Genomic DNA, 144,179 nt, shown 5'->3' on the forward strand with positions numbered 1-144,179 from the left:
GGCCATTTTATATGGTGCTTTCAAGACATAAAGTTCTTTTATGGTTTTGGTGTAATAGGCCCAGAAATAAGTGAATCCAAGGAATGCAACTGTGGCTGCATGCAGAATGTGATTCCCTGCTTATATATTTGGAGGCTGATCCAAACAATGTAAGTAGGAATCACATTTTGAACTATCTGAAGCTTCTGAACAGTCTTCAAGGATAGTTCAGGCAGACTGCATTACGATAATCCAATCCAGCTGCTACCAAGCCATAGATAACTGTAGCAACATCCATGGTAGAGAGAAATGGCCACAATTATTTAGTCCAATGGTTCTCTAACTTTCCCATGGGACTGACCACATCTTAATGGACAGATCATTATGTGGAACACATCCCATCTTATTCCCATTTCATGGGACAATTTCCTTTCATTTACAATAAGCATGTATCATCCTTGTCCCAAATACAGCAGTTGTTTACATGGGAAAGGAAGTCATCAAAAGTAGGGGGTTAGTTCAAAGGCTGAAAGCCAAAATTTCTCCTCTAAATCCAGAAAGTTGGTAACCAAAAATGACTGAAATTCAGTGTGAGATGATGTTGCATGGATCTACCTGCTGATATGAATCTGATATAGTAAAGACAACTAATTAATCCAAATCCAATCAATTTTATCCAGTTGAAGTTGTTAAAAAAAAACCCTGCTCAGAGTGAAAACAGCATTGACTAAAACAATGAAAAGTCTGGTGGCACCTCTGACAAAGCTCTGTCTTTGTCTCAGTGGGTTCTATGTTTCCTGGTGGATGTTGCTAGCCTCAGAGGCTTACTGTGACCCTCCACATATCCCCTCTCTCTCTAGAGGCAAGGGTCACAGCTTACGGAGCCATTTTCATCATAAGCCAGCAAGAGAGGTCAGGAGAAGCAACCCTTCCTTGCACAGTCTCAGGGAGGGGAGGGAGGAGAGCCCAGGCCCACCCTCTACTCCAGGCTCCAGCCCAGGAACCCTAATAGTAGCAGCTATGGTAGTTGACTTTTTGGAAGTAGGATGTGTTCAATTCCCTGGCCCACTTCCTCACAGCAGCCCCCACTCAATATCTCTTTCACCATTACCGCAGGACCTCCTTCCTTGTGCCTGATATGGATTTTGTACTCTTAGTTCCTCCAATAACATGGCTTTCTCCTACCACTCATGACATGCACACCCATCTGACTAAGTGGGAGGCTTTTAACTACTTTCAGCCAGCCCCTAATTGACTTCAAGTGCCCTAATCAACCTAGCATCCTCTCTGCCTTCTGGAAAGAGCTTAATTGGTCCCAGATGTCTTCATAGAATCATAGGATTGGAAGGGACCTCAGGAAGTCATCTAGTTCAACTTCCTGCTCAAAGTAGGAACAGTCCCCAGATGGATGTTTACCCCAGTTCCCTAAAAGGCCTCCTCAAGGATTGAACTCACAACCCTGGGTTTAGGAGGCCAATACTCAAACCACTGAGCTATCCCTCCCTTTGTCCCAGGCCAATGGGGGCAGCGGGAAGTGGCACGGGTGAGGGATGTGCTGGCCGTGGCTTCTTGCCGCCCCCATTGGCCTGGGACGGCAAACTGTGGTCAACGGGAGCCGTGATCAGCCGAACCTGCGGACGCAGCAGGTAAACCTACTGGCCCAGCCCACCAGGGTGCTTACCCTAGTGAGCCGCGTGCCAGAGGATGCCAACCCCTGCCCTATACATTTAATAACAGATTTAAAAGTAGCCATCCCTTAACAAAAAAACTTCAAAAACAGACTTCAAAGTGAAACTGCAGAACTACAATTCATTTGCAAACTTAACACCATTAATCTGGGCTTGAATAGGGACTGGGAGTGGCTGGCTCACTACAAAATCAATTTTCCCTCTCTTGGTATTGACACCTCCTCATCAGTTATTGGAAGTGGACCACATCCACCCTGATTGAATTGGCCTTGTCAACACCGGTTCTCCACTTGTAAGGTAACTCCCTTCTCTTCATGTGCCAGTATAATTATGCCTGTACAGGGCCGACACTACCGTTTAGGCAGCCTAGGCAATCATCTAGGGCACCAGGATTATTCGGGGGGTGGCATTTTGCTGGGAGGGCGGCAGGCGGCTCCGGCTGAACTACCACGGGCATGCCCGCAGAGGGTCCATTGGTCTGCAGCTCCGGTGCAGCTGCCGCAGTCATGCCTGCGGATGGTCAGCTGCTCGTGCTGCTCTGGTAGACCGCCCGCAGGCATGACTGCGGCAGCTTCACCGGAGCCATTGACCAACAGACCCTCTGCAGGAATGACTGCGGCAACTCCACTGGAGCCGCAGGATCAGCGCGGAGGGCAGCGAAATGGTCGTGCGCCTGGGGCGCGAGAAACTCTAGCACCGGTCCTGTGCCTGTATTTGTAATATTCACTCCATGCATCTGAAGAAGTGGGTTTTTTACCCACAAAAACTGATGCCCAAATAAATCAGTTAGTCTTTAAGGTGCAACTGGACTCCTCTTTGTTTTTGTGGATACAGACTACACGGCTACCCCTCTGATACTCAGCATTGACTGTTTATGAGTGAAGTCAGTGAAGATTCATCCAGCTACCCATCATGCAGAACAGGTCCACTGGCTGGGACTGTGGTGGAAGAAAATTAAACTTTCTTCACCTCCATCACTTGATATTGCATACACCCTTCAAATTTATTCATGCCACAGCCAACCTAACTTGGAATGTCATGGACCTTTATCGAGTGCTGTGCGGCATGTTTTTCACTTGTCACAAGCTATCTGCACCAAAGTGACTGGTGTTGAATATTTATACATACAGTAGGGCAGATTTTTAAACATATTTAGGTATTTAAAGATGCCAGTTGGTGCCTCGTGGTATTTTCAAAAGTACCTATGTGCCCAACTCCTGTTGAAATCAATAGGATTTAGTTGCCTAAGTCCTTTTGAAAATGCCACTATTAAGCTATTGGCTTCTTTAGGCATCTACATATTTTTTTTCAAAATCTGGCACAGAATGTGTAGGAGTTAGAATACCATGGGCAGTCATGGCACAAGCTAGCTGGGCCAAGTACAAAGAAGACTGAATTCCATGGATACTTACCAGAATGGCTATCCCACCCTGCCACTCAACACTGCTCATGCTACTCTGGCTATACTACCGTGCTACAAGAATGTCTATGTGAGCTAGGGAATCACACTGAAAGTTCCTAGTGTAAACATACCCTAAAATTAATTAGTATGTCTTTCAATTTCTTATTATAAGGGACTGAACTATAGAGAAATTCTTCCCTTATATTCAGTACACATACAGATAACTTAAAGAACTGAGTCTGTTTTCCATTTCTTCCCTCCAATAGAAAGATAAGAAAATTGATTGTACTGTCAAGGGTGTTTATAAGCCTATACCAATTTTTAGTGAACATTTCAGGTAGTAACCTCCTAATAATTATCAGTATTAAGCATTTACTTTTGAAGTTGATGCTTTCTAACCTAGGATCTCTAGCAAAGACAAACAGCATTTGTAAATTCCATTCACTTTCAACATTCATTTTCAGTAATGCTTTTTAAGAAAATGGCCTTGTGGTTTTTATTGTTTCCACTCTTTTTCCTTGAGCTTTTAAATCTGTGGGATTACATAAAAGAAAAGATAATGGAATTGTACTGACATGAAAACGTCCCTTCCACTGGGAAAAGGCATAATCTGTCCCCCAATAAAAAAAATTAAATATATGGCAATGATTCCATGTTTATAACTGACTCTTGATTTATAATTCAATTTTACAGGAACAGGAATAGATATATTTGAGAGATTAACTATGAAATATATTCAGGCTTCTATGAAATCCACTGAGCCAGAGAAGCCCAGAAAGAGACATCAGACATAAAAATATAGCAAAGACTGAAGTGTTTTGAAAATGTTAGAGATGAGTCAGAATAAAAATAGCCCATTTGTATCAAACTTCAACCGATCAGCTAGGTGTCATGGCTCTAGATCTCAAACTCCCACACAACTCCAATTGAAAGGAAACATTGATAGAAGCAAGAGAAAGTGATGACCTCCAGTGAGAGTCCCATTCCATTCATATGCCTGCCAACATGTTCACCACTTTTATTTTTGGTAGGTGTTTTGCCACACTTGCTGTAGTCCCTCTTCAGTTGCTAACTCTCTATAGTCAAGCTAAATGGCTTGACAGCTTGCTACATTGCTCCACATGAGAAGGAATGATACATAAATTCAGAGAGGAGCTATGCAGTTAGTTTAAAATGGACTAACCAAAAAGTAGAGGTGAGTGCAATAGCAGATTAGTGGTGCAATAAATGTCTAATAGTATTCTGTCTAACACTGATTAACTGGAAATGGTATCCATTTCATACTGAAGCCAAATAGTGCATTGAGCAGTCTGGATTTTTTGCCTTTTTCCTTTTTCAATGATTAAGTAAAGAAGGCAATGATTATGCCACATCTTCTACTACTGTCTACTACTTCAGCATTCAGAACTCAGCATTCAATCATTTGCATGGTTTTATTATCAAATACAAACTTTATGTGTCACAGTATGATGCTGGATGCCTATTTTTCATACATTTCCACTTTATTTTATTTTAAAACTAACATGCATATTGCAGCATGTTCCCCATTCTGTGTTACTTTCCATCTATTTTCTTTATATTTTTCTCTCTTCCTTCCACACATATACGCCTTCTCTCTCACTGGAAAAAGTAACCCTTGTGTGGTATAAAGAGTGTAAGGGGGACATACATTAAAGCTGCCCCGGCTGCTTTGAAATAGACAGTTTGTCAGTTACCAAGAAGGTGTGGATTCGGCTCAGCAGTGGTACTAAAGGAACACAGGAATTTCCATACTGGATCAGACTCAGTTCAGTATCCTGTCTGAAAGTGGATAGCACCAGATGCATCAGAGGAAGGTGTAAGAACCCTATAATAGGCAGATGTGGGATAATCTGCCCTCTACATTAGGTCTCAGACCATTCTCTACTTGAGATTGATTTAAACCCTGAAACATGAGGATTAATGACCTTTGTACAAGAATTTTGTTATCATTAGTTATGATAATACTGAATATGCTTGATATCCATATGAATATCAGTTTTTTAAAAAAAATCTTTTAAATTCCTGGACTCAATGACTTCCCGTGGCAATGAGTTCCACAGGGTAATTACACATTTTAAGAACAGGTATTTCCTTTTACTAGTTTTGAATTTCCCACCTTTTATTTTCATGGATTGCTCTTTGTTTTTATATTATGAGACATGGACAACATAATTTCTCAATCTACCTCTTCTAAACCATTTATCATATGATATACTTTTAGAATGTCCCCTCTTATTTGTCTCTTTCTCAAAGTAAATAATCCTAATCTTATCAACCTCTCTTCATAAGAGAAAGTTTTCCTTTGATTTGATGCCTTTGATTACTCTTTTGAGACTTGACTGAACACGCTCTAGTTCTCCAGTATTATTTTTTTGAGATGGGATAACCATTGCTGCATACAGTATTCCAAATGAGGTTAAGCCTCTGATTTATAAAAACAATTACATGTTAGTCTCCATATTATTCACCATCCCTGCAATCTAATATCTTTGTGCTTTTGACTGCAGCTGCACACTGAGGAGAGGGCTTCAGTGAGTGAATTAGGTGTAATTAATCAAATAAATTATTTACTACTCACCACACATTTATACTAAAATCTGAAAGATGAATAATAGTCACTTGCTTGGATCTGTGTAGGAAGATGAAGGAAATGCGTATTGAAAGTATTCCTTTGTTACTGATTAAGAAGCAGGTTAAGTTGGCAAAGATAGTTTTTAAATTGCTATAATAGTTTTTAAATTGCACTTGTTTTCTGAAAAGTGACTATGTAAAAATGACCCCTTTTCACTTGTCAGATCTGCTCCCTCTTTGTATATCCTAATTCACAAACATGAGATAGTTGTAGCTTTTGTTCATGTTATTCATGCAGACAAAAGATGTTTGAGGGAGTGAGCTGCCTCAATTCTTTCTCAATTGTCATTTACTGAGTTCCAGTCAGTTACAAGTGTGCAAATCCATTAAAGGCAGCAGGGTTACGAAGATGTCATTGAATCCGTAACTTGAAGAAAATAGAGCTACATGGATGTGACCAGCAGCATCATTTGGTAACAGAACTTATTCATTTGGTGAGGATGTGGAAGAACCCATTGTAATGTTCAGATGCCAGGGTGAGTTTTGCAAAGCTGGAAGATAGGAAAATAAAATAACGCATGTTTGTAAACTGAATAGTCATGACCTAGAAGTCCCCATGGAGCACTGCAATGCCATTTGTATAGTCACTTTTCAGAGCGGAACAATAGGTTAGGTACCTTGAGACCCACCCAGTGCAGCATATACTATTCAGGAGACAGCTGGCCTGTTGTTCAAGGACAAAAGACATTTTAAAGCAACTCTATTGCACTGGGCCTTTGTTCCAGAAGAGAACTATAAACCAGAAAGATCCTTTTACCTGGGGATATGCATTTACATGTAATATTTCTCTTCTGAGTGACTGAATTTAAATCTGTTGGAGATGAACTCATGCTTACATGGAAAGAGGTTGGGGAATACAGTGGACAGTCACATTATAACGCTATACAACAGCCAGGCATAGGTTACTGTTATTATTACTGTTATTCAGATGGGAATTGAGGCCATGCATAGTAACTGGACTGGCCATTTGTGACTCTTCCCCTTGGGAAGATCACAGTCTTGTGGAGGGCCTGATTTTGAATAGGCCTCCCCCTAGCATCTAATTTTGCCTGTGACTGTGGCCATATAACAGCTACTAAAGCATCTATCTCAAGCAGTTTGTGGGGATAAAAATGGGATGCTAGGATGGAAGCATAAGACAGTCACTACTTAAGAAGACACTCGTGTTTTGAATAGGGAGCAGTTTCTGTGACTCAGAAGATGGGAAGGCTTGTAGAGATTCTGGAAGCCAGCAACTGGGAAGCTTCCTTTCTCATAGCTGTTCGCTCCTCAGTAAGTCTATTAATCATATGTTTCCTTTGTTTATTTTCTCCTTTCCTAATTTCAATTAAAATGATTTTATTTCTCACACTTAAGACATTGCTCTTTGAACGGAGCTGGGTATCTCCCAAAGGCTGCTGTATACACATATTTAAATCTGTCTCAATGTGTTAGGAGACTTAAAGTATTGGGAAAGTTTGTATCTTGTACACGGAAAAACTGAATTGTTGGTTCTTTAATTGGATTGTGGTTAGGTTTGTTTTCCTAAGTGAGCATTTTACATTTTCATTGTTAATTTTAAACCAAATATAGACATTGTCTATGGCCTATTCCACACTGTCGGTTTACTATAATCAAATAGTCATCAATATATAAAGCTTCACTGAAGCCAAGTTCATTAAATATTTGTTTATACAAATATTCTAGAAAGTTATTTTTAAATGATTTTGTGAAATATAAAGAAACTATTTGCATATTAATTATCATGTATGTCACAGTGAGACCTCTAGAGGCAGATTCTGAGCTGGCGAAGATTGCCATAGCTCCACTGAAGTCAATAAAGCTACACCAATTTCAACAAGTTGGGAAACAGACTTTTCTTCACTAAATAATCTTCAGATTACATGTTGTGAGCCTGATTTTCCTCTCATTTACCCAGATATAATTTAGGAGTATTGTTATAGAAGTGAATGGAATGGTTTGAAAGGACTATAAATGAGAGAAGAAATAAGGCCGAATGTGCAGACTTTATAGCCCAGATTCTCTCATTCAAGGTGTCTTAGCTGCTGGCAGATAATAAACCTACAGCCAGCAGAGCCACTATATAGGCATCCGTTGCACACAGGGTGAATTTCTGGTGGGCATAGAACTAACATAATGACTGTCATGCAACTGCCACCATAGGGGATGTAGCTGGGGCTTCCCTGCACCTGGTGACTTTCACTTCTTTTCGGAGGCCACTGGCAGCTTATTCAAGTGACAGTAACCTTCAAACTGTTGAAAGTTATCCCAAGATGTAGGGGTGTGCACAGATGATTTGTGTTTTGAACCCCACAACTATAACAGAAGATCTGGGTGAAATGTAAATATACTTTTGGAAAAAACAGTGTGAAACATGTTCTTAAACAGGCAAAGCTCAAAAAAATTAAAGTTATAGTAGACAGTTGTTAGGTGAAACATTGCTTTAATATATACTACTTCACTTAGTGATATCCCCTATAGATTAACATAAGGATATCAAGAAATTTGAATTATTTAGATCCCTGGGCACAGTTAACTGCTTCCAGAGTCTTGTGGTTAGTGAAATATTCACCATCATAAAATATCTGTGAATAATAAAATTGCTCATATTCAGCAGAGGTATAATCCTCTGAAAATTATATGGATTCTTGGTATTTTTCCAGTTCTAACGGAATTAACAGACAACCAACATCTAAAAAAGAAAATCAGATGTTTTAAAAATTCTGATATACAGTGTCATATACGAAAAGTGAACAACCTGTTTTTCAGATCAGATCCTTTTAATCAACTGAAAAGCAAAATAAGAGATTGAAACAAATGCTATGGATTGAACCATACTGACTTAGATATTGATTTTTGCACTGTAACTAGGAGCTTGCAGTTTCTTGTCTTTGGTGTACCCCTTCTTGTTTTATAACAACCTGACTCTTTCCTGCTTTCACTTTTACAGCTTGAGCCCTAATGCTACACTAAGAATTCAGTGGCAGAGCCAGATTTTGCAATGGCGGGAAAGGGGAAGGGAGGTTTGGCAAGCTAACTTGTCTCACACTCATCCAGTTTTGGAGACTCCTGTCCTGCAGGGCTGGGCCTGGCATTTTGAGAGCTGTGACCTGGTGCACAGGGTAGCAGCGCCATTCAAGTTCGTCCAGGCCTCCATCGTGACAGAGAGGTAACCAGGCCAAATTTGAGTGAGTGACATTGCAGTGTGGTGCATGGTCGCAGTGCCACATAACCCTATGTGCCATGTCATAATGAGTAGAGCAGAGAGTGAGCCCCAGCTCCATGGGACAAGAGTCGCTGCTGCCTGATGAGTGTAGGATGGGCTTGTTCTCCAGCCTCTATGTGAACATTTGTGCTGCATAGTTCATTTTGAAATTAAATGATACCACACATAACACCTAAGGACCACCAAGGGTGGCAAGTACCTCCCCTCTAGTCTCTCCTATTAGCTTCTCCAGTGTAAGGACTGCATGGGCTGACCTTTGCATCCATGCTGAATGCCATTGACTTCAGTGGGCTTCCAGGATAGTGTAGAAGTCTACCTGGTATGGAGATACATGAAGTATCAAATCCTTGGATGTCCCCATGAGGTGGGGCTCACACTATCCAACAGCAAGAAGAGAAAACACTGAACCGACAAGGAAATGCCATCTCTCAGGCTGAAGGACACCACATTAAAAAGAAGTCTTTTACTCTCATTCTTCCATCTTGCTATTGCAAGGTCAGTGCAAGGTAGGTGGATGTTTGGTGGAAATAGAAAAAAAGAGAATTACAGATTTATTGCATTAATTAATTGGAGAGAACACAGTTCTATAAACATAAGAATGGGCTGAAGAAAACCAGCCTCTTATAAAAAGATGCAAAGGAAAATAAAATGATCCTACTATTTATTAACCAGCAGCTCTTGTGACTTGCACCACTAAAAACACCCACAAGCTTACCAGCTGGCATTCTTGTTGGCAGTCGGAGGGAGACAGAGATAATACCAGGGTCAATCTCTCCAGGTTGGTGGTGTGGGAAAAATTGCACTTCTGTGGCTCTTACTGTGCTTGTTCTGCTGATGGAGGAGGCCAGTTTCTCTAGTGCTGTCAATGTGCACACCATATCTGAATTATTGTTTGGAAAGATTTTTAGCAATTTTCTTACTGGGCTATCAACATAACAGCAGCACAAGCAATTGTGTGAACCCTTTTGCAAATATTTATGAGTGATCATGTTAGTTTAGTCGATGGATAAATTCACCCAACTTTCTGTTTACCTTTTCAGAAAAATGCCTTCTGGCTCAGGAAAAGGTAATGTCACCTTAATTATGTTCTTGCCATGGTGACGTAAATTATTTATGCCTTAGCTTATTTATTTTTAGCCCTCTTTAACTTCCATCTATGTCCTCCAGTGTATGAGTGCAGTGTAACTGTTAAATGAAGTTCAATGTTAAAGTGTATGACCTGGCAATGGTTTGCCTTTTCCCTGTCATACCAGTTTGTAACAAGCAGTTTTGGTTCTGAGTCTATGTTCCAGAGGGATGTAAAGGGAAAATTGTCCCCTCCATACTCCATATGAATTAATGCATTATGTTTAGCAAGCAGAAAACTAAAACCAAACAATTGTTAATATTAAAGATATTGTACCAGAACGGGATGGCTCTGGAGATTGGCAACATGATACATAACCTTTCACTCCTCCATCAATAGACTAAAAGTCAAGGCACGTAGATGCTGTGGGGCTGAGTGCTTTTGAAATGCAAAAATAATAAAGGGACCAATTTGGTTAATAAAGAGAGCTGAGGGTGCTCAGCACCTCACAGGAGATGTTCGGAAACTGACGAGACTGGGATCAAAGTCACAAATGAGCTGTAGTTGCCACTGTCAAGAGAGAAGCCAGGTGTCATAGGCTGGCTAGCCCCTGTAACTGAAGTAGGTCTAGTGACCTTGTGCCAGAACATGTGCTTCCACTTCAGGCCAATTAAGAGGGTGAGGCAGCTCTTGCGGTTATAAAGAACCAGAGAGACTCCAAGAGGAGAGAGACCTGGTAAGTTAGTCAGGAGGACCAGGTGAGAGCTGCCAGGGACAAGGGGAATGGAGTAGTTCCTGAAGGAAGTAGAAGGTGTTTCCTTGTGTAGTCTGAAGGCAGGGGGAACAGAAAGACCTTCCCAAGCTAGACAGACAGGGCTGGAGAATTCTGAAGGCTAGGGGTGCAGCAGACCTGCAGGTCTAAGCCAGAGATCTGGAGTCAAGGACTGGAGAAACCTGAAGGTAGGGGACAAGAGGAGGGGCTGATGTGCTGATGTCTCCAAGCCAAAGACCTGGATCTAGGGGAACAATGAGCAGTTATGGGGGAGCGAGGGGTGCTCCCCTGGTGAAGACAGTCTTCTAGCAGAGGCTGGGGAGTATCCATTGGACAGAGTGAGGTTGCACTCCATGTGGAAGGACCGGTGTGGCTGTCCTAGAAAAAGACCAGAAGAGGGCTGCCAAACAGCTAGATGTGGCAGAAGACACCAGACTGTGGGATGAGGGGTATTGAGGGACTAGATGTCCTGGGATTTTAAGAAGTATATGAACTGGGAGTGATAAATGGACTTTGTGCTGAGACTTATGTTTTGGACTATTTATGCAATGCTTTGGTAATAAACTATGCCCAAGAAGGGGTATTGCTAAAGCAAGAAAGACTGGCATAGAATCTCTGGAGGCTCTGAGGGAGGGAAACTGAGGCAGGTGCATGCATCATCACATGACCTGCCACACGTGAGCACTCCAGGTGGAATCGCCCTATGACACCAAGAAAGATACAAGCGTGATAGTGATAGATACAAGGAGGAAGAAGTACTTTACTGAGCCACAGAACCAGTGCTTAATTTGTGCCAGGGCTGAACCTCTCTAGACTTGGCAGTTCTTAGTCCAGCACCTCTGGGCTGCTTGCATCAGTTACGAATGTACAAGTATTGTTTGAGCCCGGAACCCCTTTCATTACAAATGAAGCACTGCACAGAGCAGATTCAGCATGTCCTATTGCAGAACAAATGTATGTATATTTCCTTACTGATATCCCTCAACTCTGACCTGTCAACTGGGAAACTACCAGCCATCTCAGTTGTTAGTATGATTAGTGTCCAGAGGCCTTTGTGAGGCCTTTATTGGTGAAATTAACTGGAAGCTGTGGTCCAGTTCCTGATGGACAGACACCTGCATCACTAAAAACACCCACAAGCTTACCAGCTGGCATTCTTGTTGGCAATCGGAGGGAGACAGAGATAATACCAGGGTCAGTCTCTCCAGTTGGTGGTGTGTGAAAAATTGCACTTCTGTGGCTCTTACTGTGCTTATTCTGCTGATGGAGGAGGCCAGTTTCTCTAGTGCTGTCAATGTGCACTCCTTTCACAGTGAAACAATACTGATTCTAACCTTTATCAGCCATGGTCAGGTCATTAAATCAGGTTCCAAATACTGGAGGAAACTGTTCACAAATAATTGACAGGCCAGGCAACCTGAATACACATGGCTAGTTTTAGTAGCTGTGGGTCTGAGCAGATGCCAAGCACTATATTTTTATTTCTATTAAATAGAGAATATTATGAAATGAAGAGAACTAGTTCTGTTTCTTAATAAAGGAGTGTGCTTTTATATTTAAAATAACCATTTGGGTGCTATTCCTATTACAAATCTCTAAATGCTAACCATTTTCTCCATTATCTGTATATTTTACTCAAATACTCTAGAGTTATCTGCATTCTCAACAGGATTTCACAATGCAAATTGCAGTTGCTGCCTAAGAGAGCTTGCCTATCCTAACTTAAAAGTGATGAGCATGTGCATAAGACTGAAAATCAGTGTTCCTATGGTAGGTAAATAGTTTAATTAGTCTGGAGTTTCTTGTGTGTAATTTTTTATAAGTCCTTAATAGTACAAGCTCAAGATGAATTGAAATTTCAATTATTTTGAAAGAGGGCTTTTCTTAACCTGGAGAAGCACTTTCACAATAACAACTTTTGCACTGCTGAAATCAGAATTAATAAGCAATGCAAATGGAAAATTATAACCAAATAACCCTATCCCTGTATGTGCATATCAATTTGTTTAAGTACAAAGGAATGGAAATGAAAAGTGTCTGCATTCTCAAAATGCTGCAGGATTTAATGGTTTTGGTAGTTGTCGTTTTTCAGTGGAATTGAAACAATGGCTTTTCCGTACGGACTGCTGCTGCAATGTCATGCAAAATTGCACACCACAAATGCATGCCAGGAAAAATATGTTTCTCGTCATTGTATGAAGCTGTTTCTGATGCACCTTGAACACACTCTTGTGAGATATACAATCATTTAGAAAAAGGGAGGACAATAAGTACAGCAGAGTTGCATAATTAAAATGAAAAAGGAAAAAGTATGCTTATGTTGGGTTTCTATGATATATCTGCCAAACATTAATAAACATTATGCCTAATCTCAATTTCCTGATTATCACTTACTTTTTAAAATAAAAATCTTACACTATTCAGTTTTCTTGGTTAATTGCTTTCCTAGATTGTCCTTGGTCAAACATCACAAGAAATGCTTTCTAGAGATACATCAAATTAGTAGATTTGTAAATCATCCATGGAGGCTCTTCTTCCCTGAGGCAATGCATTTTTGAGAGCAAGCATTGCAGAAGAGACAGTAAACTAACCACATTATGCAGCTAACAAGCCCACTTATATCTTCCATTAAATAAACATTTTTCATCATCTCAAGCTCAAGGTTCCTCACCATCAGATCCTTCATAAACCTGCCTCTCCTTTTACTACACTCCTGTCTCTTAAAGCAATGTTGTTTACCTCCTCCACTCTGCTTATACAAGCGTCATATCCCCACTTGATATTTTTCCCACCGCCTTCCACTCTGCACAATACATGGAGCTCCTTCTTGAGCTGATCCAATTCTCAGGATTTATTACTGCCATGACCACTGATAGGAAACCAGCCAATTAATAATCTTACTTTGAGGGGAAGATGGGAATACTTTTCACTTACATTATGCATAATATTAAATAGCATGATAAATATATCTGTGCAAATAAAAACAATACACATTTGATCATAGCCTCTTCCTCCCATCCTTCTTCTGTCATTTGTCTTCATACACACGTATCTTTTCAGGCATGAACTCTTTCTTCACATTTTTTTTTTATAGTTTCTAACTTCATAATAATATGGGAATGACTGCAATGAAACTCATTAGGCAACTGAGAAAAATATAGTATTTTAATTTTTAGGAAATGTCATTGATTTTTTTTTTCATTAATGTTAGGTAATTCCATTAGTTAGTTGTATATTAATACATTTTACCAATTAACTGGGGAATTCTAATATCAGTATCTGATAGATATGAGAAGCATGGACTAGATACTAAAGTCTGCTTGTATATTAGTTCCACTGAAAACCGCTGGGACTATCTGCATGAGCAAGAAGAGCAGAATCAGACCAAAGAGCTATTCAACATTTCCACAGTGAAACCTCACATACAGTAAAACTCTCGTGATTTGATGTTTCATTACAAGCCTGATGTCAGGTTTGCCGAGGTTCTTGAATTTTCCCTCAACTTTTGGCTAAGTTTATATGTTTAGGCACCAGCATCTGAAGCTTAGCCATTTTTCATGTTTTTGAAGCAGTTTTGGATGAATTTCCCTTTCGGTTTTAGGTTTAATTGGCACACCTTGCACAAAGCAAAATTTCTGTTGTTGTGAGCCCAAACAAACTGGAACTGAAATAAGGTTCCCATGAATCGCCGTGAAGTAAAAGCATAGATTCTGGCAGAGATCTAGTATAGACCCTATTGTTGTATGGACCCTATTTTCTGGGCTCATGTGATCAGTCAAACTCCAGACCAAGTGTTTCTAGCCAACTTGTCCAAAATAAAGAGCTTTTTTCCCCTTTGTAAATTAAAATGATGTCATTTAAAACTCAAATTTCTTAATTTGCATTTACAATCATCTTTACCTACAATGTGAGTTTCATGTGTGGAATAATGGCATGCTGGCTCAGGCCCATCAAGTTCTAATTCTAAACATTTTTGATCAATCTGTAATGTTAAACTAATATACATTGGATATATCCTTTGTCTAAAATCAAGATGAAATAAGCTATTTTCTGCAACAGACCTATTCATATGAACAGCTCCTATTAATGTCTGTTTGTATCTCCTTCAAGACCTTCCTAATATCCCACACATTTTAGCACTAGCAGAGCCTCAGCTCTCATGTGCTTATGTTAACCCTTTAAAATGGCTTGAATTAGGGCTGTCAAATGATTAAAAAAATTAATTGTGATTAATCATGTGATTAATCATGTTGTTAATATTAGAATACCATTTATTTAAATATTTTTTGAATATTTTCTACATTTTCAAATATATTGATTTCAGTTTCAACACATATAAAGTGTACAGTGCTCACTTTATACTGATGTTTATTACAAATATTTGCACTGCCAAAAAAAAAATGTTTATCAATTCACCTAATAAAAGTACCGTAGCGCAATCTCTTTATCATGTACAAAAAATAACTGCATTCAAAAATAAAACAATGTAAAACTTTAGAACCCACAGATCCACGCCATCCTACTTCAGCCAATTGCCCAGACAAACAAGTTTGGTTACAATTTGCAGGAGACAAAGCTGCCTGCTTTTTGTTTACAATGTCACCTGAAAGTAAGAATAGGCATTCACATGGCACTGTTGTAGCTGGCGTCACAATATATTTATGAGCTAAAGATTCACCTGTCCCTTCATGCTGTGAAGATCATTCCAGAGGACAAGCATCCATGCTGATGATGGGTTCTGCTTGATAATGATCCAAAGCAGAACAGACTGACGCATGTTCATTTTCATCATCTGAGTCAGATGCCACAAGCAGAAGGTTGATTTTCTTTTTTGATGGTTCAGGTTCTGTAGTTTTTGCATCTGAGTGTTGCTCTGTTAATACTTCTGAAAGCATGCTCCATACCTCATCCCTCTCAGATTTTGGATGCCACTTCAGATTCTTAAAACTTTTGGAGTGCTGTAGCTATTTTTAGAAATCTCACATTGGTACCTTCTTTGCATTTTGTCAAATCTGCTGTGAAAGTGTTCTTAAAATGAACATGTACTGGGTCATCATCCGAGACTGCTATACACGGCTGGCCTTATCGTGAGGTGAACTGAGGCAGCCAGCTCAGGTGCCAGACTGTGGGGGGGCACCACTAGGACACAGAGTGTATAAAATTGTGTCTGCTGCTGTATTCTCTCTGCTCTAGATGCACAGAGATGGTGGAGTGCTGTGCTGGAGGAAGGAGGGCCCAAGAGACATAACAGGCAAGCAGGAGGAAAGGTGAGAGGGAATAACAGAAAGCAGCAGGACCTGCAGGGAGAGAGAGGAGGAGGAGCCTCTTATGTACCTTTCTAGCACCTCAGGAGCCTGGACTGATTAACATCAGCTTCTCAGGGAGCTTCTAGTTTCCTGCTACTTCCCTGAACCCACTTGAGAACAGGCAGTCAACTGAAGTAGTAGGAGCCAGTTAGGCCCTAAAGGTGCTGATATCTTCCCTCATTCAGGCCCTGCTACCAGCCTGCTAATTTGTCCCCTTCAACTGAGTGTTGAGAGCCATTATAGCTGGCACAGAACAGCAGTCATGAGCGAAAGAAGAAAATGCCCCTCTGAGACACCGTTCAGAAAAAGAAAGAAAGCAAAGAAGCTTTTCTATCTAAGCAGGAAGAAGATCTCCTGAGATACATAGACACAAATGTTCACGGTGAGCCTTCCGGCCCCAGTGCGGATGTGAGTGGTGAGGAAATGCCTGATCTTCCAGTTAGTCAGAGTGCAGGTGACCTGGCAGCTACTGCAGCATACATTTCTCCATCTCAAATGGATGTAACCATGCACATTCCTGAAAAAAAGTATAGATTAGAGAAGAATGTGGTGGAAGCACAAGAAACAGCTGCTGCTGAGTTTAGTTCCTTAAGTCTAGATGATCCAGGACTGTCGACTCACTTCAGCAGTAGCCTGAGGGACTTCCTTGTACTGCATGGGCAACAGCAAGTGAAAAACTTCATGTTCCCCAAAAACAATGAAAATAGAAGTTTCCATCGGACACATTACTGGTGTGAAATCCCTGATGGTGACAAAGTGGAGAGGCCATGGCTCATATACTCAAAAACCCAGAATGCTGCATACTGTTTTTGTTACAGACTCTTCCAGTCTAATGTTCCAGCCACAATGGGTTCTACAGGAACAAAGGATGGGAGAAATCTGGCTAGAAATCTGGCATGCCATGAGAAGACAGCAAATCATCAGAGAGCATTCCATAGGCGGAAAGAACTTGAGATGAGACTAAGGTTAAAGCCCACCGCAGATGATCAGCATCAAGAGAAGATTGTATCAGAATCTCCTTACTGGCAAAATGTTCTGAAAAGGCTCATTGCCATTGTGAGAATGCTTGCTACCCAAAACCTAGTACTGAGTGGCACTTCAGATCAACTGTATGTGCCAAATAATGGAAACTTCCTTAAAACTGTGGAGCTGATGGCTGAGTTTGAGGCTGTACTCCAGCAGCATCTAAGAAGAGTCACCACTGAATAAATGTACACACCCCACTACCTTGAAAAGCCATTCAAAAGAGATCATACATTTACTGGCAACAAAAGTGAAACAGAAGATTTTGGCAAATCTGAAGTCAGCAAGATATTATTCTTTTATTCTGGACTGTACACCTAAAATCAGCCATACGCAACAAAGCACTTTAATGGTTTGGGTAGTACTTGTGTAGGTAGTACAAGTAGGAGTACTTGTGGCACCTTAGAGACTAACAAATTTATTTGAGCATAAGCTTTCGTGGGCTACAGCCCACTTCACTGGATGCATGCAGTGGAAAATACAGTAGGAAGCTATATATATACAAAGAGAACATAAAAAAATGGGTGTTACCATACACACTCTAACGAGAGTGATCAGTTAAGGTGAGCTATTACCAGCAGGAGAGAAAAAAAACTTTTTGTAGTGGTAATCAAAACAGTCCATTTGAAGCAATTGACAAGAAGTTGTGAGGAACAGTGTGTGTGTGGGGAATAAACATGGGTAAATAGTTTTACTTTGTGTAATAACCCATCCACTCCCAGTCTTTTTTCAAGCCTAATTTAATGGTGTCCATCTTGCAAATTAATTCCAACTCAGCAGTCTCTCGTTGGAGTCTGTTTTTGACATCCAATTTGATGCAACTTAAATTTCTATTTTTGTGATAGATATCAGACCTTTACCTCAGAAATGGTAGTTGATTTAATTATCGTTAACGCATTTCAGAAAGAAAAAAAATGGTGAGTTTGAGATATTTTAACAAACAATGCAAAAGCCAAAATAAAAGTATTCTGCTGATAATTGGAATACTTAGCCAGCACTAGATGTTTTGGAAGTGTAGACAGAAAGGTCACTTCTCATTTTCATATGTAATTTGCACTGTTGGGTTCCCAAAATCTGCAAAATGGAAAGTGCCAAAAATATCAAATAAACCAATACTTGGTAGAAGACACTGTCATAAACAGATAGCTAAGGGTTAATGTCTCTTACACCTGGAAAGAAGTACCTGAAACACCTGACCAGGGGACCAATCAGGAAACCAGACTTTTTCAGATCTGGGTGGAGGGAAGTTTGTGTGTGAGTCCTTTGTTCTTGGTTTTTCTGCCTGTCCCTCTCGGCTATGGGAAGGATTTTTCTATTTCCTGCTTTCTAATCTTCTGTTTCCAAGTTGTAAGTACAAATATAGTAAGGCAGTAAGATTTCTATTGTTTTTCTTTTGTATTTACATGGGCATAGTTGCTGGAGTGCTTTGAATTGTATTCTTTTTGAATAAGGCTGTTTATTCATATTTCTTTTAAGCAATTGACCCTGTATTTGTCACCTTAATACAGAGAGACCATTTTTTATGTATTTTTCTTTCTTTTTACATAAAGCTTTCTTTTTAAGACCTGTTGGAGTTTTTATTTAGTGGGGAACTCCAGGGAACTGAGTCTGTGCTCACCAGGGAATTGGTGGGAGGAAGAAGTCAGGGGGAAATCTGTGTGTGTTAGATTTACTAGCCTGACTTTGCATTCCCTCTGGGTGAGGGGGGAAGAGAGATTAGCTCTCGGTACTTCTGTTTTCCAAGGCTGGAAACGGGAAGGGTGGAATCCCTCTGTTTAGATTCACGGAGCTTGTTTCTGTGTATCTCTCCAGGAACACCTGGAGGGGGGAAGGGAAAAGGTTTATTTCCCTTTGTTGTGAGACTCAAGGGATTGGGTCTTGGGGTCCCCAGGGAAGGTTTGGGGGGACCAGAGTGCCCCAAAACACTCTAATTTTTTGGGTGGTGGCAGCTTTACCAGGTCCAAGCTGGTAACTAAGCTTGGAGGTTTTCATGCTAACCCCCATATTTTGGACGCTAAGGTCCAAATCTGGGACTAGGTTATGACAGACACAACTATTATTTTCTTGTCCAAACTCTGAGGACTCCTGGAAACTATGCACTTGGATGCTGGAGACGTTACTCAGGGTAATTTGAATGGCAGTTCAGTAGGAATAAAGGCTGCAGGACTGAGTCTTATTTGTAGCAAAATGTTAAATCAATGAGGGGAAACCATGCAAAACTTCAATTCAAAATTTGATAAGTGTGGGCTGAGAAATGGATCTCACTAAGGCAGCTAGGGATGCCGTGATTTAATACATTCCCCAGGCAGCCTCCAGCACATTCTAACAAGTTCAAGACACAAGTAAAGACACCTTGTGGTTCCAAAGGAGGATGGCAGCCAAAACACCACCTTGTCTCTCCTTTGGGTAAATTTCCCTGGCAGGTAAGGAAATTTAGGTTAGAATCATAGAATATTAGGGTTGGAAAGGACCTCAGGAGATCATCTAGTCCAACTCCCTGCTCAAAGCAAGACAAATCCCAACATAGTTTTATTTTTACCCCAGTTTCCAAATGGCCCCCTGAAGGACTGAACTCACAACACTGGGTTTAGGAGAGCAATGCTCAAACCTGATACAGGGAGGTATAATTTACTCTGTAATTCCAGTTTTTCTCCTCTCCCATTCAGTGTCTATATGGCACCATTAGGTGAGTTAACAAGGAGAGATGAGCTTCGGGACTTATAGTTAGCAGATGGCACTTACCTCTATATTTTAATCTTACTAGTTGCTGGCAGTTGCCACTGAACACCTGGCTCAGTGTTTGCAGGAGCAAGGCTAGCTACCTGAAACTTAACCTCAATTATACTGAGATAATGCTGGTAGTTTAAGGATAACCAGAAGATACAGGGAGGATGATACTCCATCTCTTACTGAGAGTGTATGCCCAGCCTTTGTTACTCAGCTTCACAGGCTGGAGAGCATGTTGGATCCCCAAACGCTGTTAAATGATCACATAGCAGCAGTGTCCAAGGATGCTTTTTTCTATCTATGCATGACTATCATTTTCTGTTTTTTTCAGATGCTGACCTTGCTGTAGGATCCATGCAGTTTGTCCCCTTAAGAGAAGATGACAGCAGTGCACTCAATATGGGGCTACATAATAAGCCAACCCCAAAACTGAAGCTGGCCCAGAAGGCAGTAGCCTGCTTGTTAAATTTTTTATCTCACCAGAAACACATGACACCGGTGTTCTTTGGCTGTCTATTGGTTTGAGGGTGGAATTTAAGATGTTTTAAGATCTATATTGCCTGGGAGTAACATACTTAACAAACCACTTCTCTTCCCATGTAATACATGCTTCAAAATCAGTTCAGCTGGGTGAACTGGAGTCCTCTCCTTTTAGAAGAGAGGGAGGTAGATCAAATGAGGGACCCTGGACTATGGAATCAACTCCCACCCATTGTCCAAAATAATGTGGGATATTGACCTTCAGAGCACACTGCAAATTCTGTATTTTCTGCCAAGGCTGTGAGGTGAGGAGGTCTTCAGAACTTAATGAAGATTCATCTTTATTGGGGCAGAAGAGTTTTCATTGAATGAAGTGTTTTGTGTTGGGGGGGTCAGCTTTGCTGATATCTTAGCAACTGGTTTTAGGGATCTATTTCATAGGTTTTGTTAGAAAGCTAGATAACTTAATTTAAAATTTAGAGATGCATATTAATATTATATAGAAAAAAACACTAAACTCTTGCAGAAATCAAGCTTATGATCTACTGCAGCAAAGTTCCTTGGCCTATCGATGGTGTGGAGAACTTAGAGGCTACTAATGTCTCCAGTAAAAGATATGCTGAAGTTTGCATGTGGACCAGTCACTCCATGGCCCGTAGAGAGCTTCACCAAAGTTGTTGAAGGAAGGGTAACTTAAAATATTGTTTTGGTGGAAATATTTTCTAATGCTCTTATGCGTACATTCAGCAGTTTTAAATTCAGTTGGCTCATTTTTTAAATAATTCTGTTAACCTTTCACTTGTAGAGTAAACTTGTCAAACTGCTTCAAAACTTTCTCTGTGACCTTTTGCAGGCTATAATTAATGCTGAAGTTGATATTAATATCTTGTCTGTGTCAATGTTCTTCAGAATCTAATTGAGCAATTTGTTGAGAGCACATGTAGAGTACATTTGACCAATCTGGCAGAGCATACATTTTAAGATATTGGACTGCTAGTATAGATTATACTGTGTGCAGCTATTTTACACTATTTCTTCTGGAAAATGTGATTGGGAAACATGGTTACCTATCTTTAACAAATTTCCCTCCACATATATTCCTATTTTCTGTCAACATCCTTGTTTACATGATTGTAATAAAGCATACCATGTTCTTTGTGCATGCAAAGATGTACATAGAGTTTAATAAGAGTAAGCACATAGGCAACGGCCCCAGACCCAAATTTTGGCTCTTGATACAACATTAAATGTCTGACCAGTCAACCAGTCAGGCATTTGAACACTCCTCAAAGACTCTAATTATTTACATGAAAATGTCAGCGATCTGGTTGGTCTCCTCCTGCTGGCAGCCCACCAGATTGATGCAAGGGGAATACCAGCCTCTGGATTCCCAGGAGTTTTAAGGTCCCTTGGACTCCCCGGCACATTTCCTGGGTACCGATCCAAAGTCTGTTACTCCTTTACAGAAATGGAGCCCTTCAGCCCACCAGCCTTGGATACCCCAGCACTCACCTCCCCAAGATATTCCAATAGTTTAAAAACAACCTTTCTAAGAATCCCACCAAAAGTTTGAGCTTTTGGGATTACAGTTTAACTCTCTCTAGTGGTATGTGGTAGTTTTATAACACATAAAGTATAACACATTATTGCTCTTTAATAGAATGAGACAGACACAATTCCATACAAAATAATAAACCCTACCCACATTTCTTTGCCTCAGTTTCCTCATCGCTCCAGAACATTCTTTGGGCTGATCACTCTGACAATAAGAATCTGCAAGATAACAGTAGTTAACTTGTATAAACCAGTGAATACAGACTGACCTTTCCCCCTCACCCCCCCCCGCCTATTACCCACAATATATCATCTGCCTATATATATAATCCAGTGATTTCAGTAGCCATCACATGTTGTGTGGCTATAATAATAACAATGCTGCAGGAGAGGCACTGGCAGAATGGTCATCAAAGGAAGACACAAACCTTTCTTTTGCTGCAAAAGACAGAGGCCCTTTCCATTCTGCCTGCTGGAATAGAGACTACAACCCAGATCTCTGTTTTCTCAGCAAAGACCAGTCCAGAATCCTTCAGAACACCTCCAGAACCATTCTTGGCAACTTTTTGCCCAGTCACTGTGGACTGGAATTGAACTCTAGTAATCATGTCATCATCCAAACTGTAATAGAACTTTCAAAAAGCAAACTGGCCAGGATTCACTGTGAAAATGGAGGCCATCATTGATGCAATTCCACCAAAGCCCAAAAATGTTGATTGTTTCACCTGGCTCATCTGAAATGCTGCAAGAAAAAACATCTCCTGCACCTATTGAAAAGGATACAGTCTTTCAGGATGCTGAAAACCAGAGACAGAAAGACTGTTAAAAGGAGTATCAAATGTCTTATGAAACAAACTCAGCAACATCCATACTAGACTTACTGAATTAGTCCTCCATCAAAGATGAATGAAGATGGCTGATGCTTTGGACTTAACCAAGCTTTGCATCTGGAGTGAGTAATTATTGTGTCTGCATGGGGCTGCAAACTGAGTGAAACATTGAAACCATGAAGTCTCAGCTGATGGAGTCACAAGAATGCTTCTTATGAATTCAAAAGCACCAGGGTACAAGCAAAGTGTCCAGAGAGCTCCAACAAATAGCACACTACCCACCTCATCCCCTCAACCTCTGCCCTTCACTGCTGAGGAGGTAGATAAGGTCCTCGCACCCATGAAAGCTGTGAAACCTGCAGGACCTGATGGTGTCTTTCAAAAATTTTCTAAAGACATCAGGCTCAAGGGATGGAAATTGCTGGCAGCACTGTTCTCCGATATCCATTCCTCAGAGTTCATTCCAAGGATTTGGTGTGAGGCTATGGTTATTTCCATTGCCAAGCCTAGGAACTCAACCAATAATCCCTCGCCATACTCTCCCATATTACTATTCTGCAAATCATACAAGTTAATGGGGCAAATATTACCAGCAAGGATCATGCTGCTTGTACAGACAATGTTACTGAATGAACAAAGGAGTTTCTGACCAGGCTACAACTGCACTGATCAAATATTAGCTTTACCAACACACATATCACCAGGACAACTTTTTTAGATGTATCTGCTTTCTATGACACTGTACAGAGAATTGCCCTTCCCCTGAAAGCCACCAAAATTATCCCATGCAACGGAATCATAAAATTCCTCTGAGAAGTTCTGATCAGTCATAGTGTAGACCTAGATCCAGTGTGCTTCAGTAGCAGTAGCCATGGGAACTACAAGCGGTGGACTACAAACTGCAGCATGTTGGGAGAATTTCCTGGTTCCTGCCAGGAAGTACCATCTGCCCCTCCCAGCTGGAAGTTTCAGTATTGACTCAAGCTGGGAGCATGTAGCAGGCAAGCAGAGAGGAGACTGATGGACTGTAATCTTGATATGTGATTCTTTACAGAATAAAACCTTGTTCCTGGTGGTTTGTCTGAGTGGGTCTGGTGTAAGGTGAATACACAATGACTCACAAGCAGAGCACACAGAAGAGCCTCAGGCATAAAGTTTCCCAAAGTTGTGTAAAATGCCCCAAGTCAGGCTTCCCCTAGCTGAAACAAATTCATACTGGGCCAGTGAACAAGACAGGGACCACAGTAGGTTTTGTGTTTTCCTTAGTAACCAGGTCAGCAGGCCATGCACTCTCAACAGTGGCCTCCAAAGGGATCAGTCCTAACACCAATCCTGATCTGCACCAGTGACTTTCCTCATACATCATTATAGAAATGTGTTTATGCTGATAACACTACACTGGCTATACAGGTATGGCATCTATTTACCATAGAACAAATCCTAACCAAGGACTTTAAAACCACAGAAGAATATAACTTATATTGGGAGCTAAAACCAAACCTCACTAAGATTGTGTTCTCAGCATTTTATCTAAACAACATGAAAGCTAGGGCAGAACTTCATGTGTACTTCTGTGTCCAGCAGATAAGACCTGAGCTTTCCTCAAAATATTGAGACTGAAGCCTCATACACCACCAGCTCCCCAAATAAATAACAAGACAAAATAAAGATGCATGTAAATCTCATTCAGAAATTGTCAGGAATGACCTGTGGAACCAATGCAAAAACTCTCTGGACATTTTCATTGTCTCTTTTCTACTCTACTGCAAAATACTGCTTACCTGTCTAGATACATAGCTCCCACACATTATTTGTCAGTTCTCAACATCTCCATGCAGATCATTACAGACACTATAAAATCAATGCCACAACCAGAGCATCCCATACTGAAGCCCACTCAAATTGGTTGTGACATGCGAATCCTTCAGGAATCCCGTTGTATTCAAGGGAACAAGGATCTTGCAATGTATATGAAGACCTAAATAACATACTGAGCTTCTGACTCAAATCCAGCAAATCTTTCTGGCATGCAGTGCAAAAACTTGAAGACATGGGTTTTCCCCCCCAAAGATCAATGGCAAGGAAGGTGGCAGGATGCCAACATCCCAAACAAACACCTCATCAAGGACCCAGTGGCTTTTCACTCCCATGGAAAATGTAGTCCACTTAGTAGCACATCCACTCATCACATGGCAGATGTACCTACCACCTCCATAAATGAAAACTGAGACACAATCTATTTGTGACTGCAGAAACATGCTTCAAACTATGGAACACTTCATCAGACAGTGTCCCAAATGATCATATCCTGGTTGTATCTCTACCATCCACTCAGTATCATCTGAGGTAATCAATTGGATTGCCTGCCTAGACTTAGACATCTAGCATTGCTGGTTTTAAGGCATAGAAAGAGAACAGGTACATTATGTAAAAGTGCCTATATAACTTAGGAGCCTGAATTCCATTTTCAAAAGTGACTGAGGAACAGATTTTCAAAGATATTTCTGAACATAAAGATGCAGATTGGCACCTATTGGAACTTTCAAAACTTCCCTTTGGATGCTAGGTGCCTATATGTTTTTGAAAAATCCCACTGGGTACCTATCTGTATCTTTAGGCTCCTAAATAAATTTGTAAATCTGTCCCTAAGTGCCCTAGTTAAAGGGATTTAGGCTTTGCCTGGCTGAGTGGAGTAATATCTAAACCCTTGGTGTCAGCTGCCTAGTGGATTTTCCAGCGCTGAGTTAGGTGATTCCCCATTAAGGCTCCCTATAGAGTGCATGGGGGTAGACAAGACAAAAAATTCAGAAGCCAGACAGCTGAGCAGGGAGCTCCCTAAGCTAGTCAAGAGTGAAATACTAGGGTGAGGAGAGGGACTTAGGTGCCTAAGTAGTTGGCCTGGCGCATCTCACTGATGGGCCAGAAATGGGCACTTTCCTCTACTCAGTATCCTAAGCTGCAAACCCTTTCCTGCAGGTAGGCACCTAAACCAAGTCAATTGCTTAAGTAACCCAAGTTCTATGAGCCACAACTCTCTCTCTGTCTCCTGCTCATGATCAATACATTCTCTCAATTTCATGCCACATGTTCCTGTGTGCCCTAGGCAGCCATTTTTGAAGGTGTTGTGCTGCCCCTCAACCTATGAGTATCCTGTATCCATTCTTCTTGCTGCAGGTATAGGGTCTTCAGTGTGCTCAGAATACATCTACAAGACTAATTCCTGCTGGCAACATAAGCATCATCCATCTAATTCAAACGCTTGAAGGCCTCTAGAATTTTGCCTTGAGCTAGGGCTCCAATCCACTCTTTAGTTGTAGGGTGGCAACAGTGCTTACGCTACTTTGAAAATGCTGACTGGTGGAAACTTAGGCACCTAGCTGGCTGTTTAGGTGCCTACCCTCTTCTAAAAATCTAGCCCTTAGGTGCTTTTGAAATTTGTAGCCATAGTCAACCCTCGGGATTTCAGCCATGTGTGTACTTGCAGCAGTGCAAATCCCTAGATTAGACAGGCAATACTGTAACTTAAACCTGTACATCTTACCCCTGCTTGGAACCAGAACATGTTGCCTCAGGGAAATTACGGCTTATAGTGGCTAGAAGGGACCATCATGATCATCTAGTCTTAACTCCTGCACATTGCAGGCCACAAAACACACCCACCAACACCTGTAATAGACTCCTATTCTCTGGATAAGTTACTGAAGTTCTCAAATCACAATTTAAAGACTTCAAGTTACAGAGAATCCACCAATTATTCTAGTTTAAACTTGCAAGGAATGCCAACACTCTCCTTCCCCCCAAACCCCCCCCCCCAAACTAGGGACTCTGCCATTCTGACCTGGGGGGAAATTCCTTTCCAACTCCAAATATGGCTATCAGTTGGACCCTGAGTATGTCTGCAAGACCCAGATACCTGAGGGGAAAATCACTGAAATAACTCTGAGTCCTCCCCAACTAGTGTCCCATCTCCGGCTGTTGGGGATATTTGCTACTAGCAGTCACAGATGGGCCACATGCCATTGAAGGCAGTATCATCATATAATCCCCTCCATAAATGTATTACGTCTTGAAGCTAATTAGGTTTTTTGCCCTCACTGCTCCCCTTAGAAGGCTGTTGCAGAACGTCACTCCTCTGATGGTTAGAAACCTTCATTTAATTTCAAGCCAAAACTTGTTGATGGCCAGCTCATAGCCATTTGTTCTTGTGTCAGCTTTGGCACTTAACTTTAATAACTCTTCTCCTTCCCTGGTATTTGTCCCTCTGATTTATTTTTAGAGAGCAACCATATTTCCCCTCAGCCTTCCTTTGGTTAGGTTAAAGAAGTCAAGCTCTTTGAGTCTCCTCTCATAAGGTAGACCTTCCATTCCTCTGATCGTCCTAGAAGCCCTTTTCTGCACCTGTTCCAATTTGAATTAATCTTTCTTAAACATGGGAGACCAGAACTGCACACTCTATTCCAGATGAGGTCTCACTAGTGACTTGTATAATTGTTCTACACTTCCCTATCTCTACTGGAAATACTTCGCCTGATACTTCCTAGTATTACACAAATCTTTTTCAGAGCCTCATTAGATTGGTAATTCATAATCATTTTGTGATCAACCGATACACCCAGGACTTTCTCCTCCTCTCTTGCTTCCAACTGATAAATCCACAGTTTATAGCTAAAACTATTGTTGTTAGTCCTTAAATGCATAATCTTTCACTTTGCACTATTACAGTTCATCACATTTTCATTACTTCAGTTTACAAAGTGATTGAGATCTTCTTGTATGATATTCCGGTCCTCCTCTGTATTGGCAATAATTCCTAACTTTGTATGATCTTCAAATTTTATGAACCTTATTTTTTTATGCCAGGGTCATTAATGAAAATGTTAAATAAAATTAGTGCCCAAACCAATCCCTGAAGACCTCCACCAGTGACTTTCCTCGAGCCTGACAGTTGACCTTTCAGTATGACCCGTAGTAGTCTCCTGTTTAACCAGTTCCTTATCCACCTTTCAATTCTCCTACTAATCCCCATCTTCTCCAATGTAACTGATAATTTTCCATGTGGAACTGTATCATACGCCTTATTGAAATCCAGGTATATTATATTTACAACATTCCCTTTGTCTAAAAATCTGAGTAATCTTCTCAAAGAAAGAGATCAGGTTGGTCTGACATGATCTACCTTTTGTAAAACCATGTTGCATTTTATCACAATTACCATTTATCTGTACGTTCTTTACTACTTTCTCTACACTTAGAATGAGTTTATAGCAATGCCTCTACACTAGGGCTATCCATCAATGGAAGTAACTGAGGCAAATTGTCAATGTAGGCAAAGCATGTGTTTTCATTCACCTGCATCCCAAGGGACATAACCACTGGACTATTGGCTATTCTGGGTATGCAGAAATTGCATTCTGGGCCTGAGGAAGTTTCCTATGAAAAAGATATATATGTATATATACATAGCCAATAGTCCAGTGGTTATGTCCCTTGTGATGCAGGTGAATGAAAACACATGCTTTGCTTGCATTGACAATTTGCCTCAGATACTTCCATTGATGGACAGCCCCAGTTTAGCAGCATTTTATATATATATAAAAGTCCCTGATCAGCTGTATTTGTGACTTAATTCTGCTGATGGCAGAGGACCACATCTGTGGGTGAATTCTACCCCCTTTTAATTCAGTAGCATAGCTGTCATGTTTTTCAACAGAAGCAGGATTTCAGCCCTAGAGTTTTGTCTTTTGCACAGGAAGTCTACTCATCCATATCCTCTGCTCATAGTTCAGCAAAGGAGTGGTCCAAAGTCTGTTGAACACAATGGAAATCTGTCCACACACACCAACGGGCTTTGGATATGGCTCCTGGAGAGCAACAAGCTTGTGCACCACACTGGGAAAGACAGGATTACAGATGTAGTGATTTTTACCTGAGGATATAAGAGAGCAGGCCCTCCAGATTCAGTCTGTGCAGCTCAGTACCAGTGTTATCCTCAACAAGGATCAAAGTATTCATAAAGTCTAGTAGAGAAAATAAGAATAATGCTGTTAACCTTTAACACAGATAGCATTACAGCTTGAATAAAAGAAAGGTAGACACAATTGTGTTAGTATTACCATATTATATTTCTCAGGATATAAAAATTAATAAAATATGGATCTCTAACCTATTCACAGTGTTTTGTAGTAATTAAGTTGTCACTACACTTGCTAGGTTTTTGAAAATAATATTTTATGAACTTTATGCTTACCTGGAAGTAGAATATTTTCCTCCCTAGAAGAATACAAATAAAATTATATATTTCACTGGGTTTCTTTAAAAACCATATAACATATTTATTAAAGGTTATAATCCAATAGATTTATTCAAAAGAAATTGTCTCCACCCTCCAAAAAAATATATATATTACACTACATGTAGATTTTTGTGTGTTTTAAAATACTTCTTTTTCACATAATTAAGTACATGTACAGAATGTGGAAACCTGGTGCTGAAACAAATATAACATGTGCCTATAAATTAATGCGTCCCCTTAGGAAAATGAAATTTCACAGTTTAATTACCCCGTTTCTTCACAGAAGACATAAAGAAATTTATGGAACTAATTACTTTGATAATGAAGAGGGATTTTTTTCCTCTTTCAGTGCAATCCCACCTAAAAGGAAGAAATGGAGAAATGTAACTCATTGAACTCCTCAGCAGCTCCACTGTTATATATTTATTATTATTAGAAACTGAGGAGTTTTATTACTTTTGTGTTAGTACTAAATATAAACATCCAATATAAGGCAAGAGATTTTGTAATGGGCTTCTGCTACCACCTCAACAACTCATCTTCAAATCTTACAAGTTAAATTACTATAGATTAAACCAAAAGTCCATATTGAAAGCATTATTGCAGGTTTTGTGCACAATATGTCACTCTTCCTTTGTTCTAGAATTGTTTGCAATGTAGTCTGTGAAGGGCCCCATTAAATCACTTCTTTCAGCATAGGAAAACTTGAGTAGAGTGTCTGGATGGTCATCTATAGGACCATCCTGTAAGACACCAAAGTGGTTACATCAAAACATTGTAATCTAGGGTCTCTTATAATAATAGTTATTACTGAGCAACTTTCATTTGAAGATCTCAAAACCCTTCTTAATTATTAACTAAATTAATTTTCTAGCGGCTGTATTCCTATGTTTACACTTGAGATTGCGTCTCAGGTGGCCAAACAGATAAGTGAGATGTTTATATATTTATGGAACACTGTTAACATGAAATTTTGTCAATTAAAAAAAAAAGAGTTCAAAGCCATTTCAGGTATCACCCTTGCCCATGTCTCCCTGGCAGTTTCTGGAGCGGGGCGGGAGTAAATGTATTTTACTATGTTTTTCTCTCTGTGTGATGTATAAAATACATGCAAATAGCAAGGGAAACTGTAGTGAAATTTTCACACTGAAAAAGTGAAACAAATGATGCACATGTGCCAAATGCCAAAACAAACAAACAAATATACCTTATCTCTTTTCCATTTATAACAATCTTAGTTGCTTTTCGTAAAAACAGTTAGTAAAAAATATTCAGACACGTGTGATTACTGACTTGATTATGTCCCTTTAAAGTGGGTATAACTTGACAAAAAGTACATGTTGTATAAATTCATCCCTCTGAAGGCTCAGTCACGGCTTTGCCAGGTGCCCTGATCAAGGGACAACATGTTGCTCCATTGCTCCTGGAGCAGATTCTAAGGGCACAGTAGAATCTCAGAGTGATGAACGCCAGAGTTACAAACTGATCAGTCAAACACACCTCATTTGGAACCGGAAGTACGCAATCAGGCAGCAACAGAGACAAAAACAAAAAAAAGCAAACAATACAGTACTATGTTAATTGTAAACTACTAAATAAATAAAGGAAAAGCAGCATTTGTCTTCTGCATAGTAAAGTTTCAAAGCTGTATTAAGTCAATGTTCATTTCTAAACTCTCGAAAGAACAATCACATTTTTTCAGAGTTACAAACATTTCAGAGTTATGAACAACGTCCATTCCTGAGGTATTCAGAACTCTGAGGTTCTACTCTATATCTAGAAGTGACATGACAGGCTGAAGAGATTAGCTGCCCCAAATACATAAGAACACCATATGCTCCATCTAGTCCAGCATCCTGCCTCTTCCAGTTATTAGTGTTAGATGCTTCAGAGGGAATGAAAAGAACAGAACAAATTTGTGTAATCCATCCCGTCATCCAGTCCCAGCTTCTGGCAGTCAAAGATTTAGGGATACCCAGAGCATGGGGTTGCATCCCTGACTATCTGACTAATAATCATTGATGGACATATCCTCCATGCACTTATCTACTTTTTTTAACAGAGTTATATTTTTGGCTTTCATAACATCCCTTGGCAATGAGTTCCACAGATTAACTGTGTGTTGTGTGAAGAAGTTCTTCCTTTTGTACTTCCTTCCTTCCTGCTGCCAATTAATTTAATCGGGTGGCTGCCAGTTCTTGTGTTATGAAAAGGGGTAAATAAAACTTCCCTACTCACTTTCTCCACACCATTCATGATTTTACAGATCTCTACCATATCACCTTTATTTGCCTCTTTTCTAAATTGAACAGTCCCAGTCTTCGTAATCTCTCCTTAAATTGATTCCATCCCCCTAATAATTTTTATTGTCTTTCTCTGCACCTTTTCCCAGTTCTAATATATCTTTTTTGAGATGGGGCAACCAGAACTGCACACAGTATTCAAAGTGGGTGTACCATGGATTTATATATTGGCATTATAATATGTTCTGTTTTATTATTATTCCTTTTCTAATGGTTCCTAATATTCTGTTAGCTTTTTTTGACTACTGCTGCGCATTGACTGAATATACATGCCTAGGGTTTCAAACGGGATAATATTTGGGGCACCTAGCCCATCTTGTGCCACAAACTACCAAGCCTACACTGCTATTTTTAGCATACTAGCTCAATCAAACCTAGTACATATATATCTACCTGTACTGGAAATTACACCTCAAGCTACAATGTAGACTTACCCTAAGAATCACAATTCCCCTGGTTCTAAGGGAGAAATACTCTGAACTGGGGCTCTATTTGTTGCAATGTACTTCCCTCAGCAGGGCCGGCTTTAGGATGTGCGGGGCCCAATTCGAACAGTTTCAATGGGGCCCCAGTAGGGATGACTTAAAAAAAACAACAAAATACATATAAAAAAACACGTGGGGTTTGTACTCACCGGGCAGTGCTCCCAGTCTTTGGCGGCATTTCGGCGGTGGGTCCTTCACTCGCTCCAGGTCTTCAGCAGCACTGAAGGACCTGCCACCAAAGACCCAGAGCAAGCAAAGGACCCGCCTCTGAAGTGCCGCCGAAGACCCGGAGCTAGTGAAGGACTCGCTGCCGAAGTGCTGCTGAAGACCAGAAGCACTGCATGGTGACTAAAAATTAAGAAGGCCTCTCTAGCCAGGGAAGGGATTCTCACTGGGCACTGGGCCCTCTTAGGCGCAGGGCCCGATTCGGGGAAATTGGTGGAATAGGCCTAACGCCAGCCCTGTCCCTCAGAAGGTTGACCTAGCTATATTAAATGGTACATACAGGGATGTAGCGAAGGTCTGTCAAGGTCTGGAGCAGGTAGCCAGTGCCAGGGAACTCCTTATGCCCTCTCTGTAGCCACACAAGCCAACAACAATCTGGCTCCTTAATAAGTACGTTAATTAGAACAAAAATGGAGCTTCTTTCTATGCAATAATACCAGTATTATCCTCATCACTCATACTCTACCCATTATAGAACTCCCAGCACTACTATCAGTAATAAATAGAATTAAAATTTCTACCTTGTTGAATGCTATTTGTCAAAGTTAACAACCAGAAAAAAATAAATTCACTCATTTATGACACTATGATTCACTTATCATTCCTCTCTTCACTCTACCTACATTGACAACCCTTGAAAGCCAGAAATAAAGGCGGCTTTGCAAGGATTCCAACTGTGGGATAATGGCCACACAAAAGCATAATGTCTGCTGTTTCAGATGCAAAGTTAATTAATTTAATAGAAAACATCTGGAGGCAAGCTAATGAAGGCAGAGTCTGTCAATTATCATAATATATAAAAAAAAAGATTTTGCATTTTATGGAAATGTTATTTCTCCCCCTAACAGCCAACTTCTCAGAGAACCAAGGCAAGATTATGAATTCACAGAAGTTTTTCTTTTTTTTTAATTTATGCTTGTATATACTTTGTGTGTGTGTTTGAGTGCATACGTGTGTGCACTGGATATTGGGAACAATATTTACTTATTTATCTGTCTATTTGTATAAATTTATATACATGTATTTATATAAATGAATACAAATTCATAAATTCTCATGGCATTTACATTGTATTTGAAACCATTTTAGGGCCTCTTACCCAATACTTACTCCAATGACTTCCATGGAAGTGTTGCCTGATTAAGAACTGCAAGGGCTAGATGGTGGGCCAGATCCTCAGCTGACGTACACAGCTAATATTCTGACCCTGTGCCTTCAAAGCACATCCCCTTCTTAGTGGGATGCGGGGGGATCCTCCTGGCACTGTGTCTGAGCAGATACACATTGTATAGATGCTCAGGGCCTGGCCAAACACAATCTAATTCTTCATACCATAAAACCTCTAGCTATGTAAAATCATAGCAAATGCATACAAAACAATCACATGTGAAACCTTAGTCCTTCAAGTTAGTAATGGGACAAATCTGAAAAAGATAGGAGGCTGGACTCTGTTTTGGTGACAGTCCATGTGGATTAGCTGAATAAAGGATTTGTTCAAGCATGAATTGCTGAAGAGGCTTTTAGAATAATAGAGGATACTGGTTTTCAAAATTATCTTTGTGCATGTTGAAGAGTGTGTTACTTTATTTGTTAAGAGTTAATTGTGAGGGAAGCTGAGCATCTTGTTGACAACAATAGGAGATGCTGGGGCTTAGAACCTCTCAGGCAGCTGTTAGGATATAGATATTCAGACCTGTCTGCAAAGGCCTATCCTTTAAGAATGTAAGTGTATTCTTATCACTTAGCTAGTTATAGAGGTATAAAAGAAGGAATCAAAGATCACTGTCTGTGGGATGGCCTTCTCTTACTGTGACAGGCTAAAGCCTTCAGCTAAGATGTAGTTAGGCAGCCATAAGCTGGGAAGTGTATGGTCACATTCTCACATTCCAAACTAGTCACATTGAAATAAGGTGCTATTGGGAATACAATCCTGCCCTGATATTCTTCTCACCTCCAGAGAAAGGGAAGAGCCTAGAAGATGTAAAAGGAAACTTAGTTTGATAGCGTCCTGTCTGGCAAGAACTCACTTATCAATAGACACAACTGGAAAACCCTTATGTCTGTATATATGAAGTTGTAAAATACTCACTTCTGTATTGTTTTGTATGTTTACTTGCATGGTCTCTGTCTGGTTCTGTAATTGTCTCTGTCTGCTGTATAATTAATTTTGTTGGGTGAAAACCAGTGAAGGTGGTGGAATATAATTTGTTAAATAACCATGTTACAGTATGTTAGGATTGGTTAGTTAAATTTCAGTAAAATGATTGGTTAAGAAATAGCTAAGCAAAACTCAGGTTTTGCTATATAGTCTGAAGTCAATCAGGAAGTGGTGGGGGGGAATGGGAATAGGGACAGGGGATAGGGGAATTGGGATCATGTTTTGCTAAAGGGGGAAATGGGAACAGGAACAGGGACACAGGCAAGGGTCTGTGGTGTCAGAGCTGGGAAGGGAGACACTAAGGAAGGAAACTGGAATCAGGCTTGCTGGAAGTTCACCCCAATAAACATTGAATTGTTTGCTCCTTTGGACTTTGGGTATTGTTGCTCTCTGTTCATGTGAGAATGACCAGGGAAGTGAGAGGGTGAAGGAATAAGCCCCTAACAGCTTCTTAAATAAATGCTTTTAATATATACTACTTAAATATATGTTTGTTTTTCTATTGTACTTCTATACTTATTCTTCGCATTGATTTCTAGACCTCCTTCCCTATCTTTTGCTATCCCTTTTCTTGCTAACATTTCTCTTCCATGTGTCTGTCTCTCTGCTCTGGTCTTCTGACGCTCTTTCCTGTGGCAGTCTCCTATCTATTAATCATTTTCATTTATGGTTGAATGGTAGAACTAAATTGCTCCTCTTCTTTGTTCATCCGATGATGATAGATATCCCCTCTGACACTCAGATTATCTATCTGGGACAAAATAGCCACAGATCTGAATTTTGCATATGAATTATTATTTATTTTTTTGTTGAATGCCAATAGCATGCTCAGTGCTGTAGTTAGCACAGAAGAAAACAGTCCATACTCCAAAGGTATATTTGTGTATAGATAGTTAGATATGACAGAAAATACAGAAATACAGGTCAGGGACATAAATGCACTGGTGAACCACAAAAAGCCTCGTATTAAAATGGAGAACTTTTAACTTTTCTTTTCTTAATATAATTTCATTCTTTGATGGATTCAAAGACCTCATAGAAGTGTGTTTAGTAGTGGAATTTTATTGAAGAGAGTTATGAATGGTAAACAAGTACAGGGAATTGCTCCAAAAATAATTAACAGTACAGAATCATTCACAGAGGCAGGAAAGGAAGAAAGATACAAAGGTAACAGCAAGATAGCAAACATGGCCAGGGCAACAGAGGGAGTAGGAAAAAAATGAAAGCGAAAATGTAGCTGAGCAGTAGAAAATTTGAAGGTGAGAGTCTTCCCCAACTCCATTTGTCCATATGTCTCCCAAATTTCAAGCCAGGACATTGAATAGGTGTCAGCATTTCAGTAAATTATGTGCCAATGGACAAGTGTCATTGAGTCATATTGGGGTGAATCCCTCCAAAAGATGTATACTGTTGATTGTGGAATAATGCTGCCCTGCCTTTGAGATGTAGAAAGGGTTACTTGGAGCAAAATGAAATGGCTCTATTCCTTCTTCTCAGATATGTCACCTAAACGCAAGTGATTCCACTGACTTGTTTTCTCTCCTTTCCCTTGAGACTCTTTCCCTTAGCTTCTTCTAGTTGTTTATTGCACTGCAGTGTTCACGTAGCCCTAGATATAACAACCATCTTTCATTCCAACTATTGGAAGGCATACAGTATATTGGTGCTGTCAGTAACCTAAGTTAAACAGCCTTCCCTTTTTTGTAGTTTCTTGTGGCACATTCAGGGGCAGGTGTGGGGCAGAAACATTTCTGCTGTTAAACTGATATGATTGATGATGGGGGCCTACTGAAGATTATAAAGGGCATGAGCTGATGCAAATAGCAGAATTTTGTTTAACAGTAGGGTAAAAGGAGCATTTAAGGCAGTAAGGAGACCTGGATAGAGGCAAGCCAAAGTGTGATTTTTCTAAGAGCCAGCCACCTAGCAGCTTGTGAACTATTCTATCAAATTTATTTTAATAGACATTAGTTTATTGTTCATTTTTTTCTAATGTTGAATAAAAATACTGAACCTGCAATTTGTATTAAGCATTTTGACTCTGCCATAATAAACTGAGTTCCTTTAGGAACCACCTTTCTGGTACTTCACACAACAGTATCACATGCAAGTTATAAGCTTGAGAAGAAGAGTAGATATACAAGAGAAATGGTATTTAGATACCAAATACATGAACTGGAAATGACAGATGAGCAATGCATCTAGTGTTACAATTTGAACAGGAGAGACATCTTGTACTTCTGGGATCTAGTCTCCAGGCAAGTGGAGATTGGAATAAAGCATTCATTTCCTTCCTGTTCTACAACAGTAACCTCTGAATAATGTGAGCAAAGAACTAGAGGAGGACACATTTGGTACTGGGTACAAAGTTTTATAAAGAATGCATAGTAGGGATGGTGATCTTTCTGAACAAGCCAGTGCTTTATTTCATTCCTAATTGCTACGTTTGTACCCAGTTCAATGGTCATAGTTTCCAAAAATATCACAAGAACAATGACACCTCAGAGAAGGATTTGCTTTTCCTAATCTTTTACAGAGTGATTGACTGTTCTCATTGTATTGTTGGGACATGACAAAAGTGTGGATGATATGACAGGCAACACCTGCACAGGAGAAACTTGCACATTGATAGTGCATGATGTCTGGAACATCAGGGCTAAATTTCTTTATCATTATCTTGGGTGTAAATGATATTATACTTACAACTAGCAGTGAGCCAGATATTGAAATTCTAATTTTCAAGTTCTAATCATGCATGCTGTACAATGATGAATAAATATAGTTACAATGAATATCTTAAAATATTTATCTTATTACTAAAATATAATCTGGACCATATATAATCTGGACCAATGGCATGTTCAGTGCTGTAGTTTGAGAAGCACAAGATTTTCCATAATAAGCATGTCTTCTTTCATTATCCACCATAATCCTTTCATTACAAGAGTTGTATGGACATTCTTGTTTAATTTTGCAATTTTTCTGCATTAAGAATTGAGATTTTCATCAAAATGTGTTAATTTGTTCTAGGACAAAATCTATTCAAATTTACCAGAGAAGGTAGCTAAATTTTGCACTTGAAAAATTTGTCTTCTTTGCGGTAGTAAATTTATGGGCAAGCAAGACCTTAAAATCTTCATAGAGGCATAATAACAAACATGGCACCCCTCCTAAACTTCTCCATGGTAATGGCTGTCACCTCAAGATGAAGTTTTACCCTTCTGAAAGCCATGATTCCTTGGTTATAGATCATGTGACATATACTGCACAGTGTGCTCAGGACGGCGTTGACTGAAAAGTCATCGTAACAACTGGGATATCTCAAGTTGGAATTAATAGATAATTTCTTGATGAGCAAACTGTCATTCTCCACTAAGAAAAGCACATGACAAAAATGACAAATTTTACATCTCTTTGCAAATCTAATTAAAACCTTTTTATACTAATTTTATCATTGATGTGAACTTTTTTCCTCACATTCACTCCTTCCTGTTCAGGAGGTAAGTCATAAATTTAGGCTTTCTGTAGGGAAAACTTTTTACCTAGTGCTCATAAGCACTGCTCACTGCTCAATTTCTTTTCCTAAATATCATGTTCCACATGTGGACTCTCCTAATACTTCTTAGTTTCTATGCATATGCGGAGCACCACAATTTGACAATAGATCTTGTGACATATACTGCACAGTGTGCTCAGGACGGCGTTGACTGAAAAGTCATCGTAACAACTGGGATATCTCAAGTTGGAATTAATAGACAATTTCTTGATGAGCAAACTGTCATTCTCCACTAAGAAAAGCACATGACAAAAATGACAAATTTTACATCTCTTTGCAAATCTAATTAAAACCTTTTTATACTAATTTTATCATTGATGTGAACTTTTTTCCTCACATTCACTCCTTCCTGTTCAGGAGGTAAGTCATAAATTTAGGCTTTCTGTAGGGAAAACTTTTTACCTAGTGCTCATAAGCACTGCTCACTGCTCAATTTCTTTTCCTAAATATCATGTTCCACATGTGGACTCTCCTAATACTTCTTAGCTTCTATGCATATGCGGAGCACCACAATTTGACATATGCGGAGCACCACAATTCAAATATTTGCTTTTAACAATAAAACAAAGTGAAGAAAGAAAATCCAAAGGGGAAAATGAGACCTTGAAACAACTAGATGATGGAACAACACCCACCTTATCATTATCCTCATAGCTTCATCATCCTTCTCAGCATTTTTTTCCTCTTGATTTATGATATGGGGAAATTACAGTGGAGAAAAAAGTGAGTAATCTTGATTTTTCAAAGGTGCTGAGCATCCACAACTCCTGGTTAAAAGGAGGCATGAGGACTCAGCACCTTTGAAAGTGAAACTATGAATTGCACACTAGCACATTTAATTGCATAATTAAGTAGTTGTAACTCCATAGTAACTCCAGTGGAAGTCCTAACACTGTACATGATAACTTTCACTATCATTGTGTTAACTTCTGGTAAGTATGTACCCAACTCTTGCCTTAATTCTGTTACCAGCTAACTGAGAGCTGGCTTAGGGACTTCAGAGTTACTAACGTTATTGATTACTCATTAACCTGCTCAATAATCCTTTTGTTTTTGATTGCTTAATAACCTGTATCAATCTATATAACAACTGACCTAAACCGACCAGGCCATTATCTATTTGCTCTAAACCATTGTTCATGTGGCATTATTTGTACTGCAACAGACTGAGTCAGGATGCCAAGTATTATTTCTTAATGTGCTCTTTTGGCTTCCATTCTCTTCTACTCCAGGTCTAGGTCCTGATTTAGAAAAGCACATAAGAACTTTCTTAGGTCCTTGGATGAAATCCTGGCCCATTGAAACCAAAAAGAGTTTTGCTACTGGCCTCAGTGGTGCCAGAGTTTCACCCTACGACTATTCAGCACAGTACCTTGGTGCATATTTAAGTATGTGCTTCAGTACAGGAAGCCAATGGAACTCAAGTGCTGTCCTGAACAGAGATGGTTTCCTAAGTCAGCATCTGTATCAGAAAGATTTGTACACTGAAGAGATTTGCATGATGCATAAAACTTGTATACCTTGAAAAGAGTATCATTGATGAGAGGCTGGATGACCCATTTCCTCCCTATTTTCAGTTAATATGAATCTTGATACTGAGCACAAAGAATATGCAGGAGTGAAGGAATATGAGTATGTCTACACCAAAGCTGGAGATGCAATTTCCAGCTCAGGTAGACTTTGATTGAGCTAGACACTAAAAATAGGAGTGCAGTCTCAGTGGTGAGAGCAGAAGAACTATTCCATCTGAAACTCTAGGGGTGTATTTGGGCAGCTAGCCTATCCCGCCACTCATGCTGCTGTGCCATTCTACTTCCAGGACCAAAATATATTCATCTTAATCTGTATTGTTTGTACCATCAGACTGGAAGATTTGCTCCTAATCAAGCTCCAGCTTTTGAGTGTTGACTTGGAGGAGTAACACGTTGGACTGGAGTAAAGCTGATAGGTACTGAAAAAGGAGAATACATTAGGGATTGGAAAGTAATGAGATGTACTATATCCATATCTGCTAGTAGCATGAGCAGTTGCTATTATTTCTCCTTCTGCATTTAGAATCTTGTCTGGCTTTGTTTGGTATGCCAGCCAGGTGCAGCTTGATTTGCACTATATGCTAGTAAGCCTAATATCTTGGGATTCTCCAGATATATCCTGAGGCTTTGGAGACTTGTGTTCAAGAAGAGGAACCTTGCTGGCAGAAATATAACTATATACCATGGGAAAATCCTGTGGGTTTTTTTTTTTGGTATTTTTATTTTAATAGATAAAATAATTAAAACAAGAATCTAATGCCTTTGGGTCTATACAATTATTTTCTTTGAATATCTTTTACCAAAAATGTTAAAAATACACATTTTTATGGTATATAAAGGGGAAAAATGATATGTTCATTTTAGCATCAAATTACATTGTAAAGTGATTGATTTAAAAAAATCTTTACTAAAATCTTGATTATGATATTGTATAAAGTAGCATCAAATATTATGCTTATAGGTCAAACAATATTCATTAATAAGGGAAAGTATTCATGGAATGATAAATGTTTGTTCCTGGATATAGAAACATTTTCACAAACATAGCAGAGGTATTTATAGTGAGTCCTGTGGGGAGGAAGGAAATTTGAACGCCATTTTTTATGGGAATAATATAATCTTTAAGTCACTAATTATGATATATCTGTCTACCCTTTCACCCTGTCATGAGGCATTTATTAACGAGCCACTGTGACACTTACATGCCTCTTTTGCAGTTTGGGTCTCCCAGATCATCTTAGGTGTGATGGGGCTCTGAACTTACTCAGCCTTTGGTTTTGATATCCAGGCAGTCAACAAAATGAGTCTAGTTGTGGGTTAGCCAGCCCTGTGACTGAATCCATGACAGTCCTTTCCTTAAGGGTCTATCAACAATCAAAAGGAAAACCAGACATAAACAAACATAAGGTTTAAAACAAACAAAAGGAAATATTTCTTCACACAATGCACAGAACTCATCAGAACAGGAACTGGTTGTCAGGCGATGTTGTGAGGGCTAAAGCCATAACTGGGTTCAAAAAAGGACTAGATAAGTTTATGGATGATAGGTCCATCAATGGCTATTAACCAGATGGTCAGAGATGCAACCCCGTACTCTGAGTGTCCCTAGCCTCTGACTGACAGATGCTGGGACTGGAAAACAAGGCATGGATCACTTGATAATGCCACTGTTCTGTAAATTTCCTTTGAAGCATCTGGCATTGGCCATTATCAAAATACATGATACTGGGCTAGAAGAAGAATTGGTGTGACCCAGTATGGTCATTCTTACATTCTTACAAGGAGGTGGCAGGACTCTCTTCCTTAATAGAGCCTCTGGTAAGCCACAGCCTGGTTCAGCACCTGTAGGTGAGTCTCTTCTAATAGTCCCAAACTAATGATTCAGTATCCATTTCCCTCAAAACCCTGCCCCCTAACAGGCAGCAGTAGCCCCAAGCAGCTTCTGCCTTCAGACAGGCACCCTCCAGTAGCTGAGGAATGGAGACTTGCTCTCCCCTCAGGTTCCCTAGCATCCGAGCTGGCTACTCCCTTCTACATCCTCCCTCTAGTTCTGACATGCCTTGTAGGTGTGGTAGTGTGGGGCTTCTTGATCCCCGAGCAGTTCATTAAGCTTCATCTGTTCAGTGTGGGGCTTATACCTCCTCTCACCATCTCTATAACTACTACATTTCTGGCACAAATAATAAAATAAATTCTAGTTATTAAAATTACAATTTAGTTCAATTAGACCAATTGTAGGTAGCATCCTATCTCTGCCCTAATTATAAAAATCTTCCAAGGATTAGGCTGCCTAAAAGATTGGCTTTCCTTCAAGTGATCATGACTTCTCTTAACAATAATATTCCACTTGAAGAGTGAAACTCTTGACTAATGGGGAATGTTTGTGAGCTCTGGAGACAGAACTTTCACATACACTAGACTAATATGTAGACTGCTGAACACTGTTGCTTAATGTCATGCTTAATTATTTATGTCATCACCACAGAGATGATTGCTGAAGCCATGCGACCAGAGGTGGAAAGGAAGATGATCACAGATCCAAGGACAAGGCTGAAGAGGGGAGGAGAAGGATACACCAAGATGATGGAGGAATGTACAGAGAGATTGGAGGAGAACCAAGAGAGGGCTTGTGAAAGCCAACAGTAACCTGGAAGAAAAGTATGATCAACAGTGTGAAAAGCACAAAAAACATTGAGGAGGAAAAGGAATACAGGCCTGGAGATATGGTTAGGAAGAGAAACCTGATGAAGGTGCAGTGGAAAAAGTGGTAACCAGGCAGGAGGAAATACAGGCCAGAGCTGAAGCATAGAACTCAAGGAAATGGTTGCAGATTGCTCATGTAAGAAGTTTGGAGATGAGGGAGAGAGATAGGGGTAACTGGAGAGGCAGGTAGGGTATAACATCTGAGAACGGAGAAGATCAGCAAGTGTTTATATTTAAAGGGGAAGTAATCAGAAGTTGGTGACTTTCACCTCCCCAACCACTGCACACTCTACCGTAGGGGTCAGCAACCTCTGGCACGCGGCTCGCCAGGGTAAGCACCCTAGCAGGCCGGGCAGGTTCGGCCAATCACAGCTCCCACTGGCCGCGGTTCACCGTCCCAGGCCAATGGGGGCGGCAGGAATCCGTGACCAGCACATACCTTGCCCTCATCACTTCCTGCAGTTCCCGTTGGCTTGGGATGGAGAACCGCGGCCAGTGGGAACCATGATCGGCCGAACCTACTGACGCGGCAGGTAAACAAACTGGCCCAGCCCACCAGGGTGCTTACCCTGGCAGCTGCATGCTAGAGGCTGCCAGCCCCTGCTCTACCTACGCAGTACGAGATTATTCTATCTTTATGAAAGTTCAATGGGATTTATCATCTGTAAACGTCCGGCATTGGGGCTCGGCCCTCTCAGGCGTAGCTGGGAGCCAGGGTGCCTCACTACGCGGCAAAATAAGTCAGCATTCAGACCGCTCAGCAGGGGTAGGGCTAGCAAATAGTCTCTAAGCTCAGGCCCTGGGGTGGCGGGGGGGGGGGGGCACCAAGCAGTTCAGAGCTCAGCTCCTTCAGCAGAGGCTGAGCAAACCAGTAGTTTATAAAGCCCAGGCCCTGGGTCAGGGCAGGGCACTAAGCAGTTCAGGGCTCAGCTCGTTCAGCAGGGGGCTGAGCAAACGGATAGTCTATGAGCCCAGGAGAAAGGCCTCCCTAGGCCAGTGAGAGGGGGAGTCTGCCACCCTTGGAAGGGTGGCAGGGGGAACGCAGGCCCTCCCACTCCACTGCGTTCCAGCCCGGGGCCCTAGCAGCAACCAAGACTCGCTGTTGTCAGTGGGGATCCTGGCCGCAACACATTGACATTGGTTCAGGCTCTTCGGGAGCCAAACCAGGGTCGTCTACCCCTAGGCCACTTCCGACCAAACCCTCTCTGGGTACCTGTATCCCGCCGGCATCTTCTGGTGGGTCCCAGACCATGGGTTCCTCAGGATACTGGGCATGGGGCAGGCTCGGCCCGGGCAGGAGCTTGGCCCCCCGCGTCTGGTCTCTTCGGCGGCCAGCCTCCAAGTGAGTGCCGGGGCTGTGCTTTTATACTTCCTGTTCCACCCCTTGACTTCCGGGGGGGTGGGAACGGGTGGTGGTGGCTCCGCCCATGTTGGAGGCTGCAGGGGCTGTGCCTTTATACTTTCTGTCCTGCCCTTTGACTTCCGGGGGGTGGGAATAGGCTGTGGTGGTTCCGCCCACGTTGGAGGCTGCAGGGGCTCAGCCCTCTCAGGTGCAGCTGGGAGCCAGGGCGCCTCACTACACTATCAGATAATAGTTAATAATAAGTACATTTCCAGAAATCAGAATATATTCCTGGATGACTAAGAAACAGAAAAATGGGCTGTATTTGTCGTGTATGTTCATTGCAATGAGTAGTTTAGCAAGCTCTACTATTTAGTGGATATTATCTTCAAAACTATTACTGATAGACTGTGTTTAAATCACAGTCTATCAGTAATCCTCCCACTTCCACTGCCCGGACACAAAACCTTGTCCCTGTCGGACCTCTCCCACACTGCCCCTAATATATGTCACTGCTTTCCTAAATTTCTCTGCCTTAAAAATGTCCCGTCTCATGCCAAATCTAACTTTAAAAATTCCTCTGTTTCCAAATGCCTCTTAAATTCTCTTTCCTGGATCTCTATTATTGACTTTATGACTAACTGCTTTAATCTGGACTATATTCCTCATTTTTTTTACATGACTGTATTCAGTAATTTATTCCATATACTATCTTTTATTTTTCACTCTGAAACGTTTGTTGGGATTGGAATAAACTTTTTTAATGCAAAAGCCTAAATAAAGTTAAGTTGTTTTGTAATGCAGAATAACATACAGTACACACTGAACATATTTCTGAATCGTGAAGACATCTTCACTTTGCCTGATTACAGAAGAGATCAAGGTGGAGAAGGACATCTCTATTGATATGGTGACATGGTAGTTCCAGGTAAGTATAAATAACCACAGTTATCGTTTGTACTCAAAGTTAGTTAAATAGGTACAGGTCTCATTCCAGGAAACTGGACTTGGGAAACACTGAATACATGCTAAATATCACTGAAGGCTGTGTTCAAATTATTAACTGGCATTTTTTATGCAATTCATACTCTCTTGCAGAATCTTCAAATGTTTGGTAAACTGCATGGCTGGAATAAATGAGCTTGGATTGCCTCCTGCAGGACAAGATCATGAACTCAACCATCTCATGGTCACTGCTGCCCAGGTTGCCACCCACTTCTACTTCCCCTACCAATTCTTCCCGGTTTGTGAGCAGCAGGTCAAGATTAGCATGGCTCCTAGTTGGTTCCTCTAGCACTTGCACCAGAAAGTTGTCCCCTACACTCTCCAAAAACTTCCTGGGTTGTCTGTGCACTGCTGTATTGCTCTCCCAGCAGTTGTCAGGGTGATTGATGTCCCCCCTGAGAACCAGGGCCTGTGATCTGGAAACTTCTGCTTGTTGTCTGAAGAAAGCCTCATCTACCTCATCGTCCTGGTCTGGAGGTCTATAGCAGATGCCCACCATGACATCACCCTAGTTGCTCTCGCCTCTAAACTTAACCCAAAGACTCTCAACAAGCTTTTTTTCCAGTTTCATACTGGAGCTCTGAGCAATCATACTGCTCTCTTACATACATACAGTGCAACTCCTCCAACTTTTCTTATCTGTCTGTCCTTCTTGAACAGTTTATACCCATCCATGACAGTGCTCCAGTCATGTGAGTTACCACACCAAGTCTCTGTTATTCCAATCACGTCATAGTTCCTGGAATGTGCCAGGACTTACAATTCTTCATGTTTGTTTCCCAGGCTTTTTGCGTTCTTGTACAAACATCTAAGATAACTAGCTGATTGCCCTACTTTCTCAGTGTAACCCTTCTGCCCCTCTGAGTTGGCAGCAACAAGGGCCGGGTTCAGTATCCAGGAGTTCCGTTTTAATAACACCATGCATAACCGGCTTGAGCCCCCACCCAATGACCTGGGACACTTACATACCACACCCTCCTGGGCACCTCTAGGAGGCAATACTTCCCCTCTTGCAAGCACTGAGTCTGAGTGTAGCAAAATCCTTTTAATAAGGAAACAATGCGGCATCCCACTGGAGAAACACAAACCATAAACAAAACCCACCTCCAAGTACAGTTGGCAATATCCTTTCCCCTTTTAGGGTCTTAAGTCCAATTACCCCAAAGTCCAACAACCCAAAAGTCTCTGGTCAGTGCCACCCCAGAATTCAAGAGTTTATCTGCCGTGTTTTACCCCACTCCCCAGCCTGGGTGGAAAGGGAAGGGGGAGAGAGTCCACACAGGATGTTAAGGGGCACCTTATGTGGGCCAGGGCCAACTGCTCCACCTCTCTGTGAAGTTCTGCTGCAGCCTTCACCACGACCCGTTCCACCACACCAGCTGTGCCGCTTGTCCAGCTGTCTGTGCAAACCACTTCACTCTGCTCACTGCTCCATGGACTGCTCCAACACACTGCAAACTGCTCCGCTCTGCCAGCCACTTAACGATAGGTCTTCAGGCTCACCCACAGGTTAACACAGCACTCGGTGATCTCAGCTCAGCTCGGTCCCTTCAGTGATTTCAGCTCTTAGTAGGGGAGCCCTGGTGTTGGTGCACCATTGGCTCAACATGAATTCAGCTCAGCAGTCTTTAGATGGACTCCTAATGGAATCAAAATTAGCTCTACTCTTTAACAGTGGAGAGAGGAGGATGTGCAACTGGTGTTCCAGGCCCTTAAAAGGAGCCCATACCATCAGATACACACACCAGTCCCCAACCTCTCTCTCTCTTCATGGGGTTTTGGAACCCATGTCCCGTGTTTAGCAAGTATCACACAACTGAGGTTGAGTCATCTCTGTCACAAAGCAGTCCCACAGCTCCCCATTCACACAATCAGGGTGACAAACTTTTTTTTTCCTGCCCCAATAACAAAGAAATTGGGGATCCCAGAGCTGTTAAAATAACCATCCCAGTCTGCTGTGGGCTTATGCTAAGTGGGGGGTGGATGCCAATGCAAATCTTTCCCCACTCCTTGAAATTCTTGGAATTCTTTCCACATTCCCTAAAATTCACCACCAGATGTCAGGGTAGCGCTCATCCTGACTCTGCTTACATCAGTATGAATCAGGAGGCCTCCCCTGTTCCACCCTCTTCCTTGTGTTTCCTCCCAGTATCCCACTTCCCCACTTACCTCAGGGCTTAAGTCACCATCCCCTGTCAAACCTAGTTTAAGGCCCTTCTCACTAGGTTAACAAGCCTGCCTGTGAAGATGCCCTTCCCTCTCTTCATTAGATGGATCCCATCTCTTCCTATGGTCGAAGAATCCAAAGCCCTCTCTCCGACACCACCTGCACAACCATGCATTTACCTCCACAATTCAATGGTCTCTATCTAGGCCTTTTCCTTCAACAGGGAGGATGGATAAGAACATGACTTACACCTCAAACTTCTTTATCCTTCTTCCCAGAGCAAAGTAGTCTGCAGTGACACACTCAAGGTCTTTCTTGGCAGTATAATTGGTTCCCACATGGAGAAGTAGGAAGGGATAGCGGTTCAAGGGCTTGATTAGTCTTGGCAGACACTCTGTACATCCTGAATTCTAGCTCCAGGCAAGCAGCACACTTCTAGATTTTCCTGGTCTGGACAGCAGATGGATGACTCTGTCTGCTTTAGGACAGAGTCTCTGACCACCACCACTCGTCTCCTCCTCTTGGGAGTGGTGGTCATGGAATCCCCATCTCTAGGACAATGCATCCCATGCCTTCCTGTCGATGAGGTCTCCTTCTGATGTCTTCCCTCAGATAACTCTTCCAAACCATTCTCCACCGTAGTACCTGTGCAAAGAGTTTGAGAATGGTTTCTTACCTCTATCTGCACTGGGGGTACTTGAATTCTCCTCTTTCTTCTTCTGGAGGTCACATGCTGCCAATTTTCTTCCCCACTCTGCACTGCCCTCTCTGATTCTTCAGCATGCTGTGCTTGCAGTACCGAACACTGACTTCTAGCCAGAAAGTCTTCATTTTCTCTGATACAATGCATGGTTGATACTTGGGTCTCTAGTCCTTTAACCTTTTCTTCCAATAAGGAGACCAGCTTGCACTTCATATGGACAAAGTTGCTTTTATCCTCTGGGAGAAAAGTCAAACATGGCACATCCTGTGCAGGTCAAAAGAGCTGCTTACTCACTATCCATATTGCCTTTTTTCTAAAAGCCTCTTCAGATGCTGGATTTACTGCTCACAGAAGCCGGAAAGTCAAAAGACTCTGTGGGAACTCCCCCACAGGTGAACAACCAGGCAAACTCCGTTTGCCCATCCTCTGTTCACCCACCTTGACAGTTCACCTCCCTTAACATGGGTGGTCATGAATTAACCCTGTGTTTGATGGTGGTACATTACAGTGACATCGTCTATTGTACTATTTAATGAACACATCTGTTGGGATTGTCTCTCTGTCAGATACCTGGTTACCCATAAAACTAGCTATTTTAAAGTTTCTGTACTTTAAAAACTTTCTGATTAGCTGAAAATTTTATATGTTATTTTTTTTTCAGTTCTATTCAGTGACTAATCATCTGCCACCTAACAATGCACCATGTTGCAGGGAGGTTGAATAGCTGCCTACCACAATGAGGTTTAGTGAGAACTGAGTAGCTAACAGTGGTGGTAAAGTGCTTTGCCAATGAAAACTGCTGTGTAAGTGCTAAATATAATTATTATTATTAAAGGCACATTCCAACCCAAATGTTTCTGTGATTTTATAGCTCGCATAGATTTCATTTGGCATAATATGCAAAAATGGCTTTTTTAAGAGTGGTCAGGTAATAAAAGTTCCTGGTGTACATCTAGTTGAGATGCTCATGTAAATTTGCAAGACAGGAATCAAATGTATTTTAACATATTTAACCAACTACTTATGTGTATGATCATATATCTAGATATCTTTTTAACAAAGTATTTTCAATGGAATTATGAGTCATTTTTAGGGGTGGAATCCATAACATGGTTACAGAACAAAGGTCCATAATGTGTAACCCTTTAAACATGTTGAGTGGTACCTTATTCCACAAGTAGCCTAAAAATTAAAAAATAAGATCTTACTCACTGAGAGTCAATGTGACCCATGTAGACCCTCACATGCTAAGGAAATATCAGAGAGGGGCCAGATGATGATTGGTCCTGGGGTTGATAGATGTAAGGGTATGGTGCAATAAATCTCCTTCCTTTGCATGCCCCTATAAGGGTTCAGTTTCTGGGCTTTGAGTGCAGCATTCCCTGTGGGAAGGAAAGGGTCACAGAGGACCATGAGGCATAGTCCCACAATGACACCCCCTACCTCCCCCAGGGTATGTGAGTCACAGTGCTTCTCCTCCGAGCTTTGTAGGAGATTAGAGATAAGGGCAGAACTTTAGTCCCTGCATTCTAGAAGATATGGCAAACATGGGGAGGGGGGAAAAGTGAACATCAAGCTAGAAAGTGTGTTTCTTAAACAATGCAGAAAACAAGACTTGCTTGTTATTATTTATTATTCAAGCAGCACTGTAACTGCACCCAGCACTTTACAAATCCAATATAAGCATATAATAAAATCCCTGACCCAAGATGTTTACAATAAAACTTAACTAGTACAGTTCAGCTCTGGCTAAATTCTGTGCAAGTGGAGTGAGGAGGCACTGCAAGTACAGAGACATTCAGAATCCCACTGAGCAGTGTAGCCTGCTCCTTCGAATCCCTGTGGGTGCTAGATAGGGGTGTACAGGGGCTATGGCTCCACCCTTCCTCCCTGCCAATCAGCAGAGCTAGCTTTTTGAAGAATAGAGCAGCATATGCACCAGTACGCCCTGCTCAGAAGATCTTAGGGAGGAATCTCGCTGATTCAAAAATAATTTCTCCTGGGAACTCTGCCTGCCTTGTTTTCCCTTATCATGCACTGATGGCATCCAGGGCACAATCTAATTAGAAGTTAAGCCTTTTTTTTTCTTTTTCTTTTCTATTTTTGGTTGTTGTTATCGCTTTAGCAAAATGACTTACTGGATCCTTTCCTTATTTCCTGGATCAGCAGCAAGAATTCAAAGAGGCGGTCAGTTCTAAGTACTATTTAAAAACTCATATATTTGTATTTGCTGTGAATATATTTCCTTTTCTGTTCTTGTCTTTTGATTTATTTTGATCTATTTCATTGCAACCCTAAACCTATGCTCAAACATGGCATCTGTATGGCCAATTGTCGGTCAAAAGGTCACATTGGTGCCATGTGCAACACTGTAGTGCTGTGTGCTACCCTATGATGCGGTGTGCAACATTATAGTGCTTTGTCCCTATTCTCGAATTTTCTGTCTGGTCAACTGTGGGTCAGGTTGGTGCCATGTGCTACAGTACCAGCATGCTGTGTGCAAAAGAATAGTGTGCTGGGTGTAGATCCTGTTTACGTAGAGGGTACCAGCTCGTAACCTGGAAGGTGAAGGAGCTAGGGACCAATCAGACGCTGACATGAGTAAGGGTCTTCAAATAAAACTGTATTCAGCACCAAAAATGGCAGGACTATCCACGTGTTAGCTGAAAGGCCTGATCATCCTTTCAGCCAGGGTCTCCTCCAGATTTTGCCGTGTAGTGTCGTGTCTTTTTTTGGATTATTTCCCCCAATTCGTCATGCCCTTGGTGTCTGTACTGCTGGCCAGCTGCGCCTGGAGTGTGGTATGTGCATTTTAATTTCTGTAAATATTCTGTTTGTTTAGCCTCTTCCCCTTTTTTCCCCTCTCTTACTTGGTGCAAAATTGTGTATACAGTATATGAGAGCCAAGTTGTTGTATTGATTGCTATTGTGGTTAGTTGGTGTATTTTACAATATTTGGTTAATGTGTGCACAGTTTACTTAGTTTTGTGTATCTATTCTGGATTTTAGTGAGCAGTTAATCATAGAGCATTTGGTTTCCTGTTGCTGGATGTAAATAGACTGTTTAAAGTTGTGTGTGTGTATTCCTGTTCTGATAGTATTGCTAGTTGGTAAAAGTGCTCCTCCCCAGCCCAAGTTGTAACTTATCCCCATTAATAAATGGCCATGTGGTTTCAAATTTCAATCTGTCATGTTTTGATTTTCCTCTCTCAATCAAATACTTACTCAAACCTGCATTGGTCTCGGACATATTTGTTTTGAGGAAATGCTTGCCCCACCCAGCATGGATGACCACTGTTCTCTGTTTTCGAGAATGTTAGTTCTCCTCTGCTGTCTAAGGAACAGGTCTTGCACTGGGATTCACTAGTTCACACCGTAGAGCACATACAATTGTACAAATGAAGTAAGTATTGCTACACACAGGGGTATCGTAGAACTGGTAAGAAATTGCTGATACATCAAAAGCTAAACATTTCATAGAAACATGCTGCTTTTGATAAATCTTCTGATGGAACACAGACAGTGTTCTGAAACTTCCCTGCTAGATAGATTTCTGCCTAGTTTCTTTCCAGCTTGCCCACTGAGCTCCTCAACAGCATGTTAAGGTCTATGACAGCCCCACCATTTGAACTGTCCCAGATTGGGCCAGAGAACCCAGGGCTTCCAGGGTATTCTAGGTAGCCTTGCTATGTAGACTGCTCCGGGACTCCAAGCATATGTCTACATTACAATCAGGAGGCATGATGGCAGGATATGTATTCATACCCAAGCTAACTTTCATGTAGCTAGATCAACCCTAATTCAAGTAAAAATAGCAGTGTAGCCATGGCAGCAGGGGGGCAGCATGAGCTAATCTTCCAAGTTTGTGCCCAGGGTCTTGGATGGGGTTGAACTCAAGAGTCTAATCCACATCTCTACTCCTGCTGCTGCAGCTACACTAGTATTCTTACTCAAACTAGCTTTGAACTAGCTAGATCAAGTTAGCTCATGTATGTCAACACGTGCTGCAATCATGTCTCCCGACTGCTGTGTAGACATACTCTAAGTTTCACAGCTGTCCATCACTGAATAGCAGTAGTGAAACTGACCTGCACAATGAAAATGATTTCAATCAGCTCTAGTGTAGTGGTCCAGGCTTGTAGAGGCTGATGCAAGATCAGACACATAGTTTGTATTAATATCTGTAACTGTTTTTTCTCTCTTCCTTTACATTTAAAGGGTAGAGTTATTTTATCATTAAGTAGTTATTTGGTATTACAATAGTGCCTGGAACAATTAGATCCCTATTGTTCTAAGGGCTACAGACACATTTTTTTTGCAATATCGAATGTCAAAGTCTACTATTGTATATCTACCATTTGTTCACTACGGATCCAGTCCTTAGGACTTAGTTACTTTTTTAATGTTTATTATGTGGGGCATTTTAAGGTCTTTTTACCTAAAACCTAAAATTCCTTTTGTTTTCTCAGTTAGTTTCTACCAAAGTTTCTACAAAAGAAGTCCAGTCTCTCTTTTTTCCCTACTGCATCAGTTTGTGTTTCTTTACCACGCTTATTTATATATTTTATTAGATGCTTTAACAAATATTTAGCAAATCACAATGTAATATAGGTGCAAAAACCCCAGAAGACATCAGAATCACAAAAAGCATTATTGGAATTTGGTGTAAATAAATCATAGAAGTCAATGGCAACAGAAATTAGAAGAAATATGTCCAAATGTTACTCTGTTTTTTCTATGTACGTGTTATTAATAAACAGTTAATTTGAAAGCACCGAGAGGATAAAAGCATTATAAGGAATAGCCAACATGGATTTGTCAAGCACAAATCATGCCAAAAAAACCATAATTTTCTTCTTTTAGTAAGGTGTTTGACATAGTCCCGATGCGGCGGGTAAACAAACTGGCCCAGCCCATTGGAGTGCTTACCCTGGCAAGTCACATGCCAGAGGTTGCTGACCCCCATTATAAACCCAGGCTATTCTCTTCTAGTACTTTGAAATCATAAAAAAGCCCCACATGACCAAAATATTTAACTTTGAAAACTGATGTATATGCATGAAAAATGGCTTCTCATAAGAAATTTTCTAGGAATAATAATTTATATTCCAAATTGTGTAAATAGGGTATTAAGGTTAAACTCATTACAAAGCTTTTATTAGTCTCTAGTCAAATAGTAGTGCATGTTTTTAAAATGTTCTTCATACCTGTGTAAAATGGTTGGTCATAGTGAGTAAATATGGTCGACTATGAGCATTAAATAGATAACATGCATTAAAAAAAATCTAAATATCTATTTCCATGATACACTTAAATGGTACTAAAGAGACTTTTAAAGTGCCTAGCATATATACTCTAATCTGTGTTTTAAAGCATACCATAAAAATACATTTTTAAATGATAGACTTTAACTGCTCAAAAGGAGGTGTTATGTCCTGTCAGATCCACTCATGTTTCATGCAGTTCTAGAAGATTATTTTTTGCCTGGTTGTTTTTGGAAATAACTATTGTAAACATACATGAAATAGTATCAGAGGGGTAGCCGTGTTAGTCTGGATCTGTAAAAGCAGCAAAGAATCCTGTGGCAGCTTATAGATTAACAGACGTTTTGGAGCATGAGCTTTCGTGGGTGAATACCCACTTCGTCAGATGCATGTAGTTGAAATTTCCAGGGGCAGGTATATAAAGACATAAAACATACATCTTTCTGTGATATTAAAATTTACCTAGTAATTAATGTAACATGCCTAAAATGACACAAGTCAAATACTTTTTAAATCAGTAATTTTACATTTTTGCCCTCCCAGTGTTTATAATCCCTCTTTGACTCTGAACATTTGATTCCAACCCTAACCATTTTGTCCTTTACCATTTGGCAAACCATTTCATCATGTTTTTTAAATGCTGCACAATCCAAGACAGGTTGCTTTTGGGTGAAATTCAACTGATGTGAAAGGCTGGAGCAAGATGTCCTGTACTAATCAAATGCTGCAGCATATCTGGGGTTGGAGTGAGGGCCTGGAGCTGCAGAGAAGGTCTTGACTAGGCTGAAAGTAAATGGGAGTTTAAAGGCAGGCCCAAGAAGATGACAATGGACTGAAACTGCACAGATACAGGTCTCCAAATTACACTCTATTTTGGAAAAGCATCCAAAAAAGCAACATCCCACTCCTGAGTTAAGAAGTTGAATGTCATCCTCTAAATGCCTACAGCCAACACAGCTGCATAGACTCACATATATTAAGGTGTAATATAGTAATACTGAATTTCACTCAAACTAGTCTTTCACTGGTGATCAACCAATATCATCAGCAATATCGGTGGGAATGCAAGGTTAATTTATTTAATTCTTAGCCATTCATTATATTAACTTTCTATTGATGTGGAGTCAAAAGAAGGAATGCATGTAAACAAATAGTTACTCTTGTGTGGAGTAGGGCCTCCACAAAACAATGGCCTTTTTAAAAGAAAAAATGTAATATAAAGAATGACTGTTTTACATAAATAAAAAGGGATTCTGGATAAGATTTTTTACTAGCGTAATCATTTTAAAATAAGTGCCTAAAAACTACTTGACAGTGCTCCTTTAGGCGCTGATCCAACAAAGCACTTTAATGTCTGCCTAGATTTGAGTAATCCCATGGAAGTCAAGAAGAGTACTCATGTGATTGGAGTTAGGCAAAAGCTTAAGTGCTTTGCTGGATTGTGGCCTTAAACATTACTGTCTTCTTTTATGTCGATAAGTATTGCAAGAGTCAATGTGTGATTTTATGTACCAAAATCTATATAATGCAGGGAAAGTGGTGTAGCCACTTCACATACTCACTTGTTATTCTGCTTCTATATATATTGCAAAAGTTCTTCCACAGCATTTCCTCACTCCTGCGCTTGTAAGAGAAATGTATTGCATTAGGTATAGTTTGCTCAAAGAGATGCAAGTAGCAGTCATTGCTCTGTTAGGGCTGCTGCACATAGTTATTTATATTCCAGTAGCATCTAAAGGCTCCAGCTGAGATCAGGATCCTATATTGCAACCTACAATATGAGATGGTCTTTGTCCCAAAGAGCTTATAATGTAAGCAGAGAGTGAAGAGAAGTGAATCGCTTGAGGTCTCACATCTAGTAAGGGACATAGCAAGGAACAGACCCAGAACTTCTCTCTCTCAGTTCAGTGCCCTTTCCATTAGGGAAAACACCATCCAAAACATGTCTACTTTCCCTATGAGCATACCTTATATCATGCCTCTCCTGATTTTGCAAAGTCAGTGCAATCAGCTTTTTCTGTGTGCTCCATTGGTGTCAAAAGATGTACTAATGTGTGTATATGCACAATGACTGCCATAATTTGATACCAATCCTTAATGTTCTACAATAATGTTCTACTTCTAGAAATAACAGATGTAACTGAGAGCAGAATTTGGCTTCCTGAACAAGTAAGGCCCTAATCTTACAAAGGCGTACCTATGTGCTTAACTTTATACACTGTGAATTCCAGGGATCGGCAACCTCTGGCATGTGGCTCTTCAGGGTAAGCACCCTAGCAGGTTGGGCCAGTTTGTTTAGCTTCCGTGTCGGCATGTTCGGCTGACTGTGGCTCCGACTGGCCATGGTTCGCTGTCCCAGGCCAGTGGGGGCTGAGCTAAGCATTGCAGGAAAGGGATGTGCTGGCTGCGGCTTCCTGCCACCCCCATTGGCCTGAAACAGCGAACCGCAGCCAGTGGGAGCCAGGATCGGCTGAACCTGCCAACGCAGCAGGTAAACAAACTGGCCCGGCCTGCCAGGGTTTTTATGCTGGCAAGCCACGTGCCAGAGGTTGCCGATTCCTGGTGTAGCCATTGAAAACAACAAGATAACTCTCATAGGAAAAAAAAGATCAAAAGTTAAGGACCTGCACAGAACTAGCATTGCAAGGTCATGGCTCTAAATATGATTTGAAGTTTAGTTTCATGTAAATAAGCAAGACACTGCACTCCTCATGATTCTACAGATTAAATATGAGGTAAAATCCACACTAATGTCCATCAAAAGTGACTCAGGTTATTTTCTTTTTTAGAAATTAATTTTGAGCAAAGTGGGATGGGATGCGGTGTGGGTGGACAGAAGATAGCTGCCATTTTTGAAAGAACCTCCTTCATCTGATAGCTATAGATTAACTGATTCAAACAAGTGTCCCAAGTTTAATTTGTAATATGAATTAAATTGAACTTGCATTTCTGATAATTTCCATAGCAAGAGAAAGGATCTAATAAAAATCAAGCTGAGTTTCTTATAATGTGAGACTAGAGAATTTCTATTTTCCCTGCAGCCTTTTTTTAAAATATAGTCCATAGATCAGTTTATGATGTGATAGTCAAAGTAATATAATTTGTTTTTCATCTATAATAATTTTATTAAAAAAAAACAGATTAAAAAAACCCAAAAGACAGAGCATATGAAAGCAGATTTGTTGGCGAACCAAGTTAATTTAATCTTTTAATATTGTAGCTCCATTCACTCTTAGGTAAAAACATTCTTAGAAAATATTAAGGAAGGTGTGATTATTGCATTTGTGGTTGAGGGGTGGACATTGTTACTGTCAAAATAAATACTCATGCTAGCTTATTATTTCTTAACTGATGGACTGTAGAATGAGTCATTTCTTTCAGGTGATGTTTCAGCTAACGTCTCAAAGGATTAGATCCACAAGAGATTTAAGCATCTAAATCCAAAGTTTAGATCCTCAAAACCCCTTTTCAGCTGCTAATTAACCTTGTAGGGCCTGAATTTCCACTGGAAAATCCCCTAGATGCCTATGTTTCTGCCAGTGGGCATGTGCAAATATGCCTGATGCTGCTGCTCTGTCCTGTCTCTAAATGCCAGGATGATTCACAGGCTACATCTACACTTGTAGATGGGGATGTGATTCCCAGCTCACTTAGACAGTGTCTGCACTAGCTTGAGCAATGTACCCTCGACAGCACTGGTGGCAGCTCAGGCTAGCTGCCTAAATACATTCCCACCCAGTCTTCCTTGGTATAAACTCAGGAAGCTAGCATGAGCCACTGCCTGCGCTACCCTATTACTTCACTGATGTTTTTAGCACACCAGCTCCAAGTGTAGACTTAGCCACAAATGAGACCATATGCACTACCACATCACCTATTTTCTTTCCTTCAGGAAAAGACTGACTTGGATTAGGCACCCATCTCCAGGAGAGGGTTCATGACTGTGAATCCCTAGCAGAGATAGGATCATAAGTCCTTTTGAGGGGCAGAAGTTAGGTCCTCAGCTGCTCTCCTCAGCATTTCCTACTGGGTAGCCAGCTTCCTGCTCAGCATGATGACATTAATCCCACTCTTAGATGCCTAACTCTCCACATTGTATAGGGAGCCAGGGTGCCTAATTTAGGTTTTGCAATGCTAAGCCTAAATCCCCTTTGTGGATCTATCCCAAATGTTTTGATAAATATTTAGCCATATTTATGATTATATAAATCTGGTTTGGCTGTTTTCCCGTAAAGAAAAAATAAATTTGACCAGAGATAGAGAGCATGCAAACCTGAGAATGAGAGTGAAATTCACCCCTGCTCAGAGGACCAGTAAAAAGTCTGTGCCCCACTGTAAGCCGGTTGTGTCGGGGCTCGTCCCCTCAGGCGCGGCGGGGAGCCAGGGCGCCTCCTTGCGCGCCGCAGTCCGGGTAGGCTTAGCCCTCGGCAGGTGTTGAGCGGGGTACAGGGTCTGTAAACAGGGTAGAGCCCCGGCCCTCTAGCCGCGGTCAGGGCTCTCAAAGTCAATAAGCCCCGGCCTTTGGACAGGGCGGGCAGCAATAGTTCAGGCTCAGGCCTTCAGCGGGGCTGAGCAAACACAGTATCAGCCCAGGCCCTTGAACAGGCCGGGCAGTAATAGTTCGGGCTCAGGCCCCTAGCAGGGGCTGAGCAAACACCGTGTCAGTCTGGGCCCTTGGCTCGGGCGGGGCACCAAACACAAGTCTAGTTCGCTCTGGCCCTCTGGGTCAGGGCAGCGCAGTGGCAAAGTCAAAGGGGCCCAGCCCTTGGTTCGGGCGGGGCACCAAACACAAGTCTAATTAGCTCTGGCCCTTCTGGTCAGGGCAGAACAGTGGCACAGTCAACGGGGCCCAGCCCTTGGTTCGGGCGGGGCACCAAACACAAGTCTAATTAGCTCTGGCCCTTCTGGTCAGGGCAGAACAGTGGCACAGTCAACGGGGCCCAGCCCGTGGTTCAGGCGGGGCACCAAACACAAGTCTAATTCGCTCTGGCCCTCTGGATCAGGGCAGAGCAGTGGCAATAGGCGGGAAGAGGGGGAGTCTGCCACCCGGTTACGGGTGGCAGGGGGAACGCAGGCCCTCCCACTCCACTGCGTTCCAGCCCGGGGCCCTAGCAGCGGTCAAGACCCGCTGCGGTCAGTGGGGATCCTGGCCGCAACACACTGACATGGGTTCGGGCTCTTCTGGAGCCAAACCAGGGTCGGCTATCCCCGGGCCACTTCCAACCTCCCCCTCTCTGGGTACCTGGTTCTTGCCGGCGTCGTCTGATGGGTCCCAGACCATAGGTTCCTCCGAGTACCGGTCGTGGGGAAGCTCATGCCACTCCTTGGGGTATCGGGCACACGGCAGGTCAGGCCGACGTTCCTCCGGGTAGTGGGTGCGAGGCAGGTCCGGCCAGCGCTCCTCCGGGTAATGGGAGTGAGGCAGGTCAGGCCAGCGCTCCTCTGAGTAATGGGCGCGAGGCAGGTCTGGGTAGCGCTCTTCCGGGTAATGGGCGCGAGGCAGGTCCGAGCAACGCTCCTCCGGGTAATGGGCGTGAGGCAGGTCAGGCCAGCACTCCTCTGGGTAATGGGCACAAGGCAGGTCCGGCCAGGCAGGAGCCCGGGCACCAGCGTCTGTGCTCTCCGGCGGCCAGCGGCCAACTGAGTGCTGGGGCCGGGCTTTTATACTTCCTGTCCCGCCCCTTGACTTCCGGGGGGTGGGGACAGGCCGTGCTGACTCCGCCCACTGAGGCGCCTGCTCTGGCTCGTCCCCCTCAGGCGCGGCAGGGAGCCAGGGCGCCTCCTTACACCCACCAAATCTTACTTAAGCCCTCCAGACCAGTAAATGCTCACATAAGATGTAAATGTTTATATTATGGGTGTCTTTTCTTGATCTTTCACTTTCTCTGTATATTTCTTTGTTTCCTTCTCTTTATCTCCTTCTATATTATATTTCAAGTCAAGCAGGACCTAGAATATCAATAATTTAATAATTTTCCATGTATCAGAGGGGTAGCCGTGTTAGTCTGGATCTGTAAAAGCAGCAAAGAATCCTGTGGCACCTTATAGACTAACAGATGTTTTGGAGCATGAGCTTTCGTGGGTGAATACCCACTTCGTCAGATGCATGTAGTGGAAATTTCCAGGGGCAGGTATATATATGCAGGCAAGCTAGAGATAATGAGGTTAGTTCAATCAGGGAGGATGAGGCCCTCTTCTAGCAGTTGAGGTGTGAAAACCAAGGGAGGAGAAACTGGTTTTGTAGTTGGCAAGCCATTCACAGTATCTGTTTAATCCTGAGCTGATGGTGTCAAATTTGCAGATGAACTGAAGCTCAGTCAAAGAGAAACTGCTGAGCTTCAGTTCATCTGCAAATTTGACACCATCAGCTCAGGATTAAACAGAGACTCTGAATGGCTTGCCAACTACAAAACCAGTTTCTCCTCCCTTGGTTTTCACACCTCAACTGCTAGAAGAGGGCCTCATCCTCCCTGATTGAACTAACCTCATTATCTCTAGCTTGCCTGCATATATATACCTGCCCCTGGAAATTTCCACTACATGAATCTGACGAAGTGGGTATTCACCCACGAAAGCTCATGCTCCAAAATGTCTGTTAGTCTATAAGGTGCCATAGGATTCTTTGCTGCTTTTATAGTTTTCCATACAATTTTTCCATTACTTTCATTCTAGAGCTCGCCACTAACCAGGAAATGTTAGGTGGTCCAAATCCTTTTCACTGAAAGGTTATAATTATGTTAGCAATACATTAATTTTCAGAGCAAAGTCAGTGGCAATACTGGAAGTCAATCCTCTAGGTGTCTCAAATGAGTAGTGTCCTAAACTTGCAATTAGCTAGATCAATTTTCTTTTTATCAGAGCATTTATAAAGTGAAGGATGATTATGTTTCAATAGATGCTCTCCTCTTGTCTCAGTGCATTTTCTTTGAGCTGTTTCACTATTTTGTTTTCTTGCTTAAATGGCTTCCCCTCCTGCTCCCCCAACCCCCACCAAAAAAAATCTGAGTGATGCATCACAAAATAGAACTGAATTCAGGAAGTTTTTTTTTTTTTAAACGGAGGAGTTAAAAACTAAGTTTCTTAAAAACAGACAGGAGAGGTATAAGTCATCAGGTCACTAAACCAGAAATATAGAAAATTCACCTACAAAGACAGATGAAAATCCCACCAACTAGGTTGCTATGAGAATTCATTTATTACAGACATAGAGAAAAAAGTGATACATTGGTTTTCAGAGAAAACATAGTGATAGCATTATAACCTGGATCCTTAGTCTTCCTAAATGACTGTTCAAAACAAGAAAGTAAAAGAAATAGATACTGTAAAAATCTAGTGTTTCCTACATAGAAAGGTTAAAAAAAACCCCACTATTTCCTAGCAAATGACAGAGAGAATTTTGATTAGAGCTATGTGAATAGTAACATACCACGGGTAATGACAAATTACCCACTTGCCACAAGTAATCTGACATGACAGGATGACAGTTATCCACAAAAATGCCACTTGTTCAGTAACCCTACATAAAACCTTTTAGCAGATTTCATTTTGGACCTCGGACACTTGACCCACATCTTCACAGATAAATGGCAGATTATGATCCCTACAAAGAAAGATATTTTATAACATCAGTAAGTAGAAGTAAAAAAGAGGAATGCTGTTATCAAGTTCTCTCATAAAAATGTTCATCCTCAGTATTTCTATCTACTTTGCACTTCGACAATGGCCAGTAAAAGGGCCAGAGGAGGAGCTAGAATTGGTTGTCTTCAGTATCCCCCATGAGTACCCAACCTACCTGCATAGGCAGACTGACTGTAGGACATTAACCTCTGGCTCCACTGGACTGAGATGAGTATGTGTCTGCCACAGAAAGGCCAAAGATTCTGGATCTCTAATGACCACTCATGGTCCTTCAGATCCCATTTGCAATGGGTTGTCCTATTCACAAGTATAGTGCATGAAAGCAGCCCGGAAGCAGTTAACTGTTCTCCTCTCGGCTTCTGACCCTTTTGTAGATGCTGATGCCTTGGTATCTTAGCTTCATCCTCTGCCCTGGATGGACCACAGGGTATGAATTTTCACAGGAGTTGCAGGATCCAGTATACAACCTGTGCTGCTTCTGGGAATGGAAAGATCACAACTGTCCCCTGGCTGCCTACATGTGTGTTTGTGTTTACAGCCTATTATAAATGTGCATGAAAATGACAATGTATTTCTCTGTTCCTCTTTGTCGTCTCTCTACAAGACATAATTGCTAGTGATGTCTACTATAGTAATTTCAAGCAACATTTAGAATGTCTGAAATTTTGAAAATATGAGATTTACAGCTTGAAGATTTCACAAAATGATTGCTGTAAAATATTGGAGCCTTTGAATTTTCACAGGAGACAACATTTTGATGAATTCAAAAATTACATCAAACTTGCTAAAAATACAGTAGAAAATTCATCAAGTTTGCTCAGCCCTTATTCTCGGTAATTCATTGTGATCCCTTGCTGGATCACTAAGTGGTGTGTGACTGAGTTGTCAAGAAAGGTAGGAATGGACAGTGTTAGTTAAAGAAATTGTAATGGAGATGCTAGATATAAGATGTTGGAATAAAAAATGTATTATTCTTTTGAAGTATACCTTTTTTGGCTAATTCGCACAATTGGACGCTACTTATTTCTTGAGAGAAAAGATCCTTTATCGTTCTTTTTGTCTTCTGTGGTGCATGAACAAAAGAAAAGAATTTCAAATACTAGACACAAACCACAGAGTATTTGTGTAGCCAAACGCTTTGGGTGAAATATGAGAGGAAGCTGATTCTGAGAGAACATAAAGAACGTGCTATGTATATGCAGGAGGCAGAAAATCCAGAAGAAAAGAAAGCCATTAAAGCATTTTCATGAGAGAAAAAAAATTACATAGGAAGATTAAATTACAGTAGCTGAAGTATTCAGCTTCAAATAACAGAGAATCCTGCACCACCACAGTCAGTTATACCAGTTAAGACTGTAGCAACAGGTTGCCCTTTCAGCTAACTCTGAAATCACAAACTGAAAAAAAAAAATGGTATGCAGTGATAGGTTTCCAACACTGTGGAGAGCCTTTTTAGGGTCAAAATCACAGAACTGCTTTTAAGTGAACTCCAGGCTTGTGGATAGTCTCTGTTACCAAGGATACATCAAACAAGTGAGATAACAGGCTGTTCTTATTAGCTGTGTAGTACTTCTCAAGAAAGCAAGGAGTCAAGCAAGACTTTCTTGATTTTTTTTTAATTAAGATGAGAATGAAACGAGTAAAGCAATAAGGGACATCATTAAGGAGAACTGACTGAGCCCAGAGTTCATTTCATTACATTTTCTTAATAACAAATGTCTGTTTGCAGGTACCAAAATAATTTAACTAACTGGTATAAAATTATTATTTATTTGTATTTCACTAGTATCTAGGACTGGCATGCTCAAAAGAGCCAAAGGCACTTAGGCACCCAATTCCCATTGGATGCCTGACTGTCTTTGCCCCTTGAAATTTCCAGCTAGCAAACTACAGTTTGGAATCAAGGCCCATTGTATGAATTGCTGTACATCCATATAGAGAACACAGAGTCTGTGATGCAAAGAGTTTACAATTTAATTTTGCAGAACTAAGTAGAACGACCATATTACTAAAAGTTTGTGGCTAAACTTGCACCCAATGAGCATAGTAACTGGATTTCTGTGTATGAAAAGGAGTATTTGTGCACAATAATCAGTTTACTGAACATTTATTTCCTCAGTTACCGTGCACAATCACCTGTCTGATTACCGCTACATAAGATATTTATTTTCATGGAGAATGGAGGGATTTTTTGGAGGCGGTGGGCGGGGGTTGGGGAGGACAAAAAAACCCACCACCACCATCTTACTGAATGTCACAATCCTAACTGGAAAGATAAATTTATCTTTTTTTTGGGGGAGGGGGGAGTGGTGATGGTGGGGCAAATTAAAATCTGATTCTGTCTTTGGGAAAGTCAAAGATGGGATGTTTAGGGATATTGAGGCACTACTCCTATTTCTAAAGCTTATGTCATACAGTCATGGAACAGAAAATTCCCACATGACTTGCATGTCCAATTTCACAGCTCCAAAGCTAGTCTTAGGATTTTGAAGCAAATCTACAAAAGCAGATCTTATTAATTTTATATTTAAGATTTTTATTAATTTCTTGATAAGGTACTTAAGAATTTCTGCATGAGTAAGCCTGAAAATAGACTGAAAGATTCCACTCACTTCAAAACCAAAAGCCTTCTGTTCAGATTAGTACTTTAATTACGCAAATGCCATTTTACACCTTAAGTCAAGAAATGCTCCTGTACATGTCTAAGGGAATGGTGGTGATATAGGGGGACTGGATGGTAGGTTTCCCATATGTTGGGTAAGGGGTTTAACCACCAGACTAGAGAATCATTCTTGGGCTTGCATGCATTCTGTCGCTGGCCCAATTTAATCAGTTAACCCACAGTGGAGAAATTTCAACTGGAGAGATTGAGAAAGCCCTATATATCAGAATATCCTGTGACCCCAGCGCCTACAGCACACTCCTGAAAGGTAATAAACCCTTTTTGAGTTCCTCTTCCTCATCAGGCAGAGGGAAGACTTGAGCTAGGGGTCTTCTACAGCCCAGGTCAATATCCTAACTACTGGGCTGAAAAGGTATGACAAGATCAGCTGCCAAATGTCTTCAGTTCTTGATTCCTCCAGGCATGGTTATATAGCTGAGAATCCAAGGATCAAACAGGTGCCTTCCTCCAGCCCAATTTTTGATGCTAAACTACCTGAAAAGGACAGGATTTAGGGGACACTCCTCTTCCTTGACATCTTGCATAAGCTAACTTAGGCGCAGAGCTGACTAGCATGCTGGCTTTGATGAATCTCATTCTTTGGCACCTATCTCTCCCCATTTATTGTATAGGGAGCTGAACACCTGACTCAGCTTTTGTGAATCCCATTTATTTTCGAGATACCTAAAAGTTAGGTGTTGACCCTGAGTGTCACAGTGCCTATGTTTCTTTGTGAATGTAGATCTTAAAATCCCTAGGTGCCTAAATTTCCTTGATAAAGTTGCCAAGAAGCCTAAATTTCAGCATCTGGTCCTGTGCACAGTCACCTAAGTCCTGACATCACCCAGTAGCACAGAACCTAACTCAGGATTCAGAAACTTGGTATTTCCCCACCTATCTTGTTCTGGGGGCACAATGTGGTAGACGTGCTCAGAGCATGCTTAAACCAGCACAAGAGAAGAAGGAGGTGGGCTAGATGGACCTTTGGTCTGACACAGTATGGCCATTCTTATGAGAATGACTCTATAGCCCAATGGTTAGGGTTACAGTTTAGTGAATTATAGTTCAGTCAACTGATTTTTCAGTGCAGGATCTGAACAGAAAAATCCCCCCATCCTTGCTAAAAAAGGTTAGGCTTTAACACAAACTGACATTTTTTACTTTTTCTTGCTGAACTATAAATACATTTTGGGTCTAATGTTTCATATGCCCAGAATAAAGTATTTTTTTGTTTTGTTTCCGGTTAAATTTCTAAACAAAACTTCATTTTGAAACAAAAAGCCAAAAGGTTTCAATTTGAAATAGTTGAAAACCACCATTCTGATTTTTACATTTTTTGGAGTGGTGGTGGGGGAGAATGAAACTATTCATCATTCACTGACTTCAGCCCAAATTCATGAATAGTTTTGGTGCCCTTCAAAATGCATCTTTCTGTTAATTTACTCTGAAGAAAAACAAACAAACAAAAAAAACCTAACTCTTATTAGGGCATGCAACTGGTACATAGGGAGACCCAAATTCTAATTCTCACTGCTCTACTAGCAGATTGGGGATCAGAACCCATGTCCTGCATGAATGTTCTAATTTCTGGTTTATAATCTGTAAGGGAGGGACACCATGTCCTTCTCCTCATTTTTTTCTAGAAAAAAGGACTAGCTCCTGGCGAGGGTTCATGATGTGAATCCTGACAGGAGAGAGGTGCTTTCTTCTGACCAGAGTTAAACACATAAGTGCCTTTGAATGACAGGGCTTCAACCATACCCCTTTCCTCAACATGGGCAGCACATATAACAGGCTGGAGGACTCTAAACCTCCACCAAAAAGCCTGGCGAGGCAGGAAGACAAATGCCATGAATGTGGCTTGGGTCACCTCCCTTTGGAGGCATGCTGGCACACCACCTTTGGAGTGCCAGAAGTGAAATTGCCTAGAAGTTGGGGGGCCACAGCTCCTAAACTGTAGCCTTGCCCCTGCTGCTTCCCAAGCCCCTACCCCCACTCAGCCTCTTCCCCTGAGGCCACACCCTTGCTCTGCCTCTTCCCCACCCTCACTCAGACTCTTCCCCCAGACCCTCAATCTTCCACTCACTCCTCTAGAGGAGCAAGCAGTGGGCAGGCCTTGGGGGCAGAAGCAGAGCAGAATGTGGGGCTGTTGGGAGAAAGTCTTGGGGGAGGAAGCGGAGAGGAACAAACATTGGGTGCAGGGGTCTTGGAAGAGGCAGAGAGGAGTGAGTGGCTTGGGGAGGGCTTGGCAGAGGCAGAAAGTGGAGAGGAGAGGGTGGGAGGGCTTGGGGGAGGGATAGGAGTGGCGGTGTGAAAAGGTGGAGTAAGGGAAGGGCCTCGGGGGAGAGGCAGAGTAGAGATGGGGCATTGGGGTACAGGGCCATGGTATGAGTGCTGGTGCCCCCTCCTGCTCCCCCCCTGCGCCTCTAGGGAGCTTCTGGCACGCCGGTGCAAGACTCTCCAAACAGAAGACTCATGCACCACCTATGCTCCTCAGCATTTCCCACTGGCTACCTTAGGCAGCTCCCAGCCTAGCATCACCTAGATTTAGGTTAGATATTAGGGAAGCCTCTCTAATTATAATGGTTGTTACGTTCTGGAATAGGCATCCATGGGATGTTGATGAAGGTTTAAAAGAACAGGTTCAACAAACATATGTTAGGGATGGTCTAGGTTTACTTGGTACTGCCTCAGTGCTGGGGCTGGACTTGATAATCTCTCTAAGTGCCTTTCAGCCCTACATTTCTATTATTCTATATGGGTTTGTTCATGTGCTTTTTCCACTTTAAATGAAACATCAGTAACTGTTCCAGATTCTTTAGCTTGCCACAAGCAGATCTGTTGCTGGGATTTCAGAGACTGCTTTAGGAGTAAGCCTTAGAATGTAACTTTCATTCTGTTGGGAATTTTTCAATAAAATCCTGATGCCTGCTTCTGGCAATCCACATTTCATTGTTTGAGAGCATTTACTTTCTGCTTACAAATAAGATATATAGTGATTTTATTTGGTTTACCCCCAAAATATAAATTTGTTTTTTTCCAAAGAAGCCTGGCAGGCTTAGTGCTCTGTTTCCAGGACCTTTTAGGCACCATCCTTTGCAGACTCCATTTTTAATTTGTGTGGAGTTTAGTTTTTAAAAAAGCAGTAGGATGGGTCATTTAGACCCTAATCATGTAGTCAGCCACATTTCAGTACATAGCAACTGAGAATAGATCAGCAGAGAGGAAAGGAACAAAAAAAGCCCTTTCTCGAAAAATAGGTAACAAATAGATGCCATTATTAGGTTTAGAGGTGCTGGTGTAAGTGCATTAACAAACAGTGACGTATTGAACCAGAAGCATTACTCTTAATTGCCTGAGACAAACCTGTTACAAAGGTCTGAGGTCAGCACAACCGACTACAAAGAGAAGGACTTTGCACACTAAAAACATAACATGTTTTTGCAAAAGAATATGGAATTTTTCCATTTCCTTTAAAGAAAATGTTTCCTTCTTTTCTCTGTGGCAGTGGCTGCCTGCTCCAATGCTTTCTGCAAAATCCTCAAACTCTAACTGGCTGTACTAGAAATGGTTGAAAATACAAATGCAGCCATTACAAATAAATCTATCTCAAGAGGAAATTTAGGGACAGATTTTTTGTCCTTTCTTATTTATCTGTGCAGAGGCATAAGGCAATGTAAGTCACTCCCTACTGATCTCCTGAGCTGACTACCCATGCTAAATGTAGCTTTGGGTGGAGAAGGCAGCCTCCATAGGGCCACTATGTTCCCTCTCCCAATGTATGCAGGGGAGAGTAAGCAGAAAGAGATGGAGAAATGGACAGAGCCTTGACTCTGTCCCTCTAGTAGTACATCAGTTGGCAGAGCTCTGCTAGAACGCTCAGTGATGAGCTGCCAAAAGCTTAAAAACCGGCTCCCTATACAAAGTTCTGATTTAAGGGGGGGAGGGGCCGGAGAGGCGGGGAGACATACTTGTGGGGCCAAGGGCCCCTGCAAGGCCTGGGCCAATTGCCCCACTTTCCCTGTCGCTTCCCCTCTGGCCAGCCCTGGAGCTTGCAGCAGCCCCCCACCCACACCTTTCTGGGTCACTCAAAAAGCAGCAGCAGGACAACTCTCGAGCTCAGCTGAGCTGCCCAGCTGGTGCCGGCAGCTGGCCACGCTGCAGCTGGGGGGAAGCAGGGAAGGGGGCTGGGGAACCTTAGCCTCCCCAGCTGGGAATCCTGGGAGCAACAGGATGGTCCGGCCCATGGACCGGAGTTCTTTGCCCACCCCCTGGCCCTTTAACAACCGGTTCTCCACGGAGGTCTAATTTTAGCAACTGGTTCTTGGGAACCTGTGGGAACCGGCTCCAGCTCATCACTGAGTACACTGGAACATATAGTGCACAAGATATACTGCTGATGAAGTTCTCCATTCCCTCTTCCAAAGCGAGGGGAAAAACAGGAGGGAGAATATCATTGAGTCATTATCTTCTTCTCAGTCTGCTGCTGGGGTATTGCCAGGAAATGCTGCTCCATAGATCGGCTTGCAGCAAAGCTATGAGTAAGCTGAGAGCCGACCCATGGGCCATACAATGTTTCCTATGCATCTATTGAATCAATTTCCTATTATAAAAATTAATGTATTCTATGTATAAGAAAGCACAGTATCCACCTTGGTCTGGATAGAATCTACATACAAAAACACACAGTCAGATCCTCAGCTAATATAAATCAGTGTAGCTCCACTGAAGGCTGTTCTGCTTTTATTGAGAACATCAGCCAAGGAGATTCACCAAATAATCCCTAATAATTCATGACAAATTGTATGTCATACCTAAAAAAGAAACAAATAGAAAATACTGTTTCAAAAATTAAAATTTATCTTGACTTAGATATTTTAAAGATTGAAGAGTTTCATTATTTAGTATTTGTTGCCTCTAATATCCATCCTTATCCTCTGGAAAGCTACAGTGCGCTAGAGGGACAGATGCATCACGTTTTGGACACTGAAAGAATGTGCCTTCATGATGGGCACTCTCATACTATATTCTCAGGTCAATGAACAGGGGTTATCAGTTACAAAAACTTGCTGGTTCATATCTGACAAGAAACACAGAATTATGATATCCCTGAATTTTTGTATGAATCATCATTGGTCTTTTGGACCCAAACATACAATGTGTTGGAACTTAGCATCCCACAGGAGGCACTCAGTACCTTACAGGATCAGACCTTAGTGACAATTTATGAGATAAGAAAGATTTCAGACTGATAGAATTCTGCTTTTAGCATATGTTACATTTAAACAACATTTTAAAGGTTTTAGCAAAAATATCATTAGTGCGTCATTTGACATTTTAAAACCAAAAATTGCTCAGTATATTTTAGAGCATATAGAAAATACATTACTATTATATTGGCAGTACATGTCAAATGTAAGTGGAAAACCCTATATTTTAAAAATAATTCAAGTCATGTTTTATATGTCTATATCTATGTCTTTATCCTCCCGCACCCTCAAATGCAAAGGATGTCCACTGATTTCCATCATTTATTTTGGTCTGTGCTGATCTGAGAGTTGTGTTGATGGATTTGGCTTCTCTCTCTAATGTTCTGCATCTAGGTTGCTATCTTTTCCTCTTTCCAAGTGGTGACTATATTGTCACTTGCAGTGAAAGTAATGTTGGTGACATTATTAAAATGTATTCTAAATCTGTTCGTCATTGTCTTCTGAGCATATTTGATGTTTTACATTTGTTTGCTCTACTTAGAATTTCTGATGTTACAAGAAATTCTTTCCTATAGAATCTGATGATCTTCTGCAGGAATTTACTTTGGAATTGATTGATCAAATATTCTTGTAGATTTCCACCACTCTGCTCCATAAAGGAGGAAAGACATGATGCCAGTTCTGGCCCACTATATTTAACATTTCTCCTGAAATTTAAATGTTTGCAAAATACATGCTTGTTCCATAGAGGTCCTATGTATAAAATATCTTTCATAGATTCATAGACTTAAGGTCAGAAGGGACCATTATGGTCATCTAGTCTGACCTCCTGCACAATGCAGGCCACAAAATCTCACCCACCCACTCCTGTAATAAACCTCTAACCTATGTCTGAGTTATTGAAGTCCTTAAATTGTGGTTTAAAGACCTCAAGGTGCAGAGAATCCTTCAGAAAGTGACCCATGCCCCATGCTGCAGAGGAAGGCGAAAAACCTCCAGGGCCTCTGCCAGTCTTCCCTGGAGAAAAATTCCTTCCCAACCCCAAATATGGTGACCAGATAAACCCTGAGTATGTGGGCAAGACTCACCAGCCAGTACCCAGGAAAGAATTCTCTGTAGCAACTCAGATGCCACCCCATCTAACATCCCATCACAAACCATTGGGCCTATTTACCTGCTAATAATCAAAGATCAATTAATTGCCAAAATTAGGCTATCCCATCATACCATCCCCTCCATAAACTGATCAAGCTTAGTCTTGAAGCCAGATATGTCTTTTGCCCCCACTACTCTCCTTGGAAGGCTGTTCCAGAATTTCACTCCTCTAATGGTTAGAAACCTTCGTCTAATTTAAAGTCTAAACTTCCTAGTGTTCAGTTTATATCTATTTGTTCTTCTGTCCACATTGGTACTAAGCTTAAATAGTTCCTTTCCCTTCCTGATATTTATCCCTCTGATATATTTATAAAGAGCAATCATATCTCCTCTCAGTCTTCTTTTGGTTAGGCTCAACAAGCCAAGCTCTTTGAGTCTCCTTTCATGAGACAGGTTTTCCATTCCTCGGATCATCCTAGTAGCCCTTCTCTGTACCTGTTCCAGTTTGAATTCATCCTTCTTAAACATGGGAGACCAGTACTGCACACAGTATTCTAGATGAGGTCTCACTAGTGCCTTGTATAACAGTACTAACATCTCCTTATCTTTACTGGAAATACCTCGTCTAATGCATCCTAAAACCACATTAGCTTTTTTAACAGCCAATATCTCATTGGCGGCTCATAGTCATCCTGTGATCAACCAGTACTGCAAGGTCCTTCTCCTCCTCTGTTACTTCCAACTGATGTGTCCCCAATTTATAACTAAAATTCTTGTTGTTATCCCCAAATGCATGACCTTGCACTTTTCACTATTAAAGCTGTAGCCCATGAAAGCTTATGCTCAAATAAATTTGTTAGTCTTTAAGGTGCCACAAGGACTCCAGTTCTTATTGTGGATACAGACTAACATGGCTGCTACTCTGAAACCTATCATCCTATTACTATTACTCCAGTTTACAAGGTCTTCCAGATCTTCCTGTATGATATACCGGTCCTTCTCTCTTTCATGAAGACCAACAAAAACTTGAAAAAACACACACAGTTCTATTTTAAAAAAAAAGTCAGAAATTGATGTGTGTGTCCTAGGAACAGCCAGTGACTTTCTGTTATAACTGCAGTTGATGAAGGTTTCATTCATAATGGACTTGTTACCACTTGCTATTTTCAGAGGATTTAAAAATAATAATCTAGATATTTTTCCAGCATCAAAGCCCTTTCTTGATTAGTTTTAATATTGTTTGTTAAATACAGGACAGTAATTTATGGCACATTCAGTACTTTTAAATTGTGATTAAGAGGCTATCTTCTTTACAGTAGGTCAAAATGAACGTGTTGAGAATATTAATGTCTCATTCACTCATATAAAATTTCATCCTAGAAATCACAGGCAGACAAAAAACGGTTATTACTCATCTGTTTGCCCGGTACCCAATAGATACTTGTCTGTTTGTATGTGGTTTCTTACTATTAAATCTCAGTAACTGTTCCAGTATAGCTCCACCTCAAAAAAAAAAAATAAAAGGATCATGTCTACTAGAAATGTACAGCTGGTCAGGAATTTTGCTGAAACACTTTTATTAATCAGAAAATGCTGATGCATTGAAATCAAACATTGTGAAAATATACTGGTTTCAACAAAGCTTTCCCCAGGAAGGTTTCTCAGGTCTTGGACAAAATTTCTGGTCAAATCTAGAGAAAGAGATCTTCTACGGCACCCTAGAATAGCCATTAGCTCAGTAGCTAGAGCGCTCACTTTGGATGTGGGAGAACTCTATTCAAGTCTCTGATTTGCTGTCCTAAACACTGAGCTACAGAGTGAGACTCAGGCTCTTCAGTTAGACCTGTTCCACTTTGTAAAAAGAATTCAATGTTCACCGGGCCAGAAAGAGAGTGAGTCCAGGCTGGTGATTAAGGCACTCACCTGGGATATAGTAGGCCCACGTTAAAGTTCCAGCTCCAAGCCTGAGAGTCCCACATTCCAGGTGACTGCTTCAACTAGTAGACTATTCTTGGGTGTGGAGGGTGTCTCTCAGTTTCTTAAGAAAAAAAATGAGAAAACTCTGTTTTGATCAGATGCCAAATGAAAACAAATTTCAAAACCTTGAATTTGTTCATTAAACAGAATTCTTGTTTACTGGTCAGCTCTACTAAAATGTGCGTAGTCATGCCAAGGAGGTAAATAGCAAAGCAAAATCCTTAATGAATTTATAAAGTTCATTTACTACTTTATTAGAAACTCTTAACAGTTTTTAATCTGGGTAAATATGGTACAATTTCTATATAGCCTCAAGAACATATAAGTCTCTTGCCCCCCATTTTCTTTTTAGTTCATGAACATACCACTAAGATGAACTTGTTAACTTTCATTCAGAACATTTCAAATTCAATAACTGTGGCTGAAAAAAATCATTCTTTACTACTTCAAAAAAATAAAATTACTTTAAAGAGGGAAGTATTACAAACTTAGCACCTAACTTTATGAAGTTTTAATACTACTTCTTGTAACCTATTACCTGGAATGCTGAGGCATTATCAGAATAAAGGCCATCAGTAGCTGCACAACTTGAATAGCACAGGGCACAAAGGGTAATAAGAAAAGGATTTCAAAAGATGTTTCAGTTTTAGATATGCTGTATGTTCTCACCTTCATCAGTTTCAGACAGCCCTGGAATACACTATACAGCAAATGTAAATCACAGGTCTCATTGTCATTCTGTTTGTAGGCACACATTTATATGCGTGCAAACCCATGACACTGCTGGATGTGCCTGTGAAAAATCCATGGTTGGTGCATGCAGATATTGCTCATTCAGCTTCTTGAACATACTAACCCATGATTTCTGCACTATTATCCAGTCAGAAGCATGAAAAGTTGTCATGTTTACATGTGTATGCAAATGTATACCTATAGATTTATTCAAAATCATTCCCTGGGTTTTTTTTCTTCTGGTTTTAGACTGATCTACATGAGTGTAAGTGGTAGACAAACCTCAGAATTCCCTCACAGTCTGGGATTGTAAGCCTTATACTCTAGCCTGTCTGTATCTGCCGATATCATATACCATTTGTGTTCAAGATTTCTCTTATGGCATTTCTTCTGTCATAAGTAATAACCATGGGGACCATCAGGGAATACGTTTGGGGGACTTTGATGTTAGTATGTCAATTGTATAACTGGTGTGGAATTTGCCTCCAGCAATGTTAATATTAAGACAACTATACAGTTATTTTAGTCCAAACTAATGAAATCACGTAAAGATATGATTAACTGTAAGCATATACTTAAAGTCCTATGACCACAATGGGTCTTAAGCACATGCTTAGGGTTTTCATGAGTTGAAGCCTTTATCCTTACTTTATATAATGAAGATTTAGACATAAAGCAGCTGTAAATTAGACTGTTAAAAGTTAGTTTTTCATTGCCATCCCCTTAAAGCAAAATTACCCAATAAACTACTTTAATTACGGCTACAAGTGAAGGCAGAAGCAAATGGCAGATGCAAAATTAGTTGCTGGGTTAAAACCCCTTTAAAACTTTGGCCTATATTTCTATGTGACAATTAATATCTCATTAATAGCATCCAGAAATACAGGAGACAATGAATAGTTAAGGTTTCTGAGTTCAGAATGAGTCTTTTCAGCCCATGAAATTCATGTTGCATTTCCTCCTTTTGAATATGAGCTACTGGTTTCTGTAATTCTTGAAACCACTGCACTATACTCCCAGCTCCTAAATTAAACACGACCATCCCCTATAACTAAACAAAAGCTACGTGTTTATGCTTAGATCTTGGAAAATGTGTGCATAATTTTCCAATTTACTGTACTTGAAATGCATTTAATTCTTAGAATGTAGTGCTTTAGTCAATGTCTGCAAAATAATTTCCTTGAGCTTTCAAGTATTTCTTAATAAAATGAGAGAAATTTCCCTAACACTATGCTAATTAACAAATAAAATACACAAGGTTTTTGCTTCCCATTCTTTTACATTTTAATTAGAGCTGGTAAAATCAACCTGATGAGCCAACTCACTTAGAAAGAAAGAAAGAAAAAAAGAATTTCCCCGGTTTGGGGAACTTAATCAAAATAAAAAAGAAATTGAGGAATGTTTGAGAAATAAGAGTACAATAAACATAATGAAAATATTAATAACAGGAAAAATCTTGAATTATATAAAAAAAAAATTAAATAATCATTCACAATGTTTGTTTGCTTGTTTTCATCCAATCACAGAGCACTCCGTAGAATTTTGTCTTAAAAGGATTTTCCTTCCCAATTTCTGAGTCCAATCAGAGTCTAAACAAAATGCAGGGCCATGCACACAAACACCAGACCCAGTGACAATCAGGAGCCCAGGGCCATCCACAGATACAACAGATCAAATTCAGAAGAGTCCAAGAGTTTTAGAAGGGATATAAATACTCATGTTCAGATTATAAACAATGTCATGATTTTATTGTGAGTCTTTGTGATATTGTGATATTTGGTGCTTTACTTAAAGCTCTAGCTCCTGAAGAAAAGCGACTACATGAGAATCTTAGCTTTCGTTAGAAAAAAAAGTTTCTACTAGCCCTCATGACAGAGAAATGTTTGAAAATACAACCTGAATGTATCTGAAAGTCTCAGAAGCCAGAAGATAAACAAAAAAGTGCCCAAACTTAATTTATTATTTAATATATTATTAATTATAATTATTATTATTATTTTAAACCAATCTCATGATCTTGGGGGGGCCTGACTCGTGAATTTTGAATATTTACTGGTTGGCTAGACCACATAAACTAACTTCTGACGGTCCCTGTAGGAGGATTACTCCATTATCACCTTCTTGCACCTTCCTCTAGAGCAGTTGTTAACTGGCCATTAAGGACAGGATAATTGACTAGATGGACCACGGGTCTGATGGTATTTCCTATGTTCCATGCACACAGATGCCCCCTGCCTTAAGCTTTGTATCCCTGGTTTTCTTCCAGAGTGCCTGGAATGAGACCATACTGAAACTAAACTGACAGGGTTATCACAGCCTGTAACCTTCTCAAGGATCCGCTAAAAGGGGAGTCCTCAAGAGGTGCAGCATGAACTGTAGGGAGCTGTCTGTGTTATATTTCCACTCTGCTCCATCAGGCTAATGGAAGGAAAGACAAGATATATTCGCTTTGGCCTGTCTACCCTTCCCCAGCCTAGCCACTGCACACCCTTTCCCCATGCACAGACCTCAGGGTCTTCAGAGTACCTTTGGTCAAATCTGTCGGGGAAAGGAAGAGTCTACTGAAGACCTGTCTGAGCCTCCTTCACAGGGAGTGGGGCATCTACACATAGATTTTGGGGACACAATATATTTACCATTTTGCTGGGTCATTTTATTAAAAGGGAGAGCTCCTCTGACTACCCCTTTTTGTACTGATTACAAATGAGACTCCAGGATACTATTGGAGCAGATGGACGTAAGAGAGCCAAAAGATCATTTCCAATGCACCGCAGATAGTGATTGCAGAATACTAGTCTGAGTCCACTACAGTCCTGTTTTCACAGAAGAGAGAACAGCAGCATAGCACTGTCAAATGCTAGTCTTGTTACATAAGTTGACCCAAGTTAATTGCACCTAACGAGACTGATAGTCTCATGCTCAGTTATTTTGTGGGTGTAAACAACAGAACATGCACACTATAGCAAAAGGTTATTTAAAAAAAAATTGTATGGAACTCAGAAATAGCTAAAAGCAAAGAGCAGGTTGAGCCCAACCTGAAACTACAAAGCCCTGTTGGGCATAAGCAGACAAATGTATCTTCTGGATGGCTTTCTGACACATGCAGATTGAGAATACGCAGTTGGTATGTTCCATCAGACTCTGTAATTGTACTGCATGTCTGATACTGCCTTGACAGCCATCTAAGGCTGAAGCACAGTAAAATAGTGGCTGAAGAGAAACTTTTACAGACGGAGGCTTTTTAAAAGAAGCAAAAGAACCCCATGTTCATTGAGTCCCAGTTACATGCCACTAAGCCTTATTAGGTTCACAATAAAGTGTCTTAAAAGCTGTAATTATTAAAAGTTGTTATAACCATTTAGTTGAGTATAAATCATATCAATGTCACTAACCAGATATCTCTTTTTCAAAGTTGGGTTTGGATCTTACACAGAGATGATCTCATCAATATTTACAAGTAGACAGTATATTTAATCACAGGGCAGGAGTTCTCAAACTTTTATTTCCTTCCTTGTGATTATTTTATAAACCTTGACACTTACCCATTTTTCTTTCATTTATTTTTCAACCCTGGCTGATTTTCTGTCTATGCTACCCTGTTGGTTGATTGTTTATTCTCTGGATTTACTGCATGGCTGCATTGTCTCTTTTCTCTCATTCTTCCCGGGACATATCTCTCCTGCCAGGGTATTTCGTACATGATGGTGCTCCTGAGTCCTCTATTCTTATTGCACAGCAGCCCTTGCAGAGCTACTCAAACTGTCTCTTCCTCCCATTTACCAATGGTTCAGTTCATCTCACATCAGAAGTCTGATACAAAGCACACAAGAAGACAACAAGAATCATTCCATACACTTCTATGTGCTGTGGATTGGGCCCTATAGGATGAGCCACCTATCCACACACCACCGGTAGTCCATGGATCACAGTTTGTAAACTGCTACCATAGAAAATATATAACCCTAGCTGTGTCTTCCAACTTTGCTTTCTTTGCAATGCAGCAAGCTAGCCTTTCATCAATATGCTTAGCATTATTATAGGGAGTATTCAGATTTGGCCTAGACTGTACATCTTTCATAGGGGTCCTTGAAAGTCTTCTATATAACTCAGCTTCAGTGTGCGTCAATTAATGGACAATATTTCTTCATACCTCAAATTATTTAAAAATTCCATACTACTATGTAAATAAGTTACCTGGTCTCCAGTGGGTCCATCTGATTCTGCATCTGTGAAATAGATAGATACCCAGTTGTTAGCCAAAAGGAGATCCTGGTCCCTCGGCATTAGATCTAGTACCTGGACTCATCAAAAGAAAATAGACAAATGAAAGTGCAACAGTAGCAAATGCAGTAGTCTCTTGACTATTATGTCAAAACTCTCTACAGCCTCTCCCTCTACTCTCTACAGCCTCTACTATAAATGAAATGAACTGCAGCCCATCAGGAACGTTGCAAAAATAAAAACACATTTCAACTTTCAAAACACATTAGAGTTTCATTATAAAGCAGAGATTTCATACCATGATGTATGTCTTCTGTAGGGCCATCTGGTCAGTTCAGGACCCTGATTTCTGTATTCAAGTGAGAGCATTCAGCAAGTACCGGAAGTGGCACTGGCTTGTGTTACCCTGGCAACCAGTGTTGCCAAACAACAGACTTGGATTATTCTGTGGGGTTTAAACTTTCAGGCTGCTGAGTGACTGACTGAAGTGACAACAGAAACAATGCCTTTTGCTGGATGTTTTCATGATAGCAAGAACCAGATAATTTTTACATAATTTTCAACCCCCTTTTCCCACCTTTGGGTTGTATCCTGTTTGCTCAGCATTGTAGTCACTGGTAGCACTACAGTTAGTCTGAGTTCCAAATTCCATTCCAACTTCCTTTCTTCAGTTGCTCAGAACTGTCTCAAATTTTTTATGAAGACGAAGTGGATGAGATTATATCTTTTATTGGACCAACTAGAGACATTACCTCGCTCACCTTGTCTCTCCATCATGGCTACAAATACACTGCATATATCAAATTATTTCTGTAATTTTTCTAACTATGGGCTCTGTGCAAATATTAATTTGGGGAGAAAGGATGTACAGAATCAGTTCATTATTTTGGTTTGTGTCAACAGGATAAATTATGTATTTCTTATATATTCTGCTTGGAAATTGTACACATATATTCTTCAAAGATGGCTGAAACTAAATACCTTAAATGTGGCTAGTTTTGCACATTTCTTATCAAGAAAGGAAAAATCGTTGAAATTTGAAGTAAACTAGTATGGTAGGGACATCCTGGTTTTCTTTACTCACCTCCTTACTAAGGTATAAACCTCTTGATGCCCTTCCACAACATTTGAGGAGGAAGGAATTTTCCTAAAAGTCATCACAACCCTCAGATATATCCCCAAAAATGTATCAGCTACCTAGTGGACAGGAGCACAGCCAGAATCACTAAAAGAAATCATTAAATGATCTGAAGGGAGCTGCATGTATAAGTAATCCTAGCAACAATACTATGGAAGTACAACATACTGATTTCCAAATGCATACATAGAAAAAAAATTGCTACATATCCAAAAATCAAATAGTCTAACCTGTCCCACTGATCTTGCTCCATGAGCCACACATTAAGAATTAGCTACCTCCAGCCCTTCTTGCATTAGTGGCCAATGCATCAGTGCAGTATAAGTTTATAGTGCTGAATCCAGATAACCACTGTATCGCCAGGCATTTGTCCTTGTAAGTAGAGATGATGATCAAGGCTTCTTTTGCTGTGGCTGGAGCTCTAGGCCAGGGTGCCTAGAATGGAAGATGCGGAACTGCTGTCTAGTCCGGCATCCAGCAGACAACCTTACCTAAAATTACCCAATCCCTGCTGAATATGAGTATTTCCTACCATGCATTGCCCATCCAACTTCATTAAGTGCCATGACTATGCTTCTCCTGGCTGGGATCTTTCAAAGCTGGGCCATATATGGGCACTATCCTTAACTACACTGAGGCAAGTGTTTTGCTAATTTCAGAGTATTCAGAACTGCTTTAAGCTAGCTGCTGGCTGGATTTGGTTTGGGTGATTCCAGTAGCCTCTATCTGTGGGCTATTTGGTAATGCATCCAGGCTTCCCCTACGATTGCTCTGGGCTCAGACTGTGTTGGAGCTTGTGTGTCTCTATAGCAGCACATATCCATAGCCCTTGTCACATTGTCTTCTCCCAGTCCCACCCCACAGGTCTTCTTTCAATAGAAACTGGGTCAACCAACTGTTTCAGAGCCAGACGACCTGTAAATCAGGTACCCATCCCTGCTTAGCCATATCTGAGTTCCTGCTCTGGAGTCTGCATTTCCATCCTCCACTGAGACAAGGGCCTGAGAGTAAGAACTCAAGCTGGGGTTTCCTGACAACTAAACCAGGTCTTGGTATGGGGGAGATGGTAAAGAGAGACCATCTCCTCTCCTCTGGCTGGCTCTTAACAAGTTAGGGCTGTAGGGCAGAAATGGCCCCTTAGTAGAACTATTACATAAGTGTGGAGTATAGGGTCCACAATGGTCCAGTATTTTGAAAGTTATGAGTTTAAAAACAAAACATAACTTTGTTTTTTTGAGTGGCACCTTCTTTTTCAGCAGATCTAGTCTGTTCAGACCTATACAAAGACACATTTGCTGATTTGGGCGCACAAAATAAGTTCTTGCTACTTTATATTTCTTTATAGAGCCAGTGTAACTCAAAAAGTAAGCCAGATTATTTTCTGGCTCACCTACTAACTAAATTCTAGTTTAGGCATTTTACTTCAGGGTGCATAAAGGTATATATTGCAGCTCCAGTCTATCTATCTTAGGTGCTTATATGTCCCCATCACTGCAGTATCTGAGTACCTCACAACCTTTAATATATTCATCCTCACAATACCCCTGTGAAGGAGGGAAATACTATCATCACCATGTAAGAGAAGGAGACCTGAGCCACAAAGAAATAGCTTCCTAAGGTCACAAAGGAAGATTATAGCAGAGCAGAAACTTGAACACAGGTATAGCAAGTCCTAAACTAGTGCCCTAGCCACTGGATCATCCTGCCACTCTGCCTACCTATTTCCACCTAGTACTCAGATGAGGTTGGGTTCAGGATTATTAGTGTTGATACCTGAGAGCACATATTGAGTTCCAGACCCTAAATTCATTCTGCATCACTGCCAGACAAAAAACACTGACACATTTTGATTTGTAAATAGCTTATTCGCTCTGGAATTACCAAGAGAAACATTGTACCCCATTGTGTTCAATGTTTTCAGAGCAGAATTGCATTTCAGAATGCATTTGTTAAGGCACTGTTTTAACGACACATTTTTAAATACAACCTCTTTTAAAGATACTTCAGTTAAATGATGTATCATTGAAGGAGGTCTGATGAGAATGAAGGCATAATATAGACGATGTTCAAAAGAAAGGCTCCCTCTTCATTATCCTGGAATTGTTATTATCTAAATTTACTGGATCAAATTTAAACAATATGTTGTTTATACAAGAACTCAAAACAGGGGTGAGGACATTAGCAGCAGGCACTTCTGATTTATTATTTTATCCACTGTGAGTGCATGCCAGTGAATGAGAGGTCAAGAACCAAGAAGTCATAATAATAGCGTTGCAGAAGACAAGATAGGGATAGGTATAAATTGGCCATGAATAAATTCAGGCTAGAAATTAGAAGAAGGTTTCTAACCATCAGGAAAGGAATGTTATGCAACAGTCCTCCAATATGAATAGTGGAGGCGAAAAGCCTAACTATTTTTAAGATGGAGTTTGCTAAGTTTATGAACAGGATTGTATTAAGGGTTGCCTGCAATAACAGGTGATTTGACTTGATGACCCAGGGGGTACCTTCCCATCCTATGTTCTTATGATTGGGAGAGCATGTGAGGATTCCTCTGACCATAGACAAAATAACAATGTTCTTCACCCTGTGTATATGTACTGCAGGTTACTGGTTTATGAGTATAGTAATGCTCATGCTGCTGTTAGCTTTACAAAGCGTCATCCATGGCACTGCATCAGATGCAGTCTTAGGGTATGTCTACACCGCAATGAAACAGCTGTGGCTGGCCCAGGTCATCTGACAGGCTTGTGGGACTTATGCTGTACAGCTAAAAAATTGCTTTGTAAGTGTTTGGGCTTGGACTGGAGCCTGAGCTTTGCAACCCCATGATGGGGGATGGTCCCAGAGCTCAGGCGCCAGCCTGAGCCCAGATAGCTACACAGCAAGTTTTAGCCCTGCGAGCCTGAGTCAGCTGGTGCTGGCCAGCTGCGGCCATGCCATAAGTCTTTTATTCCAGTGCAGATGCACTCTTAATGACCCCAGCACTACAAAATGGGTTAGCAATCTGTCACAGCATCCAGTCTGCTTTCCCAATGCCATGCAACAGTTATCTCAAGCAACTGATAGGAATGAAAAAGCCCCAATTAAGCTATAAAGCACATTAAAGCATTAAAGAGTAAGATCTAAACCATCCATTTTGTACAGGTACTTTTTTTTTACTCTAGTGTGTGTGGTGATATAAGGAGAGGTAGGTAAAGTACAATGACTTTTACAGGCCTGGGTACCCGTTCTCCTGCTGCATGATACATGAAACTGCTGTTGAAGCCAAAGGGTGTTATTCATATCCTATAGAGTAAGAACTGAGCCCAAGACTCTCCTTCCTGTTCTCTAATATTTCATTTACGGATATGTTGATTTGTATTTGGCTGCTTTTCAAATACAAAAGAGTTATTTGTGCATGCGTTGTAAGTGGCCCCATTATTTCCTATTAATCAGTTTAGTAAACTAATTAATCTTCCATTTATATTGTTCTGTTGATGTAATGCATTTTAGCAACTGTTTATGCAGGACCCTGGTGAGGAAAAAGCTGAATTAGTTCTATCTCAGCTTGTATTACTGTTGTATATGATGTGAATTCCATGCACCTTACTTTCTCTTGCTTTTCCTTCTGTGTTCTCAGTTGGTTAGCTAGGTCAGTTAGTCCATTTCTAGTCCATTCAGAAAATGGAAGGCCAGATCTTCAGCTGGTGCACATTGGCATTGCTCTGTTGACTTCAGTAGAACTACACCAGAGAGTGGCAATCTTTGGCACATGGCCTGCCAGGTTAGTTTGTTTACCTGCTGCATCTGCAGATTCGACTGATTGTGGCCCCCACTGGCCAAAGTTCACCGCTTCAGACCAATGGGGGCTGTGGGAAGTGGCGCGGGCAGAGGGATTTGCTGGCCTCCGCTTCCTGTCACCCCCATTGGCCCAGAGCGGTGAACTGCGGCCAGTGGGAGCCACGATTGGCCAAACCTGCAGACGCAGCAGGTAAACAAACTGACCCAGCCCGCCAGGGGACTTACCCTGGTGGGCCGCGTGCCAAAGGTTGCCGATCCCTGAACTACACTAACTTACCCCAGCTGAGAATCAGGCTTCCAGTCCTGCAAAGTGATCATACCAAATAGCTATCATCCACCAGAAGCCTACAGTTCATTCAGGACATTCAGACTTCAGTGTCAGATACATGGCTGCAGATTTCTCATTTGGATCCAACAGATATTTCAGAGATGAGCTGCCAAAGTATTTCTGCTGTCTCACTGTGGCCACAGGTACTGGCCTTTATATAACTCTGCACCCTTGCTCACCAGTGCCCACAGAGCTATTTAGAGATGAATAATCATGTCATGTTCTTTTCCTCCCCTCTCCTCCTTAGCTTCTATTGATCACATTTTTATCCTATTTTTTTCTTTTATTTCATTCCTATGTCTACTCTTCCCTCTAAAATCAAATATGTATCCTTATAATACCTGCCTATGAAGGTTTTAATCTTCCTCTGTACCTGCAGGTGATGAAACTAAAATCAAAACTAAAACCAGTAATGCTTTTTGTTCTCAGAGTGGTAGCTGTGTTAGTCTGTATCAGCAAAAAGAATGAAGAGTACTTGTGGCACCTTAGAGACTAACACATTTATCTGGACATAAGCTTTCATTGGCTAAAATCCACTTCACCGGATGCATGCAGTGGAAAATACAATAGAAATATATATATATATATATATATATACACATATTCAGAGAACATGAACAAAATGGTTGTTACCATGCCAACTATAATGAGACTAATCAATTAAGGTGAGCTATTATCAGCAGGAGGAAAAAAAAACCTTTTGTAGTGATAATCAGGATGTCGCATTTCCAACAGGTGACAAGCAGGTGTGAGTAACAGTAGGGGAAGAAAATTAGCATGGGGAAATAGTTTTTACTTTGACAGATGATCTGGGAAAAGCTGAAGTAATCAATGCTTTTTTTGCCTTGATCTTCACAGACAAGGTCAGCTCCCAGACTGTCACACTGGACAGCGCAGTTTGAGGAGTAGGTGAGCAACCCTCAGTCATGAAAGAACAGTCAACAGTGTGTCCTGGTTGCCAAGAAATCTAACGTCATATTGGGCTGGATTAGTAGGAGCATTGACAGCAGATTGAGGGAAGTGACTATTGCCCTCTATTCACCACAGGTGAGGCCACATCTGGAGCACTGTGTCCAGTTCTGGACCCCTCCGCCCCACCGCTCACTACAGAAGGGTTGTGGATAATTTGGAGAGAGTCCAGCAGAGGGCAATGAAAATGATTAGGGGGCTGGGGCACATTACTTTTGAGGAGAAGCTGAGGGAACTGGGCTTGTTTAGTCTGTAGAAGAGTAGAGTGAGGGGGGATTTGATAGCAGCTTTCAACTACCTGAAGGGGGTTCCAAAGAGGATGGAGCCAGGCTGTTCTCAGTGATGGCAGATGACAGAACAAGGAGTAATGGTCTCCAGCTGCAGTGGAGGAGGTCTAGGTTGGATATTAGGAAAAACTATTTCACTAGGAGGGTGGTGACGCACTGGAATGGGTTACCTACAGAGGTGGTGGAATCTCCATCCTTAGAGGTTTTTAAGGCCCAGCTTGACAAAGCCCTGGCTGGGATTATTTAATTGGGGTTGGTCCTGCTTTGAGCAGGGGGTTGGACTAGATGACCTTCTGAGGTCTCTTCCAACACTTATCTTCTATGATATGCAACAGCTTTCTGCCCCAAGTTATAATTTCCACACACTGGTTTTAGACAAAACAAAACCAAGTTTTAACTACAAAAGATAGATTTTAAGTGATTATAAGTTATAACAGATCAAAGCAGATTACCTTAGTAAATAATCAAAACCAAAAACTGAGCTTAACACACTAGATAGGTAGGTTATGAATCAGCAAATTCTCACCCTGAGTGATAAACAGGCTGGCAGATTCTTCAGGAACAAGTTGCCTTGGCTTTTCCAGGTTTTCATGCACAGGCTAAATATCCCTCTACCCTGGGACCATCACTTCCCAGTCCTGGCCCCTCAGGTGTGTTATTGTAGGGAGAGTGAGATATCATGATGTCATAGTACATTGTATATCTGCTTCCCACTTCTGGAAAGCTCTTTCACTGTGACCTGGGTCAAACAGTTCCCACTGTGTAGAGCTATCTCTGAGAGGTTTCTATTATACATAGTTCCTGGGGTTATCCTTATGCTTTTGTGCATTTTCTAAATAAGCCATTAATATTGTTTGGCCTTCTCACTGTTGTACCTGAAAGGCTGCTTGTGAGTGTTTTCAACCTCACAGCATGTTTCAATAACACATACATAGCTAAACTTCATAACTTCACGTATGATGATAGCACATACAGTCCAACGAGATATTAATGTCTAGCATATCAAGACTTCTAGAATGATCCCTCACAAAGCATACTTTATACAAAACACATCCTAATTACGTGACAATGGAGAATATTGGGCTGCTGGGCTATCACAAGGGACTTTCACTTTTCAGGAAAAAGATGATAAAGGATCTTTCTGCATTTTCTAAAACAAACTTTATCAAGAGCCAAGAGCTGAGAATTCTATTGCTAAATGAAAATCATAGCTGTGGTACCTAAGGCAGAAAGAAGCTGCTGGATTATAGATCATTCATAGCTAGTACTTGTAAGCCACCAAGGGCTGCTGGAAATGTTGTACAGCCTCTTAAATGACAATTTTTTAAAATGTAAACAGACCCAGGGCCATAGCTAATGGAAATGTTTACTGTGAACAATACATTCAATGAACTTAGCCTATGTATCTGTTTATGAACAATAAGACCCTGGTTTCGACCCATAATAAAAATGTGATTGACTATTTCTGTCAAGTCTAAGCCCAACCAAAGCAGTGTGAAGTAATGTTAACTTTAAGACCATTCTTGCTTGCAAGAATTAGGGGGGAAAAAAGAAAACACGCTGAAACAGGAGGGGAAAGAACACAGAAAGGCAGAAGAGAGAAGATCAAACAAGAAAGGTGCTGGAAGAACAAGCAAATGCAATAGGCTGCCCGATGGGAGAGGAAGGAGAATAAAAATAGAATGGAGCTGGTGAGGGGAAGTACAGGTAAACTCTCAATTGCCACACTAGAAAGCAGGCAAATATGCAATAAGCTAGTGCCTTCTTACTAACTTAAAAGATATTTTCAAACAAATAGATTCCATGAATCTCAGTTGATTTGCAATAGGAATCCTACTTTAAGTTTTACATGAAATCTACAAAAAGAAAATCTTAATACCGGGTGGAAAAAAGAGATATACAGATATGGCCCAGCAGATGAGTGCGTGGATAATGCACAAACCCAGAAATCAGGTCTCCTATAGTCCGCTCAGCCATTGGTTAACACTCTGATATTGTGAAGTAGAGAGTATTTACACCACTTATTGAAATGCACTGGAATTGGGGATGCTCAACGACTTGCAGTATCAAGGTCTTCCAGTGCAAAATAAGTTCAGTGACACTCATCTTACAGAGCTGCTGAGAGGTTAAGAAGTTGGTCCTGCAATTGTGAATATTCACATCAATATGTTTTACTCTTATGAGTGAAGGTTGCAGGGATCAGATCACTAATTAACAAATGTCAATAAAATACTATGACGTTCTTGGATAAAAGGTATTGTGGGAGTACAGAGTATTATAATTAAAACATCCGATTTATTTCTTCAAATTGCACCTGGCCTTTATTAAATCAAAGTACCACAGCTCTGGACCCTGATAAACTTGAGAGCGATTTCTCCTCACAAAAGCCTTTTCATATTAAAGTGCTGTATTCTATATATAAACAAAGATAAAACAAGTTATCAGTGACATTTTTGAAAACTTAAGGATGCCTCAGGGAAATCTACTTTGCATTCTATACGTTTATACCAAAATGTACCATTTGGTCTGCAGTGAATTATTTGCTACTCACTAGGCCAGGTATTGGCAACCTTTGGCATGCGGCTCACCAGAGTAAGATCCTGGCAGGATGGCCTGGTTTGTTTACCTGCCATGTCCACAGGTTTGGCTGATCACAGCTCCCACTGGCCGTGGTTTGCCGCTCCAGGTCAATGGAGGCTGCAGGAAGTGGCACGGGCTGAGGGATGTGCTGGCCGTCACCTCCCACAGCCCTTGTTGGCCTGCAATGGTGAACTGCAGCCAGTGGGAGCCACGATCAGCCAAACCTGCGGACATGGCAGGTAAATAAACCGGCTCACCAGTGTGCTTATCCTGGTGAGACGTGAGCCAAAGGTTGCCAATCCCTGCACTAGCCATTGAAAGTGATGAACAACCTCTGGAACAACCTCTCCAAGAATATAGTAATAATAAAACTCCCTTTGGCCTAAATACTAATTTGTTAAAGTCAGATTAACCATTAAAAAAAAAGATGAATAATTCCTGTCTGATTTCTAAAGAATTGCTCTTAGCCATGTGAACTCAGGATGGGAAATGTAGGAGCATCATTCAGAACCACTGCTTTCCACGTTCTGGTTCTCCATACTAGTCATATCGCTGAGATTTTTTAGACTCGCAGTAATAAAAGCAGAAAGTGAAAGGTGCCATGGTTTATGCACTCCCTCTGGATAAAAAATAAAACACATTATTTTGTCACAAAAATCACAACATTTGCAAAATATTAGTCTTGAAGAAGCATTGTGAGTCCCAAAAGAGTATTTTAAGCGCTTTTATAGAAAATGTTTTCTTCTTTTCTTCCAAAATTAGACAGAAAGATTGTCAGATGGCAAGACTAGAAAGAAGGGGATTGTGAGATTTGCAAGTCTGATGATAATAAATAAAACACATAATTTTGTCAGTAAACTGTAGAATCTTTGAAATATTATACTTTAGGAACTTTTCTTAACTCCAAAAGAACACATATTAGGTGTCTGTCTTTTCTATTTTAGGTGAGTTCTCAAATTTAGACTTATTCTTGATAATTTTCCATTTTTTATTGTTTTACATGAATGATCACTTCACTAAGAGAAATATTGCACTGCCACTATTTACGCTATTACCCTACTCTGCAAGTAGTCCATTGATATGGATGGGGCTCTTCACAGAGTGAAGTACTACTCGATGGTGTCCAAATCTGGCTCTAAGCTGGACAGAATTATTATTGTTTATTTATGCCTTAAAAAAACCCAAATCATGCTTGCATGCCAGGTGGGTTTTTTCAAGCTCTCACAGCTTTATTCTACTTTGCATTATACAAGGATAGTTCCCATGGTAACTATTACATCATTTGGCACACATACTACCTGAGAAAAACAGAACAATTTAATAAAGAAACACACATCCACCATTGTGCAATCTGAATTGATTTAGCTATTTCATAATTATGTTTCATGAAATAAACAAAAGACTGCATCAATTCTCAGTGTCAGTGTGTCCACTTGTCTCTCAAAAGTTAACATTTGTCTCCTGTTCTTCCCATGTCCAAACCTCCCTCTGCCACTCATATCTTAAAAAGCTTGATTCTGCTCAACTGTTTTTAAAAATTGCACCCTCCTCCTATAACCCTCCCATTGCCTTCCACATAATTTTTTTCTCTCTCTTTCCCACTCCCCCTCCACCCCATACTAGAGCTGGGTGAGATTGGAGATTTAAAAAACAAACAAACAACCCTCATCCATGTGAATTTTGAAAAAAGCTGCAACAGTGGGAAAAGGAGGACATTTCCTTCCCACAAAATAAACCTATAGAACTGGTAATTGTCAATTTCCTGATTTCTTCCCATCTCTGCCACTAAGGCCCAGCTTTTCAAAGGGAGTTAGGTGCCTAGCTCTCATTGATTTCAACTAAAGCTGGTTGCCTCAATATCTTTTAACATCTAGGCCTAAGTGACTTTACTAGTTTGGACTAATTCACAGAGCAAAATCTTCACTGAGGAGTATTTAAGGTTGGGAGTATCAGTAATTTAAAGGCAAAAATCCTTATGAGAGTGCTGTATTTATAAAAACAAAACAAAAAACTATTAAAAGGCAGGAAATCCACAGTTGAGGTTAACCTTAAAAGAAATTCAAATGTTTGAAAGGTTAGAAGGAAAGAGAAATTGGAAAGGCTGGGGTGTGAGTATCACATTGTGCAGTGTAATTCAGACCAGTGAGTGGTTGTGTCACCATTGCCTTGTAAACCTGGGCGCCTTAAATCCTCTGATGCTGTGACTCACAGCCCAGGTGCCAACAGCCGGAGACCCGGACCATCTGCATGGTGTGCAGCCATGGTTCAGCACTCTGATCCCAGTAGCCTGCCTACCACACAACAGCCGCAGCCTGGTCTCCACCAACCTTGAGAACTACTTGCAGGGTGACCCCAAGAAACTCCCAGTCTTGAATTTCCCCTAAACCATCTTCTTTGCTCCATCTCTCTCCTGGAACCAACAGAATTAATAACGTTTGTTGTTTTTTTAAAGAGACACAAGCACAACAGCTCATTACTTTAACTGGAGTTAACAATCAATTCAAACACAACACTGGGTTGGTTTAGATTAAAAATGAAACAAGTTTTCCCAAACTCACTATTTTGTCCCCAGACTCAGGATGACCTCATGCTGTTCTTCCTCTCCGGTGGACTTCCTATCCCCTTGCTGATTAACATGTAAATGAAGGGGTTCCATTGTTCTGATTCCACCATGCTTAGTTTACATAGGGGCCAGGTAGACAGCTGCCTTCCATCCTATCTGGGAGAAAACCTGTTTCTCTCCCTTTGGTTGGTCACAGATTTTAAATCATAATATCAGTGAATATTCATAATTCCTCATATAATGTAAATACATATATTTCAGAATTATATTATCACCAGTGCATCGCCAGTTCACATATGATACCTTACATGTCCCACTTGAGCCATTGTTATTTGTTAATCTTTTCAGAAGGAACCCCTAAATAATAAAACATGGCCCTTCTTGCTGCTGACAGTACCTAGCAGATGGCTTACAGTAGGAAAATAGGAATTGCAATAGTGGCAGGCCAGTGTGCATCTAGACCATGGACTGGCAACCTTTGGCATGCATCCCACCAGGATAAGCACCCTGGTGGCCGGGCTAGTTTGTTTATCCATCAAGTCCACAGATTCGGCTGATTGCGGTTCCCACTGGCCACGATTTGCTGCTCCAGGCCAACGGGGGTGGCGGGAAGTGGCAGCCAGCACATCTCTTAGCCTGCGCTGCTTCCTGCACATGCCTAAATTTATCCTTCTTCAGCAAAGAAGTTCAATAGAGCCATTTGAAAAATGGGAGAAAATATTCAAAAAAGATTTTGCAATGCTGATGTTTAATTCTGTGGGTTTCATTATTTCTGTTTTAATTGTTTGTAAAATTATTTATTAAAAAAGGTATTTTTTTCTCAATTTTTTTTCTAAACTTTTCCATTTCCTATTATGCTCCCTTTTCTTTCTGATTTTCTCCTCCTTTTTTTCTTTCACCACTTTGCCACTGAAAGTGGTGAAAACAAGTAGGGAACAAATTGAGAACAAGGGGAAAAAAAGAAAAAAAAGCTATTTTTGTTTGTGTTCTAATTGTTTAAAAAGAAACATGGAACATTTGAAAAAGAGGTGGTTTTTTTTTAAATTTCTGACTTAATAAAGACCCCTTTTCAATGAAAATATTTTACAGTTGACCATCTCTAAACTTAAACATGTTCTTAATGTTAAGCAAGTTTCATTTACTTCAATCATAGTTAATAGAGATGCTTTTCTGATTGAATACCCCTGTCTGTTACCCACTGCATGACAACTTCCGGGGAAGGTGCAAGAAAAATTAAAGCAGATTTTTAAAAGAGCTTAGCACACAACAGCTCCCACTTACATGGGCAATTCTGGAATAAACAGGAGAAATTCCTTCCTAACACTATCAATGATTGACTTATGCCCTGGAGCTTGAGGGCTTATATTCCAGAACAATTTATTTTTTGAATCTACTATTTAATGTAACTATGGATGTTCTCATTATCCATGTAATGTCTTAATAATACAGCAATTAAAGATTTTCAAAGTGTTCATTGGTATGGTAATTTTCCTCTGGAGGTATTCCAGTCATTTGAGCCATAATTCAGCTCTTTGAAAAATCCCAAATATGGATGTCTCTGTTAATAAGTATGTTAAAATTTCCAGCATATATATTTAATATTTAACCAATAGGAAGTAATGGTTACACATTCATTGGTTATATGTAGTTATATAATTTCAAATGCTTCTAGTTAGGTGAGAAAATATATCCACTTGTGTCACTAGTTTTACAAGAGGCACAGAAACCAGGTACATAAAATAATCTATAACGAAGTACTCAACTCTCACAGTTCCTGGAGCCCTGAAACCAGGTCAGCATAGATTCAAACGCCTCAGATTGTATTTCTTATTTGAACAAGGGATTGTGAATGGGAGATGACTAACAACTTACTATGTATAGGAATATTCAGAGGGAATGAAAAAGAAGACATAAATTGAACCAATATCCACCCTTCCTGTAGGGTCTGTTTAACATTTATTTGTTTACTCAATATTTCTATGACAAGGAGAGAGCACTTCTCAAATTGCCATGAGGGCGTTATATCCTCCCAATGTTGGAAATGTCCTCCCAACCTTACACATCTTTAGAAGACTTCCTTCTATACTGACTGCTATTGGATTATCAACTCTTTGTTTTTAAAGGCCCTCCAGACAATTTTTTAAAAGCAGGACAGATTGCATCTTCCTGTGGAAACATTGAAGGAACAGGGCCAAGGGGGAGGAGAGGTATGAGATTCACTTTACAAAGGTCTCATATTGCCCAGGAGGGAGGAAGGATAGCTCAGTGGTTTGAGTATTGATGTGCTAAACCTAGGGTTATAAGTTCAATTCTTGAGGGGGTCACTTAGGGTGCTGGGGCAAAATCAGTACTTGGTTCTGCTAGTAAAGGCAGGGGACTGGACTGGACTGGATGACCTTTCAAGGTCCCTTCCCATTCTAGGAGATTGTATACCTCCAATTATTACCTTAGGAACAGAGTTTCTTCACTTCCACATGGAACAAGCAGAGGGATTCAATCCTCAGAAACCACAGACCCTTGGAGTCTGTGCAGATTTGGGTGATTGGATGCAGAACTTGTGCCTCTGCACTGGTTCTGGACCTTCTTTAGCTCCCTGACAGAGTATGTCCAATAGATCTGTGCTATTACATGCTTCTGAGCCCTTCTGTGCCTTGGAAGCTCTCTCCAAAGGGGATCCCACAGTGTGGAGGTGGCACTACCACAAATTAATGCATAATCAGGTCATATTAACTTTTTTTCAGATTTCCTATGAGGTTGGTAAGAAAGGGGATAATTTGCATTTAGCCAGCTTCACCCTCAACCCTTTATTCACATGTGGATCCTGAGAACAGTGAGATAAATTCTGCTTATGAAAGATGGGGATGGTTCTGTAGAGTGGCTGACCTCCCTCTCCACATTGGGCTACTGGATGAATAGAAAGCTGTTGAAAGCTTCAGTAGCACATAGAATCATAGAAATGTAGGCCTGGAAGGGAACTCAGTAGTCACCTGGTTCAGTCCCCTGCATTAAAGGGAGTCTAGTAATAACTAGATCATACCTGACAGGTGTTTATCTAATCTGTTCTCAAAAACCTCCAATGACAGAGATTCCACAACCTCTCTAGTCAATTTGTCCCAGTGCTTAACCACCCTGACAGTTAGAAAGTTTTTCCTAATGTTCAACCTAAACCTCCATTGCTGCAATTTAAGCCCATTGCTTCTTGTCCTATACTTAGAGGTTATGGAGAGCAGTGTTTCATCCTCCTCCCTGTAACAAGCGTTTATGTACTTGAAAACTACTATATGTCCCCAATTTAGTCTTCTATTCTCTAGATTAAAGGGATTACACAGGGCTTATCTGTCAAATGAAAACCATGATATCTTTTCTATTAGGCAGCAGAGATGGTGGCATCTTGACTTGAGGCCCCAATGACTTGGAGAAAGGTTTCATCATCACATTCTTCCCTGTGTGCAATCCCTTTTCACTTGCTAGCTCCATGGTAATTCCCACAGACAAAGCCATAGTCCTGCCAGCTACTCCATGGACGCAAGGGTCAAACTGTGTGGAGCAGCTTACAGGATTGGGGCCTGAATCTTCATTTAAACTCAGGATCAGTATTTTTGTATTAGAGTAAAACCAAGTGCTCGGCACTGCTGCAGTAGATCTGATTAACATGCTAACTCAGACGTTCACATGGCATGTATTTTCAAAACTGGTGCAACTGACATATTCAATACAATATTCATAGTTTCTTGTGATATTTTTAAAAGTAACAAAAATAACAATGGCAAAAGAAAGTTTTAGAGAAAGTAAGATTCATATAATTATGTGGATTTAGCTAAAATTATCACCAAAAAAATGAAGAAATTCTGAGTCAAGAATCCAACTTTGTCTTTTGTGCAAGGTAAGGCAGAGGGGCAATGAGTATGAAATCCTAGCAGAGAAGTGTCTCAGTAAAAGCCAAGTAAGCAGTTATTGATTCTGGATATATGACAAGGATACTAGCTTTTGTAACCCTGATCTAGATCAGCTGATTGGGGCCTAGAAATAAAGTTCAAGTGCCCCAGCATGCTTGTGAGTCAAACTGTTATAAAAAATAGGAATTTTAAGTTCTGACCCTGCAATGTCTTGGACATGGGTAGAGTTCTGTGGCCATGCAGAGCCCTACTGGAGTTTGTGGAGTTCTGTATGGTGCAGCAATCTATCCCCACACACAATAATTTGTTGAACCTGTGATTCCTAGCCACAGCAGGGTGAGTGAAGGATAAGGGCAAAGAGAAGACAAAAGAGGGTAGGATGATCTTTCAGCAGTAAGAAGGGAATTGTGAAAACCTAAACAAAGTTATGTTTGTAACAGGAATAAATGTATTGTCCACATTAATATTTGTTGTGTTTGGCATTGCATGAAAATTAGCTGAGTGGCCCCACCCATAACATTAAAAGAAGCATTTCTTTTTTAATATTTTTTCCAGTGTCAACAAAAAAGGAAGAAAGAAACTAAGATGAACAAAAGTTGCTTGGTTGATTAGTACAAAAGGCAACATTTTTACAAGTTTCCCACGCTGCCAAGGGCAATATAAAGCTGACAGAAGCAAAAAGTCCACAAAAGAAACAATGTCATAAACTTCTTTCTGCTAAATAGGGGATATTAATTTCCCCTTGATTAATGTGCACTATTCCCATTAGAATTAATGGGGATTGCGCAAAAACTCCTGTGTTTGTACTCTGATAAATCACAATCTTATGTTATCATGACACAGGGGCTGTATAACTATACTTCTGGTTTGCTGGTTTCTGGATACCTCTTCTGAGGGCCTAGTCAGGGCTTTTGGTGCTCCTCAGTGTGAGCTTGATCCTAGGCACCGTGAAGTTGTTAGGTCTTCCCATAAGGTTTGGCAGAGATTGTTGCTGATGAATTCCCATACTAATGGAGATAGGGAAATGTCTACTTTGGTAAACGATGAGCCAAATTCTACTCCCACTTATACTAGTTGTGACAAAGTTCCTCCTCTACCTTGGTGGGTCCTGTGCTTATTTGGCAGATTTGCTCACCTCAGTGATCTTCCCCACAGTCTGGGTCAACTTCTCCTTGTCTGATCACGCTTGTACTCCTTAGTCCTCCAGCAGCACACCCTCTCACTTTCAGCTTCTTGCACCTCTTGCTCTCAGCTCCTCACACACACTTCCTCTCCTCTGGTTCCCCACTCCCTAACTGAAGTGAGCTCCTTTTTAAACCCAGGTGCCCTGATTAGCCTGCCTTGATTGGTTGCAGGTGTTCTAATCAGCCTGGCTGCCTTAATTGATTCTAGCAGGTTCCTGATTACTCTAGTGCAGCCCCTGCTCTGGTCACTCAGGGAAGAGAAAACTATTCACCCAGTGACCAGTATATTTGCCCTCTACCAGACTCCTGTACCCTACTGGTCTGGGTCTGTCACATAGTTTAAATTCTGAATAGTTACACTGATTTCAGTGGACATACTCCTGATTTGTGTGCCATGTAACCGAGTTTAAAATCAGGCCCGCTATTGCTTCTGTTATTTCTGTACCTGCCCTTGTCTTTCTGTGGTGGGTTTTTGTTTTGGGGAGGGGCATGTATTTCATCTTCTCCTGCCTTCAATGCTGCCATTTGTACAGCTGTCCCTGTCTCTCCTGCTGCTACTTCTACATCTGCCCCTGCTTCTACTGCTGCCATTTGTTCATCTGCTTCGTGCTGTGCAACTTATAGGTTTTGTTAGCAGTAAGGGGCAGTGAAGATTATAATTTACTTTCCTCAGCACACACACAAACTCATTCTCCTTATACTTATCCTGTCACTGTCCCATAGCTCATACATATCTCTTTAGTACCCCAACATCTTTCTCTCCCACCGAAGAAAAGAATTTACATATTAATTATAACTTGTCTAGTAAAAATGAAACAGACACCTGTAATTATGCAGAGGCACCACACACTTGCACATTGCTAAATCAATGATGAATGGAAAAGGGAGCTCATTAAAATGAATCACAAATTTACTGCATAATACATCTCGATTTGCGAACATATTAATTCAATGGGGTTGAAATATGTGATATTAAATAGCATGTGTGAAGAAACCTTCAAGAGCAATTTAAATAATCATCCTAGTGTTGGGTAGTATATTGTTTGTTTGTTTGTTTTCCTCATGCCCAGTTACTAATGTCTGGATCCAAAAAGGTATTTAGGTATCAACTACGGTTGATTTCAGTGGGAGCTAGGTCCCTAAATACCTTTGAAGATCTGAGCCTGAATTCCGTAGTTAAGTTACAAAATTCTGATTTACAAAACATGGTTTTCAGCAGAATTTGCCAAGCTAGGTTTATCACTTAACACTGGGGCCTATCTTCATCTCTCAGTTAGAATAATAATAATGCTGCTTTGAATGTGTACAATGCCTTTCCCTCAAGGTGTTGAAAGCACATTACACATGTTAATAAATTAACCCTACAGGATAGGCATTATGATCCCTACTTTATGGATAGGAAAACAAAGGCACCAGAGAGTTGGGTGAGCTGCCCCAAATCCACTTTTGGAAGGGTTTCCATAGGAGAGATTCAGACAGCTCCACTCCATGGCCAAGGGGATTCTCTTAGGAGATGGGAGTTAAAATCCCTGCTCTGCATCAGGCTAAGAGGGAATTTTGAACCTGGCTCTCCCACATCCTGGGTGAATGCTCTAACCACAAGGCTAAAGATTATGAGAGGTTGCTCATCCTCTGGATGCATCTTGTATGAGGGCAGAGCAATGCAGGTGGAATGCCTAATTTAAGGCTCCCAACAGGGTTTAGATGTGAAATTGGCACAATACATCAGGATTTCAGCAGCTTTTCTCATGCTCATTGGAAGATTTTTGAAGTACTTTACTGATGGAAACTTAGGCACCCACAAGGTTGGAAAGCAGCTGAACAGGGCTTTTTAGTATTTGAATTCTGGATTTATGCTCATAAAATGGCAGCTATTTGCCTAAATTCCTTTGTTGGTCTAACCCTCAGAATTTAAGACTTCGGGGGCTGGGGGGGGGCAAGAGGAGGGAAGGAAATGGATGCAATGAGAGAAGTTTTGAGATGAGATTAGAAAATGATGCTATCGCTTCTGCCAGTGGCTGCATTAAGATACAAAATCATCTTTTCAGAAAAGTCAGGTCTTTGTGGGATTAGTGATCTCTAGAGTAACATCACAGATGAGAGCACGTTCAAGGTGCCAGAAGCCAAGGACAGTAAAAAGTGGGCTGATTAAGGAAATGATGACTGCCTTGAAATTGTCACAGTACAGTTGCTAATTAACAACTGAACTGAAGATAAGCAACTTTGAAAACATCAGCATGATTATATTACCAGGACCAAATTTCAAATTCCAATCAGAAAGTCTTGAAAGAACTAGATTGTTTCTTTTAATTTATTTTCAAATTAAACATTATTGGTCTTGATTCCACTCTTAATTAAACTGGTGTTTGTTGCTGGAACAATTCCAAGGTAGTCACTGGAGTTATCCCAATGTAGAATCAGCAAAAGTGAGAGAAGAATCACAACATATTGTTTAATGCAGGGGTCGGGAACCTCTGGCACGCGGATCGCCAGGGTAAGCACCCTGGCAGGCCGGGCCAGTTTGTTTACCTGCTGCATCAGCAGGTTCTGTTGATCGCTACTCCCACTGGCTGCGGTTCGCTGTCCCAGGCCAATGGGGGTGACGGGAAGCCATGGCCAGCACATCCCTCGGTCTGCACTGCTTCCCCAGCCCCTATTGGCCTGGACGATGAACCGTGGCCAGTGGGAGCCGTGGTTGGCTGAACCTGCTGACATGGCAGGTAGACAAACTGGCCTGGCCTGCTAGGGTGCTTACCCTGGCGAGCAGCGTGCCAGAGGTTGCCGACCCCTGGTTTAATGTTATTTTAAGTAATTATGTGAGCACTGAAAATATAACTTGTAACTGTTATAGTCATGAGACTGGTTCTGCTCTACTCCACTAGGGGGCATGCTGCCCCAAAGGAAGCAGGGAAGGTCTTGGCACATAGCTCCTTCTTCCCCAGTGGAGCTGGCTGCTTGTGAATGGGGAGTAAGTTACACTCTATGAAGTAGCCTACTTGTATCTTTAGGCTCCTAAATACCTTTAAAAATCCATCCCATCCCACCATTACAGATTAATATATAAATACACACCACAGGTAATTACAATCTAAGGACTCGGTTTTGCCATTAATCCATTGCTCTGCATAGGGTGTGCTGCAGATCACACCATGCCACAACAGAACTGGTGTGGTATGCCTCCTGGAACTACCAGCTACATACCTGCCACAGACGTAGTGGTTGGTCTGTGGCAGGTATGTAGCTGGTAGTTCCAGGAGGCATTCCACACCAGTTCTGTTGTGGCATGGTGTGATCTGCAGCACACCCAATGCAGAGCAATGGATTAATGGCAAAACTGAGTCCTTAGATTGTAATTACCTGTGGTAAGTGTGTATTTATATATTAATCTGTAATGGTGGGATGGGATGGATTTTTAAAGGTATTTAGGAGCCTAAAGATACAAGTAGGAGCCTAGTGGGCTCCATCAATGGGAGTTAGGGACCTAGATGCTTTTGAAAATCCCATTAGGCTCCTATCTGCATCTTTAGGCACTCAAATCCCTTAAAAATGAGGCCCGATATGAATAACAACAATGGGACAGATTTTGAAAAGTCCTCAGCATCCAAGAGCTTCTACTTGGGGCATGTCTACACTGTAATGTAAACCCAGTATTAGTGGGACTTGAGTCAGCAGACCCTGAGTTTGAAAACCCAGGGTTGGAGGGTATGTCTACACTGCAATTAAAAACCCTTGGGCTCAAGTAAAGGGCTGTTTAATTGCAGTGTAGACATTCAAGCTGGCACTAGAGCCTTGACTCTTTTACCCTGCGAGGCAGAAACTCCCTGAGCTTGGGCTGCAGCCTAAGCCTAGATATTTACATTACAATTAAACAGTTTCTTAGTTCAAGACCTGCAAGCCCAAATCAGCTGGTGTGGGGCAGCTGCAGGTGTTTAACTTCAGTGCAGACATATCCTGAGTTTCAACACTGTTTGCCAACCCTATGTAAGGTGACTGTTGCCCCCTTACTAACATTCAGTGGGGGTCTTTTGGTTGGCTAGGTCCCAGCACTAAAAGATTGGTGAGAGGCCAATGCTCCAGGTCTGCCTCAGTCTTTGAGCTTGATTGACAGGGCAGGCAGGCTAATCAGGGAGTCGGGAGGCCACAGGGGTCCCATCCTCTGTGGGAGCTGGAATTGCCTGTGTCAGACTGAGCTGGGGAGCAGAGCTGTGCCAGATCCAGAGGGGCCAGAAAAGCAGCCACAGAGTCAGAGGCACAGCTCAGAGAGAGCAGATCCTGTGCTGGGAGCAGAGCTGCAGACACAGAGCTAGGTGTGGTGAGCAACTGGGGCCAGCCAAGAGGGGACCTTGGGTAAAGGGCCCAGTGCAAAAAGACACCCCAGCCAAGGGTCCTTGCAGGCCAGACTGGGAGAGGGATCTTAACCTGATGGGGGGCTGATGCTGGGAAGAAGAGTTCCACCACCCAAAGCCCAGAGGTGTGGGGCCACCACCATTGCAAGTGTCCAATAGCACTGCCAGGGCCTGAGAAGGAGACCTGGGACCTACAAGGAACAGACTGTGAAGTGTCATGATGTCTAGAGAGATACTGTTTGTAATGTTCCCTGCCACAGAGCAAGGTACTGTGTTTTCCTTTAACTTTTTCTTATTCTTTTTTTTATATTAATTGTTAATTAAACAACTTGTATTTGCTTTAAATTGTACGAAATGATCAGTGGGTCAGGGAGGTGCCCAGAGCAGAGAGAGTACCTTGGAGTAGGGACACCCTACCCCCTGTCCTAGGTGACCACAGCAGTGTTGGGGGTTGAGACCTCTAGGAATCTGGGGCCCAGCCTTCTTGGGGTTACAAGGACTCTGCCAGACAGGAGAGTGGAAGGGAAATCCTTGAGGGCAGGAAGGCCTCTGGGTAAAGAGGGTGAGAGCGAGGACTCAGATCCTTTTGCTAGCCCACTTCACCAGGATAGTGCAAAAGACAAGAAAGTTCTTCACAATAACGGGACCATTCCCCTGCTTACACCTAGATTAAGAATGTTTTAATCTGGGCCTGAACCTGGACTTTGGTATCCACACTGTGATATGCAGACCTAAATCCAATCAGCGATATCCCAGACTTCCTAGAGCTCTCCTGAAATGTGGCCACTCTAGCTCTTTTTCTCATGGTGAAATGAGAGAAAACTTGACTGTCCTCCTGTATGTTACAGGAAGTTTGAGCAGCCTGCCAACACATCCTGCTGAGCTGTCATTTTGCTCTGCACCCTCCCAGCAACCGGAGTCATGGTTGGAGGCACCACTTGAAGAACTTTTCTCACTTGCACTTTCACTCCTGTTTCAGGAATTGGACAGAGCTTCCATGTGACACCTGTGGATATTTTGGCAGTGTTTCCTGATGCATGAAAGGTACCTGTCAGAGCTCATGATGGAGCAGGAGGAAGAGGAAGACACAGACACAGCAGACTTGAACTGGCTGATGCTGTTCATAATACTTGGTATAGCTGCTGATTCCCCCTACTTAGACTGGCACTTCTTGAGCAAGATCATGAGCACAGTCTGGTGGAACCACATTGTCTTCCAGACCTGGGATGACAAGTTGTGGGTCCAGAACTTTCACATGAAGAAAGCCATCAATGTAAAGAGACACACATGACAGTGTCCAAGGTGTTCCAGAAACAGGTTATTATAACTCTGGAAACTGGTTACCCCAGATTGCTGTAGGTCTGATGCCAACCAGTTGACTCTGGGTAAAGTGGTGGCTTGAGATTTTTGAGGCAATCAGATGTGTGGTTTATCCCAAAGTGGCAGCTATAAAGGATATTCCTAAGGTAATAGCTATCTTTGAGAGAATGGAGTTTCCAAACACCATCCATGGCCATTAATGAAACTCATCTGCCCATAGTTTGCCCTCAATAAGGAGCACTTAAGCATATAAACTGAAAAGCATACTACTTCATACAGATGCAGGCATCTGTGGACCAGAGATGCTGATTTATGAACAGCAATATAGTTTATGATGCCATAGTTTTTCATTGATTGGGTGTCTACATTGATGGATAGTCTGGGACACTATTCTCACCTAATGGCATTGTCATAAAAGGAGTTACTGTCCTCACCACTATTCTGGGGGATGCCATGTAGACCCTTTTGCCTTGGCTTATGAAACCATACTCTGATCTCACAGGTTCTGGAAAAAGAATGTTTAATTGCACTCTCAGCAGATGTAGAATGGTTCTTGAATGTGAGTTTGGCAGATTGAAATGCCATTGGAGATGTCTACAGACCCGTTTGGATTCTAGAATAAAGAATGCAGTCTGCATTATTGTGGCTTGCTAGGCTCTTCAAACTCCAAGAGTTAGCCATTTCCCCCTGAATGGAACTGTGACAGTGATGGACTGCTGAACCAGCCAGAAAGCACACCGACCACAGCTGAGACTGTATGTACTTGGGCAACAGAAATCAGGGATGCTTTGTGCTCCAACACTCTGGACTTGCATGGGCCATTGGAAAAGGGATAATAGTACCTTTATAAATGTGCTTGGGTGGGTGGGGGTGGGGATAGATTGCTTGAGGGAGTGATATGATTGTCATGCAATGTACTTATGAATGTCCTGACCACTAATCAGATGGAATGGGGGAGGAGGGAGGGTTGGTTCACAGTGTGGGTTGATGTAAATAAGTGATTGATGTATGGATTGATGTAGCTAAGTGTACTGAGAAATAGTGTTTGCATATAAATTCCCAATTGTCCCTGATTATGTTTATACCTTTATTATTTGAAATACACATTCTGTAAATTTTCTTAATCAAATGAAAAGATTTATTTATAACAATGTACCAGAAAAGTACATTAACCTATTTTCAGCTGCCATTAACACAATAAAACATCAGTAACAACAAACCCTTTAGCAAAAGGAACAAAGTGCATGAACAAGTGCAAATAGTGAAAATACACAAGACAGACACCCCCTACTGTTGCATGTCTGCTGCCCTCTCCCCATTCTCCTTTCCCTTCCTTCCACATTTACTACACCCTTGGTGCCAGGGGAGAGAGGTGGAGGTGTCCATGGAGGAAGGATTTAATATGGAGGACTGCATAGTGCAGTCTTTAACTTATCCTTTTTAAAAAAAACTTACTGCTTTTAGCTTACTGCTTTTAAAAAAAATATTGCAGAACAATTTGGCTTTGAGAGAGTGGTCAGTGGCCATGCTAAAAAAGCATTTCAGGTATCCCACATTTTAGAGGACATAACAGTTCTTGTAGTGCCTGAATGACAAAGAAGGGTGTTAGTCCAAGCTGACAGTGGGAAACCAGCAGTGTATGCTACCCAAGTATTCAAATCTATATTGACCGAACAGTACATCTGTAACTGGAGTGGGCTGGTCAGCTATCAAGTTGGCCCAGGAAAATATGTCCTTCCTCAAAATATGACTACCCATCTGGAGTTCCTACTTCAGGGAAAGTTTGTAGCTGTCAGCACCTATGACTGGGTTAGAATTCATGTGAGAATCCACAGAATGCTGTGTTAGCTTCCAAATAGTTTAGCTTGTTATGACTGTGTGCAAACACAGAACTCCACTGCCATCTTTTTTATCCCACCCCCCAGCACATTTCTGGACAAAATTTTAAACCCCAGTCATATTTGGGACAAATGATTTCGTCACTTGTGCATTGCATGGACTGCATTTACATGAACTGGCCTAGATTTGTAAATGGAACACATTTCCACTCTCCCCTCCCCAGTCCCCAGTCCTGTTTTCAGGAGGTCCGTTACAGCGTTGAGTGGTTCAGAGAGACATATCGACAGGGATGGTAATATAAGCTTATTATTTTTAACAAAAAGAAATGTGCTAATAAAATCTGTGCTTCTCCAGTAAAAATTCACTTTTAAAGGTTTTTTTTAAAAACATTTGCCTTTCCCGGTCGCCATTTTGAATTTGGTGGCAGCAGGAGGACCCCAAGGTGCTGGGATACAATCACCATTAATGTATACACACTGCTTGCTGGGGCTTGTAATAACTTCTGCATTGCTTCATGTACAGAAATCCCTCCCATTCCCATATTAATAAACACTAAAATGGTGCCAGAAACTTTCCAGGCTTCAGGGTGGCTTCTGCCTCTGCCATTTCTGTTGTGGGTTCCATGATGGGTCATTCCTCAGGATGGGCATCAAAGATCTCCTCTGAGTGCAGCCCCATGATATGTTACAGCTGATCCTGTGGAAAACCCTCCTCTGGAACTGGGGTCGGCAGCAGAGTCACTTTGGCTGGTCTCATTTAGCACCTGCTGCTGGATCCCATCATGGTACCAGAAGGTTGTCATCTCAGGTCACTGTGGAACACACTCAGCTCAGTACCCAGCACTCAGTCAAACTCATCATAAAATGGGCATGTGGTACAGTTCTGGTCTCTGGCTTTCCGGTAGTTGGTCTTGCGCCACTTAATCCACTCCCTGTCCTGTAAATTTCCAACACTGCCATCTTCTTCACTATTTGCTGGTCTGAATGGTCAAAACTGGCTCTCTGACTAAAAGTCACTGTTTTGTTGGCCTTGCACCACGGACTAACCAAAATCTGAATATGCTCTCTTGATCATGAAGCAGTGCGCTTGCCCAAGGACTTCTGCTAGTCCATTGCAAATGCAGAAGGTTCTCAGAAGATGTCTTTGTTGCTTGGCAATCAGAATAAAATGGAAGGGCTCACTCATCAAGCTACTGAACTACAACTAGGAAGGTTGCTTCCATTTGCCTGGAATCAACTGGTAATTCTTGGGAGAGAGAGAACAAAGGAAGTTGGTACATGGGCTTGTGGAATACTTTTGGCAGACTTCCAGGACCCAAGACCAGGGGGTCGTGTCTACACTGAAAAGCTATAGGCTTGAGCCATGGGTTCTGGCTTGATTCGAGTTCAAACCCTCTATCCTTGCAGGCTCCTAGGACTCTGGGTCTAAGACTGAGTTTGAGAGATTTGTGTGCAAACAGAAGGTGGTTTGGGCTCAAGCATGAGTCGGAGCCTGGGTTTATATTGTAGTGTAGACATACCCTCAGAAACCTAAATAAATGTCTGGATTTTTAAAACAGCTCAGTTCCCATTTAGGAACCTAAATGAAGTGAGTGGATGTACAAAAGTGAGCAATTCCCAGCAGCTCATAAGAAAACCATGGGAGGTGGCTGAGTACTTTTGAAAATCCCTCCTTATAATAATGAGAGTTTATGTATATTATTTAATAGCAATTCATTTACTGGACCCCAGTGAATTCTACTTTTTTGAGATCTTGGAATGCCTCCCTTTGGATTTTTTCTTTCCTAGGGATACACAATCTGAAAGGTTTAGCCACCTTCCCAGACATGATATGAAATGAATCTTCTATTACCTCAATTAAGAATTTTCTAGACCATTTTCAGCATTGAGAGAGAATGAAATTATATACCTTTGACACAACAGGCTCCTCTAGCCTTTCCATGTGCTGAGCCACCTTTCAAGGCCAAGTGGAGATTCCAACCAAATAGTTATAAATGATTAATTTGTTTAATTCAGAGCTATTATTTTCTCACTTCACATAGGACTTACATGCTTTTGTTATTCTATTTCAGGTGGTTTCATATTTGGTTTATGCCCACAAAAGACAAAAGGAATGAAGATGTTACAATCAGGTCATTACCTTGTAATTCTCTTCCTTGCCAAAAAAAGAAAGAAATTGAGTGGATCAATAATAGAGGGAGTCTCTTAAACTTTATATACATATATATATATATATATATATATATATATATATATATATATATATATATATATATATATATATATATATATAATTTATCTCCATTAATGTGCATAAATAATAAGGGTAGAATCTAGACCTACTCATCAGCAACACTAAAGGATCACAGCAGAGTTTTTCTTTTAATTGTAAGTTTTAATGAAAACATTACATTTTAAAGTTGTTTTACATTTGATGGAAATTTTGCTTAAATATTTTTAACTCAGCATAATCACAGCAGATATACTGATGCAATATTTCCTACAGGAAAACATTAATGCATGCTGGAAAAAGTGCTCATCAGATTTGTATGCTGCATGGCAAGAACAAATGACATTTCTCATGCCTTCAATATAGCGTAATTGGTAAGTGACATAACATTGACACTGAGTGCTTTCAAATTATCTTTCATATTTAGGCCTTCTATATCTACATGATAGATAGTGTGGTATTAAATACTTTCTCAAAACAAAATTAGACTAAAAAATAGCTGTTTTCTGTCAATATATACTTTTGGAAATGACAGTTTTAATCTTTTCAGGGTGTGCTGATAATGGATGTTTAAAGATTCTTTCATCAAAAGTGACCTCTAGACCTCTGGATTCTAAACCGAGAAATTCTTCAAAATAAGAAACATTCATCTGAGCTGAAATAATAATGAAATAGTGACCATTAGGTCAATCAGCTTAAAAAAACCCCAAAGCTATGTCTTGCCTCCTTGTCATTTTGTTTGGCAAAAGCATAGTGGGGTGGGTTAACCTCAGCTTTACTTTTCAATAAATGCATTAATTACAATTGGAGAGATTTATTTCATTCCTAGGTGTTCTTATGTATTTTTTATTTATTTATTTTAGAGCTCAGTCCCTCTGTAAGATGTGGTTTTCAAAGTCTGCAAATTGGTATCCTTAGCCACCTAATAAAAGGGTTAATTATCTCAGTGTACCAGAGTTGGCTGATTTATTTAAAAATGTGATTAGTGAATACTTTTAGTGAATAAATATGGTGATTTTTATTCATGGAATCATCTTATTAATTGTTCCTCAGCGTTCTGACGTAGGTCATCATTGCCATGACTGGCTGATGTGCTTCTTTACCAATGGGCACACTTTTGGCCAAATGCCCAAGGTATGGCAACACGCAAAGGTCACTGCCATCCTGAAACCAAGGAATGCAGCTGAGGATCTATAGTATCATTACTATGCATAACATACAAGTTCTTCCAGAGCTGCTCTAGAAACTTACAACCATCTCTGAGGGCTACATTGCTAAAGAATATTTTGTGTTCAAACTGGGGCAAAGCACCTTTGATCAGATAATTATACTAATAAACTACATAAAAGTTGGCTACCAAAGCACTCTCAAAACAGCAATGGCCTTTGTAGACCTGTCCTTGGCATACGATACAGCTTGATGGGATGTTCTGCTTCTGAAAGTGTTGAAAATATTGTGTTTCAGAACAACACGTGCCTACTGACTGTCATGCTCACCCATACGTTTCATGTACATCTAATGGAATAGACCAGAAGAACTTATCTATTGAGCAACAGGCTTCCACAGAGCTCCACCTTGGCACCATCACTATTTAATATTTATAGTAGTGACATGTCATTGACCCAGTGATGGAAAAGCTACACCACTCATCTTAACATACATAAATAAATAAATATATATTCCCAGCATAAAGCTAGGTAAAATTATGCATGTTAAACTGAGTTTCCCTGTGAATTTGTGCATTCTGAAACATCAAAACTGAAAATGAAATATGTGGGGAGAGAGAGGCAAATCCATGTGGACTGAAGCTAAAAAATGTGGCCCGACAATGGAACGCAGGCAGTTGACATGACAAAAGATAAAGAGGGCCAGCAGCCTAGATAGGTCTGCAAGCACTGGTCATGGTAAGTGTAGTGATACTACATCATAAATATAAAATTAATGGATTTTAAGTCAATAAGTGAACATTTGCTTGCCTAGCCTAATCTCCTGCATAATTCAGGCTATGCTTCCTTTTCCACTTCCACTGCAATGGCTGCACCAGTATTTAAACCCGGGACCTTTTGCATCATAAACAAGACCATACTGTTAAACTCCCAGTTTTTACCACTTTTTAACAGATTATACAGTATTTGAACATGCAACCACTTTTATGAATGTCCAGAAACATTCCACAGCTCTACCAGACCATTCTATTGAGCTAGTGCACAGTAGCTGTGACTACGACAGAAAAATAACTCTCAGGCATATGTGGACTGAAAGAGAGTTCATGCATATTTTTATAAAATTTCTTCTGCATGAGCTATGTCCTTCCCTACTTTAGAAATAGCTGTGGTGAGGGAAGAGAAACAGGCTACTCAGAATCTCACATCCTCTCTGCTCCAGCTTTACATCACCAGTTCCCAAACCATCATGTTTATTGTTCTCCTATAGGATGTGCTATTACAGACAAGTTTGATGGCTAAAGATGCCAGCTAAAGTAAAAAAAAACAAAAAACCTCTAGTGACCTTACTTGCTAGTTAGAAGAGAGGGTAAATAGAATTACATCTTGAAAAACAAAGCTTGAGTGCCCAAGAGGCCTGGATTTTGAGAGGCCAAGAGGCCTGGATCCCCCATTATCCATCACCACCAGCAGCATTGACTTTACTCAGGCTCACATCAGTGGGGTTACACTAACAAAGAATTTGGTCCCAAATGCTCTCTCTAGAATTCTCAGATTACTGCAATTTCAGTTTTTCTGCAAAAGTTCCACAGAAAGAAAATAAAAATTTTATTCAAATTCTATTGGCCTTATACTATGTTAAATGAGTGCTATAGTTCAAGGGATGAAACCATTCATGGAGTATTTCATTCTACTTTGTTGTTTTAACACAGATTGTGTTAAGTCATGACTGATTGGATAACTCATGGGACAGTGTATTATAAGTGGACAGAAACATGTGACGAGGAATAAGGGAGTGGAAATTGTAAAGGGGAAAAGGTTAAAGGAAAGCAGTGTTACCTTGGGCCAAATTGTGGCTCGTTAGTCCTGCTGGTGAGCCATTATGACTATCATGCCAGTAACTGCTCACCAATGGGAGCAATGGCGTCACGCTGGCTTTTGCCTACTAGAGAAGTAGTAAGACTTTTGTTTTGCCAAGACCCCATCTGAATTCAGCTTTCAGCCCACAATTCTGCCCAAGGAAGGATACACAGATTAACAATAATCTTGACATTTGGGTGGAGATTTTCAAAAGTGCATAGGGAATTTCAGGAGCTCAAGTCTCATTGACTTTCTGTGAGAACTTTTTTATTGTTAACCACTTATATTGCATAGGACCTGGAGGCATCAGCCAAGTTTAGGCTAGACACTTTTAATATAAGGCCAGACTGTGATACCCTGATTCCAGCTGTATATACTTTACTGAACAAAGAGTCCCACTGATTTCAAGGGACATTTGTGAAGTAAGGAGTTATTTTGCATATCATGCTCTGGCCCATAAGGCAAATAACAATCTCTGCTCTTAGGACTCTATAAGACATGACAATGTACATGGATGACAAATATCCAAGTGTGGGATCCCAGGAGGAAGAGATAACAATCAGATGCTGTAGCATAGATTAGCTATGTGCACGATTTATAGCTTGTCGGCAGCAGTAATCTTAGCAGTTTCAAGTCACCGCTTGCTTTGCCATTTTCAGAAAGTAATTTTCTGTATGAATTTACAGTAGAAGTAAGTTTTAAGAAGCGACTCAAAGGTCAGGATGGTAGAGGACAAAGGTCAAGAGGTAAAGATGTATGTTTCAATCTTCAGTGACCTACCTGAGCAAATTCTACATCTCTTCCTGCAAACTGTGGTCAGAATGGGTAACACTTAAGCAAACACTTATTTGTGCCATAGACAAGGTAACAAGGTGGAGGGAGGGATAGCTCAGTGGTTTGAGCATTGGCTTGCTAAACCCAGGGAGTTTAATCCTTGAGGGGGCCATCTGGGGCAAAAATCAGGACTTGGTTCTGCTGGTGAAGGCAGGGGGCTGGACTCAATGACCTTTCAAGGTCCCTTCCAGTTCTAGGAGATAGGTATATCTCCAATTATTAATTAATAGGTAGCAGAATCAGGCTGTTGCAGGGCAGAAGCATTAACATCTTTGGCTAAGCAGCATACCTAGTTCTGCACACTGCAGTGACTAGGAAATACTTCTGCAGTGACAGCCAGCAATAGGAAGGACAGCTGAGGAAGGTGTATACATTTGTCACTGTGCAATGGGACAAAAGCTAATAAAATTGGCAATAGCTCGTGTACTGGTATTTAGCTCCAAACACCAACCAAAGAAAAAGAGAAAAAATGATTTGTTCATCCATCCTAGGTTCCTTTGTCCAGTGGAGAAGAATTTCTGGAGTTATTCCAGAATGATGATCTCCTGCCTGCTTGTGTTCAGTGCTATCAGCAAGTCCACAAGGACTATTTGACTTTTAAAAATATCCTGTAGGAGTGTGCTCTCAGACATTGCAGACCCAAATGTCTGCTGGTTAAGAAAATTAGCCCAATGAGCTGTCTTTGTATGTGCGTATATATGAAGTATCAGAGGGGTAGCCGTGTTAGTCTGGATCTTTACAAGCAGCAAAGAATCCTGCGGCACCTTATAGACTAACTGACGTTTTGGAGCATGAGCTTTCGTGGGTGAATACCCACTTTATCAGATGCATATAGTGGAAATTTCCAGGGGCAGGCATATATATGCAGGCAAGCTAGAGATAATGAGGTTAGTTCAATCAGGGACGATGAGGCCCTGTTCTATAGCAGACCTTAAAGATGGCCAACCTGCAGCAAAAAAACTTCAGGACCAGACTTCAAAGAGAAACTGCTGAGCTTCAGTTCATCTGCAAATTTGACAGCATCAGCTCAGGATTAAACAAAGACAGTGAATGGTTTGCCAACTACAGAACCAGTTTCTCCTCCTTTGGTTTTCACATCTCAACTGCTAGAACAGGGCCTCATATATATACCTGCCCCTGGAAATTTCCACTACATGCATCTGATGAAGTGGGTATTCACCCACGAAAGCTCATGCTCCAAAATGTCTGTTAGTCTATAAGGTGCCACAGGATTCTTTGCTGCGTATATGTGAATCTCCCTGTTTCATTCTCCTCCACTCTCACAGCAGAGGAAAGAAAATAAATTGTTATTTTTCCCCTCTTTCCTCTTCTAGTAGGTGGTTGTTATGGACCGAACAGGATATATGTAAATGCAAGCTATTATATTTGTCTAACTCTTTTTAGGATACATTCTGAACTACTTAGTTTTACTATATCAATATTTAGGCTTCAAGCCAAATAAATAAGGAATTCAGGATTCGTAATCATCAATATTATTATAATCATAACATTTTTCATGATAACCATTTTACCTGTATATAGCAGGTGGAATCCTGTCCCTACTAAAGTCAATGGAAGTTTTGCTATTGACGTCAATGGGGCCAAGATTTCACCTAGTCTCTCTCTTTCTAGAAGCATTAATACAGACTATAAACAAGGATCACTTCATCCGACACTGAAGTGCAACCTCTTATGGGGTGAAATTGAGCAGCAACTGTTTTAACAGTGTATTATAATGCTTCACGAGAAGTGAAGAATGAATTATTCATTAAAACCTCAGTGCAGGAAAAGAACTGTGGCAAATCTTGTCTAAGATCTGCAGATGAGTTTAGGGCATATGAGCCCTGATTCTGTGACTGATAACACATGGTCTGGCTGCTGCACATACTCTGTTGCTTTCAGTGGAGTTCCATGTGGTGCACAGTCAGTCAATGCATTATCATGTGCAGGATCAGAGCCATAGTTCGGTCTCATCTACACTGAAATATGGCAATGAGATTTAACTATGTTGTTACATTGCCATGTGGCACTAGATCATTTACCAGTTTAGTGTAGTATAAAGGGGACCTAAAATATGCGCATCATTCTCTTTACTTCTACAGCCCTCTTATACTGGTTCTAGAGAACAGCACTGGGCTAAACTGTACTATGACACAAAAGGATCAAAAGTGTAGTGTAGTGAATTTAGATGACTGTCATAGTTTGATGAGCTACATCTTTGGTAGTATAATCTCAGTACAGAGGTCTCCTCTTGCATTTTGTGCACTTCTTCTTGATTATGGTCCACAAATCAATTTACCAAAAGGTCTGTTTTGTTTTGGTTTTTTTGGGAGGGGAGGCTGTTTGGGTTGAATTTTTTGACCCTTCATGATGATGGAATGTAATGAATTTGTAATTTGAGGCTGAACATGTACATCTAGTGACAGAGCTGAAATTGCCATTGGTAATGTGAACAATTTGTAAGCCATATTTGCAGCATTGCAGGGAGACTGTAAATACACAGGGGGAAAAACAACAACCCTGAAGTGTTTATTTGAAGAAAAGGGCAAAATGTACATTTGAACAGTTTGTAAGTCAAAGAAAGGTAAACATCTTCTCAAAAACACATGGTTGCTTTAAAATTAAGGGGAGGGAGTAATAAAGAGCTGTCAGCACAGGGCAGATGTTGATCCTAATGATTTTACCCTTGCTTCCATTTGTGAACCAATTACAAAATTTGAGTACAGTAATAATAAGAAGAAGAAGTACAATCCATCATATATTTGTATTGCATATTTACATTGCATAATATTGCACAGTTATAATGAAATTTTGCAATTATTTTTCAGTGTGTAATTATAAACAATTCATCAATATTACAATAGCACTCAGAAGTCCTAGTTGATATCAGGGCCTCCTCACTGCACAAATATATGAAAAAGGGGTTCCCACTCCAAAGAGATTACACATTATACTCATTTGAACATCTAGGGCTAACCTATGGGATTTCCACAAATCTTGTGCATGAGACACTGGGCAGTTGCATTGCCTTAGGAGTAGCATGTAGACTGCATTATATATCTGTATTATTCCCTCCCAGATTTCTTCTTGCTCTATAGTGGGAGTAGCAATTTGCTGCGGGGCTGGTTTTACCAACAGCAAATTTCAACATCCTCCACACAAGCTTGAAGCTGCTACTGGGCTGGAGGTGACAAAGGGGTGGTGCCAAAGTTCCAGCCGTTGTCTGTAATTGCCCATCCACTCTCAGGATATGTCTACACTACGGGATTATTCCGATTTTACATAAAACGGTTTTATAAAACAGATTGTATAAAGTCGAGTGCACGCGGCCACAATAAGCACATTAATTCGGCAGTGTGCGTCTATGTACTGAGGCTAACGTCGATTTCCGGAGTGTTGCACTGTGGATAGCTATGCCATAGCTATTCCATAGTTCCCGCAGTCTCCCTTGCCCATTGGAATTCTGGGTTGAGATCCCAAAGCAAAAACAGTGTCGTGGGTGATTCTGGGTAAATGTCGTCACTCAATCCTTCCTCCATGAAAGCAATGGCAGACAATCATTTCGCACCCTTTTTCCCTGGATTGCCCTGGCAGACGCCAGAGCATGGCAACCATGGAGTCCGTTTTTCCTTTTGTCACTGTCACTGTGTGTGTACTGGATGCTGCTGACAGACACTGCTGATAGGTACTGCAGTGTGATACAGCAGCATTCATTTGCCTTTGCAAGGTAGCAGACGGTTACTATCCCTATTGCACCGTCTGCCATGCCATTGTAAATTGGTGATGAGATGACGGTTATCAGTCATTCTGTACCGTCTGCTGCTGTCATGGGTACTCCTGGCTGGCCTCGTTGAGGTCTGCCGGGGCTCATGGACAAAAATGGGAATGACTTCCCAGGTCATTCCCTTCTTTATGTTTTGTCTAAAAATAAAGTCAATCCTGCCTAGAATATGGGGCAAGGGTACTAGAGAACCAGAGAGCACAGTTGCTCCATGTCAGAGCCCCAGAGATCCCACAGAAATGATGAGCTGCATGCCATTCTAGGGGGTACCCCTGCAACAACCCCACCCATTGCTCCCCTCCTCCCCCAACCCCCCTGGGCTACCGAGGCAGTGTCCCCCCATTTGTGTGATGAAATAATAAAGAATGCAGGAATAAGAAACACTGACTTTTTAGTGAGATGAAATGAGGAGGAGGCAGCCTCCAACTGCTGTGATAGTCCAGGCAGTACAGAATCTTTTCTTTAGACATGAAAGGTGGTGGGGGGGGCTGATAGAGCTCAGCCTCCAATTGCTATGATGAGGATAGTTACCAGCCATTCTGTACTATCTGCCGAGAATGACCGGGAGTCATTCCCATTTTTACCCAGGTGCCCCGGCTGACCTCATTGCGGCCAACCAGGAGCACTCATGGGCTGATGATGATAATGGCAGACGGTACAATGTGACTGCTATCCACCAGGAAGGGGATGCTGGTGTTCAGTGCTGCAGCACTCCATTTACCAGTAGCATGCAGTAGACATAGGGTGACATCAAAAAAAGGTGAGAAACATTTTTTTTCCCTTTTCTTTCGGGGCTGGGGAAGGGCGTAAATTGACAACATATACCCTGAAACACCTGGGAAAATGTTTTTGGCATTGGGAGATCAGCCAAGAATGCAAATGCTTTTCGGAGACTGCGGGGACTGTGGGATAGCTGGAGTGCTCAGACCCCCCTCCCTCCCTCCAGGAGCGTCCATTTGATTCTTTGGCTTTCCGTTACGCTTGTCAAGCAGCATTGTGCTGTGGCCTCTGTGTATTATAGCCTAGAGATTTTTTCAAATGCTTTGTCATTTAGTCTTCTGTAACAGAGCTCTGATAGAACAAATTTGTCTCTCCATACAGCGATCAGATCCAGTATCTCCCATACGGTCCATACTGGAGCTCTTTTTGGATTTGGGACTGTATCGCCACCCGTGCTAATCACAGCTCCACTCTGGGCAAGCAGGAAATGCAATTCAAAAGTTCGTGGGGCTTTTCTTGTTTACCTGGCCACTGCATCTGAGTTTGGATTGCTGTCCAGAGCGGTCACAATGGTGCACTGTGTGATACCGCCCGGAGGCCAATACCGTCGATTTGCGGCCACACTAACCCTAATCCGACATGGCAATACTGATTTCAGATCTACTCCTCTCATCGGGGACGAGTATAGAAACCGGTTTAAAGAGTCCTTTATATTGATATAAAGGGCCTCGTTGTGTGGACGGATGCAGGGTTAAATCTGTTTAACACTGCTAAATTCGGTTTAAACACATAGCGTAGACCAGGCCTCATTCAACCCGCTCTAGAGGAGATGGGGAATACTGGGAGCACATTGACAACTTATGGCACTAATACATGCTTTTAATTTCATTTTGTTTCAGTTTTCTTAGGAACAGTTACAGTTAGATTTGGCAGCAAGTGAGAAGTTGTGCACACATCACAAGGGCCTCGGCGTTCAGCTTTAGAACATCAACCAATGTAAACAACTGCTGTGGAAGAAACAATATCATTTATTTATCCTTTGTCTTGGAAACAAAACAATACACAGGCAGATGGTAGCTAGAATGACAGACAAAGACTAGAGATAAATAGCATTTTCTAGGCACTGGTGAGTAATTTTTAGAAACCAGAAATATGTACGAAGTGCCTAATAATAGAAGCTTCCTGTACAGTAGAAGCCAATGTTAAAAATATAATGAACCAGCCTGCAAAGGCCTGGAGCTGGAGGAATGCAAAGGTGGCATACAACATAGGTCAGCCAGGTTCAGTGGTACATAAATAGCATTTGCCACACAGAGATACCAGTTTTGCCATAGACCTTGACTCTAGAACAACTGTTGATATTATGTGGTATCTCTTGGCAAATATTAACATTTAATGGCAATCATTCTAGATACAATCTAACAGAAGGCCTGTTCCTGTTTCCAGTGAAGTTAATCAATATACTTATTATCATTTGTATTGCACTAACACCTTGAGTCCACAGCTAAGACTGGGATCCCATTTTACTAGATACCAAAGCACATGGGAAGGGACAGTCCTTGTGCTGAAAGTTGTATAATCTAAATAGATAAGGCAGTGAGAGAGAGGATGTGTTATCATCCTTATTTTATAGATGAGGGATTGAGCAGTTAAGAGATTTTCCATAGATTACACAGAAAATCTGTAGGAGAATCAGATACTGAAGCCAGCTCTTTGGTGTTCAAATGCAGTCCATTAACCACAAGGGCATCCTTCCTTTTCACTGACATCAAAGGATGCAGGATTAAGCCCATATTATCTTCAATTTAACCAACTTCTTTGTGTAATGAAGGAAAGGCAGGACTGGCACATCCTGGTACATAACTTATAATTCATAACCATACTCACACTTGGTGGCTTAACCAGAGTAATTTACAGCTAACTAGCTCTAAGAAAAGTTGGCTTTGTCACAGAGATTTGTATTGTACAACATTAAGAATGTAGGGCAAAATGTGATCATCTGCAGCAGATCAGGAGCACAAGGCCTAACCACCACCTATGTCCCAGATAAGGCAAGGATTTTTGCAGGTCTTTTGTTGATAATGGGCAGCAGATTTAAAACAAATAAAAGGATGTTCTTCTTCACACAGTGCACAGTCAACCGGGTAACTCCTTACCTGAGGAGGTTGTGAAGGCTAGGACTATAACAGGGTTTAAAAGAGAACTAGATAAATTAATGGAGGTTAAGTCCATTAATAGCTATTAGCCAGGATGGGTAAGGAATGGTGTCCCTAGCCTCTGTTTGTCAGAGGATGGAGATGGATGGCAGGAGAGAGATCACTTGACCATTACCTGTTAGGTTCACTCCCTCTGGGACACCTGGCATTGCTCACTGTCAGTAGACAGGATACTGGGCTCGATGGACCTTTGTTCTGAGCCAGTATGGCCGTTCTTATGTTGTTTTTATGACTGTTGGATCAGCTGTGAATTTGACTTTTAACCCAAAACCTGGAAGACTGAGCTTCCACAATACTCATTAACTTCCTTAAAAGTTGTGGGTGCTCAAGACTACTCAGATCAGGTCAATCTATCACAGGGTTTCTCAAACAGGGGTCACCGCTTGTGTAGGGAAAGCCCCTGGTGGGCCTGCCGATGTGTTTACCTGCCCCATCTGCAGGTCCAGCTGATCGCAGCTCCCACTGGCTGCGAATCGCTGCTCCAGACCAATGGGAGCTGCTGAAGAGCCACATTAAACTTTTATAGCTGTCTTGGCACACTTGCCTTTCTGAATGAAGCTTCATTGCAACAGAGTGCTCTATGTGCTGCTACATAAGGCCTGGCCTACACTAGGAAGTTAGGTCGGTATAACTACGTAGCTCAGAGGTGTGAGAAATCCACACCCCTACACCAACCTAACCTCCAGTATAGACAGTGCTAGGTTGACAGGAGAATTCTCTAGTCAATCTAACCACTGCTTCCTGGGTAAGTGGAGTATCTATGCTGACAGGAGAAGCCCTCCATCGCATAGGTAGCAGCTTCACTGAAGTAAGTGGCACCACTGCAGCCTTTTAAATGTAGACGAGCCCTAATGATATTTATATAAACTGGGTTTTCTTAGTCCTAACATTTTTTTTATAAATGTATCATAAATGGCTCAGAGTTTTAATATCAGCTGAGATTTATCATCACTGAGAATATTGTCCTCAACAAGGCACAAGATTTTGTTTGGTTTAGTTTGGTTTAAAGTTAAATCTGAGGACAGTTACTGTTTAGTAAAGAAAACATTACTGGTTATATAAAAGAGAGAGCTAGGTCATCCTGGGTGCTTTAACTCACTAGCCAAAATACAGGCTGTCCTGCTACAGGACTGCTAAACAAAACAGAAATTCGAACACTTCAATGAGAGAGAGAGCAAGAGAGAGAGAGAGAGAGAGAGGATTTCCTGAAGGCCTTACTTTTAGCAGGGGAAGAACTAACTGTGTGTGAGTGTGTGTGTGCACATGTGGACGTGTGTTGATGAAGTAGGTTGCATTCCTATATTACAAATGAGGGTGCGCCAACAGGGAGGGACTGCTATCTAGGGCAGCACCTGGTTGATCAAAGTGAGATCACACAGTTCAGAGCTCCAGGGGTTTAAGCACTGATAGCAGGCTGATGTGATGGGGATCTTCTACAAAGGAAACTATTACTAGAAACACTTCATAAGCTGTGAGGGGGCTAGGGAAGGAATAAAGAGAGAGAGAATGGTAAATAAGTGATTAATGTTACGCATAATCTGTATTTTCCTTAATATAGAATTATCTTTATTAGATGCAGATAACTAGCTCCTTTCATATTAATGCCCTCCAGACTATGTCTGTGTCTTGTAAAGGAACCTCTTAATAGTAGCCTCTGGGAATGGGCACCATGTTGACTTATTTCTCCAAATGTCCCATCTATTATTTTTATTCAAGTCTAGTATCACTAATATTCTGGTTCTATGTCTACTGCTGAGCACTTGCCCCTCTGCAAAAGTACCTAGAAATGCTTGAACCACTAGGCCTTTTTCTCTCTGGTACCAGCCACAACTGGGAGACTGTTTGCCAGTGTGGCTAGACCAGTGGTCCTCAAACTTTTTACTTCGCACACTCCCTTGCCCCTGTGTGCCCCATCCCAGTTATGGTTGGAACCTGGGATTGGCTGGGGCGCCATGGTTGGGGCCGTGGCTGGGAGCAGGGCTGTGGTCACGGCTGGGGGCTGAGGCAGGGGTCAGAGTCTTGGCTGGGCTAGGAGCCAGGGACTGAGGCTGTGGCCATAGCTGGGGGCAGGTCTGTGGCCAGCATCAGAACCGGGAGAGAAATTCACAGCCAGGGACTGAGGCTAGGGATAGAGATGGGTGTAGGGTGAGGGCCCAAGGCTTTGGGTGGGGCTAGGGCCATGGAGTGGAGTGGAGCGACGGCTATGGTGGCAGCCTGGACCACAGCCAGGTGCAGAAACACAGCTGGGCAGGGAGTGGAGCCATGTCTGGGAGCTGGGTCCTGGGCCACAGCTAGGGGTAGATCAAGACTGGGTGGCACTCTGTCCTCACCCCTTGTGGGGGCTGGCCTGGGCCCCATCATGTCCCCTCAAACATTTCTCTATGCCCTCCTAGGGGGGCACGGCCCATAGTTTCGGGACCACTGTGCTAGACACACATATGCTAGCTCTGCTTGAGCAGTACAGACAGGGTCGCACAAGTGGTAGCTTGGGCCAGGAGGACTGGGAAGGTTTATATTCAGATGGGTAGCCTGAGATTCTACTTAGGCTACCCTTGGCTACCCTACTATTTTTAGCATGCTAGTTTGAGCGGAGCTAGCACATGTCTGTCTCCCTGTACAGAAAAGCATTCTCCCAGCTGCAGTGTAAACGTATTCTATGGGAAGGGAATGAAAAATGCTTCCAGCACTAATCCCCTCCATAGGGATAAGGAAATGGATGGTGCCAGAACCTCTTGGTAGAGGCCAGGAAAACAGTATGCACCTACCACTGCTGTCTCCACAAGAAAACGAGTAGAGTTGTGTTCCACCCACAGACTTGTTGAGGGGATAGGAAAAGAACCTTCAGTCATTGGAATCAATATCTTTAGCAGCGGTCATTCCAGCTAACCTCCCAATAAGGCAAGCTGAGGGGGAAAGAGCTAATCTACTGCTCTTCCAACTATTGGGAAGAAAAGGCTGAAGAGAAGAAGCCAGCAATATTATCTGGGAAAGGTGAAAATCAATTATTTTGAAATCTGAGTGATGGACCACAAATTTATTCCTCAAGTCTAAATGTGGAACCCATTCATATATATCATATGAAATTCAAGGTGCTGATGGCTTTTGGTCTACAAAATCCTTTATGGCTTACCTCACTTCCCATGTACGACTATTAGATAGGCAAGATGAGTGAGGTAATATCTTTTATTGGGGCCCAGGGTCATCTCTTTTCATAGGGTATTACCTGTGATTTGTAGGGCTTACAGGGTGGTGAGTCAGTATATAGAGGAGTCTCTTTTATATATCAATTTTGAAGCCTGCTTAACCTCTCTGTTACTCCTGTTTTATGCCAGTTTAGCTCTTTTTAAATCAATAGAGTTTCATGGGCTGAGGTATAAACTCCAGCTCTCTACAAACTTCACCAAGCTGGACCTTATTGTAGCATTTCCTGCTCATGTTTCCAGCTTCTAGTTCCCATTATATCCTCTCTTTGACGTCAATTGTGATCATGCCGTACAAAATCTCCTGCTAAAGTATAAGCAGCAAAGAGTCCTGTGGCACCTTATAGACTAAAAGACGTTTTGGAGCATGAGCTTTCGTGGGTAAATACCCACTTCGTCGGATGCATGTAGTGGAAATTTCCAGGGGCATGTATATATATGCAAGCAAGAGGCAGGCTAGAGATAACGAGGTTAGTTCTATCAGGGAGGATGAGGCCCTCTTCTAGCAGCTGAGGTGTGAAAACCAAAGGAGGAGAAACTGGTTTTGTAGTTGGCAAGGCATTCACAGTCTTTGTTTAATCCTGAGCTGATGGTGTCAAATTTGCAGATGAACTGAAGCTCAACAGTTTCTTTTTGGAGTCTGGTCCTGAAGTTTTTTTGCTGCAGGATGGCCACCTTAAGATCTGCTATTGTGTGGTCAAGGAGGTTGAAGTGTTCTCCAACAGGTTTTTGTATATTGTCATTCCTAATATCTGATTTGTGTCCATTTATCCTTTCCCATAGAGACTGTCCAGTCTGGCCGATATACATAGCAGAGGGGCATTGCTGGCATATGATGGTGTATATTACATTGGTGGACGTGCAGGTGAATGAATCAGTGATGGTGTGGCTGATCTGGTGAGGTCCTGTGATGGTGTCGCTGGTGTAGATATGTGGGCAGAGTTGGCATCGAGGTTTGTTGCATGGATTAGTTACTGAGCTAGAGTTACTATGGTATGGTGTGCAGTTACTGGTGAGAATATGCTTCAGGTTGGGAGGTTGTCTGTGGGCGAGGACTGGCCTGCCACCCAAGGCCTGTGAAAGTGTGGGATCACTGTCCAGGATGGGTTGCAGATCTCTGATGATGCTTTGGAGGGGTTTTAGCTGGGGACTGTATATGATGGCCAGTGGAGTCCTGTTGGTTTCTTTCTTGGGTTTGTCTTGCAGTAGGAGGCTTCTGGGTACACGTCTGGCTCTGTTGATCTGTTTCCTTATTTCCTCATGCGGGTATTGTAATTTTGAGAATGCTTGGTGGAGATTTTGTAAGTGTTGGTCTCTGTCTGAGAGGTTAGAGCAGATGCAGTTGTACCTCAGTGCTTGGCTGTAGACAATGGATCGTGCGATGTGCCCAGGATGGAAGCTGGAGGCATGAAGGTAGGCATAGCAGTCAGTCGGTTTTCGATATAGGGTGGTGTTAATGTGACCATCACTTCTTTGCACCGCGGTGTCTAGGAAGTGGACCTCCCGTGTAGATTGGTCCAGGCTGAGGTTGATGGTGGGTGGAAGCTGTTGAAATCATGGTGGAATTTTTCCAGAGTCTCCTTCCCATGGGTCCAGATGATGAAGATGTCATCAATGTAGCGTTGGTAGAGAAGGGGCGTGAGTGGACGAGAGCTGAGGAAGCGTTGTTCCAGGTCAGCCATAAAAATATTGGCATATTGTGGGGCCCTGTGGGTGCCCATAGCGGTGCCACTGATCTGGAGATATATATTGTCATCAAATTTGAAATGGTTGTGTGTGAGGGTAAAGGCACAGAGCTCAGCAGCCAGTTGTGCTGTGGCATCATCAGGGATAGTGTTCCTGACAGCTTGTATTCCATCAGTGTGTGGGATGTTTGTGTAGAGAGCCTCTACATCCATGGTGGTTAGGATGGTGTTTTCTAGAAGGTCACAAATGCGTTGTAGTTTTCTCAGGAAATCAATGGTGTCATGGAGATAGCTGGGAGTGCTGGTGGCATAGGGTCTGAGTAGACTGGACAGTCTCTATGGAAAAGGATAAATGGACACAAATCAGATATTAGGAATGGTAATATGCAAAAACCTGTAGGAGAACACTTCAACCTCCCTGGCCACACTATAGCAGACCTTAAGGTGGCCATCCTGCAGCAAAAAAACTTCAGGACCAGACTCCAAAGAGAAACTGCTGAGCTTTAGTTCATCTGCAAATTTGACACCATCAGCTCAGGATTAAACAAAGACTGTGAATGGCTTGCCAACTACAAAACCAGTTTCTCCTCCTTTGGTTTTCACACCTCAGCTGCTAGAAGAGGGCCTCATCCGCCCTGATTAAATTAACCTCGTTATCTCTAGCTTGCTTGCATATATATACGTGCCCCTGGAAATTTCCACTACATGCATCCGACGAAGTGGGTATTCACCCACGAAAGCTCATGCTCCAAAACGTCTGTTAGTCTGTAAGGTGCCACAGGATTCTTTGTTGCTTTTGCCTTGGGTAGGAGGCTCAGGGGCAGGGACACAGCTGGGGGCTGCTCTCAGGGTCCCCCACCTGGGGCAGATGGAGGAGCCCAGGCTATAGCTTCTGGCTTGGATGGGCAGTGGGGCCTCAAGGAGTAAGTCTCTGGAGGGGGCGGGAGCTTGTGCCCCCACCCCACACTTCTAGGAAGAGTCCGTCACCAGAGCCCTGTAAATCTGCAGATATCTACTTCATATCTGCTGATCATTTTTGTGGAAAGTGGATCGGATGCAGGTACAACCATGCAGGGCTCCACTCATCAGTGGCGCCTGGCCCATGGCGCCCAGCTCGGGCAGCCCCGGGGGGTGCAGTGCGCTCAGGGCCAATGGCTGGGTCTCGGTCATGGGTCAGAGTCAGAGTTGTCCAGCACCTACTTGCCATGATGCTTCCTGTCCAGCAGCTTGGGTCCCTCAGACAGCACCAGCTTCCCCACTATGGCCTGACCTGACAGCACTGTCCACGCTCCCAGTCCTGGGCCCAGCCCCGCCCAAGGGGATTGGAGCGGGTCTGGCCCTGTAACCTCACTCCTCCTCCCCACTGTGATGCAACATGCACTGCTGCTACCATGTGCCATTGCTTGCAACCCCCCAGGAGCAGCACACGATGCGATGGCCCTTCCCCCCAGCCCTCCCCTCTGTATCACCCCTTCTCCTTGAGACCCCGCCCCTGCGCTGTCCCTTACCCCCAGTCCCCACCCTCATGCTGCCTCTTCCCTACAAGACTCGGCTCCTCCACCACCCCACTAGCCCTTGTGAGATGGTTTGCTGCTGCAGATGCAGATAGAGGTAAAAGACAGCTAGTGGATCATAAGTTGGATCACGGGTTGATCCTAGCAGATGCAGATCCACATTTTTGTATCCGCTCAGGGCTCTATCCATCGCCCCTGGTCTACACTGCATCTGGGAACGAGCGTCCCACTCTGGATCCACAGTCTTATGCTAGCAAGGATACCTCCTCTTTAGTTACTACAAAATAACTTTTTCAGTACAACAGGTTCAATTTCAGAAGAAAAGTATTTATATTAATATTGCAATGAAAAAACAAATTGGTTTAACTCTCAATGATTTCTGTAAATACCAACTGGTGGAGTTCAATATCTGTAGCTGTGAGAGAGAATTTTATTGTAAATCAAAAGAAACAGGAAGGGTAACTGGTATTTTGTACAAAATAAACACATTAGCAGGTAAGTTTTCTGCGTAGGGTTTAATCATATTTTTGAAATGCATTCCAAAATGTACTGTCCCCACCATACCCCATGTCCCCAAATTTCCTGTTATAATGTCTATGCTGCATAGAAAAAAAAAACCATACAAGACTTTAAGGGCAAAGTGGACTTTTTTTTTCTTAAACATAACAATACTATCATGGACGTGAATTTGCAAAAGTAAAAAGAAATGAACTGAATCTGCTTTAAAGAGGGAGACTCACGCAACTTTTTCATCCTTTTGGAACTCGATTTTGCAGAACGTACTTTGATCCAAATTTCCTAAATAATGACAATAAAGGGCTAGAGTGTGACTAGGATTTCATGCCACACAAGGGTGAAGGGATATAACTTTCCTTAAGCTAGGTTACCCAGGCCCTGGGTTCAGGTATGTAGGAATAGCCAGGTACTATATGTCTGCTTACTTTCATCCTGGAGCAGGGGTATGGAATGGGTGGAGCCTGGCTCCAAACCTGTTTCTTCCTGCTTCACTCACTGCCCAGCACAGCTAAATAAGTGTGGGGAAAGCAGCAATTTACTGCTAGTATATGCCAGCAATAAATTACTACCCCTTCATTGGATACAAGCTGAAAATAGGGAAGGGATTTTGCCTCTGGGTGTGTCCCCTGGAGCCACTCATAGGGAGAGGCAGTTTACACACAACTCCGTGCTCAGGACTGCATCTAAAATCAGAATTTGGTCCAAAGTGAGCTAATGATCAAAGCTGGCTAAATCAATGGGACTTGCAGTTACTCAGGATCAGGCCTTCTATTTGCAGGCAAGCCAGCTTTTGATAGTTCATACACACACATACATTCAGCCACAGTTCCTCTTCTGAGCTCATCCCCCAGGCACCGAGCAGCTTCTGAGGCAGAAGGCTTCTTTGGAACAGAGGCCTAAGGTTTTACATTGACTGCAATAACTACAGTGAAGATTTTGCCATTAAGCCATGCTGAATTTTTCCAAACATGCCACTGAACTCTGTTTAAGCATTCTTCATGTACTCCCTTTAACTGTAACAGTGCCAAGACTGAACTGGGAGCTCTGTCCTTCATTACACTGCTTGCTTCGCTGCTTCATCCCCTTCAGGAGTTAGCCTGCACCCAGGTTCCATTTTTTTTCTCCAGATAACGTAGTAGGTGAGCCTCTTTGTGACATTGCATAGTCCATATTTTCTTTACTGGAGCCTACTACAGTATGGCAGAGTGTAATTTGCAATTCTCAGTCTCCAGTGAAAATGAATAGTTTGTCCTGCTGTGGCTTTCAAAAAGCCTTTCCCATAGTATTTTAAACTTGATTAGGATATATTAAATCCTCTCAGTTTAGTTTTAAGAGAAAAGGAGAAAAATATTAAAAGCAGTTGGAGTGACAGGTGAAAGGTGGCTGAATTTCACAAATGTTTCTATTTCAATACAGGCGTGTCGGTTTTTCATGGGGAGATGGATTTCAGTAGCACTTCCCACCTGTGGACATTCTGGTGTTCATTTTTAACTCTGAATTAAAACCTAAACCAATAATATTAAATCAACAATGTTAAACATTTTCGGCCTCATTCCCATTTAGACTAAGACCCCGCTACACTGTTCCATCCATGTCCAGATTTAATATAAATGAGCATCAGGCCTTTCCCACTTTAATTTTTAAACGTAAAGACCAAAAACTTAATAGTAAAATGACATGAATGAATATCTACTTAAAGATCCAAATATGTCTGGTGATTTTCAGTGCCCAACTTGAGACACCGTAGAGGAGCTTAATGTTTGTAAAATGTTGAGGTATTGTTTGACAGGCTAGCATCATTAATATGTCTCAGAAATTTCCCCAAAATTTTGAAGCACCCCAAACCGACTCATCACCTGTTAAAAATCTTAGCCTGGGGCTTCTGAGTCTAGAGGAGGGGTCAGCAAGAGGTAAGATCCTAAAAGCTGTGCAAAGTAATATCTAATACAATATCTAAATTTGAGTAATATTAACAATAATATAATTAATGAGCAAACAGACTGAAAGAGTTAGATATTTTTTGCAATACTCATTTATCAAAGTCTTGTAAAAGCAGCATGTCTGCTTACACTATCAAGCATAAAACAATAAAAGTATCTTGCTTAAAGGCATGAGCTGATCACCAGCTGTGGTTGGTAAGAAGTTTACCCCAAGGTATGGTCCTTCCTAAGTCACATACATTGTGGCATTAATAAACTTTCCCTTGAAACATCAGGAATTAGTCATAGTCATCGACAGAATGCTAGACTAAATGGACCATTGATCTTTTTCAGTAAAGCATTTCCTATGTCCCAAAAGAAATTTAAACTTTTAATATGAATGAGGTCATCAGGTAAATGTGATTAGGAAAAATTCTGTCAATTACCATTTATGATAATAGTATCCCTTCACATAGGGCTGTATCCAGCCATGCTGCTGCAGGATTTGTTGGTGGTTGGGGATGGGAATGCAAAAGGGAACGTCATGAATCCATGTTCTGATAACACATCAGATTCATAAAGTCATCAGTTGAACACATGCAGTATCAGGGGACAAAATTGTTGTATCCTTGGGGGTAACAGTTTTAGGAAGAAATCACTGGAGACATAGAGAGCTGTAAACCTTACAACCAGTCATTTATTGCCACACACTGAACTAAACAGGAATTAGCCAAAACTGGCTGAGCTATCCCCTAATAATCTAACTCAGTTGCCATAGCAACAACAAAATTGTATTACCAAGACAACAAAATACACAATGTATTTCTCCCCCCTTAATAAGAGCATACCCTAAATAAAACAAACACTAAATTAGAGAAGGAGGGTAGACTGCCTCCATTCCCGGCTAAACCCCAGGGATTATTTACCCCTATAACCTTGGGTTCACCCTAGCTAAAGATCCAGCTATTGAGGAGGCCTTCTATCTCTAGTCAATTACAGCGGACTTCTGGTCTTGTTGCACACGAAAGTGTCCTGGGTGCGGACCTGACAATGGGTGTAGGGCAAATGGGTAAGAATGTGTTATCAGTTCGTTTCGGGCAGAAGGGTTTCTCTGTCACCAGCAGCAATGGAGGAGAAAAGTCAGGAACAGGTGACTTGATTCTGTGTCTCGTTGGAAGTGGTGAAGTCAGACAACTCAACTGCAGATGTGTCCTGAGGACCAGTATGACCTGGCAGCAGCTGATCTACATGTCGCCGCCAGATGAGCTCCTCTGTAGTCAGGACTGTGTAGGAAATGGGTCCCGTCTGAGTGATGACAATGGCAGGGACTCATTTAGATCCAGAAGTATAACTTCTAGTCAAATCCGGCTGTCCCAGGCTAAAGGTTCGGTCTTTTGCTCTGGGTGCATGCCTGATGACTTGATCTTGCTGCTGACGTTGCATAATTTGTCAGGGTTCAGAAGGTTTCAGCAGATCAAAGCAAGTGTGCAGCTGTCATCCCATCATTAGAAAGGCCAGGGATGCCTTGGTCGTAGCATGAGGTGTATTTCTGTAGGATACTAAGAAGGTGTCCAGACGCTTTTGAATAGATAATTGTCCCCTTCCCGATTTCAAAGCTTATTTCATTGTCTACACAAATCTTTCAGCTAATTCATTGGTGGATGGATGATATGATGCTGAAGTGATGTGGTGTATCCCATTTGCCTTTATAAAATTTTGAAATTCCTGAGAGATGAACTGCGATCTGTTGTCACTCACAAGTTGTTCGGGCAGACCAAAATGACTAGAGTCCTTGTAGTTCTTGGATAGTACTCTCTGCAGTAGTGGACTGCATTATAGAGACTCTGGCCATTTAGAATGGGCATCTACCACAATGAAGAACATACTTCCTTCAAGTGGGCCATTGAAGTCAACGTGAATGCGTGAATGCGTTGCCACAGGTTTTCAGGCCAGTCCCACAGGTGTAAGGGTGCACATTGGGGTGCATTGGGGTGCATTCCTCACACTCTGACATGACGTACAAGCTGTTGCCTTCTCTTCAATAGCACTGTCCAATCCAGGCCACCAAAAATAGCTTTGTGCAATTTCCTTCATGCGCACTATTCCACATTTTAACTGTTCTAACATCTGTGATCTCAGTGGTGGTGGGATAATGACACATCTCCCCCACAACAAACAACTAGATTGGATTGATAACTCCGTCATCCTGAACAAGTAGGTAACAAGTCGGGTAAGACTAGAGAGGTTCGTTGAGATGTTCCACACATCACCAGGTCCATAACTTGGGACAATACTGGGTCAACTTGAATTGCCTTCTTTACCCAAGTAGCAGTGATTGGTGTATTCTCTACCTGTTCAAAGTAAAAGATTTCCTTCTGAGCAATATCTTGATGTTTGACTGGCAAAGCCTTGAGAGACCATCTGCATTGATGTGCAGAGTGGATTTCCGATATTTGATTTCATAAGTGTGCCGGAAAGTAACAGTGCCCAATGTTGTATACAACTAGCAACTAATGGGGGAATGCCTGTTTGGGGTCCAAAAATTGAAGTCAGGGGTTGATAGTCTGTGAGAAGAGTAAACTTCCATCCGAACAGATATTGATGAAATTTCTGAATTCCGAAAACAATTCCCAATGTCGCAAGTTCGATTTGGGCATAGTTAGTTTCTGCTCTGCTTTGAAGCAAAAGCAATAGGTCTCTCTTCTCCCGAAGCCATAATGTATGACACAACTGAACCCACTCCATAAGGAGATGCATCGCAGGCCAACTGTAGGAGTAAGGATGGATCAAAGTACGCCATAACTTCAGAATTTAGCAATGCATCCTTAGCTTTGTTAAATGCAACATCAGAGGCATCAGTCCATTTCCAGGCCTTGTTCTGCCCAGTGAGCTCGTGAAGTGGTTTTAGCATTGAGGCTAACTGAGATGAACTTTCCATAATAGTTCAATAGTCCTATAAACAAGCAAAGCTGGCTAACATTTTGAGGAGGGGGAGCCTGCACAATAGCTTTAACTATTGCAGGGGCCTTACAAAGACCTGTAGCATCAATGATGTGTCCCAAATATTCACCAGAGGGCTGGAAGAATTCACACTTGTCTTTGCAAACTCACAAGCCATACTCTTGCAGTCTTCATAGGGTAGCCACTAAATTCTTTAGGTGATGCTCCTCATTCCTTCCAGTGACCAGAATGTCGTCCAGATAGCACTGGACTCCTCGCAAGCCACACAAGATCTGGTCTATAGCCCTTTGAAACAGGGCAGGAGCAGACATTATTCCAAAGGGTAGATGAAAGTATCAATAAAGCCCCTTATGCATCATAATAGTCAGCTGCTCTTGGAACTTTTCATCGACTTGCATCTGTAAATACGCTTGACTCAGATCAATCTTACTGAACTTTTGTCCCTCAGCGGGGCCTGTGAAGAAGTCATCAATGCGGGGAATCAGGTATTGCTGTGCACACAACACTGGGTTAACAGTGACTTTAAAATCACAGCAAATCTGGAGGGACCCATCTTTGTTCACGATTGGAACAAAGGAGTTTCCCATGGGCTATGGGTAACTGGTATTAGGACTCCATTTGTGACCAGGCGCTACAGGTCCACTTCAACATTCGACCTGATGGCATATGGTACAGTTCTGGCTTTCAGATATTTTCCTGAAACTGTCAGGTTTAATATTCAATGTCACAGAGATTTCCTTCATACTTCCCAGATCCTTTCCAAAAACAGAAGCTTGTTTCCTTAGTAGAGCAGACAAACTAGTTTTTTCTTTAGTTATTCGGTGCACTTCTGCCCAGTTCAGCTGGATCTTCCTAAGCCAAGACCTACCCATTAAGGCTTGGTAATTACCTCTCACCACAAACAGTGGCAATTTAGCAGCCTGTCCATTGAGCTCTATCTTAACAACAGTAGTGCCCAACATGGTCACAGCTTCTCCCATATATGTCTTCAGAACTGCTTTAAAGCAGAAGATGCTATAGCTTTTCTTTATACACAGTCTCAGAGATCAGTGAGTCAGCTCCATGTTCAGTTCCATGCCTATAGGTTTGCCGTCCAAAAATGGGATTACCCAGTATTCATGTGAGCTCGCTGCCAAAGACAAAACATGGAGTGGCTCTTCTTCTTGCGATGGGGTGTCTCCTTGGTCATCCTGGGTCTGCTGTAGGGTATGCAGATTTCCTGTTTTAGCTGGCCAGACCGCAGGCCTCTTTTTCTTTTGTTTACAAGCACACTCAATGTGTACCTTTTTGCCATAGTGTCGACACACCAGGTCCTTAGATCAGCATTCTGATGCATGGCGACCCGGCTTATCACAGTGATAACATTCCTGACTCCCCACAGTTTTGTGGGTAGGTTCTTGTGACACCTTACACACCCTAGGAGATGCACCGATGGATTGCATCTCCTTTGTTGCCAGTTCTATAAAGACAGCAATGTCAACAGCCTTCTGTAAGATAAGCTGAATCTCTGTCAATAGGCGCTTCTATGTAGCTTCACTGTGCAGGCCACACAATAACCTGTCATGTAGGGTGTGATTTAGTATCTCCTTAAATTCACAGTGTTCTGCAAGTTTTCTCAAAGTTCCTACAAATTGTACAACCGTTTTGTCTTCTTTCTGGTCTCTTTTGTGGAACCTATATCTTTCAGCAATTTCCAGTGGTTTGGGAGAAAAATGGGACCCCAGGATTTCCACAATGTCACAATAAGATTTGGTCTCTGGCTTAACAGAGTGTAGTAAGCTGCATAGAAGGGAGTAGGTCTTAGCCCATACAGCATTTAAGAATATTGGCACCTTCTTCTCTTCTGTAATGTCATTTGCAATAAGAAAAAAAAAAGCTCAAAACTCTCAGTACATACATGCCTTTGCACTATAGTTTCCTCAAAAGGTTCCAGTGGCCCTGTAACTGTGGCCATTGTTTTAATTTCAGTTTGCACAGTCAGTGCAAACAAGCTGTTTTCACCCCTTTCCAGGAGCAAAAAGGGGTTTTTTTGTACCTTGACTTCTACTTCCTTTTGTTGCTGGGGCAGCACAAACATCCCACCCTCATCGCCACTTTGTTGTATCCTTTGGGATAGCAGTTTTAGGAAGAAATCACTGGAGACACAGAGAGCTGTAAATCCTTACAACCAGCCATTTATTGCCACACACACTGAACTGAACAAGAATCAGCCAAAACTGGCTGGGCTATCCCTAATAATCTAACTCGGTTGCCACAGCAACAACAAAATTATATTACCACAACAACCAAATACACAACAAAAATACAGGAACACAGAACCCAACAGTGAAAGAAAGCCTTAATCTGTGATTCCAGGATTGTAGGGCTTGCCACTTTAGTTCTTCTCTTTTCTTCTGCCTTTCTTCATATTTTGTAACCATTTTCTTTCTTCTCGCCTCTGCTTTAGTTCTTCTATTCCCATCAACTTCCCCTTCTACATGATTTCCCAGTAACACATGTTCTACTGTATGAATCAGCAGCAAATTGACTTGATTTTGCCATCTTCCCTTGCATGCAGGTGTGAAAAGCAGTGAAGCCTTGCATTATAACAAGGCAGATAAAAAATTGCAAATAGCAAAATGCTTAGAGTTCTGAGTTTGTGCTGTGGATGAAACTACCGCATATGTTTCTAGGTCAGTTTTATTTCAGGAGATGGAGCTATGTTTCCAGACTACACTAGTCATTAATCCAGGGGTCAGCAACCTCTGGCATGCGGCTCACCAGGGTAAGCACCCTTGCAGGCCAGGCCATTTCGTTTACCTGCCGAGTCAGCAGGTTTGGTGGACCGCGGCTCCCACTGGCCGCGGTTCGCTGTCCCAGGCCAATGGGGGCAGCGGGAAGTGGCGTGGGCGAGGGATGTGCTGGCTGTGGCTTCCTGTCACCCCCATTGGCCTGGGACGGCGAACTGCGGCCAGTGGGAGCTGCAGTCCACCGAACCTGCCGGCACGGCAGGTAAACAAACTGGCCCACCGCCAGGGTGCTTACCCTGGCGAGCTGCATGCCAGAGGTTGCCAACCCCTGCATTAATCCATTGTATCATGCAGTTCTGATAGCACACAAATGTATTTCAAAAGTTTGCTCACCAGTACCACCACATTGTCTTCCTTTCTTTTGTCCTCATGTTTAAAACACAAAGCATTCTCCCAGAGACTCATCTCTACTCATTTTCTTCTGTCAGCCACTAATTTGTCTTTCTAATCTCCAATGTTCCTTCTCAGACTGTCAATATCTCTCCTTGGACCTTAATTTTCTAACAAAAGCTGTTTATTGATGTATTATTTTTTTCTGTAGAGTATCCCATCAATATACCTGTGTGATAAGAATATAAGGAGTGATGGTGTCTCTGATTTTTGTTGACTCAGGGCTCCCATGGTCTCTACTTTGATAACTCTGGAGTTTTAAATTTGAGGATTTTTATACAGTTAAAAGTATTTAGTATTCTTAAAGTTTAGACTCCAGAAGTTTATTTTTAAAAATTCAGATCAAGAATCTTATTGAAATACTTTAAAAAATATCCAAATTCAGTTAAAGTATGCTTGTTGGTAGTACTGGTGGTGGAGACTTTCTGAGACTTTATTTCTACATTACATTTACAGCAAATAATACTTTCACCCACTAAAAGTCATATTTCATCCGAATCACTGTGAGTCATTGACTTTCTTCATCCAGTGTGAAATTATCAGGTACCCTGTTTGACTCACTTAATGATTACAGTTTTATATTTTTTTTGGTTTGGACCTCAACATAGCCCATGTTCTGTGAAAAACAAGTGTGTTTTCCTAAACACATCAGTCAAAACTGATGGACTTCATAAGATCCCAGATGCAGATTTACTAAAGGGATATTTTGATTCAGAATTTTAATAAACTTGAGAATGCCTTTGTCTCCAGTGCAGAGTTAAAACCAAATATTGGTCTTAGCTTGCTCCTGAGTTAATTATAATAATGAAGCAGCACAGTGTTGTGGAATAAGACATAGAGTGAGAAGCTATGTCTATATTACCCTGCAGTTTGGACTGTGGGGCTGTGAATAGCAGTACACACTAGAGTTCTGCATTATAACTCCTCTGTGTGGATGCTGTGGGCATGGATTGAAAAGGTGTTAGTTTTCATGAAATGTCATGCTGTTTAAAGAGGACTAAGTTAACACAGACTAGGAACTTTTTAGTTCTTGCCCACAGTGTCACACAGGCAGTTATAGCACAGCACTTTGGTATACACTGCCATTCAGACACCCCGCCCCATAGTACAAACTGTGGGGCAGTGTAGACAAGCCCAGAGAGAAAGAGAAGGAAGGGAGAGATTGGAAATGTTCAGATAAGGCCCAAATGAAAATCCATTGAAGTGAATGGAAAGATTCCCATTAACATTAATGAACTATAGATCAGTTCTATATTGCATTATGTGCTTTGGTATCTATAAAAGATATAGCATAAAAGTAATATTCAGTTAAAATCAATTTTTCAATGTAAAAAACAAGACAAGAATACTGGGAATCTTGGTAACCTAGAAGTATTCCTTTTTTTTCTACTGTGGTGCTGTATTATTTATGTATTATAACACTGTTGTGCATTGGAAATGAATGATCAGGCAGCAGGTGGGCACCAATTAAAGACATTCACATAGCAACCGAGTAGGATTAGAGGGATAGTCATGAGAAGACAGGGTCTTTGGATGCACAGCAGTGGCAGAATAGTGTTGTAGGTTGTATTAAATCTTATTGAAACTGATGGGTGTAACCGCCACCCTTGATTGGGATAATTGAAGCAGTTAAGTTCCTTGATGGAACTAGATAGCTGAGACAATAGCAGCCTCTGCCCAAAACAAAGCCACCTGCAAGACACATGTGAGCAGATGGGTTTTACTGGGTATTGTTTTGTGAAGGTTTGTGTATCTGTAAAAGAAAGGAAGAAAAAAGACCAGAGAAAGCAGAGAGAGAAGGTAGCAAAAAGGCAGCAGATACAGCCACAAAAGTACTGGTAGAATGGCCCTAAGGAAAACTTAAGACAAGGAGCTTGTGGGCCAAATGCTGGCTAGAAAAGGGCTTAGAGATGTGAGCAAAGAAAGTCTCCTACAGTTTGATTCCTCCTGTGTTCAGGGAAACTGGACTTTGTACATTTTGTGTAATTAAACAGTATTGGATCAATTAAACATTTTGTGTAATTAAACAGTACTGAATCAATTTTTCCTCCTAATCAGAACCCGCTGAACCCCCCAAAACTGGCTAACAGCTCATGTAAAAAAGGGGTAACAGTAGTAACCTCTGATCTCAAATGTTGAACAAAATATTAGCTTAACAGTCAGGTATGACCAGGATTTAACAGAATAATGGAAATGTAGGGCTGGAAGGGACCTTGAGAAGTCATCAAGTTGACCCTTCTTTATACCTAGAACAGTATACCTAGAGCATCTCTGACAAGTGTTTGTCTAGTGTCTATTCTTAAAAAAACCCAGTGATAGGGATTCCACCACAGACACCGACTCTGAGGGTGTTCCAGGGCTGGAGCACCCACAATGAGCCAAGTTCCTCTCACCTCCCATCCCATCTCACCTCCTCTCCCCCCCCAAGCATGCTCCATCCCCGCTCCTCTGCCTACTTCTGAGTGCTTCCGGCCTCCAAACAGCTGTTTGGCGGTGCTTAGGATTTTCCAGGAGGCAGGAGCGGGGACACAACACACTCAGAGGACGGGGGCGGAGAAGAGGCGGGACAGTGGCAGGGACTTGGGGGAAGAGGGTGGAATGAAGGCGGGGTGAGGGTGATGCAGGAGCAGGGCCACGGGAGGGAGTGGGGTCGAGCCCCTATCGGGAACAATGGAAGGTGGCACCTATGTATTCCATAACCTCCCTTAGGAGTCTATTCCAGATCTTAACTACCCTTATAGTTAGAAAGTATTTTCCCAATAGCTAACCTAAATTTCTTTTACTGTAGATTAACCCCATTACTTCTTGTCCTACCTTCAATGGAGATGGAGAACAGTTGCACACAGTACTCTTTATAACAGCTCTTAATATCTCTGAAGATTGTTAACAGGTCCCCCCCTCCGTCTTCTTTTCTCAAGACTAAACACACTCTATTTTTAACATTTCCTCATAGGTCAGGGTTTGAAAACTTTTTTTTATAATTTGTATTGCTCTTCTTTTTAGTCTCTCAATTTGTCCACACATTTCCTAAAGTGTGGCACACAGAATTGAATACAGTACTCCAGCTGACAATTATCTCCTATGTCTTACAAACAACATTTCTATTACTAAACCAAAGAATATTAGCCTTTTTTTTGCATCTGCATCACAGTGCTGACTTGTATTCAATTTGTGATCCACAATAACCTTAAGATCCCTTTCAGCAGTACTATCACCTTGCCAGTTATTCCCCATTTTGTAGTTGTGCATTTGTTTTTTTCCTTCCTAATTGATGTCCATCCCACTTGTCTTTGCGGAATTTCCTCTTGTTGATTTCAGAACAATTCTCCAGTTTGTCAAGGTGGTTTTGAATTCTCCAAAGTGCTTGCACGATGTATCTACTACTTCTTTCCTATCCACTTGGCCAGTAACTCTATCAAAAATGGAAATTAGTTTGGTTTGGAGTGATTTGGTCTTGACAAAGCTGTGCTGGCTATCTTTTTTAACTCTATTATCCTCCAAGAACTTACAAATTGATTGTTTAATATTTTGTACCAGTATCTTTCTTTCTGTATCTTGCAGTGTCTAAATTAGGCACTTTAATTCCCTACATAAGAACGACCATACTGGTCAGCCCAAAGGCCCATCTAGCCCAGTATCCTGTCTTCCAACAGTGGCCAATGCCAGGTGCCCTAGAGGGAATGAACAGAACAGGTAATCATCAAGTGATCCATTCCCTGTTGCCCATTCCCAGCGTCTCACAAACAGAGGCTAGGGACACCATGACTGCCCATCCTAGCTAATAGCCATTGATGGACCTATCCTCCATGAACTTATCTAGTTCTTTTTTGAACCATTATAGTCTTGGCCTTCACAACATCCTCTGGCAAAGAGTTGCACTGGTTGACTGCATTGTGTGTGAAAAAATACTTCCTTTTGTTTGTTTTAAATCTGCTGCCTAATAATTTCATTTGGTGACCCCTAGTTCTTGTGTTATGAGAAGAAGTAAATAACATTTCCTTATTTACTTCCTCCACACTGGTCATGATTTTATAGACATCTATCATATCCCCCCTTAATCATCTCTTTTCCAAGCTGAAATGTCCCAATATTATTAATTGTTCCTCATATCGAAGCCATTCCATATCTCAATAATTTTGATGACCTTTTCTGAACCTTTTCCATGTCAATATATCTTCTTTTGAAATGGGATGACCACATCGGCATGCAGTATTCATGATATGGGTGTACCATGTATTTATATAAAAGCAATATGATATTTTCTGTCTTATTATCTATCCATTTCTTAATGATTCCCAACATTCTGTTCGCTTTTTTGACTGCCACTGCACATTGAGTAGATGTTTTCAGAGAACTATCTACAATGATTCCAAGATCTCTTTCTTGAAGTAACAGCTAATTTAGACCCCATCATTTTGTATGTATAGTTGGGATTATGTTTTCCAATGTGCATTACTTTGCATTTATCAACACTGAATTGCATCTGCCATTTTGTTGCCCTGTCACCCAGTTTTGTGAGATTCTTTTGTAGCTCTTGGCAGTCTGCTTGGAACTTAACTATCTTGAGTAATTTTGTATCATCTGCAAATTTTGCCACCTCACTGTTTACCCCCTTTTCCAGATCATCTATGAATATGTTGAATAGGACTGGTCCCAGTACAGACCCCTGGGGGACACCACTATTTACCTCTCTCCGTTCTGGAAACTGACCATTTATTCCCACCTTTGTTTCCTATCTTTGTAACCCATTTCAAATCCACGAGAGGACCTTCCCTCTTTTCCTGTGACTGCTTACTTTGCTTAAGAACCTTTAGTGAGGGACTTTGTCAAAGGCTTTCTGAAAATCTAAATATGATATATCCACTGGCTCCCTGTTGTCCACATGCTTGTTGAGTCCCATCAAAAATTCTAGTAGACTGATGATGCATGATTTCCCTTTACAAAAAAACTATTTTCACTCTTCCCCAACAAATTATGTTCATTTATGTGTCTGACAATTGTGTTCTTTACAATAGTTTGAAACAGTTTGCCCAGTACTTAATGGCCTGCAATTCCTGGAATCACCTCTGGAACCTTTTTAAAAACTGTCATCACATTAGCTATCCTCCAGTCATTTCGTACAGAAACTGATTTAAAGGATAGGTTACAAACAACAGTTAGTAGTTCTTCAATTTCACACATCAGAACTATTGGGTAAATGCCATCTGGTCCCGCTGACTTATTACTGTTTAGTTTATCAATTTGTTCCAAAACCTCTTCTAATGACACCTTAGTCTGTGACAGTTCCTCAGATTTGTCATCCTGGGTCCTTTTTGTTCCCCTTTTAAAAGGCAGGTACTGTTTTCTTTTCTCCAGACCCATCCTCCTGGAGTTCTCAAAAATGGTTCCAAGATTGCTTCAGCTAGTTTCTTAAGTACTCAAGGATGAATATCATCATTCCGTGATGACTTGAATACTTCTAACTCATCTGAATGTTCTTTAAACTGTTCTTTCCCTATTTTGGTTTGCATTCCTTCCTCCTTGTTGTTAATATTGATTATGTTGAGTATCTGGCTACCATTAACCATTTTATTGAAGACTGAAGCAAAATAAGCATTAAACACCTCAGCCTTCTTGGAGTCATTAGTTATTAGCTCTCCTCCCCCACTAAGTGGAAGACCTACAGTTTCCTTTGTCTTTCTTTTGCTCTTGCTCCTAATGTATTTAAAAACCTCTTTTTATTTCCTTTTATGTCCCTTGCTGGGTGTAAGGCATTTTGTGCTTTAGCCTTTCTGTGCTTTTTGTCCCCACATGCTTGTGCTATACTTTTGTACTTCTCCTTAGCAATTTGTCCTTGTTTCCACTTTTTGGGGGATTTTCTGGTTATTAAATAATCCCTAATGCAGCCATATTGGCCTCTTCCTATTCTTCCTATGTGTCCTTGTCATTGTGATAGTTTGCAGTTGTGCCTTTAATACTGTCTTCTTGAGAAACTGATAGGTCTCCTGAATTCCTGTTTCCCTTAGTTTTTCTTCACAATGAACCTTATCTATCATATCTCTGAGTTTATCAAAGTCTGCTTTTTTGAAATCCATTTCCCTTATTCTGCTGGTCTCACTTCTTCCATTCCTAGTAATCATGAAATCTATCATTTTATGATCACTTTCACCGAAATTCACTTCCATCTTCAGATTTGCTACAAATTTCTCTTAGGTGGTCAGTAGCAAGTCTAAAATGGCTCTCTGGTTACTTTCTCTGTTTTCTGAAATAAAGAATTGTCCTCAATATATTACAAGACCTACTGGAAATGTCTAGGTAGTTAAAGTCTCCCATTACAACAAGGTCTTGTATTTTGGATATTTAGCTTGTTTATTCTAGAAATGCCTCATCCACCTCCTATTCTGGATTTGGCAGTCTATAGTAGACCCTACCCTGACATCACCTCTATTTTTTACCCCTTTTATATTTACCCAGAGACTTTCAACTGGTCTGCCTCCCACCTCCTTCTGGACCTCAGAACAAGTATATATGTTCTTAATGTATACTGCAAAACATCCTCCCTTTTTACCCTGCTTGTCTTTCATGAACAAGCTATTTATGATGGCATGGCAGCACGTGATAACATACTGCAGAACAGGGCAAAATGTGGTAGCTGGTCTGGACATAGGAGTGAGATGGAACTAATCTCTGCCTTGAAAAGTGGAAAAGAGGATCTCATAATCAAGGGAAAGTCTTTTAGCTATTGAAAATAGAAAACATCAAAATTGTGCATTAAATGAACTACTGATCTGGGCTGGGAAGAGGGGGATAAAAATAATGTTAATCTTTGCATCATTTTTTTCCTTTCTTTAACAGCATTGTTCTTGTGAAAGTGAGATCCCTGCAAATGTCAGAAGAGGTTGGAAGGAGGTGCACCATTCTATACTTCACTTTAATTTGTGATTTTTGCACTGAGCTATACAAAGTTCAAACTTTAGCCCATTAGGAACTAACCTTTTTTTTCCCCTTCAGACCTGAAGGGCAGCATTTTTAAAAGGAAGATATAATTGCAAGAGAACCATTTATAGGAGCTGAGGAATGGGGAAATCCAAGGTCCAGGTTAGAAGGATCATCAATAGACTTCATGATGGTTGGAGGTAGGAAAGAAGGTTGGAGGTATTGATGACAAGCATATTATTTATGAATAAATAATAACCAGTTTAACACCTAGATTCCCTGGTGAGCAAAAGAAGAAGGCTCAGATAGATTTTGCTTAGGAGGAGGAAGGGAGAAGTGCACAGAGAAAAGAGTAAGTGAAAGAGAGGAGCACAAAAAGCTTGCACATCTCTGAATGAGCTTTGAGTAAGCAGTTCAGCCTTTGGATATGTGCTATATCTAAAATGAACTGAACCAGGGTATCTTGCATGTTAAATAGTCCTATTGACTATCCAGGGATGCTATGGGCTCCCCCAGGGCTCTAAAATTGGCAGTGTCTCACAGTAGGTCTACACTGGAGAATGGCGATGAAGAACCATTTAAGTTTAATATTCAGTTTAGACAAGTTTTCTTAACACGCTGCGCACCAGGTATAAGACATTTTGTATGTATATTTCCAGCTCCCTGCTCTGTGCATCAGCTGCTTCTTTTCCCCTCCAGGTGCAACACAGATTAATCACTCCTATTCTGCTGAACAGGGTACTAGGACTTCCATCCATGCAGTCAGAGTAGTTGAGCAGGCTCTCCTCTAAGCTTTACCTCACCAGTTAGCAAATGGAAAAGACAGAATGCCTTGTCTACACTAGACTTTTCAAATGTATTAGCTAAAACAATCTACTAATACAACTTTAAATCATAGTCTAGCCTGATATATATGAAAATGGTGAGAGAGTGTGTGACATTGCACTCTATATGATTTTATGAAAATATGCTAATGAGTGTGAATATAATGTAACTGGAATATGCTTCATTCAAAAGATCTCTTGTAAGGTATTATTACAAAACTTATAATCTACTGAGTGGGTCATCCTATTTGTATAAATGTATCACTCTTGTATTTGAAACTAGAAATATGAAATATAACTCTGAGAGCCTATTGTAATTATGCAAAGAGTGGGCCTTTAAAGGTGGTTTGGAATCTTGATGGCTCCCATTAACCAGGACAATTGACTGTAGATGGCTCTGTTTACTTGTAAGTTTTCCTGTATATGTGTGTGCTGGCAAGTGTGCTGTAAATGAAGCTTTACAGTGACATGTGATCATGTCACATGAACTGGAATCCATCTTTAAACTGGTGCTTTTCCATTTAGAAATAAGGGTGGGGACCCAGAGAAGGACAAAGGAGTCCCACCTTGTGCAAAAGATATATAAAGGTGGAACAGGACAAAAGGTGGCTGCAATCATGAGAAATCCCCTGGCTACCACCTGAGCTGGAAAAAGGACTGTACCAGGGGAAGGAATTGGGCCCAGACTAGAAGGAGGCTAGTCTGTCAAAGAAGTTTATTGGAACATCTCTGAGGGTGAGAATTACCTGCATTTAGTTTTTACTGTATTAGACTTAGACTTGCTGTTGTATTTTATTTTGCTTGGCAATTCACTTTGTTCTGACTGTTATTACTTGGAACCACTTAAATCCTACTTTTTGTATTTTATAAAATCACTTTTTTATGTATTAATACTTCGGGGGTGGGGGCAAACAACTGTGCACATCTCTCTATCAGTGTTATAGAGGGCGAACAATTTATGAGTTTTCCCTGTATCACTTTTATACAGGGTAAAACAGATTTATTTGGGGTTTGGACCCCATTAGGACCTGGGCATCTGAATGCTGGAGACAGGAGCACCTCTTAAGCTGTTTTCAGTTAAGCCTGCAGTTTGTGGGGGCATGGTTCAGACTTGGACTTGTGTTTGCAGCAGGCAAGTGTGTCTGGATCAAACAAGGCAAGGTTCTGGAATTCCAAGCTGGCAGGGAAAATGGGCTCAGAAGTAGTCTAGGCACATCAGGTGGGAGTCCCAAAGAGGCTTCTGTGACAACCCATCACAATGGGTTCCCAAATTTGGTTCGCAGCTTGTCCATGGTAAGCCCCTGGTGAGATGTGAGACTTTGTTTACTGTGGCCACAGTTCGCTGTTCCCAGCCAATAGAAGTTGCGGGAAATGGTGACCAGCCTGTGCTACTTCTGGAAACTCCCATTGGCCAGGAACGTCGAACTGTGGCCACTGGGACCTGTGAGCGGCCGTACCTGAGGATGTTCAGATAAACAAAGCATCTCGTGGCCCGCCAGGGGCTTACTCTGAACAAGCCACGAACCAAGTTTGGGAACACCTGTTCTAGCACATATCGATAACTCTTTCCACTCATGCCATACAAATTTTATAGAAGCACATTAATGATCAGCAAGTTATTCATTTTCCAGTGATCTATTACATGTCCTCTTTTGAGTATATATCATGACAACAGTGTGTTGGTGGTGGTGAGTATGTCAGGAGAAAAGCTGCTGTCATCGAGTAGTGAACCACCAATGGGCCTCGGTATCACAGTCAGGTTGTTCTGGCTCACCATGCAATAGCTTGGTGACAATTATATACAGAATTTCAGAATGTTGGTTGCAGTTATTTCTTTGATTGGATCACTCCAGAGACTTCTAAACAACTGGTGATAATATTTCCTGCTGCCCACTTGTTGTCTGACCATTACCAAAATGCCATAACAGGAAGCTTCCTTTCCCCCTACTCCCCCAGCAGTTTATCTCTGGAGTTTCTTACCCAATGATTGTCAAAAGTTTTCTGCAATTCTCTATTTTTAAAATCTCAACTGATTGGGGCTGTCTCTCCTTCCCACCCCCATAATTCCTTCTTTTATAATTGCTAGCATAGCATCAAAAACAATTGTTTCTATGTACTTCTTGTAGAATGACTAACTCAGAGAATTTGTAGTAAATTGGAGAACTGCAGATCACTAGCTTAAACCTGGCCCAGGTTACTATCTGGCAACTCTTTGGGCTATGTGATACTTCTGAGGGCATTCTGTGCCAAAAATTTAAAAATTCTGCACACAGTATTTTAAAATTCTGCAAATTTTAATTGTCATATAAATGTGGAGGCTCCAGCATGCATCAGGAAGCACAAGACCACTGGGTGCACAAGGGTGAGAGATCATTTGCAGGTTCCCCACCCAGGACACGGATTCAGCGATGAGGCTGCACTCCAACCCTGACACAGCCTGCCCTAGAAATACCACAGGGCCCTGCCCCTCCGTGCCAGGTGCACCAGGTGTGGTCAGGCAGGTTCAGCAAGGCAGGATCCAGGTGTGGAGCGGCTTAGTGTGGGGGGATCCAGGTGTGGGTTGAGAGGGTTTTAAGTTTTTGGCACAGAATTTTTATGTATTTGAGAGGGTTCTGTGTGGGGCAATCTGAGTGTGGGTGACTCAGTAAGGGATCTGGATACGGGGGTATCTGGATGGACAGGGGCTTGTTGAGGGGGTTATGGGTGCAATGGTAATGGGACTCTGCAGGGAGGGTCCAGGTGAAGGTGATTGGGGATCAATGGGGGAGTCTGGGTGTGTAGAGGATAGAGCTTGGCAGGGGGTTCTGGGTGTAAGGAGCTCAGTGGGGGGTCCAGTTGCTGGGGGAGTGGGGCTCAGTGGGGTGGGGATCCCGGTGCAGCTGTTTGGGTCTTGGTAGAGTTGAGACCCAGGTGCAGGTGGCACATTGGGCATGGTCCAGGTGCTGAAGGAGTGGGGCTTGTCAGGGGGTTCTGGGTGCGGGGTGACACTTGGCAGGAGGGTCCCTGAATGCACAGGAGTTGGATGGCGGGAGGAGCAGGTCCCAGTACAGTGATCCCTCCCCTTTCATTTGAGGAGTGATGGGTGCAGGAAGTATGGGGAGTGGACAGTTTGCAGACCTTTCTACATCTGAGGGAGAAATTTGGGGGTGGGTCTAATACAGCCCCAGTTGCAGTGTAGAGGAAGAACTCCTGTTCTCCATAGCCCAGCCAGGAATAGCAGCTGAGCCCGGTCCAAGGCAGGAGCCACCAGACTGGACTTGCCAAGTCCTGCCCCCTACCCCACAGTGATTTACCACTCTTCAGGTTGCCCTGGGCACCCAAAACATACTGCTTGGGAGGGTTGCATGACCAGTCTTGCGGCTTCCCTTTGTTTCCTTGTCAGAAAGTCATTTTTCTGTGGGAAGCAAAGAAATATGCGGGGGACATTAATTCTGTACATGTGCAGAATTCCCTCAAGAGTAATAATATGAAGTGAATTGATTATCTCAGTTTAATTCCTAGATGAAAAGATATCTACTAGAGCTCAGTGAATGACTGTTTTTGTCTGTTTGTTTGTTTTTTAGTTTACTAAAAAATAATACATTAATAAATGGGTTAGACGAAAACTGAAACTGAAAATTCCAAAAATAAATTGGCCAAATGAAAAGCCACAGTCTGGGCCAGGGCTGCCGGAACACTAATGGGGGGGCAGGAGGCACAGGGAGGTGGGACCATAATTTGGTCCACATGCTGGGGCCACGGTCCACTTTTAGGGAGCTTCTGTCTCTCCTGGTCTAGGCATTTTGCACCCTCCCTCCACCAGCCATTTTGTGAATTTAGCCAGGGCCGGTGCAACCATTTAGGCGACCTAGGCGGTTGCCTAAGGTGCTGGCATTTGGGGGACTCCATTTTCTTCACCAGAGACCGCGGCGGCCGGATCTTCTTCAATCAACTTAGGCACCGCAAGCCTGGGAGGTGGGAGAAGTAAAGCAGCAACGGCGTGCTCGGGGTGCTCATGCTCTTGTGCGGAGCAGGAGTGAGCTGGGGTAAGGGTGGGGGTGCCTCAGGGCGGAGAGTGGGGAGCTGCTGCAAGGGGGGTGCCTCAAGGTGATGGTGGGTGAACTGCTGCGGGGGGGGGCTTGGGGTGGGGGATGCCTCAGGGTGGTGGGAGGTGAACTGCTGCAATAAGCATCATCATCCAGAGGCATCGCCGCTGAAATGCCACCAAATTTTGGCGGCATTTCGGCGGATGCTTGTCCTCTGCCACAGTCCTTCGTCTGGTGACCAACAGATGAAAAAGGTTGGGGACCACTGCTCTAGGTTCTTGCACTTTGTCATTAGTTGCTCTTGTTTTCCTGTTTCATTGAATTTAGTTCTGCTCAGCCTGCTACCAGCTGAGTGAATGGAACCCCAGGCTGACAGTGGGTTGAGTGGCTCAGCCGGGGTCTCAGCCATCGGCCTGCTCAGCCCACTGCCAGCCTGGGGTTCCTTGAGAGTCCCCAGACCAGCAGCAGGTGTTGAGTGGGGCCGGCAGCCGGGACTCCCAGTGGCAATGGAGCAGCAGCCAGAATCCAGAGCAGCGGCAGGCTGAGCCGCTCAGCCCACTGCTGCATGCCATCAAAAATCAGCTTGCGTGCACCTTTGGCAAGTGTGCTGTAGGTTGCTGGCCCCTGCTCTATACATTAGTAAGGAGATGAGCATATTACAGTTGTTGGAGGGTTCTATTTAGCAGTAACAGGACTATAGGAAAGTCAGTCAACATTTTTTGTTTCTCTGATGAAAACTGGCCCACTCCCTTCCCCATACTAAACTTGTCACAAATAATTGTCAACAACTTAATTTTCTATTTTTTCTGTTTTTTTTTTTAAATATTGAAATTGAATTCAGGATTGTTAGCAAGCATTTTTTGCGAACAAATTTGTTAAATGACAATCTAAATGGCAACACAGTACTGCTTCCATACTTGGCTCACCCCCCCAGCCTGCTGGTCCAACAGCTGCAGTAGAGAAGGAGATAGGTGGAAAACTGCAGGACCTGAAAATCCACCTCTTGGGGTGCAGAGTGGCAACAGCAGCAGCAAACACTCAGCTCCGATCACACGCCAATGGCCACCACCGCCAGCCCAATGGACCATAGTGAAGTTAGCACAGCATCTGATCTCAGGGACGGGGCACTCATGGAGCCGCAGCAACTCATCCTGCCCTGTGGAGCTCCCCCCGGATGAGATGGATCACTGCCAGCCCGGGGGAAAGACACGCTCCCCAGCTAGGGTGACCAGATCCAGATGTCCTGATTTTATAGGGCCAGTCTCGATATTTGGGGCTTTGTCTTATATAGGTACCAATTACCCCCACCTAGGGTGACCAGACAGCAAGGGTGAAAAATTGGGACGAGGTGGTGGGGTGGAATAGGAGCCTATATAAGAAAAAGACCCAAAATCAGGACTGTCCCCATAAAATTAGGACATCTGGTCACCCTACAGATGAGTTCCTTTCCCCACCTCTTCTCAGAGACCCCAGCAGCCAATCCCCCACCTCAGACTGTGCTGCATTCAGCTCTCTGTAGGTCCCAGCAGCCCTGCTCTTACATGCTCCAATGCTTCCCGTCTGTCCAGGCTCCCGGCAGAGCAGTGCCCCCAGACCTAGTGGTGCCCTAGGCGGCTGCCTGTTCTGCCTATGGCTAAGGACGGCCCTGATCTTGGAATCATTGTGGATAGTTCTCTGAAATCATAGACTCAATGTGCAGTGGCAGTCAAAAAAGTGAACAGAATGTTGGGAATCATTAAGAAAGGGAAAGATAATAAGACAGAAAATATCATAGTGACACAATGTAAATGCATGGTATGCCCACACCTGAAATACTGCATGTAGTTTTGAGTGCTCCATTTGAACATATATTGGAATTGGAAAAGTTGCAGAGAAGAGCAACTACAATGATTAGAGGTATGGAAGAGCTTTCATATCTGGAGAGATTAAAAAGACCAGGACTGTTAGGCTTAGAAAAGAAACAACTGAGGGGAGATATGATAGGTCTATAAAATCATGAATGGTGTGGAGTAAGTGAATAAGGAAGACTATTTACCCCTTCACACAAAAGAAGAAATAGGGATCACCTGATGGAATTAGTAGGCAGCAGGTTTAAAACAAATATAAGGAAGTACTTCTTCATACAATGCACAGTCAACCTTTGGAACTCATTGTCAGATGATGTTGTGAAGGCCAAAACTATAACTAAGTTAAAAAAAAAGAATTGGATAACTTCATTGAAGGTAGGTCCACCAATTGCTATTATCCAACGTGGTCAGGGATGCAACCCCACATTCCGGGTATCTGTAAACCACCGAATGCCAGAAGCTGGGACTGGATGATAGGGGATGGATCACTCACTGCTTTCTCTATTCTGTTCATCCCTTCTGAAGCATCAGGCACTGGTCACTGTTAGAAGACAGGATACTGTGCTAGATGGATCATTGGTCAGACCGAGTATAGCCATTCTTATATCATTTCTGAACTTCTTGCTGGAGTGGTAGAGTATTTGTTAGAAGTTAAAAAAGAACACACAGACCAATAAAAATATGTCTTCTGTAAACTGAGATGAGGAACTGAATCTCAGATCAGGATTGGTTCTATCCACCTATCTATCATTCTATATATCGGTCCATCTCTACGTCATGTATCTGCCAGTCACCTTTTTATTCCAGGAGGTCATAGTTTTCAGTTAAATTTAAAGAAAAAAAAAAGTCAAGACCTCAGCAAAAATAAAATCTGCTTGGAAGGCAGAGCAAGGTGGTGATGACAACAACAACAAAACATACTAAAAGCATTTGCAGAAGCTTTTTTTTTAAAGTGGTGTTGAAAAGAGCTGTGCAAAATAAATAAATAAATAGATGTTTCAGATTTAAGGCGAAACCAGGAAAAAATGCTGACTTTTCTGCTGTTTGTCTCATAAGGTGAAAAATCCAACCTTTTGCTGGTGTAGTGTCCTGGGTGCTTAAGAGAAAAAACATTTGCTTTGAAAAATACAAAGTGTGTACATCATTAAAGAGAGTGGCACTGAAAGACAGCTAACATTTTTTCCATACCACCATTTATGGTCTGAATCAACACTCATCAGCTTTCCTACTCAACAGAAGAGCTTGGCAAGGAAGGAATCTTGGCTAGCTCAGAGAAAACTGAAATATTGATAAAGAAAATGAGAGAGAGAGAGAGATTTAACAATTTTATCATTAGATCTAGTTAGACCTGATTGGAAAGTAGGATGTTTTCCAGAACAGAAAACAGTGATTTTTCAGCAAAATATTGAAAACTGAAATATTTCATCTGAAAACTTTTTGGTTTTACAGTGTTCTTTTTGGATGTAAGATTACATTTTCAGCAGAAAACAGGCACTTTTCACACACAGAAATTGTTTTATCAAACCAAATTTTCCATCAACAACAGTTTTGACATAACATTTTCGACCAGCCCTAAATCTTGTAAATAGGTTACATTTTTCATGAACTCCATGTGTTTTCACCTAGTGCTGTGCAGATCACAATTTATTTGACAGTGTTAGCCATATGCTATTTTGCATATTTTTACTCTATTGTAATTTAAATTCGAGCTGCATTTGTGCCAATGTAACTTTATCAGTCAAATGATCATGGAAAGGAGATCATGGCCAAAGCAAGTTCAATTTAAAAATTCACATAAATATTTCCAGGCATTTTTTGCTTTATTCACCCTGTTTTACCTTCTATACTGTGGTATGTAGATGCCTTATTTTGTATTCTTTAATTGTACATAAAATGAGCACATAATTGCTCTTTTGAATCTCTTTGTAGGGGAGGGAGAATTAGAGGCAAAGTATAGGAAATCAATCTGAGTTAGGTGCTGTCATAAACAGATGGTTAAGGGTTAATGTCTCTTTTACCTGTAAAGGGTTAAGAAGCTCAGTAAACCTGACTGACACCTAACCAGAGGACCAATAGGGGGACAAGATACTTTCAAATCTCGGTGGAGGAAAGTCTTTGTTTGTGCTTTTCGTTTGGTTCGTTGTTCGCATTCGGGACTGAGAGGGATGGGACATCATTCCAGGCTTTCCCTATCTTTCTGAATCAGTCTTTCATGTTTCAAAATTGTAAGTAATAGCCAGGCAAGGCGGATTAGTCTTATGTTTGTTTTCTCAACTTGTAAAGGTTTCTTTTGCTGGCAGGATTTTTTACCTCTGTTTGCTGTAACTTTGATCTAAGGCTGGGGGCGGGGGGGAGGTCCCTCTAGTCTATATGAATCTGACTACCCTGTAAAGCATTTTCCATCCTGATTTTACAGAGATAATTTTTACTTTTCTTTCTTTAATTAAAAGCTTTCTTTTTAAGAACCTGATTGATTTTTCCTTGTTTTAAGATCCAAGGAGTTTGGATTGGTGTGAAGCCTCTCAAGGCAACCCAGGGATGGGAAAGTCTGGGGGGAAAAGGAAGGGGATGGTTAATTTCTCC

General features: G+C 41.6%; 1 long non-coding RNA gene across 3 annotated transcripts; it reads right to left on the minus strand.

The window, feature by feature from the left end:
* Window positions 1-17,859: 17,859 nt before the first annotated feature.
* Window positions 17,860-76,358, minus strand: LOC115645974. 3 transcript variants are annotated; one of them, XR_003998886.1, is made up of 8 exons: window positions 76,274-76,358; window positions 75,949-75,980; window positions 70,969-71,083; window positions 54,003-54,058; window positions 28,953-28,975; window positions 28,632-28,722; window positions 22,027-22,094; window positions 17,860-18,188 (listed from the first exon to the last, which is right to left on the minus strand). It is a non-coding gene; the product is annotated as an uncharacterized LOC115645974 (long non-coding RNA). The 3 variants fall into 3 exon arrangements; XR_003998887.1 differs by having other exon boundaries at window positions 22,023-22,094; XR_003998888.1 differs by lacking the exon at window positions 54,003-54,058.
* Between the last annotated feature and the right edge of the window lie 67,821 nt (window positions 76,359-144,179).

The sequence above is a fragment of the Gopherus evgoodei genome, chromosome 1, assembly GCF_007399415.2.
Source record: "Gopherus evgoodei ecotype Sinaloan lineage chromosome 1, rGopEvg1_v1.p, whole genome shotgun sequence".
NCBI classification, from domain to species: Eukaryota; Metazoa; Chordata; order Testudines; family Testudinidae; genus Gopherus; species Gopherus evgoodei.